The sequence below is a fragment of the Medicago sativa genome, chromosome 8, assembly GCF_051527215.1.
Source record: "Medicago sativa cultivar Bolivia chromosome 8, Bolivia_mono, whole genome shotgun sequence".
Taxonomy (NCBI): domain Eukaryota; kingdom Viridiplantae; phylum Streptophyta; class Magnoliopsida; order Fabales; family Fabaceae; genus Medicago; species Medicago sativa.
The window spans coordinates 70,095,645-70,239,823 of NC_140756.1; the positions used below are offsets into that span (position 1 = coordinate 70,095,645).

The following is a 144,179-nucleotide window of genomic DNA, read 5'->3' on the forward strand; positions in this document are numbered from 1 at the left end:
AATAAATTTTGTGCTTGTATAATAATCACCCATATCTAAAATTCCTCTAAAAAGATCTTTATCACGTTTCAAGAAATTCACCCCGTCAAAGCTTTTTTTTTTTTGTCTTTGGATCTTCAAGACCCTTTTGACAATCTTTTAAAAAAGCATCAGTTCTAACTAATAGATTAGTGACAAATATTTTTTTGTCTATCAACCGTCAAACACAACGTCGTAGAATTTTTTTCTTCTACTGCTTTGTGTAGTATTTACTGTTTTGCAAATCAAATACTCCTTATATCATAATGGCTTGTTTAACAAAGCTAACGATTGCACTTGAATGAGTTCAAGGAAGTAAAATGAGCACAAAATAACAAGAGAACAAATCTAACAAATTTCTTGCTCGTACAATAATCACCCAAACCTAAAATTCTTCTAAAAAGATTTTATTTTCTTTCAAGAAATTCATCCCTTCAAAAACTTATTTTTCCTTTCTCTTTGAATCCCTAAGAACCTTTTGCCAATCTTTAAAAAAAACACTAATTTTAACAAGATAATTAGTGACAAATTTTTCCCGTGTTTAATTTGTATATAGTTAGTTATTTTGGTGAGAGAGAAAAAATGATAAAGGGCGAGAAGCTAAATAATTATTTCATCGAAACATAATTATACATGTATATCAAATCAAATATCATTTTGCAAGCTGAATAACATCGACATGTATAATATATAATATATACCATACTGTAAATTAATATTATAAAGTAACAATAATCTGTCCTTACAATTGTCCTTTATTTTTTTTAGGGTTAAAATATGTTTACCCCTCTGTAGTATGATCAACTTTTGGTTTATCCCCATTAAAAAAAGAACTTTGGATTCCAACCCTATAATTTGAAGATTCTTTGAAAACAAACTTTGATGTTATCTGACTGGATAAAAACCCTGATGTGACACGCTGACTGTGTAAATAATTATGTTTTTAATTTTTTTCTTTCCATGTGTATAAATGAGTGTATATTTCATTATTTATTAAAATAAAACATAAAGAAAAATAAATAATGAAAAGAACAACTGCATAGGATTTCATCATCTCTTTCTCCTCATGACAAACTTTTTTAGAAAAGTTTTCCATAAAACTCAAACCCATCTCCCCTCTCTCCTTAAACCCTATTCTTCTACAAAAAAATTAAGGTTAAATTGCTATTTTCCTCCTTTAATTATTTTTTTGGTATCACTTTGGTCCCATAATTAATAAAAAGTTCATTTGAGTCATTTAATTTCATCTCCGTTATACTTTTTGGTTCCTTCCGTCAAGGGGTTAACCCCAAATGTCATAGATGGACTAGCATTATATATGGTCCACCGTAAACCTCATTAACTTTTTAATCTTAATCGTTTAATCTATTTATTAAAACATGAGTCTTGTTAACCGGTGCCCCCAGGGCACTAGTTAAGGCGCTAAAAGTAGAAAGAAAAGTCAAAGTTTGTATTAGAAAGAACATATTTTTAACTTAAAAAAAAGTATAATACACAATTTTCAAGACAATATTCCTTTTGTAATTCCTTAACAAGTGCCCCGGAGGCACTTTTTTTTTGACAAAAGTGCCCCGGAGGCACTTGTTAACATTTCACTTAAAACATAAACCATTGGATTTTGAAGATTTATGGTAAGTAATAGGCTAAACTACAGTTTTGACCCCCTATGTTTGCCAATGTTGCGATTTTGACCCCCTGATAAAAAAAATGAAAAATTTGACCCCTAAGATTTAGCCCCTTTTACAATAGTGACTTTTTAGCCAATTTTGACCGGGTCAACGCTTATTTGTACGCCACATGTGTAATTATTTATTTTTAAAAAAGAAAGATAAATAATTGTGACCTCTAATACTGTTTCCAATTTGCATGAACAGGGTAAATTAAAATAATTGTGCACCATATCCAACAAGAACGAAACGTCGCGAATCTCTTATAAATCTCGTGTGTATAAATATATATTTCATTTAATTCAGGAAATAAAAATCCAGCATGAAGTTGAAACCCAAAATAGATTTGTCCAGATCTAATGCCATCACTCTCTAGATCTGCTCAGACATGATGGTGGTGGTGATAAGGTTGATGATGATGAAATTGAGAGTGGAGGATCTGTCTTTGGTGGTGGTGTGGTGATAAGGTCGATGTTGATGATGTTGTTGGTAGTGGTGATAAGGTTGATGAGATCAAGTAAGCAAAGGAAGATATGTGAGTGTTGTTGGGGAGATTTTGATGTTACAAAACACACATCAATCACGTGTCCCTTCAATTTATTTTTGTTTTTTTTATATTTTTTAATTCCTCTATTTAACATATGACATTTTTCTCTTTTAAAAATAAATAATTACACATGTGGCGTACAAATAAGCGTTGACTCGGTCAAAATTGGCCAAAAGGTCACTATTGCAAAGGGGCTAAATCTTAGGGGTCAAATTTTTCATATTTTTAGTAGGGGGTCAAAATCGCAACATTGGCAAACATAGGGGTCCAAAACTGTAGTTTATCCTAAGTAATAGTACACGTTACCACCTGATTTTTTTTCTTCCTTTCTTCACATTCTTCTCTCCTCACCTTCATCATCTTAATCAATATTCATAAAAAATACTCAAAAAATAATCATAACCCACAAAAAGTGATTAGTGAGCAAAAAGGGCTTGCAACTGCAGAACACACCACCAGCAACAACAAGAACCCTCAAACCCAGAAAAATAAAATCCTTAAACCCACCAGTAATTCAAGTAACGAAGAAGAAAATTAGCTTCTTCCATCACCACAAGCCTCAGCTTGTTTCACAATAGCTTCAAAATTCAACAAAGGTCCAAACTCTTCATCACTTCCTTCACCTTATCCTACATCATCGTCGTTTCCTCCCTCTGTTGCCATTGTCTCCACCGTCATCATTATCTCCGTCGGCGTTTCCGCGCGATTGAAGGGTGATCGGATTTGGGGAGAAAGAGGGTTTTGATTGATAAAATGATGAGTTTAGTAAAAAGATTTATTGTTCTTGAGAGTGATGGAACAAAATGTGTTGAAAGAAGGAATAATGTTGTATTTGTTCAGACAAGGGTTTACACTGCATTAGCTGGGAAATCTGCTCATCGAGATTTCCATGGGAATTCGAATTCATGTCCAACTTCTCCAATCAATAAACCAGTTTTAGAATTGATTGAAACCCTAGATCTAACTTTGAAAAGGCCTTTTTGTGTTTTTGATTATTGTTACTTGTGTTTGTTGAAGAAACCAAAATGGGTTAGAGAGAGAGAGATAGAGAGAAAGAGAGAGGTGATGAAGAAAATAAAGCTTTGGAGGGTTCAATAGGCTCGTTTTGTTAGATAAATACTCCTTCAATTATTGATTTTTTTTATTTTGTTCTGAAATTGATTTTTTTATTGATTTATTGTATTTTTTTGGGTTGTTGTTCTTATTGTTTGTTTTTAGGTTGTTGTTGGATTTTTTATGTTGGTGGTGGTGTTGTTCTTCCTATTTTCCAGAAATGGATGAAGGAAATGAATGATTCAGGTGAAGAAGATGAAGGAAATGAATTAAGTTTTCAGTCAATGCCAAAATGACATGTGTCCATAAGTTAACCGTTTTTTAACAAACCTAACGGAAGGGGCCATAAAGTGTAACATAGATAAAATTAAAGGACTGAAACAGACTTTTTATTACTTATCAGACCAAAGTTATACTAAAAAAACTTAAGGGACAAAAATAGTAAATAATTCAATTATTTCATTGTTCCCCTAATCTTCTTATCTTTTTTTCATCTCTGAATCATTCTTCATTATCTCTCCAATGTTCCCTCTCTCTGTACTTTTTCTCTCTTCATCTCTCTTCCTTAGCTTTAGCACCTTCTTCACCCACATACTTCCTCCTTTGTCAATGTGTCTTCTTCACACACAAAGATCCAAGACAATTTTTGCCATCTTTCAATTAAAGATCTATTTTTTTTAATCATATTTTTGTGTTTCAATTTTGGTTTCAAAATGTTATTTTGGACACCCAATTTGATTATGAAATCAAAATTTTAATATTTTTGCTGCGGGTCGTATCTTTCATGGATGTTATCATGTTTTTGACTTTATTGTTAATTTTTTATTCACAAAGTGAAAATGTGAGTGAAAAAGAGGAGAATCATCCTTGTTTTGAAAACCCCTACTCACCCTTTCACTTACCTGTTTGTAACCCTTGTTGTCTTTGAAAACCTATAAATGAGAAGAAAAAAAACCCAGAAATGTGAATTAGAACATGATTCAAAACCAATATCATATTGTTACTGTTCATACCTAGAAAAATGAAGCAGTTCGTGTCAAAGGAACAAAGGCACTAGTGAACATCAATGTTCACTAGTGCAATGTTCAATGATCTCGTGTTGCCCTGTTGTGGAGGGAAATCATGTAAGACGAAGGCATGTTGACGTATCTGAGAGGAGAGAAACATGCAGATAAGGGAGATTCTAAAGGATGTTAGATGAAGATGAGGAAGAGTGTTAGAAAAAATGAATTGGATTATATTTAATTATTAAAAAAAAAGCTTAAATACACTTTTAATCCCCCTATTTTAACTTAATTAGAATTTTAATCCCCTTCTTTTCAAAACTACTACTTTCTCGTGTTTTACATTTTTGGGTTTTTTTTATCCTACACCAATTTTAGTGATTTGTCATTGTCATTATGATATGGCGGTGACGTGGCAGTGTGTGTTAGCTAATTAAGTTTCCATGTCATTAACAAAAATAAATAATCACATACAAAATGTAAAAACTAATTGATTAATAATTAAAAAAACAAAAATTGAATTAAATTATAATAAGAAAATGAATGAGGTTTGATAACACGAACCCTAATTTCTAAAATCCTTAATTTCTTCAATCTCCGTCAACATTTCCTTTCTTATTTTTGTTTGTGTCGAACGAGAATGAAAGCAACTTCACTTATTCGTTGCATAACCATTCCATTATATTGCGATTTGTGATGGATATTATAGGGAAGATTAAGCATCTTACATGGTTGGAAGGTATCAATTAGTGGAACTTGTTTTGGTCGCAGCGAAGACAACAATGTGGGGTTTATGATTTATGCAGTTCGTTTGGAAGCTGCACTGAGAACTCAACAATATTGGAATTGTTTGAGTGGTTATGAGTCAAAGGCACAATCTGATTGGGATTTGGAGGATCACTCAGGTGGGTGTACGAGAAAAACAATGTTACAATGTGAGAGTTCTGATCGCTCTAATGGGGTAAATGATAAGTTCTGCACGATTCCCAACATGAGCAACGAAAAGTAGATGGAGATTAAAGAATTTAGGGATTTTAGAAATTAGGTTCCATGTTATCAAACCTGATTCATGTTCTTATTATAATTTAAATTCAATTTTTGATTTTTTAATTATTAGTCATTTAATTTTTACATTTTGTATGTAGTTAATTATTTATGTTAATGACATGGAAACTTAATTAGCCAACACACTTCCACGTCACCACCATGTCATTATTGACAATGACAAATCACTAAAATTGGTGGGGATAAAAAAACTCAAAAAAGGTAAAATAGGAGGCTAAAATAGTGGTCTTGAAAATAGAAGATTAAAATTTTGATTAAATTAAAACAGGGGGATCAAAAGTGCATTTAAACCAAAAAAAATTGACCTAAATATGCCACATGTACTAAAAAATATTTTTTTAAAAAAATTAATTACACATTGAGCATGCTACATCACAATTTTGCACAGTCACATGCTTCGAGGGTCCAAAACCAAAGACTCTTCATATTATAAGGTTGGAATCCAAAGTTTTTTTTTATAGGGGGTAAACCAAAAGTCGCTCATATTACATGGCGGTAAACAATATTAACTCTTTTTTTTATGATCCAAAAAAAAAAAACTCTTTTACTTTTTGTTATTTTGATCTTTTTGATCAATTTGCATATAAATGTTCAAACTTTAAATCTATGGTCTTATATCAATGTAAGATCTTAGTCTTCAAATCTATGGTTCTAGGTCCATGTTTGCATATGAAAATGAGATTGAAAGTTGTAAATCCATATGAAAACATACCAAAATGATTTGAAAAAAAGATAAATGACCAGAGTTAAGGGACTATGAAATAATTTCACCTATTTATAATATTTTGTAAACAAATTATATTGTATAAAATAGTAAAAAAATATTTTTGTCTTAAACTGACGAGCATTATTAAAAAAGTTAAATCAACAAATAAAATCACAAAAGTTTTGGTTTTTAGTATCAAATCAAACCCAAAGGGTCATGCAATTATAACGTTTCCTACCTTTAGTCTCTGTAATTTATTTGTTTAGATATAATCTCTGCAAATTAGAAAACAAATGTTTTAATTTTTGATATTTTCTGTGATCTGATAAAATCATGTCATGTGGCCCAATAAATTGACGTCAGAGATTAAACACAACATTTTTTGAATTTACATGGATCAGATTAAAAAAAAAATCTTACATGGACTAATTCAAAAACTTGCTAGGTGTATTTACATTATTTTTTTAAACGCTAACTCTAATTAATACTACTAACTTATCGTAAAATATGAAAGGTGAAATTAAATACACAGTTTTTTTAGAGAAAATTAAATACATATTTAAATAAAAATAAAATTTAGTAATATTATCGAAAAAATAGACATATTAACTACATACCAGTTTTTCTTAATATATTTTGAAGGTGAGAAAAACACAAGAAGGGGGGTTGAATTGTGTTTTGAAAAATTCTTCGTTTCTCCTAAAAACTGAACACACTGGTCAGAAGCTAAGTGATACAACTTCTGAAGTGATAAACAGAATCTGAACGCAGCAGAATAAAACAGAGAGAGAGAAGAAGAAAGACACAAAGCAATTATACTGGTTCCTTCCACAATCCGGAAGTAGTCCAGTCCCCCTTGCACTTCCAAGGAGATTTCACTAGAATGTAATATCTGATTACAATTGCTCAAGCACACAACAAGAGACTTCCTATGCTCAAGCACACTTTGCAAGAGTCTTCCTATGCTCAAGAACACAATCAAGAGACTTCTATGCTCAAGCACAACTGCAAGAGACTTCTAAACAAACAAGATTACAAAGAATAATGTTTGAGATTGAACACTTGATATACAATCAGATACAAACTCTAAGACTTAAGAATTTCTAAGATGAGAACTTGAGAAACAGAAATTCTAAGTGAATGCAGAACAATTTCAGCAGAGGTTTGGCACTTGTAAAAATGTTGAGAGTCTTTCGTTCAGCATTACCAAATCTCTAAGTCTTCACTCCTTTATATAGAGGTGTCAAAGAGACGTTGTGAAATTGCCAGCACATCAAAAGAGTCGTTGTTGAAGCTTGATCTTTCACCAATGATCTTTTGCCTGATTTGGTTGTTGTCCTATGAAGAACCAATTTAAAATCCATTCCCATTGTAAAAGAACATCTTTGCAGGCGTAGCTGTATTATGGAACTGTTTTCTTGTCTTGTAGCATGGACACAAAACAGAGTAGTGGATAAGGTGGTTGTACAGTTCGTACAAGGTACAATGTCAACGTTTTTTGAAGATAAGCATCCAATGCCTTCAAATCTTCACCAAAATGCCCGTTGTAAATTTCCACTAGTCTTCTGCAGTGTTTTCGAATCCAATAGACAGCTTTTGAAGTGTTGATCCTTGAATCTTTAGCTTGTAGTGATAATCAGCTTCTGATGAGCTTCAGCATCTGATGAAGTCGCTTTTGACGACTTTCTGCTTCTGATGACTTTCAGCTTCTGATGACTTTCAACTTCTGATGACGTCATCATTCTTCAGGAGCACTTCCCTTCAGATGCACTCTTCAGATGCTTTCAAGCTTCTTTTTCTTGATTCCTTAGCTCTCTTTTTGTTCTTCAGAACCTTTATATGATGTAAATTTTTAACTATGGTCCTTTACACTTGAACAAATATTAGCTAGTCCAATTTACAATTTTTAATACCTTGTTATCATCAAAACTCTTTAAGGTTCATTGTTATACACATTTTGTTCCAACATATTTAAAATTGATTAAAGTGATTTGTAATAAAGAACGAATGTAGTATTTCAAAATTTGCAATAAAATTTCAAACTATTACCATTCCACCTCTCCTCCTTAGCTTAGGCTCTTACAATCTACATTTAGGCAACAATGTTGATGTTCCCCCTCCTTAGTTGAGAATTTTATCGAAGTGCATGATGCTATTGGGAGTAGTACTCCTCATAAAATTCCTTAATTTTTTTTGGGAAATGCTAATCGGTGCCCCAGACACTGGTTAAGGATATGAAAAAGGAAATTATATAGTAGTTAATGCATTGAAATTGTATAATTAATTTATAATAAAGTCAAAAACAGTTTCCTTTTATGCTTATAATTCCCTTTTATGGTATACTTAACCCGTGCCCCGGGGGCACCGGTTAGCAGGACCTATTTTTCTTTGATTTCCTTTCCATTTAAAAAAAGAGATCATTTTAGTTGGTCCGAAGTTGAGTCATATTTAAGAACGTGAATTTAATCCGCCGTTAGATATTGACTTTTATTAAACGAGTCTCGCAAGTAAACAACGAGATTAAACTTTTTATATTAGTCGGTCCTTAAGATGAATATAGCACGTGAGTGGAGAGTGTGGTAAAAAACATAAATATCTAAAAACATAGGGGTTGAAACATGAAGACAGAGAAAAACAAATCATAGTTTGGTCTACTCACTCAGCTCCTTCATTGTATTAACTTCACCTTTTCTCTCTTCTCTCCGCGCACCTAACACCACCGCCCTCTATCTTACGCCCCCCCGGAGTTCACCTTCTTATCACACCCCCCTTTTTCATTTCAAACCCTAATTCAACAATTCAAGATCGATCGATCCCATCGATCGATTCGATCAAACCCAAAAAAACCATTCATTTCAATCATCGTTAAGGAATTCAATTCGATCTTCAACGATTCAGATCAATTCAAAGGATTAGGGTTTTCATGCTTTGGCGATTCACACTTGCGGTGCGACTGCGATGGCAAATTCCGGCACCAAATACGTGTCAGTGAATCTCAACAAGTCTTATGGACAAAAGGGATCCACTGCTCCGGCGCCGAGGTCCGCCGCCGGAGGCAGTGGTGGTGGTATGGCGGTTCTTTCTAGACCTCGAAGTTCGCAGAAAATTGGAGGGAAGCTTGCGGTTCCACCCCCCTTGAATCTTCCTTCGCTTCGGAAAGAGCATGAACGGTTTGATTCGCTTGGATCGGGTGGTGGACCGGCTGGTGCTGGTGGTTCGGGGACCGGTTCGAGACCTTCTTCGTCTGGGATGGGGTGGACAAAGCCTGCTTCGGCGGTTTTGCAAGAGAAAGAGATGGTTTTTACGGAGGATGTGCCGAGGGTTGTTAGTAAGGTTGCTCCGACTGTTGTTTCGTCGTCGGCGGTTTTGAGAGGAGAGGATTTTCCGTCATTGCGTGCTACTTTGGTGCCTCCTGTATCTGGTGGTAGCCAGAATCAGAAGATCCAAGAGAATTCGAATTCGATTCAGAAGAAGGAGAATGTATCTGTTGAGCAGAAGAAGGAGGATAAGAGTGGTGATGCTGATGGTAATTCTAATGCTAATGCTGTTTCAGTTGTTAATGTGAACTCTCGGTTCAATGCTGGGAATTTTCCGGTTGAGAATGGTCGTGAGAATCGAGGTTTTAATGGCTCTCGTGGAGCGAATCAAATTAGAGGTGGGATGAATCAAGATGAGTTTTTTCCGCCTCTGGTAAGGTTGAACCCGAGATTTGATTGGGCTGATGATGAGCGTGATACTGGTCATGGTTTTACGGAGCGGAGTAGAGAGGGGAGGGATCATGGATTTTCATCAAAAAATGATGCTTTTTGGGATTTTGATATGCCTCGTGTTGGCATTGTGCCACAAAAGTATGGTAGTGGTTATGATATGAGAGGACAGATGCGGGGCAATGAAGCTGGTAAGGTTTCCTCCAGTGAAGTTCCTAAGGCGGACTCTTATGATAGAATGCCAGGAAGGGAAGTGAATTCCTCTAATTCCTCTTCGTGGAGGAATTCGTCTTTTCCGAAAGATGCTGGGAATGATAGGAATGGTGTTGTTGGTGCAAGGCCTTCAAGTGGTAATAGAGATGTAGGGAAGGATAACAAGTATAGTTCGTCCCCTTTCAGAGATGTTGTTCATGATGATTCTGGAAGGAGGGATGTAGGGTATGGTCAAGGTGTGAAACAACCTTGGAATAATATGGCGCAATCATATGGTGAACGAAATGGACTGCGGGATAATCGTCATGTTGGTGGCGATCAGTATAACAGGAATAGAGTTGATTCTAACCAGAGCTTGATGTCGAAGTCTTCATTTTCATTGGGTGGTAAAGGGCTTCCTGTTAACGATCCTTTGCTTAATTTTGGCAGAGAAAAACGCAATTTATCGAAGAGTGAAAAGACTTATGGGGAAGATTTTGGAGCTTCTGCTTTTGATGGGAAGGATATTTTTTCAACAAGCCTTGGGGTTGTGAAGAAAAAGAAGGATATACTCAAGCAAACTGATTTCCATGACCCTGTTAGAGAATCATTTGAGGCTGAGCTTGAAAGGGTTCAGAGGATGCAAGAACAGGAGCGGCAGAGAATCGTTGAAGAGCAGGAAAGGGCAGTAGAATTTGCTCGCCGAGAAGAGGAGGAAAGAATAAGACTAGCCAGAGAACAGGAAGAGATGCAAAGGAGGTTGGAAGAAGAAGCAAGAGAGGCAGCATGGAGGGAAGAACAAGATAGAATTGAAGCTTTGCGCAAGGCCGAAGAGCAGAGGCTAGCTAGAGAAGAAGAAAAACAAAGACTGTTTTTAGAAGAGGAGAGGAGGAAACAAGCTGCTAAACAAAAACTTATAGAATTAGAACAAAAGATTGCTAGGAGGCAGGCTGAATCAGCCAAAGGTAACAATAATGCTCCAATTGTTGATGAGAAAATGCCTGGGAACGTGAATGAAAGAGATGCATCAAGGGCTACAGATGTAGGTGATTGGGAGGATAGTGAAAGAATGGTTGATAGGATATTAACTTCAGCATCTTCTGATTCATCAAGTGTGAATAGGCCATTGGAGATGGGCTCTAGACCTCATTTTTCTAGAGATTTGTCTTCCACCTTCGTGGATAGAGGTAAACCAGTTAATTCATGGAGAAGAGATGGTTATGAGAACTGGAGTAGCCCGGCATTCTATCCCCAAGACCATGAGAATAGCCACAACAGTCCTCGCAGAGACTCATCCATTGGTGGAAAGCCATTTATGAGGAAAGAATATAATGGTGGTGCTGGATTATTGTCTTCAAGGACTTATTTAGATGAATATGCTCATGTTAAACCACACAGGTGGAATCAACCTGCAGATGGAGATCATGCTGGCAGAAATTCAGAGATGCATTCTGATTTCAATGAAAATTTTGTTGAAAGATTTGATGGTTGGGCACAGAACCGTCCCCGTGGCAATGCTTTCCCTCCATTCCCTGACCGTCCATACCAAAACTCTGAATCAGATGGACCGTATGCCTTGGGGAGATCCCGGTATCCTGCCAGGCAACCTCGTGTTCTCCCCCCTCCGCTTGCTTCAGTTCACAGAACTTACAGGAACGGAAATGAACACCCTGCTCCTTCGGCATTCCTAGAAAACGAGATACCATATAATCAGGCAGCAAGGGGTGACTCTACCCTGCCAACTGGTTATGATAATGGGAATCATGGTCAAGCTGAAGTTGATCCCCTCCAAGAGGTTGCTGAAAATGAAGACCATAAAGTTGAGGCCACGCCAAGGTGTGATTCTCAGTCTTCACTCTCTGTTTCAAGCCCCCCTAGTTCACCAACACATCTCTCTCACGATGATATAGATGACTCTGGAAATTCTTCTGCAATATTGACCTCTGAGGAAAACAAAAATGGCCCCATCTTAGCTCCTGAAAATGAATCCATTGCAACACCTGACACAGCTGGTAAAGAGAATGTAGTCGCTTCATGTGCCGTGTCTAGTGGCGATGACGATGATGACGAATGGGCTGCTGAGAATAATGAGCAGTTCCAAGAACAAGAAGAATACGATGAAGATGAAGATTATCGAGAAGAAGAGGAAGTGCATGAAGTAGATGATAATGCTGGCCTACACCAGGATTTTGAAAATATGCACTTGCAGGAAAAAGGATTGCCACACTTAATGGATAACTTAGTATTAGGATTTGATGAGGGTGTTCAGGTCGGAATGCCTAATGAGGAGTTTGAAAGGGGACAACAGGCTTCTAACGCTTCTCTAGAAGTACCTTTTGACAATACAGGCAATGATGGCAAAGCCCTTCAACCTGTTGATGATGCCTCTCAGGTGAATCTCAATAGTTCTTCTAGTGTATTCCAGGAATCAGAAAAGCCAACTCCAAATTTAGCATCTGAGAGTTTAGGTAATGTTGAAGCTTCTAATGGCTTCTCTGCTAATCATAGTACACCATCTTCAGTTATTATTGGCCCACACTACACATCTTCGGGTCAAATTGTTACTTCTGCTGCTCCAGGTCAAGCCGAGTTACCCATTAAGCTTCAATTTGGTCTTTTTTCTGGTCCATCATTGATACCCTCTCCAGTACCAGCCATACAAATAGGTTCTATACAGATGCCATTACATCTGCATCCACAGGTTGGTGCACCTCTCACTCATCATATGCACTCGTCACAGCCTCCTTTATTTCAATTTGGCCAGCTTAGGTATTCATCTCCAGTATCACAGGGGGTGATGCCTCTAGGTCCTCAATCAATGTCATATGTTCAGCCTAATATCCCATCCAGTTTCCCTTTTAATCATAACTCTGGAAATCAAATGCCAGTTCAAAGTGGTCCAGAATCTTCTGATTCATTTATTAAGAAAGATATCAGGCATCAGTCTGTTCTTGGCCAACCAGGTAATTCAAGAAGCTTATCTCACAGTTCACTTCCAAGTGAGAATGCCGCTGGAATAAAGCAGGGACAAAATGCTCCTAATAATAACACAAGGATTGCTTCTAGTTTCCAATTGGACAAGCGGGGGAGCCAAAATGTAGTTGGAAAGAGCAGCAGTACTTCATCCAATGCTAAACACTCAGAAGTTCAGCCTCATATCAAAGATGCATATCTTCATTCAGTTTCAGAAGAGAAAGATTTAATGGAGTCAAAATCACGGTTTCCGGTATCTGGTGGTAGAGGACAGAGATATGTCTACACAGTAAAAACTTCAAGCTCAAAATCAACAGGTGCAGTTCTAGGTCCAGCTCCGAGGGTTAATCGAGCAGATTCCAGGGGATTTACGAGGAGGCCTAATAGAAATACACAGCGCACCGAGTTTCGAGTTCGGGAAAGTGCTGAGAAGAGGGAGCCTTCTAGTTCTTTGTCAGCCGATCAGTTTGGGTTGGATAATAAGTCAAATGTCACTGGAAGGGGAATAGGCATGTCTGGAAGGACTGGATCTAGAAGGTCTTACACCAATAAAATGGGAAAACAGCCAGTAGAATCAGTTGGAGAAAATTCACATGGCATGGATTCTGGAAGCAGAGCTGAGAGGGTTGAAGGAAAAGAATCAACAAAGTCTCAGAGCGTTTCACATTCTGGGCAGAGTAATCTCAAAAGAAACTTGTGTTCTGAGGAAGATGTTGATGCTCCATTGCAAAGCGGAATTATACGCGTGTTTGAGCAACCTGGAATTGAAGCTCCCAGCGATGAAGATGACTTCATAGAAGTCAGGTCTAAGAGGCAAATGATAAATGATCGGCGAGAACAAAGAGAGAAAGAAATCAAGGCTAAGTCTCGTGTTGCAAAGGTATATAACCTTCTCAGTTTCTATCTATTTGCATAACCTTATTTTATAGTGCATATTTTATACTTGTGTTTTTGTTTCTTACTAGGTGCCACGAAAAACCCGTTCTGCTTCACAAAGTACTGTGACCATGCCCATGGCCAATTCTAGCAAAAGATCCATTTCTACTGGAGAAGTGTCGAACAGTAGTGGTGCTGATTTTGCCGCTGCTGATGGGCATGGGATGACAAAGAGTGATTCCTCATCTGGATATAATTCAAACTTACTGTCCCAGGCATTACCTCCTATAGGCACACCTCCTTTGAAAACTGATGCCCAGCCTGATTTAAGATCACAGACGAACAGGTAGTTGCAGACTTGCAGCCTTGTAATTTTTCACGTGGCTCTTATTGTACAAGAAACATCAATCTAATTTTTTATTTTACAGGTCACTTCATACAAGTCTCCCATCAGTTTCTGGTCGCGAAAGCAAGAACAAGAAGGGCCATGAAAATGTTCAGACATCTTTGGGCTCCTGGGGCAATGTGCAAATTAGCCAACAGGTTTGAACTCTCCCCTCTCCCTTTTTAAGTAGATAACAATGGCAATGGAAATGCCATAGTCTCTAATTTTCTTTTGTGCTTTGCTTTATACTTCAATGCTTACATGAAACCCCTCGTATATAATAATTGGGATCGTTGTAGATAGATGATGTAGTGGGCTAATTTATAAAAATGAATATATTTTAATAATTTTTCATTTTAAATTTTTAAGATCTGTAACTTCGGAAGTTTAATTGTATCACTTTATATTATAAAATTTACAGATTGAAATAGTCTAAAATTAGTTAACTATGCATACAAACAATACAATACACACATGGATATAATATTAGACCATCTAAGGATTTAAGATCCCACGTAAACCTGTTACTAGAAATCAATATATAGGTTTTCATCAGAGTGTCGTTCAGTAAGGTTGAATCTACATAGTGGTTCTGAGTTTTTTTTTTCTTCTTCCTCTGGGATTTTTTTTATATCTAAAATATTATTATAACATGAACAAATTAGATATAGTCTATTTCAAGTAAAATATGTTTTTGTAGAAATTCTTATCCTATCTAGTATTATACAATGCATGTTTAAACGGTGCATAAAAAAATCGTATCAAATCCATTATATAACAAGCTTCAATCATCAAATCATACCTATAAATATTTTATTGTTTGTTTAAATACTTGAGTTGATAATTTAAAAATTGCATAACAGGTCATGGCGCTGACACAGACACAACTCGATGAGGCTATGAAGCCTCAGCAGTTTGATTCACAGGCTTCTAGTGGCAATATGACAGGTGTTGTTGCTGAATCCAGCTTGCCAGCACCATCCATTTTAACAAAAGAGAAAACATTCTCATCTGCTGCCAGTCCAATAAATTCCTTGCTTGCTGGAGAGAGAATTCAATTTGGTTAGAAAATAAATTTTGCATTGGGATTTGTTTAGTCAATTACTGTCGTAATAACTTTGAAAGGCTACAGGCAATTTAAAGTGATATTTCTGGATGTTAAGTTTCCTGTTTCCTTAATTATTGGGGATAATTTTTTGTTTTCAGGGGCAGTGACATCTCCAACTGTTCTTCCTCCTAGCAGCCGTGTTGTGTCTCATGGTATTGGCCCCCCTCGATCATCTAGATCAGACATGCAAATATCTCACAACCTTGCTGGATCTGACACTAATTGCAGTCTTTTCTTTGAGAAAGGGAAACATGGTAATGAATCTCATGGCCATTTAGAAGATTGTGATGCGGAGGCTGAAGCTGAAGCAGCTGCTTCTGCTGTTGCTGTTGCTGCCATTGGTAGTGATGAGACTGTTGGAAATAGATTGGGTACTTGTTCTGTCTCGGTTTCAGATGCTAAAAATTATGTAGCTGCAGATATTGATAGGGTAGTAGCAGGTGATTTATTTCCCTCACTATAAGACGACAGTATAGTTTTTGTTTCTTCTTTGGCATCTGCTAATAATATTAATTACCTTGACAGGAGTAGGTAGTGAGCAGCAATCAGCAAGCCAATCTAGATCTGAGGAGCCTCTTAGTGTATCTCTTCCTGCTGACTTATCTGTTGAGACTCCACCAATTTCCTTGTGGCCGGCCTTACCAAATACACAAAATACTTCATGCCAGATGATCTCGCATTTTCCTGCCGTCGCTCCTCATTTTCCTTCTGGCCCACCTTCACATTTTCCTTTCTATGAAATGAATCCTATGATGGGTGGTCCTGTGTTTGCTTTCGGACCACATGATGAATCTGCATCTACAACACAGTCACAGCCTCAAAAAAGTACTGCACCAGCATCTAGGCCAATCGGGAACTGGCAACAGGGTCATTCTGGTGTGGAATCCTTTTATGGTCCTCCAACAGGATTTACTGGACCTTTTATTGCACCTCCTGGAGGCATTCCAGGAGTCCAAGGGCCTCCACATATGGTTGTTTATAACCATTTTGCACCTGTAGGACAATTTGGTGGACAGTTTGTGTATATCCCCTCTGGAAAGCAGCCTGATTGGAAACACATTCCTACAACTTCTGCATCAGGGACCAGTGAAGGGGATATGAACAATATGAATATGGCATCTTCACAGCGGAATCCTGCTAACATGCCTTCTCAAATTCAACATCTTGCTCCTGGTTCACCACTTCTGCCAATGGCATCTCCAGTGGCTATGTTTGATGTTTCTCCTTTTCAGGTAAAGATTTATCTGTCTTGGGGTTGATTTTTGCTATTGTCATACAAAAGCTTTTATGATTGTTGTACAGTATCACAGTGCTGGGGATGGCATAGCTGTTCTTGCTTGGATTTTGTAACAAGTTATTTTTTTAGTTTCTTTTATTTTAAAAGACAGTAAAAGCCATTTGTTTCTTCTGCTTTATTTTAATTTATCTGCACAAGATTTTTTTTTTTTTTGTGTGTTTGTATGTAGTAGTAGTAGTAACTAACAACTCTGAAATTTGTGCCAGCACTCTACCGAGATGTCAGTGCAAGCTAGATGGCCCCATGTTCCAAATGCACCACATTCATCCATTCCTCCATCAATGCCATTGCATCAACAAGAAAGTATTCAAACTTCTCAGATGAGCCATGGCCCTTCGGTCGACCAGTCACTAAATGTCAACAGATTTACCGGTTCTCGAACTTCAACATCTTCTGATAGTGATAGGAATTTTCCTAGAGCAGCTGATGTAAATGTCAACCAATTACCTGATGAACTTGGATTAGTGGACACTTCAAACTCCACTGCTTCTAAGACTTCATCCAAGGGTGTTTCTAGTAAGACTCCATCTGAGAAAACCATTACAGATGCTGCTGCCAAAGTTGATGTTCAGAATGGAAATAGCAGCAAAAGTAATAACCAGAACTCAAGTTCTGGTTATAGGACTCAACCCGCACAACAAAATAATGTTTCTACCCAGCAGCAGCATTATGATCATTCCTCAGGACATGGTAACTATCACAGAGGAGGTGGTGGTGTTACTCAGAGAAATAATTCTGGTGGTGAATGGTCCCATCGTAGATACCATGGAAGAAACCAATCTACGGGTGGAGATAAGAACTTTTCATCGTCGAAGGTCAAGCAAATATATGTGGCTAAGCAGACTATTAGCGGGTCATCATCAGCGTTGTAAGTGCTGGATTTGAAGAAAAAAACATGGAAGGCTTTGTTGTTAATTATTGGTCTGTGACCGAAATAAAATTTTGATTAGCTACTACTTGGATTTTAGGGCAGATTGAGTGTTAGATTAAGATTTTTGCTGGCTACAACAGATTCTATACCGGTCTTCCTGATGAAGGCTGAGGAAGAGTTTGATAGCACTGTCATTGTTGTCACCATGTCATTTTGCGATAGCAATTAAGCTTGGACAATCTTCCTTTGTTTTTTCTTTTGACACTAAATTAAAAACCTTTATTTATTGGGTTTTGTGTATCAGATTCATTAGCTGTATTACTATATTCTTTCCCTAATTATAAGGAAGTATCAGTTTTGAGAAATGCAAGTTTTCTTTTCTAGTTTTGCACTCGGATAGATCATGGGTGAATTTCTGATAAAATTCCCTCGAAAATATTGACATGTGAGAAATGGGTACAATGAATGGTAGACCTTGTTGATATAACTATTATTTAATTAATAGACAGTGATGATGAAACTTTGATTTGTTAACCATGCCTAAGCATCGGAGTTTATGAAAATTGTATTCTGTAAGCCATAAAAACCAGGAAACAAAATTAATAAACAATTATAATTTTAATAAGAAATAATAACTTTTTTTTTTATTTTTAAATGTCTACATAAGTCAACTATTGTTTGGGTTATTGGAAGACAAAATTCAGGACAAATTAACAGAGGAGCAGTTTTGCTAGTATGAGTCATTTTTTTTTTTTTTTTGAGAGAGTATGAGTCATTTTCTATCGACTGCAATCTCTCCCACTCTGTCCCCAAAATTCTATCTACTGTCATCTCCCACTTCGTCCTCAATATGTAAATGAGACACTTTCTTACGATCAAACTTTCACTGTCAATTGTCCAAAAGAAATATTTGATCAATTCACAAATCTTAGAACGAACTTTGAACCTTTTGATTAAAGAATGAGCTCCTTCTACTCGGAAATACTTTTGTTTGTATCCAATTGTTGACTTGAAAGTTGAAATATATTGAAGTCCTACACTAGTACAAAATATATTACTTTTTTTTGAAGAAACAAAATATATACTATTACTTTAGAGACAATTGATACAAAACTATATTAAATTAAACATTTATTTGTTTTGAACACTAAATGACCAAGTAAATGATTGATTTTAGAGTTCACTTGAGTTTCACTCGGTTTGTAGCAACATTGCATTATGTATGCAGAGGATGATATTTGAATTTTAGATTTCTCACTTGTTCACCTTAACCATAAGAGATGAATTTCTAGATGATTTTAGAAAACCACACTTCTAGCTTGTAACTTCTAGAGAGATGAATGAACTAGAACATTTAGTAACCTCATCGTTCATATAACTGATTTTAGAATGAAAAAAAATTGGCATCCTACTTACTACTCTCTTCAATTTGATCCATCCCATTAGTACCCATGCTAGTTTGGATCATTTGAGTAGAGTTGTTAAGTCCCATGCTCTTCTCTCATAATTGCTAGTTTGTCATTTAATATATATATATATATATATATATATATATATATATATATATATATATATATCCTTCAAAAAAAATATATATATATATATATATTTCAGAATGTGATTCAAATTGATTTCATAATTGGTCTCTAAATTTTAAAATTTTAGAAATTGATCCCTGTTTTTCATATTTTGAAATTTGTCTCTCCAATGTCAAAATTTCAATTTTCACCCCAATCTTTTAAAACTCTAATTTTGTATCATTTTCACTTTATACTTTTATCCCAAATCTTTTAACATTCTACCTATGTAACAATTTTGATTATATATTTATTTATACTTTTATGGCAAGACTTCTAAACTGTATAAAGTTAGCACAAGAATACTAATTAAGAATAACAAATATATTATTACTCAATAAAAAAATAATAGAAATGAAGAATGTTCAATTAAAGCATTTGAATTGTCTAGAATTATAATATTTCTAGAATTTCCAATTGCTCAACCAAACTCATTCTAAAAGTTAAATATGTGTTTACCCCTATTTTATTTTTAGTCCATGTACCGACTTTTCAATCCCTATAAATCATAAAAGTACATGCATTAGTTCTTACGAACTAAAATCATGTAGTTTTATATATCAGAGACTAAAAGTAGATACAAAACTAAAATCAATATTATAAGGACTAAAACATATTTAGTGCTCAACATTCAAAAAAAGAAAAAACAAACTAACATAAAGAGAAAAAGTGCAACACTACACTTAACACTACTCAAACCAAAGCTACTCTATGTATGTTTGGTATCACCGTGATTCTGATATATCCACCGTAATACCAAACATGGGGCTTTAGACAGAGTAGTGGTATAGTCTAGTTCACTTCTGGTGGCCCGAATGATAGGATAGTAGTTTTTGTTTGGTTCTTCACTCCTGAAACCTCACCAACACAATCCTGCACTGTCACACTTTGCTTCTTCTTCTCATCACAAGCAACTTCATAATCAGAGAAATCAAAATTAATCTTAGCTCTAGCTCCATGAAACTTAATGGCAGCTTGATCATAAGCTCTTGCAGCATTCTCAGCTGTTTGAAAAGTACCAAGCCATACACGAGTTGCTCTTTTTGGGTCTCTTATCTCTGCCACCCATTTTCCCCATGCTCTCTGCCTCACTCCTCTGTATTTCTTCTTATTCTCCCCTTTATCTTTCTCAAAGAATAATCTGCAACCGAGACAGCCGTTGATTTTGCATACACGACACGTGTCAGGACCATATTGGTTTTGGTAAGACAAGAGGGTCCCACTTGCACTTGATGACGTGGCTTTTTTATCTGATTCCTTTTCCTTGTATTGTTGGTTGTTACGAGGTAAATTGTTTAATACCTCATAGTTTTGTTGAGTATCGGTACCCTGTAGCCAAAATCGATCCAAAGTTAAAAAAGTTAAATAAGATAATATAACGTTCGGTTGATTAAAGTTGATGTATTTAGTCTAAAATTTGGTACAAATACCTTAACATCGATGGACGCAATTTTCTCTTATATATAAGACAAAACACAACTTTTTCTTATAAATAAGACCAAAGAAAGAAATAGAACTTAAGATATGAGAGTGTTTACCGTATGAGAAGCAGGAACAACAACATTATTTGAGGAGAGAACGTGAATTTATTATATATAAGACAGAACACGACTTTTTCTTATAAATAAGACCGAAGAAAGCAATAAAACTTTAAGATATGAGAGTGTTTACCGTATGAGAAGCAGGAACTGCAACATTATTTGAGGAGAGAACGTGAATGAGGGTGGATACTATGATAGAATTTTCTTGTTCCTTATCAGGTAACAATAACGTTCCAACATTATCATTAGAAACAGAATTTGGAACAGCCATTCTACTTATTTGTTGTCTACTTACTCTTCTCACACTCACTTCACTTTAGAGTGAGTGAGAGCGAGCAACAACATTGAGAATGTAGTTCGATAATTTAAATGGTCGTGGTCCTTGTCTCATGTTACTTCATTTTTAGGGTTTTTTAATGTACTATGGTATGGTCTAGTGACGTGGCATCCAGGTGTTGGTGAAGGATTGTTTGTGGATAATATGTGATGAAAGCGATGGTTACCACGTGGTGGGAGAATGTAACCTAGAACAGTTTTTGGAATGGAAGGAGCATTGTAAGATACGTGGGACTGTAGGGAGAGTTTGCTGCTTTGCTTGGAAACGGATGACACGTGGTGTTATGTACTCAGGGGTTAAGTTATCTCCTGAATTTTTGTATTGGTTGTTGTGGCTTCATGGTGGATTTACACCTGGCTTAATCTTATACTATGTTGGAATCTTGTGCTATTTTTCTGGTAAAAAGAAGCATATTCACAACAATTTTATGATAGCATGCAGCATAAGAACTAAGAAGTGAGAATAAAGAAGAATCATAGCTACATGATGAAGTTGGGATATGCAGTGTAGGGTGCCGGTACGATATACCCGGTCACATTTATACGTAAAAAATAAGTTTTTAGTTTCATTAAATAATTAATGTATTTGACCAATATATAAGTTGGATAAATTAAATATTAAATAAATCTAAAAAGTTGTTTTTTATATATAACCATGACCGGATGAAGTAAATATAGGAGTACACAAAAGTTTTGAAATTAAGAATAAAAAATGGTTATTTTTTTTTTAAGAAGTCAAACTAGATCGCTAAATTATAAGAATAAAAAATGGTTATTTTTTTTTAAGAAGTCAAACTAGATCGCTAAATTATATACTTAATATTTTTTTTGAATGAAAAAGACTCATGCATTTCATTATAATCATAAGAGAAATACATGATTGTTCATCAAAAAACACATGCGAGCTAGCTATTTATTATAAAAAAATGTAGGGTTAAATAAGTTTTTTCGTTTCAAAAAATATAACGGAATTTTTTTTGTCCATAAAAATAAAAACGGGATGTTTACATACTTCTAAAGAAATTTGTTTTATTTTTCGTTCCTAATGACAAGTCGATATTCAATATTTTTGTCAAGATTATGACTATTTTATGTTTAAGATGTGTTCTACTTACGTCATATATTAGTTCAACTTCCGTCAAAAATCTATTAGTTCAACTCATTTTGTTCTTATGTTCAATAAATAACAAAAGGAAATATTAAAATTATGTTCAATAGGGACCAAAAACAAAAACAAATTTTTGAGGGTGAATATATTCCTTTTTTTATTTGTAAGGACAAAAATCAAAATTCACTATATTTTTAGATACAAAATACTTATTTAACTAAAAAATTAATAATAAATCTTTATACATATAAAATACGTTAAAAAAAAAAACATGCATTCATCATTCTTAATCTGTGTATGTACCCAATATATAAAAGAAATACACTTATTTAAACTTGACTTTTTCTTCAATTTTTATCTTTTATTTAAACTATTTTATCATTTTGATAAAAACTCAAATCTCATTAAAATAGGAATAATCCATAACAATAGAAGGAACAATCCACAAACATTGGACATAATTTTTTTTTGCCCTTTTATAAAAAATATCGTGTTTTGGTGTAATATTTTTCTTTCAAATCAACTCTTCGTTAAATTACTTATTCCATTTTATTGTTCATGTCATTAAAAGCGAAGAGACAAACACACACGCCCGTATATATAATATTTGTGATCAAATGTAGAATTTTCCTGTAAATCATAATCTGTTTTGATTCATATGTTAGGATATCAACAGTAGTTTCCAATGTTATTATACAAACTCAACAAGTTTTCTCTCATAGCTAGAAGAGGAACCAGCACGGGCCATAATCCTTCAAGATTTCATTATTATTATTTTTTTTATAGTAGTATGCTATTTTTTTTATCTATAATTATTTTAGCGAACTCGATCTTTTTTACTTAGTATATTGACTCGTAAACACTTTTTTTTGTGAACAAAAGGAGTCAAATGTTTAAAGCAACTTAGAAACTTTTAGAAAAATAAATACAAGATTAATCCTCTAAGATGAGTAAGTGCAGAAAATCCAAAATTAAATTAAACATCCTTAAAGGAATAGATTGACTAAGACCATACTTGACAGGGTCAACCACTTGATTAAATCAACTAGAAACATGTTGACAACGAAAACTAAACAATAGATGACATAACACCTTAACCTGGAATTTTAGCCTCTTAAAAAAAAACACCTTAACCTGGAAAAACAAATGATGAAAAACATGTAAAACATTCACACCATCTTCAATCATTTTTATGGCATTGAGAATCTCTTTGTACAATGATTTAGTGAAATTCATGTTGTTTGCCTATCAAAAGACCATTGTAAATGCCCCACAAAATCCTTTAACTAAGCAAAATATAAAACAAAGCATGAAGATTAATTTATTACATGTAAAACATTCACACCATCTTCAATCATTTTTATGGCAGTGAGAATCTCTTTGTACAATGATTTAGTGAAATTCATGTTGTTTGCCTATCAAAAGACCATTGTAAATGCCCCACAAAATCCTTTAACTAAGCAAAATATAAAACAAGCATGAAGATTAATTTATTAAAAGAAAATGTTAGTTATTTTTTTATTTGTTTGTGAATATTAACTTCATACATATCTTATACTAATTCTTGAAGTCTAGTGCATTGTCACAATCATGAGTCTTAATCTCATTACGAGTATACATTTGATGATTTTGATTTTGTGTCTCTCTCCTACCCAAACTTTCCTTATCATCTAACTAATTTATTTTAATCCTTAATCTCCATCCTAAACACACTAAAATCAGTAAAGTTATCGAATAGTAAAGACCAAGTAGTTAAATTAGAGAATCTATTCCTAAAAATGAATACTAGCAGGATTATTCCTACAACCCGAGTGACTTGGAGTTGATTGATCATTTTGGTATTTGGATAGATGAAATCATGAAACTCGATCCATACACGAATGATGCATTGAGTTTGAGTGCATTAATAGTAAATACGTAGTTGGCTACAAGTATTTGAACATACTCACAACTTGATCAAAGTTATAAAGATAAAAGAATTAAATAACATGCATTTTTTTATTAAAAAAAATCAAAAGATATGTATTTTTTTTTAACCGCAAATTTTATTAGAAAAACCAAATCTCCACTCGAGACGAACAGAGACCGAATCAGACACTACAAACAACAGGCGTCGTAAATAGACGGAACGCTAAAAACACACCATAAAAGATACCAATACACAACACCTAACCAAACTCTGCCTTCAACACTCATGTAGACAACAACCATCAAAACAAACTACATTACCTAAAACAAACTTTATCGCGAACGACTATTAAAAACAAAATCCATAACCATCCATCGTCCACTACACACCATAAAAGATACTCCCTCTTGTCACATTTATAAGCAAAAAACATTTTTTTAGGTTCATTGAATAATTAATGTATCCGGTCACATTTATATGTTAGATACGTTAGTTATTCAATGTACCTAAAAAATTGTTTTTTGCTTATAAATGTGACCGGAGGGAGTATGTATTATACGTGTCTAAGTACCTGTGACGTTCCTTTAAAAAGAAGTATTGTGACCACACTAGACTTCCTCATGCATAAATGATTTGGTCCTCAATATGCTTCTCCAAGAATATCCTAGCCTCTACCCCCATTTGGGCATCCAAAAATGAGTCATTTAGAAAATGTTTTTCTTTTGATAACTCGTGCGACCAAATAATTAAGGTTAGAATTAATTTTTCAACCTTACCATACCAAATTAAAAGCACAGGACTGCAATGTTGCCAAGGAATAGATAGTTTGTCCGAATTCCTCGACTGTCACCTTCATTGATAGGAACTTATTCGTATTTTTTTCCTGCCTTTGATAGGAACTTGTTTCACCCTGAATTAATTCCACTCCATATACTCTAGTCATCATTTTTTATAAATTAAATTGAACCACCTTTTATCGGTTTACATAAAATATGAAAAACGAGACTCTAAAAAATAGATCTTGCTAATAAACGAGCACTTTAACTCTATTTGATAAACAACTTATTTATAGCTACGAGCACAAGCGTTCATCATAGAAGGTGCTTATGCATACACATACATAAGTAAATTTTATAGAAAAATATAAATTTAAATTAATTGTTATATACTATATATTGTTTAATAAGCCATCTTGAGACAGAAAAAAATGTTTTCATAAAGTATTTTGAAGAACTTATGAAATTCAGTTGAAAAAGGTTTATGAAAAGTGTCATAGACTATTTTTTTAAGTTACTCCAAACTATTTCACAAAATTTATACAGGTAGATAAGGTCAAACAAACAAACTCTTGTTAAAAAACCAAAAATATAAAAATATTGAAAAGGGTATTTTGTAAACTTTTCAAGAATTGACTATACAACTTACACAATTTTATTACTTAAGGAGGAAGACTAGCAAGACATTTTTAATTTTCCTTATAAACTGTTTGACATAGCATGTTGCTTTTAGACCGTTGAATAACAATTTGAGCAAATAGTTTTATTTTCTAAGTTGACAAAGATTTGTTCGCTTTGAATATTGTTTTTTTTTGGTTGCACTCGTATAGTAAAAAAACAATCATTGAAAATACGATGTTTTTAATTTTTTGGAAACATATCGTACTCAACCTTAAAACTTAAAGAATTAAGTCTTCTGATCAAATCATAACTCTTTGATGACAATCAGACGACAACGATAAATGATTCACACAACACATATCGCAACTACATAGCCATTTCAAAACATCGTCTTCATTGCCAAAAAAAAACTAGGAAAATAATTCCTACAAGCAGATCAATAAAACTGATCCGATCATAGCTGTGTAAAAGTCATACACTTTTAAAATGTACCACCAAAACCAAACTACAAAATATCCAAACAACTACGAAATTTGTATAATTCCATGCACTTCTTAACATTGACCAAAGTAAACTAAAAAGTTCTCAAAAAAGTCTATAACAATAACCTTACCACATGTCCTAGACAACAGCCTTGAACTCATTGTTGGCACCATCAATTGGGTCTTCACGCCCTCTCTTGTGGCAACTACCCTTGGCAGTGTCAATCTCCACCTTGTCTTTCCCCTCTTCTTCCTTCAGCCAAACCCCAAACAGTCTCATACCCTTTCCGCATTCACGACGTACCACATTGTCATCATCATCATCCGTATCATGGCTGGACCCATTCGTTCCTTTGCCAAGGATACGGTTAATTTCATCAGCCCCGATGTTGAGACCGCCCTGAAGATAAGCAAGCAATTCTTCACACTTTTTCTTTGCAAGTGCCCCGATGTTGAGATCACCCTGAAGATAAGCAAGCAATTCTTCACACTTTTTCTTCACGAGTGCCAGTTCACTGGTTAATTTTTCATTATCCATTTTGAGTCTTTTGTTCTCGATGGATAAGTCTGATCGGTCCACCGATCCGGTCGAAGTTGATCCCATATCTTCAGCAGCACCAGAGTGCGAAGGTGAATTCCCGCCAACTCCAACAGATCTTACAGCAGCGGGGGACTGGGTCTTCCGACGCTTGATTGTCGGAAGCAGCTCGGTCTCCCCTCTCTTAAAATTCTCTTGGGCGAATTCCCATTTGTCGGCAGCAGCTTTCCGGAACCCCTGAGAAATTGAAATTCAAGATTAGTACATTTAAAGCTAGCAAATTTATTTACTCATTTATCTTCAGCAAGCATATAATAAGTAGCAAGTAGCATTGAGGTTTTTTTCTAAGAAAACTAATACTTAATAATATCATATTGCATGTTAGGGACTTACAACAACTTCCAATGAATTTATAATTCACACCAAAGACTAGTTATCATGTGATTCGATTAGTCATCTCAGAAACCACCTATAATTAAAGTCGATTTGGTAAACAATTTTACAATTTTTTATTTTTTTTTAGAATCGAATGACATTAAAGACTGTGAATCTCACAATATTATTGACATTCAAACATTAGTAGCAGAAATTAATTTGATTATTAGAATTTGAATTTCATTTTGATAACATACAATATGACTCCTAATATTTTGTGTGTATTGTTATCGACCTCAAAATGATAATAGGATATAACCCAACTCATTATCTGTGATTATGTATCATCTGAATTTTAGTCTTTATATACTTTATTTAAAAAGACTATCGGAAATATTCACCAACTTTATGCGGATTTTTCTAGTCACACCCGAAAAACACCTAATTACACACCGAAATAAGTAAACTACCCTTATGATAAAGTTAAATAATTCATTGTACTATTCAATAATCTGAATCTACGAGTAAACCATGTAAGTTTACAATAGTGTATGTAAATTATGTTTACGTACTTGTATGTAAAACCAAATTAGATACACTACAAACAACTTAATTTACGTAAACCACTAAATTGGAAGAAAAAAATGTGAGTGTATGTACACTCAGTAGCATATGTCATATAAAATGAGTTTGCGGTAGTGTACGTAAACTGAGTTTACATAAGTCATGTAGATATAATTTACGTTAGTGTATACACTATACCTTTAAAATTGTAGAAAAAACATGAAATCGTGAACAATTTTCAAACACAATGCGACAAAAAAAAATTAAGAAGAACAAAAAAAACTCATCACTAATAAAATTATTGAAATTAGTCACACATCCAAAAATATTTGTGAGAATAAATAAAATTTTAGAGTGAGAGATAAAAACAGGGTTTTGAAATGTTATATACACAAGGACAATTTTAATTTATCAACAAGCTTTAATGAAATTTAGGTGTAACCGAAAATTTTCATGATGTAAGTAGAAAAAAGCACTTCATATGCACCTTTTTGCACACTTTATTGTAAAGAATAACTAACAATTTAAAAACACATATCCTTAAGAAAGCCACATCCTTTCTTAATCCTCAAGTTTATCAACCTTTTGATCAAGACAATTTCGACAATACATTCTCGTTAAACTAATAGTTAAATTTTTTTTTTAAATAAATTAATTTTCTGTCATTTGAAATTATAAAAAACATAAAAACCAACAGATAATTCTTTATTTTTCCTTCAAAAAAAAAACAGATAATTCTTTATTTCATTGTAACTTTATTGATTTAAAAACATGTTTGCCGATGCATTTTAATTATTAAATGTATCATAGAAACTCCCTTTAATCGATTTAATAGTTTAATTAATTTAAAAGGATAAAATAAATTTTCACGTAAAAAAGAGCATGTTATTCTAATTGATTGTTTTTATATCTTTTTCTTTACTTATAGAATAACTATAGTAATTATTTTTTGTGGTAAAAAAACACGACTTAGATATAATGTTTCAAATAGATAAAAATCACTGTGAGTGCTCTCTAAGAGCTAAGATCTTCCATACCAAGGACTAAAGTATATACTGATCTCTCTCTTAAATGTCATCTTTGAAAGAATAAATTATTAACTATTATTCTAATTAAATTAATTGAAGGTAAATTAAAAAACGGGGAACCAACCAAAAATGGATTTATTTGGCAAAAGACCACAATTAAAATTAAGTAGAAAAAATTATTTTTTATGACTCATGAAGTAGAAAGTAGTTAACAAATGAATTACATATTAATTTATATATTTATTTGTATTTATCCCACTCAAAAGATAGAACTAACTTATTAAACATTATCCTTCAAAAAACAAAAAATTTATCAAACATTAATTAACAAAATTTAATTAAATTCAAAGTACTGCTTTGTGAATAAAATATTTTTGAACAACTTCCGGATAAGTTGGTAGAGTGGTGGTGCAACTACCACTGCCTCCATTTCCCGTTACATAGCAATTAATTAAACAAGACTAAAATTATAGTCCAGTCAAAAAAAAAAATATATAAATTATAGAGTATTTCGTGATTGTAGATTTTGACGACCAAGTACCAACCCCGTTCGTACAAATACAAGACAAGACAATCAAACAAAAATTATAGACTATTTTTTAAGTCAACTATTGTTTGACATTTGAAATAATCAAATAGTTACTAATAGATCAAATCAAATTCATTTATTAAATGAGATAACGTAAGTTTTTTTTCTTTTTCTTCCATAAAAACCATTAATGTATATTTACAATAATCTAGTCTACATGCGGCTATAAAATACATTACTTATGTAATATTTTACATTTTTTTAAACATTTGTCGAAAAAAGAAAAAAAAGTCAAAAAAAAAGTGAGAGAAAAAAATTTGACAAATGAGAAGAAAAATAAAATATCGAAAAGGTGAAAAGTGTATATAAATACTTTCAATTCATCCATCCACCTACCAAAAGTTCTATAGCACTATCTTTCAAAAAGAAAAGAAAAAAAAAGGTATATAGCATAAGCAACACGTGTTTTTTTACCACACATAAAAGTAATAAAACATTTTCATATTTTATAATTGTTTTTTTAAGCAGACACATGTGGAGTAAATTACCAAGAAATAGCAAAACACTACGTAAAAAATAAAAACAAAACATTTGGTGTGAAAAGGATTCAAAAACATTTCTCAAATAACGATATTTCAACAAACAAAAGACAAATTCAAAGCAACCAATTCTATCCTACGTAATGTGAAACCCACTCTAATTTTCATTCAACGTACATGCCAATATTATTATGATCCTTCAATTGGAAGTTCCACGTAAAATTCTAGCCCCTACCCCACACTCAAATAAATTTACCAATTCATATGTAATAAAGTCTTCTAAATTCTTATACGTTTAATTATTCCATTAAGCATAAACTAATAAACGCTCTATCTATCAACTTCTTAAGCAATTCAAATTTACAATAAGAGTTTTGACTTAATAATGGACATTAACTTAACCCGTTCCTAAGTGATCCACCATCAATACTAATATGAGTTCAACATATTGAACATAGAAAATACTCACTGTACAAAATATAATCAAAATGATTAAAAAAGTCAAATGTATTTGGTCTAAAATCAGACAATAAACATTTGACATGCCGGTCCTTTTATCGGTTTTAAAACTAGTCTGATATTAATGATATGACATGAAAAAATTGTGATCTATTGATAATAAACATTGTTTAAGATATACATTCATCAAACTAATAGACAAAAATAATTAAATTAATTATACACAAATTAGAAAAGAATATACAACAATACAACATGACAAATGATTCAAACAAATATGAAAGTAGCAGAAAATAAAACCATAAAAGATGGAACAAGACACTTACATAGGTGTTAAGTTGACGAACAAAGCTTGAGAAATTGTTGTGCTTGAAATATTTTGGAAGCAAATCCCTTGAAAATTCAACTTGTTTCACCACAACAAAAGTGTTGCCATTTTCACCCCAAGAAATCACATCATTTGTGAGAGGATCATCAATCATCTCATAGGTCTTGGTCAAAAATGGTGCTGCTGCCAACCTCTTAGACATTTTCTTCTTCCCGATCTACCCTTCACCTACTTCACAAATTCTACTTTGTTTATTTGGTCAAATGAAAAACAAATAATCTAGACTTATGTATTTATGTATTTATAAAAGGAAAAATAAAGAAAAAATTGTATGTAACTATATATACTTATTTTTCCTTATAAAGTTTTTGTATGAACAAAAGGAAAATAAATAAAGAAAAAGGGGTATGTTTAATATGGTAACAAGGAATTGAAAAAAGTTTAGGATGAAAAACTGAAAAGTAAAAGAGCAGTTAGAAATTCCCAATCCCAGCAATAAAAGCCAAAGAGAAAGAAACGAAAATGAAAAGAAGAAGAAGAAGAAGAAGAAGAAGAAGAAGAAGAAGAAGAAGAAGAAGAAGAAGAAGAAGAAGAAGAAGTTTTATTGTTATTGGATTGATCAAAATCCATGAATCCAAAGCTTATGGAAATGAATAAAAGTGACAAAAAATACCATAACTTCTAAACAGAGAACAAAGAGAGAGAAAAAAAAAGGTCAATAGAGTGATAAAATCATAAAACAATACTTCTGGAATTTAGATTCTTGCACGGGACTCTTTTATTTAGAAATAGATATATGAGAAGAAAAACAAAGCAAAAACTCCATTTCTTAATGTGACGTGTGTTCTAGAATTTTTTCTTTTTTTTGATAAAGGGTTCTAGAATTATTGTTTTTTTTTTATAAAAGAATTCTAGAAATATTGAGATGCACTAACTAAGGTCTAAAGTAAAATAAATGACGATGAGACAAAATGAAATTAAAGGAACCCACTTTTAGAGATTCTCGTCTTCACATCTATTGAATCAAACGAATAAAATAACATTTTATTTTGCTTTGGATATTAAATAACGCCAATGACTAAAAGAATATAAATGTTTTGGATATTAATTAAATATCAATTGACCGCATTATTTTTCTCGTCAAATGTAAATTTGACCGTTTTATCACGAAAAAACGAAAAAAAATTAAATGAAATAATTGACCATATTTCTTTTGCTTGTTTTTGTCCCTGTACAATGTATAGAAGAAGGAATTTTAACGAGAATCATGAACCTTTCTTCAAAAAATTAGAATCATGAACCTTTGCAACTCGACTATTATGATTATGATGATTTTAAAATAAAGACGTAATATAAAAGGCATTGTTGATGTAAAATACGGCGGGTAAATAGTGTTATTCTTGTGTTTCGTTTTCGTAGTAAAAGGTATTTTCCTTTTACGTCTTCCTTTGAATTAGTTGTAAATAAATATAATATCAATATAAAAGCGTAATTTAAAAGGCATTTCATGTATAATACGGTGGTAGATAGTGTTGTTCTTGTATTTCGATTTCGTAGTAAAAGGTATTTCCCTTTTGCGTCTTCCTTTGAATTAGTTTTAAATAAATATAATATCAATATAAAAGTGTAATATAAAAGGCATTTCATGTATAATACGGTGGTAGATAGTGTTGTTCTTGTATTTCGTTTTCGTAGTAAAAGGTATTTCCCTTTAGGGTCTTCCTTTGAATTAGTTTTAAATAAATATGACATTAATATAATTAGACGTAATATAAAAGGCATTTGATGTAAAATACGGCAATAGATAGTGTTATTCTTGTGTTTCGTTTTTGTGGTAAAGATATTTCCCTTTTGCGTCTTCCTTTTGATTAGTTTTAAATAAAATAATAGACGGCATTTCTTTTGTTTGTTTGTATGCATTGTATATCGCATAAATTTTAACGAAAATGACGAACCTTTACAACTCGGCCATCATAAATATTATTTTAATATAAAATGAAAATATAAAAGGTATTTTTTAAATGAAAAATACGGAGATGGATAATGTTATTTTTTTTTTTGTGAAGGATGGATAATGTTATTCATGTGTTTCATTTTTGTAGTGTTCGTAGTAAAAAAATATTTCACATTTGTGTCTTGTCTATGGATTAAGTTTGGTTTGGTATTTATATCTCAAAAGAAAATTTTGTAAGTCAGTAAATCACAATCAATTAAACACGGGAGGTGGTTTGATGAGAATATTCGTAGGGTGTTGGGAGATGGAACGAATACATTATTTTGGTATGACAATTGGGTAGGGGGAATACCGTTGTGGTTCAAATTTCCCCACCTTTTTGATTTGGCGGTGAAATACATGAATAACATTTGGGTGTGGCGCCGCCGGTTGTTGGCTTGGGAGGAGGAGAGTGTGAAGGAGTGTTCTGTGTTGGTTCATAATGTTGTTTTGCAGGATAATGTTTCTGATAACTAGAGGTGGTTGCTAGACCCTGTTCATGGATATTCTGTGCGAGAAGCTTGCCGCTTCATTACTAGCAATGACGTTCAAGTGGATAGGAGTTTGGTAGATGATGTATGGCATAAGCTTATTCCATCAAAGGTGTCTCTATTTGTGTGGCGCCTACTAAGAAACAGAATTCCTACAAAAGACAATCTATTACGGAGGCGAGTTCTCCAAATTACTGAAACGGCTTGTGTGTCAGGGTGTGGATATATAGAAACGGCATATCATTTGTTTTTGGGATGTCATATCTTTGGTTCTCTATGGTACCATTTTGGCAATGGCTGGGTATCTCTTCAGTCTCCTCAGGTGATATTCGACATCATTTCAACCAGTTTACAGGTTTACCGGGTTTGCCTCTAGATACTCGTTCATATTTGAGAGTTATCTGGTTTGCTACGGTTTGGGCTATCTAGAAGGAAATGAATAATCGTGTATTTCAAAGTACGGTGTCTGCTCCTTCTGTTTTAGCTGAAAAAGTTAAAATGAATTCTTTATGGTTGAAATCTAAAAAGGCTAATTTTAGCTTAAGTTATCATGATTGGTGGAAACACCCTCTCCTTTGTATGGGTGTCCACATGTAAGTTGCTTTGTTTTTAGGTGGGTGCCTTTTTTTCCATTAGGCCCTTGTTCTTGTATAGACCGTAAATATTTTTGTTTGGTTCATTCTTTGCATGTCTTGTGTAGGGTAAATCAAATCAGTTGGTAATATATTTCATTTTTGTTTGTTAAAAAAAAAAACATAGTTTTAACTAAAGACTAACATGGTTAATGATTATGGTCGTAATTAATTTTTTTTGGTTACATTATGGTCGTAATTAATTGATATTGTGATGTTTTTTACTCTGATTTTGTACACAATGAAATTGTATGTTAATTACAATGATTTTTCATGAAAAAATGTTAATTACAATAAATTTTCTAAAAGAAATTCCTAGCATTGGGCATGTGCTAGCTAGGTTTATTCTGTTTTATTTCGTCATTTCTTTTATTTTCAATAAATTATCCTGTCATTTTAAAGTCAATAGTATCATTTCTCATAAAACAATTAATTCAGTCATCACATAAAACAAGTTAATTAATTCTTTTTGTCGAAAAAAAATAAAACAATTAATTCAGTCATCACATAAATGTCTATGTAATGACAACTCTAAAGTTCATTATTATAATTTCAAGGCTTTTAATTATAATTTTTATTTTTGGTGCCAAAATCCCTTTGTTTGTGTGGGCATTGGCTAATGTTTTGTTTCTGAACTAATGACTCTTTGTTGTATCTTGTACTTTTTGTGGCGTTTTTCTGGCACGCCTTGTGCTAGATTAATTGCCACCTGGTAATAATATATTTCATTTTGATTTCTTCAAAAAAAAAAAAAGTTCATTATTATAAAACTGTTTTTTTAATTTTTGTTTTGTTTCATTCTCTTCCATTTTGCGCACCCTCACTCGATAATAATATATTGGACAACTCAATTCTTTTTAAATTTAAATAACTAAAAATTTATATGATAACTATAAGAAACTAAAAAGTTTAACTACCTATTTTAATTATTAAACAATTTTTTGTAACGATTTTGTCTTCTTTTTTTTTTTACGAATTTTCCCTTAATACGGTTTTTTTTGTCAAATCCTAATTTTAATTTTTTTTTGACAAGAAATCCTATTTTAATTATAAAAACATATAAATTGAATATAAAAAGTGAAATTTAAACAAGTTTAGATAACATAAATATTATAAAACAAAAACAAACAAGTTAAAAATATGAAGACAGACGGGAACTCAGTACCCCTCTTTGTGGTAGTATGTAGAAAAGGAATCCTAATATAATTTATATTTTGAATGATTATCATATTTATTTATTTATTTGAAATTAATAAAAAAGTAAAACTATAATTTATTTTGTCAATCATATTAAGATAATTTACTATAAGTATATTTAGAAAGACACAAGAAATTAAATTTGTTCATATCCGCTAAATAACTAATCCTCAAATGCATTTAGTTTTTATTGTTTGATTAAAATAAGGGGTTCATGGTACTTGTCAGGGCTTTGATTCTTCTATTTTGGGTTAGAGCCTAACCAACTCGACCAATTTCAAAGCGATTTAGTTTTGGTTACAAATTTAAAATTTTAAACATGTGAATCTGACCTTTTGAATTAATATTGTAATATGATTAAGTTATTGCACTATTGGTGATGATGCATCTAAATGACATTAGTATTAGATGTATTTTTTTTATTCATGTTATAGGTTGTTATTGTTTGGAAAGTATAAATTTATGTTTTAGTGTTCGTATATCAAGATGACACATATACTTAACATATTGAGGATTTGTGTTAAGACGTGGTATTCAAGCTACTCGTGTGGTTGCTCTAAGTTGAATGTTATAATACCCTGAGATCCTCTCATGGCTCAACAAACGTATATGTTGATGGTCCCACCTATAACGCTTCTGTTTGGTGGGCATGTAAAGCTCGAGGTTGATGAGGGCGGGGAGTGGTCCGGCTCCGGACAGTTTCTAGGCAAAACTGAATCACATCGAAATGAGAGGGTTCCTAAAGTCGTGCATGTATGAGACTGCATGGTTGAAGGATGGCTAATAAGAATTGTTTGGTACTACCTATATCAACAAGATGAATCTACTTTTCAGTAGCCCAAACCATAAGAACTACATAGTTAAGCGTGTTTGACTTAGAGCAATTTTGGGATGGGTGACCTAGGAAGTTTCCGGGAAAGTGTGCAAGTGAGGACAAAATACGTTGAAAAAACTTGTGTTGGTTTGTGGGGTCAGTCGGCAATCCTAAAAGCATTTTGGGGCATTACACCACTGACTCCTCATATATATTGATGGTCCCACCGACTCCTCGTATATAGTGTTTTCATAATAATGGTGGTCAAGTGGTGTATCTTGTTGATGTTGTGCCAACAACGTTGTAAGAGAGTGTAAATGAAAAAGTTTTTACGTGAGGGAAACATACTTAGATGAACGGATAGGCTCACACTTAATGGGGGATTTTTGGTATATCAAGCATAAGTAAGAGCCCAATATTGAATGACAAATGGATATTGATCATCATCATATAATTGAGAGAACCTATACACTTAATGTGTTAAGATTTTGTGTGAGGATGTGATGTTCAATTACACTTGTGTGGATACCTAAACTCTAATGTGCAATCCCCTAGACTCCATGATCCAATAATGTTATCAGAGTTGATGGTTCGACTGACTCGTTGTATCAGAACTCTTTCTGACAATGGTAGTTAGGTGTCGTGTCCCGTTGGTGTTGAGACAATGACGCTGATTGTGTATGTGGATGAAAAATATTTCCTTTGAGAGGAAGTATACCTAGATGAATGGAAAAAATTCACACATGAAGGGGTGATTGTTGATGTATATAATGTGTAATTTAGAAGTTTCACATTGGATGGATAACTTGATATTTGACCTCACATAAATCACATAACTCATGTACCTAATGTTTTAATACTTTCAGATTAATATATGGGGTACAAACTACTTATAATGGTTACTTTAAGCTTAATGTGATGCTCTTCTAGGTTTCCCTCATGACTCAACAATTGCATATTTTATCAGGGGTTATGTTCTATTTGTACTACTTCTACGATATTTTATTTACACATTTTTTTATATTGACTTCTTTATTCTAAGGGTGTGTTTAATCTGCTAAAAATTAAAGGACAATACAAGACAACTCCAATTGTACAACGTTTGATTTGTAAATTGTTTCAAGGACAGGATGAACTGTAGGCAGAGGCACATGACAAGACAAAAAAAATGAAATTCTTGTCCCTCACTAAACCACAACACAACATTTTGTCCCACTTACAAGTTGTCTAAAATAGCAAAATAACATTTTGTCCATAAAAAATCGTATAAGACAAAAAATTATTCAATACCATAAAAGTGTGTCTTGTGTTGTTCTGCCTTATGTTGTGTTGTTATGTCTTGTGTTGTTATGTCCAAACTTACATTTTAGCAGATCAAACACACCCTAAAGATTTATATATGGTCCAAACTTTCACTGTGAATGCGTGATTTGTTGTCTTTAAAATTTTGGCGTAAATAATGTCACACATTCAATGTCAAAAACAATAGAGTTAGTGAATCTAAATTAATCATACACATTAATTTGAACAAACATATCAAGTGTAAAAATATTGAAAGTCTCATGTATAAAAGGTTAGAGACACTTTTCTTTAACATTTCATAAAAGAACTGCAAAGAGATAAAGATTGTTTACCTAAAAAATAGCGGAGGAGATAAGAACTTTATTTAGATCTAAGATCTACGACGATGGGCCCTCAATTCCGTTGAAAAACTTCGATCCTTCAAAACACAAAGATTTCTGGGTTTTCAGACACAACAATATTTCAAAATTTACAACTTAAATAATAAATCTAACCATATTAAAATTAAAGACATGCGAGATGCAGATCGTACTAATGAAATAGTGATTTAGATTTTTTTTACCTTTTAAACCTAGAATCTCGTTCTCAAATTGAGCCTTGAAGTGAACAATGGCTCACTGAACGAGTGAAGAGTAAAGTAAGAAGAAATGAGAGAGTCTCACTCAGTGATAGATGAGAGAGATTCAAAGTGAAATAATGAAGAGAAAAATCATTTATGCGTTTTTATATGACGGAAAAGAGAGAGTAAAATACGAAGAAATGAGATGGAAAAAAGAAACGCACGAGGTTATTTTCGCATAAGAGGGAAAAGTATAGTTTGAAAAAGGAAGGAGGCAAAGTAAAATTTAAAAAAGGAATGAGGGAACCGTGAAAATATTTGTCTTATGTTAATCATGGATTCACCGTTACAAATGAGATAGTTTTGTTATTTTATCCATGGTCAAAGTAACGTTGGCTAAACGCCGTTTGTTTACACGTGTTTTTTATATTTTATTTTATTCCCAAAATGGGAACTTCCAACGCCTTTATCTATTTATACGTTTTCCAAAATAGGAGAATTAGATAAGATTGCGAACCAAGGTTAAGCTCAATGAAGTGAGTAAAGTAGCTCTTTCTTCTATCTCATCTAACAAAGTACATCTTATTTAGTTGCAACCCTAAATAAAAATACACACAAATGAAAAAAATTAAAAGCTAAATAAATCAGTCATATCAATATTTACTTTTATCTTTAATTTTTTTTATTTATATATGTGTCAAAATATTTTTGATTTGTGTTTATGATCAGCTACGACTTACTCCCATCTAACAATGCTATTCTTTCTTTCTTTCTCTCTGATAAATATGCTAAAATGTATAATAAGTAGTGTATAAACTACTCTCAATCTATGTAGTTAGTTTCCTAAATTACCCGTCTCTCTTGATTAAAACCCACTGACGGATTAACTTAATAGACGGTAAAAAATATATTAATTATTTATTATTTTATATATTTTTTTGAGCAAATTAATTTTTATAATTAATTATATAATTAAGATATCTCTTTTTAGTCAACTACCCTATTTTTTAATTAATTAACTACTACTATATAATTAAGATATCTTTTTTTAGTCAACTGGACTATTGGATAGAAATTCACTTTAGAAAAGTGAGCAAGTGAGGTGTATGAGTTTAAACCCCGACCCGTGCAAAATCTTTTTTTAGTCAACTAGTCTATTGGATAGAAAGTCACTTTTTTAAAGTGAATAAGTGGGGTGTGGGGATTCGAACTCAGACCCGTGCAAGTATAATGTAATATCTTTTTTTTTATGGTAGTCGGGGTTTGAAGTCTGGACTTTACATATATTATGCATTATTTTTACTAATTGAACTAAAATCACAAGGACATAATGCAATACACGCTCCGGTTACTATTATAAGCAAAATTAACATTTTAGGTTCATTCAATTAATGATGTATGTGGTCTATATTAAAGACCGCATACATCATTTATTGAATGAATCTAAAATGTCAATTTTTGCTTATAATAATGACCGTAGGATGTATCTCTATCAGTCGAGCTAAGAAAGATGAAGGATGTATCTCTATAAGTTGAGCTAAGCTCCAACTGTGTTTTTTATTTTGGTGATGATCAGGGTTTGAACCCCAGACCTTGCATATACTATGCATTGTCCATACTAACTGAACGAAGCTCACGAGGACCTCCTACTGTATTATAAAATGGTTATTAGTGTCACCATTATTAATAATAATTAAGTGAGAGAGTGGGGTATATATTTTTTAAAATTAAATTGGGAGAGGGAAAAATGTTCTTAATAATAGTGATATAAATAATCATTTTACAATTGTCTTAGATGAGATTTGAACCATATTTTTACTACTTTCTTGTACGAGTGAGAAATCGTTCTTTGTGGAACCGATTGCACACCAAGCATTTGATCTTTTTTTTTTATCAAAAAAATTAGCTTCCCCGTTTTTTAATCAAAAAACAAAAATGATTATACTAATTTAATAATTAATTTAAGTTCCTTTTATTAATTGTTTAATGAAATAAAAAATACTCTCAAAAAATTAAATAAAACAAATTTTAATTAAATAATTAATATAGTAGTTTATTAAAATAATAGTTATTTAATTAATGATATTAAAAAAATTGAAAATAAAAATGGATACTGTTTTTAAGGAAATAAAATTGGATACTTAAAAATAAATTTTGTGCTATATTAATTTGATAACCTGTCACGTCTGATGTTAATCTCTTAACTAATACTCCCTCCGTTTCAAAATGAGTGTCGTTTTAGGTGTTTACACACATATTAAGAAATGCAATGATTAAAAGAAAGAGAATGATTATTTTACCAAATTATCCTTATTAACTATTGGTTAGTTTTAAAAGTAATACTTTGGAAGGAGTGTGCAGAGTATTAATTGGAGGGTACAATTGAAAAGAAAAAGTTATTATTGCATTGGAAACTGAAAGTGACATTCATTTTGAAACAAATTTTTTTGGCTAAAGCGACACTCATTTTGAAACGGAGGGAGTACTTCATCTGTTTCAAAATATATGTCGCAGACTCGCAGTCAACCACGGCACACATGCTAAATCACAATTTTTTTGTTTATGGTAGTCTGGGTTTGAACCTCGGACTTTACATATATTATGCATTGTCTTTACCAATTGAGCTAAATTCACAAGGACAAAATGCAATACACTCTCCAGTTATTATTATAAGCAAAATTAACAATTTAGGTTCCTTCAATTAATGATGTATGTGGTCTATATTAAAGACCGCATATATCATTTATTAAATGAATCAAAAATGACAATTTTTGCTAATAATAATTACCGTAGGATGTATCTCTATCAGTTGAGCTAAGCTCTAACTGTATTATTATTTTTTTTGGTGATGGTCGGGGTTTAAACCCCGGACCTTGCATCTATTATGCATTGTCCATATCAAATGAGCGAAGCTCACGAGGACCTCCAACTGTATTATAAAATGGTTATTAGTGTCACCATTATTAATAATAATTAAGTGAGAGAGTGGGGTATATACTTTTAAAAATTAAATTGGGAGACGGAAAAATGTTCTTAATAATAGTGATATAAATAATCATTTTACAACTGTCTTAGATAAGATTTGAACCATGTTTTTACAAGTTTCTTGTACGAGTGAGAAATCGTTCTTTGTGGAACCGATTGCACACCAGGCATTTGTTCTTTTTTTTTATAAAAAAAATTAGCTTCCCCATTTTTTAATCAAAAAACAAAAATGATTATTCTAATTTAATAATTAATTTAAGTTCCTTTTATTAATTTTTTAATTAAATAAAAAAATACTCTCAAAAAATTAAATAAAACAAATTTTAATTAAATAATTAATATAGTAGTTTATTAAAATAATAGTTATTTAATTAATGATATTAAAAAATTTGAAAATAAAAATGGATACTTTTTTTAAGGAAATAAAATTGGATACTTAAAAATAAATTTTGTGCTATATTAATTTGATAACCTGTCACGTCTGATGTTAATCTCTTATCTACTGCACACACGCTAAATCACAATTTTGACCATTGCTATTTTTATTTATCTATGATAAAAAAAAATGATGAAATTTTGATATGTGGAAAACATTCATTGAGACAAATGGAATGACATCATATACGCTAGCATTTGTATCTATATGTTAGTTAAAAAAATGCTTAAAGTAATTACGAGGCCCACAATTGTTTTGGAGATTTTTTTTTTTTTTTTGATAGGCAAGGAGAGAGGACAGGCATTAAGAGGCAACATCGATATCCCAACTTGGTTGGCACCCCGAGAAACCTCCATCCTATGCCGCCAAACTCTAGAAAATTTATTAAAAAAAGGGGGAAAATAATTACAAAGGAGGGGGACTAGGCCAAAACCTTCAAAAGAAAATAGAAAGGAAAAATAAGCAGAAATAAAAAACAACCAAAGTACAGATTATGGAAATCTGTAGTTAGGTAAACAACATCTATCTTAAAGAAATCATCCGGAAGAGATGGAAGCCAAACCGTAATCAACAGGTCCACAATAAAAATGAGCATAGGTTTATGAGACAGATATAAATTCTTTAAAGCAATCCGAGTATCATAATTAATGATACCTTTAACAATCCAATAGAGAAAATTCATTGATCAGTCGAATGAGGTTCACCCCGAGCACGAGTATTAGTAGGCTGCTTCGGCAAGACTTGTTATAATTTAAGTTTTTGTTTCTGCTTCGTAGTTAGGACCGGCGTGAAATCTTCCTCACCTGATCTTTTGTCATATTCACGAATTCTTTCCCACAAGTCTAAATCGTGCTGAATATTCTTGCTGGGATGAACTTCTTGTTGTTGTAAACTGGCAACCACTTGTTCCTCTTGAATTGTTGTGGGCATGCTAACATTTTCAGCAAGGGGCTGCTCAATAACCATAGGTAAAACCAAAGAACTGCGTGAACCGGAATGCACGTCGATGTGCTCAACAACTGTATCCGTCTGAACCTGAACCAATTCTACAAACACCTCATGCACCTCAAAATGCTCAATAGGGGATGAATGTGATACACGCTCATGGGAACGCTTGGGACTCTCCACCAGCTCCCGCGGGATCAAATGATTGTGTTCCACATCATCAGAAAGTGTAACAGTAACATCGTCCACCGTGGGGTTCTCCAACTCCTCCTGCGATGTATGATGCAACCGCTCCTCTCTCTCAGAATACACGGCATCATCCGTAACAGGGGAAACAACCTCTAACACTGGCGTAGCACGTGGCAGCTCCTCATGATAAATTCTATCAAACACATTGTGTAATGGAAAGCTGAAAGAGTTTGACGACAAAGACGACATAGACACGTTCATATGAGAAGTAGCCACTGTTGATGTAACAACCGGCCCCAATTATGAATTAGCATTCAAGGCAGGGGAAGGAGCCGAAATGTCCAGTGTAGTTAAAGCCAATGATGTTAATGATGTAGGAGTAACAGAAACTGGTACCCTCTGGGTGGTAGCAACTGTTGTAGCAACCGGAACCGAAACCCACGTCAAAGCGCTTCCATTGGCCGAAGTGGAAGCTCCCACATCATTGTTCTGTCAAGATAGTTTAGGGGGAGCTGTCTAGGCAATAATGATTTGTTTCCCTCGATCATTCTTGTCCTTTGGTGGTTGCGGATGTAACCAACGACAAGTGGATACATTGTGCCCAATAGAGTAACATTGATGGCAAAATAACGGTCTCCGCTCATATTGGACCTCCACTTTGAAAGCAAAGCCTTCTCTCTCAACAAGAATTTCATCATATGCTCTTTTTGAAAGATCGATGTCAACTAAAATTCTTGCATAATGCCCAAAAGTGCGGTTTCGTGTCAGTCCATCAATGTCAATCGGGGTGCCAACCGCGCTTGCGATCTCCTTCAAAGTTCTCTTCCGCCAATACTCCTGCGGCGAATCGAAAGAGATACATGTGTCTGTTTCTGAGAAAGGTATTTGAAATCTTTGGTCCACTGCGATAATCTCAACAAACCCGGCTTGAGGTTGATTGTACCTGCTGCCCATATTTCCCGTAGATCATCGGCCGAGTCAAAGTCAAAGTCATAGTAACCTTTGCCAAGAGGCACCATTTTCCAAGCCGCCGATGTTTTCCAATGCTTTCCTATTTTGGTACTTAAATCACGTGCAGAATACGACTTATCCCCCTTGTTAAGTCAAGTGAGCCCTTAACGCATTCTTGCATTCTTCTACTCCCCTATGGTACTCGTCCTGACAAATTCTGATGCTCAAAGCATCCCTTTAATGCATGGAGTAGGGAGAGGTCTGTCATCAATCACATTCTGACCCGCTTAGGCTGCTGAAAATGACTTAGTTGTTTCTGAAATTGTCTGCACAGTTGCTGAAGTCACTGATTGAGCAACTACTGAAGGTACGGTGTTGGACACACACGGCCAGGGGCACGTGTATGCCATCACATGTATCCACCGATTGAATCAGCAATTGGAAATTCAATTACAAAAGAAGTGGGCTAATTCAAAAAGTCAAACGGTGGGTGATTAACAAAATTGAATTAGCAAGCAAGGAAATTGTACCTATGGGGACCAATCAAGTAAAGCTTCAAATTGGACAATTGTATTAGCACAGCGTGTCTATAAGAAGGAATTTGAAACTGGTAGCACAATAACGAGCGGCTAATTTCTATGTATGTCGTGTAGAATTGAAAACTAGCAAGGATTTGTTGAAACGGCGCTCATGTTAGGGGAAACCCTAGCAGAGCGTATTCCCATAAAAATTATCGGTTGGAGATTAATATACCATTCATGTTCCGTTTTTTTTTTTTCATTTTTATTTAGGCTAAACTACATTTTTCGCTCCATAAGTTTTAAAATGTTGCAATTTTGGTCAAAATTAGTTAAGGGACTAAATATGTAATTTAGCCAAAATGAGATAATTGTGTACATAGTTGGCATATTGATAGAGTTAATTAGTTGTACACAATTATCTCATTTTAGCTAAATTACATATTTAGTCCCTTAATTAATTTTTTAATTTTATTTTGGTCTCATAATTGATATTCCTCACGTTTTGGTCCCTCAACTATATTTTTGCTAGTCAATTTGGTTATCTTCGTTAGTTAGTTTTTTTTTTTTTTAATGTTTAAGTGGACCACCAAAACGATACATTTATTTTTTATTTTTTTTAACCATTTGATAAGATCCATTTGATCATCTTTTTTTTTTTAAGGGTCATCTTCTTCTTCTTTCTTCAAACAAACCCGGGAAAAAATACCAAAAGAATGGAAGATTGTTTCTCCAATTGATTTGATGACGGAATAACTAAATTTGGATAGTTTCAAATTCAATAGCTTTGATCAGAAAACCAAAAATAAAAAAACAATAATAAATAATTTGACTTAATGTGATTTTTCATTCCAAACCCCTTACAAAACTGTTTCATTACCATCATCATTTTGAACACTGACATCATGAATCTTCAGATGAACAACACCATCGTTGTTTTGTTTTGAGAAGAACAATAATCTTTTGAGACACCATTTTGTGAAGAATGAGAATTACATGTGACCTCGTTTTTAATAGGGGTTTGATTAGAGAAGGTTCTAGGGTTGTTTATAATGTTGGAAATATTGAAAACAAATTCAGGGAAGAATTTTTTGATGATTGTTGAAGATTTATGATGAATTGGTATGGGTCCATATGCGATATTTTAGTTGCAAAGAGCAGCAACAACTGCATATCTTTGTCTTGCAGCTGCATGGAACCCAAATTTTTGGTTTATTGTTTTTCTTCAAGCTTTTCTCATCAAAACTATTGAAACTATCGAAATTTAGGTATTCCATCATCACATGAATTGGAGAAACAACCTTCTATTCTTTTGGGTTTGTTTGAAGAAAACGAAGAAGTTTAGGAAGCACGATGAATATGAAGAATAAAATGTGGAAATAAGATGAAAAAGGTAAATTAAATTAGATGATAATGGCTCATTATTAGATTCAACGAAGTTACGGGATTCAAGATTTCTTTTTTAACAAAAAGATCAAACGGTTAAGATAAAAAAAAAAATTAAAGAAGTCATGGATAGACCATATAACGTCCATCCACCTTAGATATCCGAGATTAACAAAACTAACGAAGATGACGAAATTGGCTCGCAGACAAAAACGTAAAGAATGTTAGTAATGAGACTAAAATAAAATTATAAAAATTTGTTAAGGGAGTAAATATGGAAGTTAGCCTATCTTTTCTTTAATCAAAATGTCTTTATGTGTTTTACTCATCGTGAAAGCTCTCGATAAGGCAATATGAAAAGTGGGCCAAGCAAATCTTCAAAAAGTCCAACAAAAAGTCAGATTTTTCAGAAAGGAGAAAGAGACGCATGACTACATTGACCAGTGATATTTGCTGATAAACAAAGTTGTCACTGATATTTTAGTAGAAGAAAATTATAAATGCAACGAATCTTCTTGAATTACTTTTGATGTGTCCATCAGTAATACACAAGTGAGTGTAAACTTGCAACTATAGTTGGTTAAGAATTAACATTGCAATAACCTTGTAACAAAATTTAACTAACAGTCCAACATATTGAGCTTAATATGGGGTTTCAATCTCAAAGACACGTTAGTTTAAGGGCCACTTGACTTGAAGTGGTAAGAGCTAGTAAAACAAGTAACACCAATAATTGTTGAAGGTGTGGTTTTTGCTTTCCACAACATGTGTTTTCATTCTTGTGTTGCATTGGAATCCAAAACGTCAAATCTAGACCATATGTCTACTTGCTCTAATCTGTTCATAGGTGTTCCCCAAAATAACTCTTCAAGGTAGGATTTGGAGGATCCAAAACTCTAGTTCACCACTATAAATGTTAACTCATAAACTCGATTCAAGTACACATACTTTTTAACTTGAAAGCCTCACAAATTCAACACATTCTTATTTGATCGTTCTAGTGTTTGCAGATACATTCCCCTCTGGTGAGACGAACGAGCTGCTGTTAAAATCCACCAACCTCAACAAACCACCAATCACCTCCGGACCGCGGATTTGTAGTCCAATCGGATTACTAATTATGGGGGCCTGGAAGGAAAAAAATTGAATGAACTTTTTTTTTTTTTTTTAATTTTGCGGATCTCTAGTCCATTCTCGGGAGCTACTTTTATTGAAAATCCTTACATTTTAATCTAAATGTGTTCATGGATCATGTGGCACAAAGCAGGAGTGGTTGGCTAAAATATGATCAAACTGATGAAAGTCTTCTTTCCAAGAAAAAACAACAACAAAACAAATATTGAAACGGTGGTTCCGAAATAACGAACTTTTCTTGATAAAGCAATGTGAAAAGTGGGTCAAGCAAGTCTTCAAAAGTCCAACCAAAAGTCTGATTTTTCACAAAGCAAGAAGAGATATATGACCAATGGAGAAATCATTTAGGCATGCGCACACATACAAATTACAAAACATTTCATTTAAAGGAAATTCTAAACTAAAATAAAAATTTTATCTAGAAAATTGTGTCAATTTATTCTTTTAGAGATTGAAAATTAATGTTTTGTAATAAAATATTTTCCATTTACGAAATTCTTAACATGTGCCCTTAATCGCACAAGTTAGCATGACTCTTCATTTAATTATATCAAAATTGTACATCATTAAACTGTTTTATATTGTGCATTTTCTAAGTTGTGTGAGTGTGTCCAAATCAATGATATTTAGAGTTTGTGACCACATAAATGTTTCTCCAGCTACTGATGACAATACAATAAATAAAATTTGGGAAATGCTAACCGGTGCCCCCGGGGCACTGGTTAAGGATATGAAAAAGGAAATTATATAGTAGTTAATGCATTGAAATTGTGTAATTAATTTATAATAAAGTCGAAAACAGTTTCCTTTTATGGTAATAATTCCCTTTTATGGTATGCTTAACCAGTGCCCCGGAGGCACCGATTAGCAGGACCCATAAAAATTTTATGAATGTCAATGTTGTGTCAAATTGGATATTCATCCCAATTTCACGTAACAAGGAAAAAAAGTAGATAATTGTTATAAGACAGACACTACTCACACCTCAAAAAACTCAAGTTACAATTCGGAATGACCAATATACCCTTTAACTAAAAGAAAAATTTCAATTTAATCCGAAACCATTTCATCGCAGGTCTCTCTTAATCATTCAAACCTCAGTAGCAAACATTTTATCGGTAGTAAATACAACAGTAGAATCTACTAATTGTGGGTTTTCAAGTTTCATGTCATTGATAACTGCGTCAACATTTTCTTCTTCTTCAAGGTCCATTTACTGGAGAGGAATAAAATATATGTAAAATTGATTGAAACATAGGATAGAAAAATGTGAAATTAAGAGAAAAAAAAAGTATTTCTTTAAACTATGTAAACTCAGTTTACGTAAACTGAGTTTACATAAGTTAAGTAAACTAAGTTTACTTGTGTATATGTATAAATTTGTTCATGCTCACTCTACATAAGTTGTACATACGTAAATTTAATTTAGACTAACATCTCATAGTGAGTAACTATACATATGTAAAATGAATTTATACTAACCTCATAGTGAGTAATTGTGACTACGTAAATTTACAATAACCTCTCATAGTGAGTAATTGTACATGCGTAAACTGAATTTACACTGACCTCTCATAGTGAGTAATTGTACATACGTAAATTGAATTTACACTAACATCTCATAGTGAGTAATTGTACATACGTAAACTGAATTTACACTAACCTCTCATAGTGAGTAACAACGCCTATGTAAAATCAAATTATATTTACTTTAATAATTGATATGTAATCTTAAATAACGTTACTTTAATATTAATAATTGATATGAGAAAACAAATGCCTACCAAAATTTCACAACTGTCCCTACTTACAATTTTTTCACTGCACTGTAATTTCCCTTTATTGGAGGGTAACATGGTCATAAATTTTGAAATGGGATGCTGCTGAGTTTTTTGCCACACTATCACGTTTTTACCCTTTTCATTACACTGTTCATTCAATTAAGTTAAGGATACATATGTAACAACACCAATAAACCTTTTAAATTTCAATCCTTCTACAAAATTTTGGCTCTCATATTTGAAATTCAAATTCAAATTTCACTCATTTTTCTTCAATCTATTATATAAGATTCAATACTCTCACAACTTTCTTCTTCTTCCTCTCTCTCTCTTTTGTATCTTTATTTCATCATCTTCTCCATTTTTCTAATCTTCATTTTCTACTGCCATTTTTCGCAGGAAGTGTTCACATTTTCCATTGATTAAGAAGACTGATAAAGGAAGAACATGAGTAAGGTAACAATAACAACTCTTTTTCCTTTGCAAAATTTTATTCTTCATTTTTTTTGTCCTTCCTGTCATCATATTAAACCGATTTCACTTTTTCCCTTAACCTGCATAACATTACAAATTCTAAAGTACAACACAACATTCACATCCAAACTGTAATAAATTGCTTATTTCAGATCTATAACAAAGTTTTACACTATACTCAATATTCTTCAAATACTTATGTATAGTCTTACACAACTTTTCATTTTTTTTTTTGGACAGAAAAATAGACAAGAAATAAGGGCATAATGAATATCACCATGGAAAAGTAAGAATGGAAGAAGCACGAGAAAATAAAGGCGAGTACACAGTTGGCGTAGAGAAAGTAACAGTAATTAATTCTTTTTTGGCATTTAGGAAAAGTCAAGAAAATTCGTCATTTTTTTTCAGAAAAAATATCATAAATGCAATCAAAACTTCTAATACTTATGTATGTTCTTGCAAAGCTTTCCCTTGGTTTATTGGACAGAAAAACAGACAACAATTATATATGATGAATTTTTAATTCAAGAGTAACAAAGTTGAGTGATAGTTGGCGTAATTCTTTTTTCTTTTAATTTCATTTTTTTTATGCGAGATATTGTGTAAAAATATATATTTTATGTATAAAACAATGGTCAGTGCCTTTAAAAAAAATCTTTATGTATTGAGGTGGTTGAGTTTTAATCTTTTAAATATTTCTATTATTATGCTAAACAAAATTCTTAAAAACCAACTTTTTAAGATCTAATATAGATATAACAAACTGTATTTAACATAAGCTTCATCAAGAGTATTTGTTCACTTTCATTTGTTCACTTTCATTATATTTCATTATAAGCTTCATTTTGCAGGAGATAAAACTTTCTCTCCTTTCTCCACAAGAATTAATTTAAACATTAATGTTTTTTCAAATAATTGTTATAAATTATTTGTTTTTTCAAAAAAAAAATTAAAATCTTTTTTTCTATACACATAAATAATTTAAATGATAGAAAAAAGATTATAATTAGGTCCGCACATGAAAAAAATAATCGTTGAAAACAACATGACCAATTATGTTTCCTCACAAGAACAACGGATACAAATCAATGCCTTTTTTCCTTTGATAAATGTGATTTTGTTGTTGCCTGTATCAAATAAGAGTTGATGAAGATATGAATATATAATCTGACCTTAAAACCATTTGATTTGTTGATGCATGTTTGAAAGAAGAAGTCCAGTGGTTTGTAGGAGAAATCATCATGAATTAGGTCCAAAATATGCACAACAGAAGAAAATAAATGATGATGTCATAAACTTTGTAGTGTTTTAATGGACATAGAAAGTCATGTGGTGGTGGAGGCGTGGTCACAGCCATGAGAAGGAGAAGGCGGCTAGGGTTTGGTTGAGGGAAGAGAGAAAGCTCTGATGAGTGAGGAGGAAGATAGAGAAAAATGAAATAAAATGAAGTGTTATTGGTAAGGTGTTAGTTTAAGGAATAAAAGAATAAACAAAATCAATACACAATGTGTTGGTGTGGGAGTCTTAATGTGTGGGAACATTTTTGAAGGAAACAAAAAAGTAGTGTTGGTTTTTGTTTTTAATGTTTTTGTCTTGTGCTGGTCTTTATCTCATTGACAAAAAAGTAGTGCTCATTATTATTATTTGGAAGAAACAAAAAAGTAGTGTTTTCCTTTCAAAAAATAAAAAAAAAGTTGTGTTTTTGTCTTGTGTTGGTATTAACGTGTGATTTTATTCATTGTTTTTTAAAGGAAATAATTGATTGTTATTATACTAATAAAAAATGCAAAAAGGAGTACAGCTGTTCAATTTTAATTACACCTTTCTAAGACTTTTTTTTTTTTTTTTTGAGGGAAGAGAGATAAAAAATTCTACTTTAATATAAAACTATGTTGTGGAAATGTGTAGTACTAGCCTGCAAAGTCTCTTCAAAACAAAATGAAAGCTTGCAAAGTTAGATTCCTGCCAAGTTATGGACACAAATATTAAAAAATAATAAACAATATAAAAATAATAATAATAAAACAAAACCGTGCTACAACAATTGAGATGGTTAATAATAATAATAAAATATAAATGAATGCTTTTGAAGTTAACTAGTTTGGACACCCGTGCCAAGCACGGGCTAGAGTTTCGTCATATTTGAGAGAAATAATATTGTGATGTATCAAGTATCAAATAAAGACGAACGTTAAATAAAATAGTGGAAGTCGATCACCAAATAAGTGAAAAAATTTATATGCTTAAGCCTTAAAGTTTTGGATGAAGCATTTCAAAAAAAAAGTTTTAGATGAAGATGTGAGATTATCACTTGTGTGGTTGCTCTTTCTCTAATGTGTTGATCCACACCCGTGTTGGCTTTCGCAAAAGGGCCAACTATGGTACCATATCCCGATTCAACATTGTGGGAGAGCGGGGGTGGGTCTTGGTGGTGGATCATATACCTAATGCCTTAAGACTTTGAGGGAAGATGCGATAGCAATCTCACTTGTGCGGTTGTTCTTATCCTAGTGCAATGATACATCCCAATGTAGGCTCCCACGAAAGTTCAAACATTATGATGATTTGTTTGTTAGTCATTTGTTTATATTTTTATCTTAAATTTTTATTTTTAGGTGTCATTCGCTTTCATGTACTTTTTTATTCGACCTCTATTATTTTAAATTCCTACACTTTTGTTATTTGGTGGGATGTGACAATGGAACAATATTGATATGTTTTTATGAGTTTGTAAAAAACATGTTTATTTGACATTTTAAATTGATGTAACATTATTTAATAAGTCTAATATTTTGATAAAATACACATTTCTTAGTTTTTTTCCTTATCATTTCTCTCATGCTCAGATTCCTTCTCCTTCTCCATTTTCTTTCCTTTTCTAATTTGTTTTCTATCTTCTCGTGGAAGAAAGGAAAAAAACATTTCTCAACGAAACAACAATTAACCCACATTTTCTACCATATTGTGTCTCATACCTTATTTGGCTATCTCACCTGATCATAGACACATAAAGTCTCACAGTTACAGAGAGATGTATGTTAATGTGTCATGTGTGAAACTACTACCATCAACCCACCTTTCTTTACTATATTGTTTCTCCGCCTCACCTTATTTGACTATGTCACCAGATCTCAAACGCAAAGAATCTCAAACTTAAAGGAGATATGTTAATGTGTCAATTGTGACTTACATTTTCACATTCGATCCAAGATTTGGTGTTGAGAAATATATAAGTGAAATGACCATTATACATAATGTTTTGGATGATGATTTGCCGTCAATCTCACTTGTGTGGTTGCTCTTAGTCTGATATGATGATCCAATCCATTGTAGGCTAATGTTCGATCCAACCCATTGTAGGCTAACGTGCAATCCAACCCATTGTAGGTTGTGATGATTATCTTCACGATTACTATTATCTTTTTAATAATAAGAATAATAATACATAAAAAAAAAGAGTAAAGATCTATTTTAACCCATAAAAAACTCTGCAATTTAATCCCAAAAAAATAAAAGAAACATTATTCAGTAGTAAAAAGTAATTGGAACTATTGTCAAAAAAAAAAAAATTAACAGTTAAGTCTTTCGAGTTGTATAGAAAATGACCTCTTGAGGTTTTGTTTCTAGATCAACATCACCCTAATATTGCATCAATTTTTTCTATGCGTTCAGAAAACAATAAAAAATTAATCTAGTATATTTTTTTTGCTAAATTACTTTTTTGGTCTCTTGCATTATTTTTAGTTTTACTTTGGTTCCTTAAATATTTGTGTCTGTCATTATGGTCCATTAAGTTACAAATTTTAGACACTTTATTTCTTTAATTTTGTTGTTTCACTTTAGTCCATTAATGTACAAACATTAGATATTTTTATCCCTTAAGTTGGCCATCTCAACATCGTAGTTGGGCATCACGACCTGGATCACAATAAGATGTGGTTGTTGGGTGTTCCTTTGACCAAATTTGCCTCATTGAAGGATAGAGGCAGTTGTTTCTTCTTCGTGAGGGAGGTGGTGTCGTAACCCTGGGGAGACAACATTTCACTTTGTTTTCTTGTGAGGTAGCTGAATGAGAGTGCTCCATATTTTTGGAATCTGTTTGTGATGGAGAGGGCAACATGGGCCCGTTTCTCGTTGAAGGTGAGAGTCTCGAGGAGGAAGACATTGGGGGTGAGATTATCCAATCTTTTATTTAGGTTTCACTTTAGTCCCTTAAAAAAATTTATTTTGGTCCATTCAGTTACATATGTTAGACACTATGATTCCTTAAGTTTTTTGTCTCACTTTAGTCCCTGAAGGTACAAATATTAAATATTTTGATCTCTTAAGTTTAGAATTAGTAATTTAGAATAGACTCATTAATCGTAATAATATTTTAGAAATAAATTACTAAAATTTATCAATATTAGTTAAATGCAATTTAATAAGTTATCATTATCTTCCTTCAAAAAAAAAATAAGTTATCGTTATCTGTTTTTTTCGGGTAATATTACCGATTACCATTATCATTATCAATTTTTTGCGTTTGAATTTCAAAATTCAAAGTGAATAGGAGAAATGAGTAAAAAAAAAGTGAATAAGTGGGTTGTTTTTTCCTTGTGTGAATTTGAAATTCAAAATTAATTTACTCAATTTTTTCTCTGATTAATATTGATTTGTTTTAGTATTTTACTAATCGACAATCAATGCATTCATTTCTTGTTATTTTGAATCACAAAGAAATGAATATGCTTTAAATATTTTCTTTCAAGTGATACTTTTACCCTTTTTGTTGACAATAATTAGTAATCTCATTTATGAAAATGATGCATTAGTGTATCTCTTAAAACTTGCCACATATACTTTTACATTTTTTTTAAGCACATAAACATAAGAGGAGAGGAGAAGGTAATTCAAGCTTCTAATATGTTTTCACTAAGAGGGGAGGGGTAGTGTATATTTTAACATAAGATGGGAGATGAGTATAATTCAAGCTTCTCTTAAGAGAGGGGAGTGTAAATTACTCTAAAAAATTGTTCTATGATTTTGAAATTTTGATGTGGGGGATTTGACATTATAGATACCTTATGGAACAAAGGAAAAAAAATAGCTTCAAATCTATTTAAATCAATTTTTTATAAAAAAAAAAAAAAAGATAGGAAAGAAGGTGTAGGTGAGTTGGGCTTCGGCCTCACCGGAAAAAGGGCAGACCTCAAGGTTATAAAATCCTTTATAGAGGTGCTCACATATCATCAATAAAGAGGTCTTCACATCAACAACAGAAAATAAATTCGAGAGGTGAGTCAATTCCTTACCAGCTGAATCAACCTTCATTGACTATTTGCATCACATTCTTTTAAGTGCAATTCTATATGTCAGAATATTTATTATTAAATTGAAATTTTGTTTTCAAATATGTTGCGGTATTAATATTTTTTATTAAGAAAAATTATAAATTCTTAAAATCCATGAAGTTTTGTTGGGTACCGATACTCCGTAAACAAAAATTATTCAAATTTTAATTTAATTTTATAATAAATCATTTTTTTGGTAGTGGTAGTGAATAAATCATTATCAAAATATGACATAACATTAAATAATTAGATGATTGATAAATACCAAACTAAATTTTAAGTGCACCATTTTGTTCAGCGGAAAAAAAAAAGGATTGAAGTTGACAAAAGGAGGTCAAATTTTGTAGCATTGGTATTGAAACACAAATATTAAGATACCAAAAAAAATAAAATTTTGTAGTACGTATGTACAACTTTAACGTTAAGAACCGTGTTAGTCCACTTTAAATAATTTAGCACATAAATACATCTCATAGAATAAATCATATTTGTTCACCAAAAAAAAAAAGAATAAATCATATTTTAAGCAATAATATCAAATTAAATAGCACAATGATAAGTGTTTCACCCATTTAAAACTAAACTAAATAGAAACCTTTACTGTGGAGTGAAATTTGTAGGTGTTTGTAGAGAAATTTACCTATTGAATGACCTTCTCTGTTTTTTTTTTCCTTTCCGGATTTCATTTAATAAATAATATTAAAATAAATGAGTATTGTTGAGATGTAATGACTGGGTCTAAATATATGCATTTTGAATAATTTTGATACACGTTCTCAAATATTAGTACTAAAAATATTATCATTTTGAAAGCTTATGATTCATGTTTTTTTTTTATAGGAACTTATGATTCATGATTTAATTAGCACAATAATTTACTTTCAATAATTTGATTCAGTTTTGAGTAGAAAAAGCACACTAATGCACCCATAAAAAGTACTAATATTTCATAAATGTTAAGGATTAATGGACAATTAAGATATATATAATCTCATTAAAAAATTTGAATGTGTGATGAAGAATATTTTTTTTTGAAAGAAATGTGTGATGAAGAATATGTCTTGCCAAAGATAAAAAAACAGGTAATAAAAAAATAAAAAGAATAAAGGAATATCATATGTATTTAATGTGCGTTTTTCTTAAGGATAAGGTCGGTATTAATGGTCATATATTACTTTGTGTACAAAAAGAAATTTTTGTAAGCAATTAATTACAGGGAAACAATACACATGTACTTTTGCATTTTTAGTTTTATTGAATTTAAAACAATTATTAATAAATAAATGTGAAATGCTAAAATGGTAATATTGATTTTAGAAAACAATTAACTCATTTCCATGTTTTGATAATCTTTTCCCGACCTTTTTATATAAAATAAAATATAGTAATTTTTTTTCTGAGAGGAAAAGAAAATGTGTCTTACAAACATTTTAAAAAGAACAAAATATAGATACAAACTACAACATGTAAAACAAACAAATGAACTGAGTGAAATACGAAAATAGATGACAACTAAAATATAGGTTTATAATATTCCATTACAGCGGGGTGAATCTTGTATCCCTAACTCGGTTCCTTTTTATACTATGAGAGTTCACTTAACAATGACATGAATTTTCTCAACCTAAAAAATATAACATGATAGTTAGAAAAATGGTTATAATCATAGAAAGAAAAAAACACAACAATACATAAATTCACTATTAACAATTCTAACTTAAGATCATTTTTTTTCAAAAACAATAAATTGCATAAACCATCGAATATCAAACAAAATGTTTCTCATTAACATAAAGTATTAGCAACCAACGAATGAAAAAAGAAGAAGCAAAGAACTAATAAGAAAAGGAGAATAAATGATAGAAACGATGTGATCTACAATGCTCTTTCGAATGTCATTTATATAGACATTTTTGCAAGAATATCTTAGTATTTTTCTTTTTTCATACCAATCACATTCAAAAAGGTGTCTTTATAACAAAATCATTACAAATCTTTTTATTTAATTGTGCAACCTCTCTTTGTGCTAATTCCATCATGCCTTTAAATTGAATATTGTCCATCACCCTTTAAATGTGGTATAAATAATTACCACATTTTTAAACATTAGAGTTGAAAAAGTGATTGCTAAAAAAAAAACATGGTACCACTAATTGCTATTTCTTTCTGATTAAAAATATGGGATCCTCGCTTGATATTCATCTTTGCTTCTCCAAGGAAAATTGGAAAATTATTAATTTCTTTAAGATTGGTAGGATATTAAATTTTGGTTGAAAATTTAGTCGAAAAAGAAACGAAACTATTTTATTTATCGGTTTTGTTTTACAATGTAAAAACGATTTTTCCTATATACTTACGATATTATTTTCGGAGATTAAAAAAGTTCACAAAGATAATACAATAATTAAGTTATTTTTGAGTAATTAAAAAAAATTAGCCAACTAATATGTAAAATTGATCGGCCAATTAGAGTCGAAATTAGAGTGGAAAAAGAAAAAAAATAGTTTGGTCTGATCATATGTAAAAGTGGTTTTTTGTTTTTGTTCTAATCTTTATAATAATTTAGTTTACAGTGATAAGACAATATGGTTTAAATGTACATAATACATATAGTTATTTCATTTTAAATAAATGGAATAAATGTAATATAAACAAAATGTAATTAAGGCAACTTTGGTAAAATGCATTGCAACATTTTTGTGTGAGGAGCATTAAATGCTAGAAAAAACATGAGACGCCACTTGTACTATTGCTCATAGAAGTAAGCTTTTGTATTATATAAAGATAAAGCTAAAAAAGTTTAAATCAAATATGGAAATAAAAAACGAAAAAATTTAACAAAGTATTGCTAATGTTTTTTTACAAACAACGTAATTTCATTTTTCTTAAATGGATAAAAAGAAATCTTTTTTCATTGATCAACAAAAATATCTTATTCTAAATTTTTGCTTTATCAATTTTGCATATAGCATAATTGTTTGTTGATTTAACACTTTTTAAGATCAAGAGTTTTTTTAAGATGAAGACTCTTTTTTATCAACAATAATAAATTCAAAAAACCAACAGAAAAATACAAAATATTTATCAACATTAAAGATCCTCAGCTTACAAGATATCTATGAACATTAAAATGAAAGAAGTTAGAATAAATACAAATAGATTCAAATAGATCCAATAGATTCAAATGAAAGCTTACAAGATCAATGTTACAGATCCGACACTAAATCAATCGATATTAAAGTTTACAAGAGATACTCAGCACTGTTGGTTGCTTCAAAGCCATTTCGGTAGAAGATGTGAATTACCCATTTTTCAAACTAACTCCTTTAATAAATCAGTTTGGGTAGAAATGTAAAGGAAGATGAGAGGATGAAAAATATGATTTTTTTTCTTCATAAAATTGGCCGAAAATAATTGTTTGGTGGCCAAAGGTGTGGATTTTGGGGGTGAAGTCTGGGAGTAAAATGAAAGAGACGAGGGAGACCAAGAGAGAAGGGAAAGGGACACTGTATTGAGAGAGAGAATAGAAAGTTAATTTTAAAACTTTTGACAAAAAAAAAAGTTCACTTTCAAATTATATCGTATAGGAAAATACTTCCATGACATTGCTTGGGTGTTATTGGTGTCATTGGTGCAATCCTGACCGTTGATGTGTGTAGATGTGTGTGGGGATGTGTGTGTGATGTGTGTGTGGTGGAGATGCAAGCTATGACACCAATGACACACAACTATGACACCAAAGTGGAGTCCTATGGTATACGGCCGGCCACGGGAGAAGCCATTAGCTTCTCTTTAAAAATTAGTACTACTACTACTCAATTAGTTTTTGTTTGGCTTAATTACTCTTTTGGTCCCTTAAGTTATTTGTTGGTTACATTTTGGTCCCATAAGTTATTAACGTTACAATTTGGTCTCTAAAGTTACTTTTTGGTTTCGTTTTGGTCCCTTAACTATTAAAAGTTTCGTTTTGGTCCCTTAACTTATTTTTTGGTTTCGTTTTGGTCCCTTAACTTATTTTTTGGTTTCCTTTTGGTCCCTTAACTTATTTTTTGGTTTCGTTTTGGTCCCTTAACTTATTTTTTGGAGGGACCAAAACGAAACCAAAAAATAAGTTAAGGGACCAAAACGAAACCAAAAAATAAGTTAAGGGACCAAAACGAAACTTTTAATAGTTAAGGGACCAAAACGAAACCAAAAAGTAACTTAAGGGACCAAATTGTAACGTTAATAACTTATGGGACCAAAATGTAACCAACAAATAACTTAAGGGACCAAATCATTAATTAAGCCTTTTTGTTTGTATATATAATTATTATTATATTTTGGTACAAGTTTATATAATTATATTTTATTGTATGCCAAACCTACTTAACGAAACAGTACCAATAACCAAAGATTGGTTCAGCCTAATTAAATGGGACCAATTACTAAAGTTAAAGTTGCACAGGTTTTTTTTTAGAAAGGAGTTGCACAGGTTGTATAGGTGATTTTTTTTTTTTTTTGGTTACAATTGTATAGTTGATTTGATAAATGCTCATTCACAAACTTTACACATCAACATTTATATAAAAAAAAAACATTTATATATTATTTATACTATTATTTAACAAATATATTAAATTGATACTCCCTCTCTCCCGCATTAGATAACCCATTTGAAAATGTTTAATTTTTATCTAACTTACTTTGATCATATTTTATAATAATAAACAAAATATATATAATATTTTATAAGATGTTCTTAGATTCGTCTCGATGATAGTTTTAAAAATATCAAGTGTAGAAGTCAAAAACTACAAACTGTTATCTATAACTGTAAAAAACATACGGGATCAAAATTTGTAAATGATCAATTTATAAAATACGGGACAAAGATTTGTGAATGATAAATATAAAAAAAACATAGGACCAATATTTATGAATAATAAATATAAAAAAACACGGGACAAAAATTTGTGAATGATAAATATAAAATATTCATTGCGCACAGTTACCGATAACAAGAATAAATAATACTCCCTCCGTCCCGGTATATCTGAGCCAGTTTGGTTTTTCACACAGATTAAGAAAAATGTATAAATAAAGGGGAAAGTGGAATATATTGTATTGAAAATGATGAAAGTAGTATTAATTAGAGTTATATTGTATTTGGAATGATGAAAGTTGTATTGAAAATTGAAATGACTCAGTTATTTTCGGACACTTTTTTTTAGAAAATGGGTCAGATATTCCGGGACGGAGGGAGTACTATAAATATAATTATTATATTATCAAAATAGTCTTCCATATCAATTGGGGAAACTTCTTTCAAAAAAAATCAATTGGGGAATCTTACTTTAGGAATCAAACAAAATCATGTGTGTATCATCTTTCATTACGTGGCTATCTTTGTTCCTTAAAAAATATATATGTTCGTGTATTGAATATATATTAATGGGAGAATCCATTAGAGGGTACAATTGTAACACAAGATCCATTTTAGTAACTACAACGAGTAATCAGTTTTAATTAGTACTTTTTTAATATTTCTAATTAAACAACACGATTGCCTAAGTTTTATTAATATATATTAATAAAATATATGTCGGTGTATTGACTATATATTAATAAATATATGTGAGTATATGTTTGTTTTATGGTAACTATATACAAATGAGTATACATTAATTATGATTTTTCACCGGATGCTTATTATTATTTTTACACTAGAACATATTAGTAAATAAAAACTATGATTATTTTTATTTATTAGGTTTTTAATATCGTCAATACTAAAATTTTATTAATTTCTAATTTTTTATTGCTACCGATCAATATATACATTATTAATTGACATAATTTACATATTTTCACTATACCAAACACAGCCGAGACACGACACGCGGCGGAGCCGCGGCCATACAGCGCGGCGAAGCCGCGCTACCCGTGCTCAGCACGGGTATATCGACTAGTTTTAGTTGCAAAGAGCAGCAACAACTGCATATCTTTGTCTTGCAGCTGCATGGAACCCAAATTTTTGGTTTATTGTTTTTCTTCAAGCTTTTCTCATCAAAACTATTGAAACTATCGAAATTTAGGTATTCCATCATCACATGAATTGGAGAAACAACCTTCTATTCTTTTGGGTTTGTTTGAAGAAAACGAAGAAGTTTAGGAAGCACGATGAATATGAAGAATAAAATGTGGAAATAAGATGAAAAAGGTAAATTAAATTAGATGATAATGGCTCATTATTAGATTCAACGAAGTTACGGGATTCAAGATTTCTTTTTTAACAAAAAGATCAAACGGTTAAGATAAAAAAAAAAATTAAAGAAGTCATGGATAGACCATATAACGTCCATCCACCTTAGATATCCGAGATTAACAAAACTAACGAAGATGACGAAATTGGCTCGCAGACAAAAACGTAAAGAATGTTAGTAATGAGACTAAAATAAAATTATAAAAATTTGTTAAGGGAGTAAATATGGAAGTTAGCCTATCTTTTCTTTAATCAAAATGTCTTTATGTGTTTTACTCATCGTGAAAGCTCTCGATAAGGCAATATGAAAAGTGGGCCAAGCAAATCTTCAAAAAGTCCAACAAAAAGTCAGATTTTTCAGAAAGGAGAAAGAGACGCATGACTACATTGACCAGTGATATTTGCTGATAAACAAAGTTGTCACTGATATTTTAGTAGAAGAAAATTATAAATGCAACGAATCTTCTTGAATTACTTTTGATGTGTCCATCAGTAATACACAAGTGAGTGTAAACTTGCAACTATAGTTGGTTAAGAATTAACATTGCAATAACCTTGTAACAAAATTTAACTAACAGTCCAACATATTGAGCTTAATATGGGGTTTCAATCTCAAAGACACGTTAGTTTAAGGGCCACTTGACTTGAAGTGGTAAGAGCTAGTAAAACAAGTAACACCAATAATTGTTGAAGGTGTGGTTTTTGCTTTCCACAACATGTGTTTTCATTCTTGTGTTGCATTGGAATCCAAAACGTCAAATCTAGACCATATGTCTACTTGCTCTAATCTGTTCATAGGTGTTCCCCAAAATAACTCTTCAAGGTAGGATTTGGAGGATCCAAAACTCTAGTTCACCACTATAAATGTTAACTCATAAACTCGATTCAAGTACACATACTTTTTAACTTGAAAGCCTCACAAATTCAACACATTCTTATTTGATCGTTCTAGTGTTTGCAGATACATTCCCCTCTGGTGAGACGAACGAGCTGCTGTTAAAATCCACCAACCTCAACAAACCACCAATCACCTCCGGACCGCGGATTTGTAGTCCAATCGGATTACTAATTATGGGGGCCTGGAAGGAAAAAAATTGAATGAACTTTTTTTTTTTTTTTAATTTTGCGGATCTCTAGTCCATTCTCGGGAGCTACTTTTATTGAAAATCCTTACATTTTAATCTAAATGTGTTCATGGATCATGTGGCACAAAGCAGGAGTGGTTGGCTAAAATATGATCAAACTGATGAAAGTCTTCTTTCCAAGAAAAAACAACAACAAAACAAATATTGAAACGGTGGTTCCGAAATAACGAACTTTTCTTGATAAAGCAATGTGAAAAGTGGGTCAAGCAAGTCTTCAAAAGTCCAACCAAAAGTCTGATTTTTCACAAAGCAAGAAGAGATATATGACCAATGGAGAAATCATTTAGGCATGCGCACACATACAAATTACAAAACATTTCATTTAAAGGAAATTCTAAACTAAAATAAAAATTTTATCTAGAAAATTGTGTCAATTTATTCTTTTAGAGATTGAAAATTAATGTTTTGTAATAAAATATTTTCCATTTACGAAATTCTTAACATGTGCCCTTAATCGCACAAGTTAGCATGACTCTTCATTTAATTATATCAAAATTGTACATCATTAAACTGTTTTATATTGTGCATTTTCTAAGTTGTGTGAGTGTGTCCAAATCAATGATATTTAGAGTTTGTGACCACATAAATGTTTCTCCAGCTACTGATGACAATACAATAAATAAAATTTGGGAAATGCTAACCGGTGCCCCCGGGGCACTGGTTAAGGATATGAAAAAGGAAATTATATAGTAGTTAATGCATTGAAATTGTGTAATTAATTTATAATAAAGTCGAAAACAGTTTCCTTTTATGGTAATAATTCCCTTTTATGGTATGCTTAACCAGTGCCCCGGAGGCACCGATTAGCAGGACCCATAAAAATTTTATGAATGTCAATGTTGTGTCAAATTGGATATTCATCCCAATTTCACGTAACAAGGAAAAAAAGTAGATAATTATTATAAGACAGACACTACTCACACCTCAAAAAACTCAAGTTACAATTCGGAATGACCAATATACCCTTTAACTAAAAGAAAAATTTCAATTTAATCCGAAACCATTTCATCGCAGGTCTCTCTTAATCATTCAAACCTCAGTAGCAAACATTTTATCGGTAGTAAATACAACAGTAGAATCTACTAATTGTGGGTTTTCAAGTTTCATGTCATTGATAACTGCGTCAACATTTTCTTCTTCTTCAAGGTCCATTTACTGGAGAGGAATAAAATATATGTAAAATTGATTGAAACATAGGATAGAAAAATGTGAAATTAAGAGAAAAAAAAAGTATTTCTTTAAACTATGTAAACTCAGTTTACGTAAACTGAGTTTACATAAGTTAAGTAAACTAAGTTTACTTGTGTATATGTATAAATTTGTTCATGCTCACTCTACATAAGTTGTACATACGTAAATTTAATTTAGACTAACATCTCATAGTGAGTAACTATACATATGTAAAATGAATTTATACTAACCTCATAGTGAGTAATTGTGATTACGTAAATTTACAATAACCTCTCATAGTGAGTAATTGTACATGCGTAAACTGAATTTACACTGACCTCTCATAGTGAGTAATTGTACATACGTAAATTGAATTTACACTAACATCTCATAGTGAGTAATTGTACATACGTAAACTGAATTTACACTAACCTCTCATAGTGAGTAACAACGCCTATGTAAAATCAAATTATATTTACTTTAATAATTGATATGTAATCTTAAATAACGTTACTTTACTCTACCGAAATATATCTACTTAATCGAAATTCACGTATTCCTTATATGTCAGCCCACACAGGCAGATCTCATATATACCAAAACAAGAAAACACACAACGAAAAAGAAATAAATAGAAAATATTTGATAATGAAATTCTTGAAATTCAATAACCTTTAAGAATATAGTACCGATCAATGAAAAAGATGTTGATTCAATTCAGTGGCGTATCTTGAGTTTATTTCTCGGGGGTGTCAAATATTTGTAGAATATATGTTGAAAAGTTAAAAAAAAAAAAACACTATTATAAACTGACATGGTTGTACAATTGCTTGATTGTAAGATGAGTGACGCCGATTCAAATCCAACTAGGACTTTTTTTGTATAAAATATAAAGAATTCGTTAAAAAATATAAAAGACAAACCACTATTATAAACTGACATGGTTGTACAATTGCTTGATTGTAAGATGAGTGACGCCGGTTCAAATAACTAGGACTTTTTTTGTATAAAATATAAAGAATTCGTTAAAAAATATAAAAGACGGGTGCCGTCTTTTATATGTTTTAACGAATTCTTTATATTTTATACAAAAAAAGTCCTAGTTGGATTTGAACCGGCGTCACTTCGTTAAAAAATATAAAAGACAGGTGCCAAGGGATCAAACACGCCAAAAAAAGTCCTAGTTGGATTTGAACCGGCGTCACTTCGTCAAAAAATATATAAGACGGGTGCCAAGGGATCAAACACGCGACCTTTAATTGATTGAGAGACTGCACAACCGCTGCAACACCAACATATTAATTACAATATCATGCCTAATATGATATTTATATAAAAGCTGGGCGGTGGGGTGAGGGTTTAAAATGATCATGAAAAAGGCGCTTTTAGAAATTCACATGGAGATGACAATTTTGGTATTATTATAAAATTTTAAGTAAATTTAGGTGTAACTAGAATTATACGGGGTTAGACTAAAAAAGTCTTATTATAAATATAAAGAGTTAATTTGAATCTTCAACACAATATTCTGGTCTTCTCAATGTATTGGAAGCGTGTGTAGTTGCGTGTAATAAGAGAGTTTAAAATATTTGTGTGCAAAAATTACTAGTTATTGAGAGAGATGGTAATTTTTCCATGTAAAATCTGTAAGTTGGGTAATAAAATATTTTATTGTGTTGTCTTGGTTTCTTTTTTCTTCTTGTGTGAAAGTTTTCTCATATTGTTTTCCCAACAATAGTATTGTTGTGAAAGTGACTCAAAATTGAATAAATTGAAGTTTGCTCGAAAGTGAAAATCGGGGGCCCGAATGGTGCTGTCTGGGGCCCAAATTTTGCCTGTTATTAGGAGACATTTGTCTCGTATATTTTCGGCGCCCGAAGGGTTAAATTCGGCGGCCAATGTGTCGTAACAACATAAATTTGAAACGATTTTTTATGGGCCAGATTTGTTCCAGTTTTTTGAGGGATACTTTCACTATAAATATAGATCTTGTATCATATGTAAACCTTGAGATAGAGGGGTTGAAACAAGGATTTAGAAGTCAACAAGAAAACTAAGGTTTGTAGAGTTTGCTCTTGGCAACAAACACTAGGGTTGGGGTTGATTCACCTTGGGAAACACTATTAGGATTGAGTCTCTTAGTCACGGGAAGAGATTGAGACTTTGGGTAGAATTAGGCGGGAGACTTATTCTTGTAACCCATTGATATCTCTTTTGTAAAGTTACTCATCATTATAATGGAACGGAGGGCTGCTCTCTCCCCCAGACTAGGTCGGTATTGGACCGAACTGGGTAAACAAATTTCGTGTGTTCTCTCTTTCTTTTCTCTCGCTGTTTTCTACCTTTGCTTGTGTTTATAATTGTTCCTACATTGATATTGGTTGCTTGATTATTTAGCTCCACACATCAAGTATTTTACTGGTGTGATTTTCATCGAATTCACAACAAGTATTAGAGCAAAGATTATGATCAAGGAAGGATGCGGCACATGATTCATTTGAAGTTAGATGTTCTTTTGTTTGATGGAATGAGACAAAATATTCATAGTTGACGAGCACAGACTACTTTTGTAGGCCTCATTAACCAAATCATATAAACCACTAGTGCAGTACATGTTAGCATGAAAGAGTACACTCCAACTAGCTTAGGTGGCTGGTGAGATTGTTGAAGGAAAGTCAACAAATAATGGATGTTGAAAATTCTTTTAAAGACAATCAAATATTATTAACTAAATATGGATAAGGAAAGCATTATGGTGATCAATATCGCAGAATATTTCAACCAAGAGATATGAGTGCTGTCAAGTGCCATTACTGGGAAGAGTTAGGTCACATCACATACAAGTTAAAAGTCCAAAATTCATGGAGTATTTGCGAAGCTTAAAGGAGAAGCAAAAAGTTGAAGAGCACTTCTTTTGCAAATGAGGTTAGTTGTGAAGATGATATTTTACTTTGTGAGGATGAAACTAATAACAAAGTGAAGAAATGTGAGACTTTGAATAAGTGGTAGATATATTGTGTCAAAGTGTATATACTGAATCAAGTTTCTCAGAGTTATTATAACTGTGGAGGGTTAGTTTGATTTTTCATTACCATAACAACTCTAGTTTTTCAGATGAATTGAAGACTTGAGTAGTTACGTGTCATAAGAGGGTTTGCACTTTTTCTATGCAAATATAGTAGTTAGGAGAGTTCGAAATTTTCCATATAAAAATTGAGGGTTGTCAATTTTCTCCATATCAATTCAACATGGTCGAATAATTTCTCATGTTGGATCCATAAGGAGATATTTAACTTCTGCACTACCAAGTAATTTCTCTGATACTCTCTCTCTTCCTACCTCTTTAAATAGAAGAAGCTTGTCCCATCTTGAGGAGAGCAATCATTATCCAAGAAAAACATGCAGACCTCGAGCAAGATACTTTGCCAAAAGAGGTCCAAAGATTTTACCTCAGAACACGGACTAACTTGTAGAGAATTGCTCTTCTCTCATCTGTTTTTTCTCATTTTTATCTTACGCGAGTTAACTCACGCTGAAAAATACACATGCCTGAGTTAACTCACGCTCGGTTATTTAACGGAAATAAGAAAAAAATAGATGGGAGAAGAGCAATAACCTAACTTGTAAGGATATTTAACTAACATATTGGACCTAATACCCCAAAACACATTAATTACTTTAATCATTGTACTTTATGCTTCGACGAATCTTAAAATAAATACTCCCTTCGTCCCGCAATACTTGGCCTACTTGGCCATTTCACACAGGTTAAGAAAAATGTAAAGATGAAAGAAAGAGAATGATATTTTTACTGAATTGCCCTTATAAGTAATGATTACTTTTAAGTAATGATTACTTTCTTTGTTCCACTACAAACTTTTACATGGAGACCACAAAAAGTATTTATAAAGGGTAAACTTGTCAAATTAAGCTTAAAAATTTGAGAAGGTCAAGTATTGTGGGACAATTTTTTTTTCAAATAAGTCAAGTATTGCGGGACGGAGGGAGTAATGATTACTTATTGTGAAGGCGGGGTTGGGTAATTATTATTATAGTGTGCATTATTTTAATATGATTACGAATTACATCAAGAATGTTGACAACACATTTTTTAACACAATTTTCAACGTATTCTTTTTTATCGATTATTTCATATAAGTCTCACAAAATTATGTGAGTACTTTATAAATTTAATGGAATCCATATAATTTTTTAGCAATAAATAAAATAAAGTGTGTTTTTTTATTTTAAGGAAAATAAAGTGTATTGAAAAGTGTATGTTAAAGGATGGATTATTAGCATTATCAATACATATTCTCTCGTTTTTTTTTTCAATCCGTAAGGTAAAAAAGTTCTTTTTATATTAAAAAAAAAGTAAGAAAGTTCTTTGGAATCTTCATGTAATATATGACATAGTCATTGATTTTTAATTCTATCTTCACCCACCACATGCATACGATAAGTACTTTTTTATCACCTATATTGGCGATCACCATGTGAAAATTCACATACATAGTGAAGATGTTTAGACTAATGGGTATTGTCAATTGAACAAAGTCTTACTAACTAGTCACCTTAAATATTAACCCCAATTTGTTTTACAAAAATGATCGAAAATTTCAATCCAGCCTCACATGGCACTATGCGGTAGCTAAGGAGATAGTCAAGTTTTATATTTCCTTTCTTCGCGCCAACGTCTAAGAGGAGAATATCACTTTGTGGTCACATGCTCTGGTTCAGAAGTGACCGTTATTATGCAATTTGAGTATAAACAAGTAATTAAAATAATACTTGAGTTGGCAGTGAGAAAGAATTGAACTTGAAATTTTGAGAAGGAGTACACTCGTAGTTCCAAGTTAATACCACTAAACCAACTCACGTAGGTTAGAATAGCAAAGTTAATTACCTACATAACACTTCTATCACTTTTATGTTCCTAATTCCTATGCCAAAGCTTAATGATCAGTTGTAATTTGTATTTCCTCTTTGTTCATCTATAGATCTTAATTGTTTATTTTTTGTCTTCTTCTAATTATTTCATTTTTGTAATATGCTCTTGTCATATTTTAATTTGTTCCCACCGCAAATCCATCACATCTCATTTCGGAGGTATTGTCTGTTTTGAATCGGTAGAAACCTTCACAGTTTTATCAATAATAAACAACGTCTCAATTAATAGAGGGTTGTGAATGTCGTTTAAAAACTAATTTTAATCTCTATTTACAAATAAAGTGAAACTTTTCAGTATACCAGAACATAATTAAGCTCCGAGTTCAATAGTGTAAAAAAAATTGTGATAGTTATAGTTTGAGGTAGAGGAGGATATTATTGCTCCCCAACTCCCATATACAATGCATTTTTTTTACTTTTTGGGGCTAACTGTTGCATTAAAAAGAAGGTGAATGATGGCAACCTCTCACCAATGGGTTATAAATGGCCAAACCAGCAGGAGAGTTAGCTTGCTCGTGAAAGAAGTAACACTAACAGTTTTTTTTTTCCTTAATCTTGCTAACCTAAATCGGTTTCATTATTATTTTTGTTCAGACAAACATACCCAATATCGTAATTATGTTTGAGCTATCTGAAAATTTAATGGTTAGAGATCTTTAAGTGGAGTATTCAAATAAAATATCACTAGCTTAAAACTTAACCTCATGAGCCGAGTACGATTATGCTAATATGTGGTCTTATGACACTTGTTTGTGCGCTCCATTTTTCAAATAGTTAAAAATGTTTTTTTTCAAAACATAATTACTACTTGTGACTTCCTTGACATGTACCCTTATTTAATTGAGTTAGAGAATCGAAACAAATTTAAAGACCTTAAGAGCATCCAGTATCTAAAATGGAACTCTCATCATTGGGGTATTTAGATGGATCACAATGTACACATTATTCCTTCATAATTTGATTAATGTCAGTACTTCTAAAAGCATTTAATCTCTCAAAGGATGACACAGAGAAGATTTGAGGTACTGGCCTTGACAGAAAGGATGATGCATCGCAAAAAACAACCTCCGACGTCATTACCAAAAACTAACGCACTTACATATAAGGAGTTTAGTAAGCTTGAAGTGCTCTATCACTCCGAGCATCATGGAGTGTATCCAAACTAGATAAGGTGTCACCGCCTATCCCAAATTTTGTTACCATAACAAACCTACGTTTATCGAGTTACGATCTCAGTGATCACTCCCGTGGAAATAGCAATCAAATGGAGCAAACTCACTTCGAATCTCGCGGAGCTCAAACGCATGACATGAATTAGATCGCATCGCCGGCCCAAGGGATCAATCTAGTAAGTTCACACAAGAACAATTATACATGTAGTAAAACAAATAAACAACATAATATATTGCCTCGTAGATATATAAAATATGTTGATCAAACATAATATTCAAACATAAAACACAAATATAGTCAACACCGCACTTGTTTGTAATTTCTTCATGGGTAAATAAAGATCCATCATCGTCAACCTCTCCAAAGTTGATTTATGTTTTTAGATTATCACAATAATGGGTAATAATGATAAGTTGAATTTCCCCTTTACTGTTTGTTTCTCGAGACACACTCAAAATTAAATGAAATCAAGTACACAAAAAATTGAGTTTTAGCTAACATTAGAACAATAACAACGTGCCATAATGATTGTGTATTTGCAACCAGCCTTTAAATCCTCTGCCAAACATTGCATGATTACTTACGGGCCACATTCATATCACACATTGCCAATAATCCAGAGACACAAAGTTAGCCTTACATCAATATAATTAATGAAATTGATCAAAATAATTAACCGATGCAAATATTAATTGCACCGCATGATAGCTTAGCTTTTTTAATGTCAATTATCCCATTTGATATTGTGACAAACTTCCCAACAAGTTACTAAAATACTCCCTCCGGTCCTAAATATAAGCAAATTTGACTTTTTAGATTCATTCAATTAATGATGTATGTGGTCCATATGGACCACATACATCATTAATTGAATGAACCTAAAAAGTCAAATTTGCTTATATTTAGGACCGGAGGGAGTACTAAAAAAGAGAGGGACATCTCAACATTGAACCGTTGTAATCATCATCATATCATATCATATAATAATACTACCAGTAGTATCCAATTTGAAAAAATATGTTGAGTGTTGACTAAACAAGTAAGGGTAACATGGGAAACCAAGAAAATCCAACACCTTTACATAGATCCCATCATGGTCTCCATTTTTAGCTTACTACTTCTATAAATAACCAAGACCTTTCTCTTGATAGCTAAAGTCCCTTTGAGATCACTTTTATTATCTCACTATCAGCTTATGAAACATCAACAAAAACAAAACAAAAAATACCTCTAACTATTAACATATACTATTAAAATGGTCGATGTAGACCGGAGAATGACCGGTCTAAACCCGGCTCGGGCTCACTTAGCTGGTCTAAGACGACTATCTGCCCGAGCCGCTTCCATTTCCACCGCCACCACCACAGTACGTAACGGTCTTCTCTCATTCTCACCTGTAGCTGATAAAATCATAACCAACCTCCGTAATTCCGGTATACAAGTCCAACCGGGTCTCTCTGAAGCCGAATTCGCTCCTTTAGAAGCCGAATTCGGCTTCATCTTCCCACCAGATCTCCGTGCCATACTCACCGCCGGCTTACCCGTCGGTGCTGGATTCCCCGACTGGCGAGCCACCGGAGCTCGCCTTCATCTCAGAGCTTCTCTAGATCTTCCCATGGCGGCAATTTCGTTTCAAATCGCGAGAAACACGCTCTGGACCCGGTGTTGGGGCCCGAAACCCGCTGAACCCGAGAAAGCTTTACGGGTCGCAAGAAATGCTCTGAAGAAAGCACCGTTATTGATACCAATCTTCAACCATTGCTACATTCCTTGTAACCCTTCTCTCGCCGGAAATCCTGTTTTCTATGTTGACGAAAATCGAATCTTTTGTTGTGGATTCGATTTATCAGATTTTTTTCAACGTGAATCACCGAATCGAAGCTCCGAATTTTCTCCGGGTCCTGTAGTTTACAAGAAACAAAGATCGTTTACAGAGAAAAGAGTTACCACTTTTTGTTCAGAAGCGAATTTCAATCGGAGAAGCCTCGACGCCGGAGGAAGGACACCACGGTGGGTTGAGTTTTGGAGTGACGCCGCCGTTGACCGCCGGAGAAGAATCTCGTCATCACGTGAAGAGTCACGTGCAGTTTCACCAGAGCGGTTTTTTGATATTCGGAAATTTGAAGAACCGAAATGGGTTGAGAATTACGTTGAAGAAATCGGGTCGGTTTTAAGAGAAGGTGGGTGGAGCGAACCGGATATAACAGAAATGGTGGAAGTTACGGGTTCGGGTTTTTTCGAAGGTGATATGGTTATGTTGGATAATCAAGCGGTGCTGGATGCGATTTTGTTGAAAGTGGATCGGTTTTCGGATTCATTGAGAAAATCTGGGTGGAGCTCCGAAGAGGTTTCGGATGCTTTAGGATTTGATTTTCGACCTGAGAAGAAGGAAAATAAACTGGTTAAGAAGCTTTCACCTGAACTGGTTTGTAGTATTGAGAAACTGGTTCAATCGGTTTCTCGGTCTTGAATGATACTTTGGATGCAAAATTTATTTTGATTAGAAAAGTATGTTTAGGAAATTGAGGTTTGTATTTCCATGGCCTCTTGGGTTAAGCAATTAGAAGTTTGGAAATTGTAATGTAGCATGAAATTAAGTGAACAAAGTTAGAGTATTGGTTTCTGAAGTGCGTAATGTTCAAGATCATTATCCTGTCTTGTATATATAATTTCATGATAAACAACCAAATGCTAATAATGCACTTATTTTATGTGGGTGTGATTTAATTTCAAATTATATTTTGTTGCTCTAATGTATAATGGGAGAGTTGGGTTTGCATCTTTAGTTTCTAAAGAACATAGTGCACGTGTGTATGAGCATATTTATAGAGATCTTTGTAGTAAAAATGTGAGCCAGGAAAGAGGGTTTTCTTAGTATTTTATTATTTTAGCTCAATTTTAACAATTTCTATTTTATTTTCTATTTTAGATTTTCGGCTATCAGGGTTTTGTTAGTTCTCTATTTAAGCTTAACAGTTGTAGTCTAAGAAACTTTTATTTATTCAATAATATTTTAAAAAGTTTTCTCAATTTCTAATGGAATCTGGAACTCTATTTTCACAAGTTTGTCATTTGTAAACTTGCTTCTTTTCAATCTAAGTTTAGTGTTTGTTAACCTACGCTTCCAACTGCGTCACATAGTAAGAAACTATATTAGGATTGGAAAGGAATTCAAACTAGTAGGACTAGCATTTCCTTTTCCTTTCTCACTGGAATTGAAGGGAAAAAAACAAAAACGACATTGACAATGTGTGGGAGAGAAAAAGGTATGCTCTTTTCATGACCAAAAAGAAAAAGAAAATTGACATATATGGGCAAGTACTATAAATATCTTTAATATTTTTTTGATCTGGATAAATATCTGTAATATAATATAACTATTTCAAAGCTTCTGTCAAAAAAAAAAAAAAAAAACTATTTCAAAGCTTTAATTCCCCTTACTCAAGTAAATATCATGGCCTAAGATCTATCAAATGGTCATCAATCATGAAATAGCATCAAACATATAACTAGAACCATTCATTAATAATGGTGCTAAGCCAGCCCAAATATCCAAAGGATGAGAAAGAAGTTGAAGAAAATAGAATTTGCACTTTTTACATTGATAAATATACATTTCCATTTTGTAAATCACAATTAAAAAAGTCTGAGAAATTCTTAGCTACATACACTGCCTTCCATGGTCACTCCATTCAAAATGTGAAAGTTTATGTAAGTCATATTTTACATGAATGGGAGTGCTTGTAGGAAACAATTTCTACCCAATATTGTAAAATATCCTGACCCTATAAGATTGCAGATAATGCTCTACAACTGCAAATTTGTGCTGTGTAACTTTTCTGTAACTTAAATATTGTATTTCAACACAATCAATCATACTTGCAGCAAAACTTGTGTCTCATCCTTCTTCGCGATGCTTGGAGCGGAACTTTTCACCTTAACTCGAAATGAAACCTGCAAATAACTCGGATGCTACGTGTAAGTAATGCACCATATAAATTACTACTATGTCTAATGTGAAAAGTGATTCTCGATTTAAAGACTTCTAAAGAGATCATTTATCACCTTCTCAGAACCAAACTGAAGAACATCATATGGGTGGACACGAGCAGGGTAATTTGGAGGAACCCGGTATCGCTTTCCTTCAATACTGCAAATATAATGAGAATGATATGAATTACATTTGTTAATAAATAAAAGTACATAAGTTAAAATAAAGCACCTTCCATTTATTTTACTTACTCGGCGATCCAAGTGCCATGTTCACTCCGCATATCAGTTACGAAGAAGGCTCCATCCTTGTAGTAAATTCGAGCATGCGTTGGAGAAACCTTAAAAAAGAGAGAGATTGTTGATCATGTTGAATGATATTGAAAAAATTAAGCAGGGAACCGAGTTTAATTCAGGTTGTGATAAATTGTTCTACCTTGGGTGAAGTAATTGTAATTGAGCTACCTGGATCCCCCTCTTGCACTGTACTCCTGCAATTACACAAATATATCAGAAAATGAGCAAAAAGTGAAAATTATGTGTATGTGTGTGCGCGTGCGCACCAATTGAGAAGGGAACAATGCACACTAAATGGTGACCAAAAAGTAAAATCATTGTTCATGTTTCAAAAGGCACAACTGTAATCAGTAGGCATACCCGATTATGCAGGGTTTCATCTCATTTTGTGTTAAACGTATCGGTTTTGAAAGACCTGTTTCCTCTCCACATGGTAATAAAAACCACCTATAATTCAACGAAAGATGGACATAAAAATTAGGTTATCTATGTTATCGTTAAAATCATGTATGTGATGATACTTGAACATATTTGGTCAGAGACATACTCTCCGTTAATAGCACGCTCAAGCGCATCATCATCTTCAAACCATTGGCGTAGTTGTCCGTTTGCCTGCGTAATAAATAAATAAATTTCTATTAGCATTCGGATCACTAGAATTCTAATAGATACATGCAGATTTCTAGATACAATTTCTTCTCAGCAACAAAGTATAAAATTAGCTATATAATTTGAGCAACATACTTTGTCCGAGAGCCTGCAACTTATTGGTCTACCTTCAAGTTTGTCACTGCAAAAGTAGCATTTACTTTCATGTTGTAAATAATGAAATTGCACAATTTTACATTTCATTATGGAAAATATACATCTTTCCTTACCTATTTCCACCCAAGATCCAGCTCAACATAGACGGCATCAAAATGTCGACAAAAAACCTCCCTCCAACTCTTCCAGGATGAGGTATGCGAAAGTTGGTCAAAAACTGAAGAGAAAGAAAAGGTGGATATTTCGGAAGTGTATCAATTTTAAGAGTCAAATTCACTATATTCTTCACCCTCTAATATATTTTTAAAATTTAAGTTCCTACCTCCAAAGGACCAAGACCAACACCTAGATATGCCTTGTAAGTGGAAGCCATCAGAGCTGCCATTCTAGCCATCCCGTGAATAACTGCAACTCGCAGTTTTCTTTCACTTTCATAGCTGGAAGCATTCATGGAAAAGGGAATAAAAGAGAGGCACCATTAGTCACCTCATCAAAGAGAATACCAAATCAACCTATTCGAAAATAATGATAGTTTAACTATTGGTATGATTAATGTGATCTATGAAGGATTGACAGAGACGTGAACAATGGACAAGGCACTGACATGCCGACACCGGTAATAATTTGAAAAAATGAAAGTAATAGAATGTAAGCACATGTGCCAGTGTCGTGTCAGACACTAGACACATCTTCAATGTGAAGTGTCCTTGATTCATAGGTTGTGAAAGCACCACTCAGTTCAAATCAAGTCAACAAAATTAAGATTTCAATGTTTATCAAATTTGAAAAGCATAAGGTATGTTACCTCCTTAGGGCTGAATCAACCTTAATTGGGTTCCCTGATTTAATACTTTGTTCCCATGCATTGTCCAACTCCTTTGCAAGTTGATAACTGTCCTGTAACGATGAAAAAAAAGAAGCTTAAGTTAGAAAGGGATTTTGCATCACTATTTGAGTGTTTGATCGAGTACTAGTTTGACTTTGTTGATCTCCATCTTCTCTTAATGCAGAAAACAATGTAATTTTATGAATGTTTCAGTGAACTCTCCGAATCCACCATTCCGTTAGGTGTAAGCTCATTGGTAAGATTTTGACTTTGCAACCTCGAGGGAGGAAATTCAAATACTCTCGGAGACAGTTTTAGAATGACCATTAGTGCCACTTTAATTAATAATAATATTCCCATTCCCCCTTTTTTTAGAGAAACAAAGTTGTTTATTTGAACAGCCTAGCCAAGAAAACAATGATTGAAAAAATTAAAGGAAAAGAAGTTAAGAAAAAGAAAAACCCTGAAATAGTGAAGTCTGTAGAATCTGGAACAAACTTGATATGTACATTAGGTCTGAAAAATGTAGGATATTACTGAAACTAATCAACGAACAATAAAAAGTTCGTATTAAAACGAGACATGATGACGACTCAGGAGAACAAATAAGAGAAATATATACCTCAATGGCCATGCATCCTCCTTGGCCCATATTTGGCTGCATGGCATGGACTGAATCACCAAGCAAAGTAACACGACCCTTTCCCCATTTAAATGTCGGTATTCTGTCGTAGATGTCTCGTCGCAGAATGGCCTCTTCATCTGTGGCAAGTATGAGATCTATCGTATTATCACACCAGCCCTTAAATATCTTGAGCAACCTTTCCTTTTTTTCTGCAATGCATAAAGAATTAAGAGATTAATATGATGGATTAACTTTTACCCACATAGCAAAGGATGAAAAGACTGTGCTTCTAACAAATACACTAAAAATGCATACTATTCGGTTCATCAGCACCACCGGGAGCTTCTTTGTGAAACGCATACCATTGCATCTTTCCGCCTCCAACATCTGAAGATACAAAGTATTGTTTGTGTCCCAAGAATACTCGGTACCTTCCCAAAGAAAAGTTTAAGTAAGCTTCTAAACATGATATGAGTGATATTACCAAAAGCATAAATATACGCCAAAGAAAATGGATAAATACGGATACAAAACTAATGGCCCACATACCCAACAGATTCAATGTCAGCAGGCACAAAATCTGCAATACCGGTATAACAAGTATAGCCGGCGTAAACAGCTTCCGTTTGTCCAAATAACTGTGTCCTGACCTATTCACAAAAGAATACAGTAACATTAAGGTCCTGTTTTGATAAACAGATTAATTAAGCGTTTATTATATAAGTGTTTACGTATAAGATGTTTATATAACACAAGATAAAATAAAGTCGGACTTTTTTTATAAGCTATAATTTGTTTTCATAAGATATCCTTGAGAGCGTATGAAAATAAGCTGAAAACAGCATATGAACATGTTATAATCTGTTTTCATAAGCTCTTCCGAACAGTACCACAAGTGTTTATGTCAGTAGGTAACCTCAAATATGTCAATCCAAACTGACTCTAAGTGCAGAATTTATGATCATATAGACATCCTACAAACAGAATGACATAAAAGAATTTCGCAATGAAAGAACAAGTCAAACAAATGTGAGTTCCATTGTAACGTATTTTGCAATGTATTAATGTAATGAATATGAACAGAGTTAAAGAAAAGTTAACAAGACCTTGGACCATATACCATCTGCTCCAACCAATAGGTCTCCTTCATATTTTTGACCATTCTCGAGCTCTACTGTTACCTGAAATCAAAAAGCATTATGAGGAGAGTGGTAAATTTCAAACCCGATGATGCTAAACCTCGTTAGTCTTCCAATGCATATTCAAGAAGAATGTAATAAAAGCTTCAGAAAATAAACCATTCTTCTCTACCTACCTTACTTCCATCGTCTGCGAAATTAACGACATTACTGGCATTCAGAACAATATCTTCTCCAACTGCACGAGCAAGGATCCCTTGCAAAGTCATTCGGCTAATAACTCTTGTGACCGGAAGACCACGTTCCACTGCAGGAGTGAATGTATCAAACTTAACGTACCTGATAGCAAATTAGATATCAATTCATGGTACCAAATACTAACATCGAGTAAAGGAAATTTCTGATAAAGAAAGGTTGATGTACTATCTAAGTATAACCAATCCGATTAGAAAAGGGGGTGTTAATACAACTTTAACTAGGATCACTAACACAAACATGCTAAAATTGTAAACATGGTTAATCAAAGCCAGCCGACCAAAGAGGATAATATCAACTATGAAGGCGAAACCATGTCATCCGGTTAATCAAAACCAACTGTCCCAACGTTAACTGTGATGAATATGCTACAAAGTTGAAACCAGTGTTGTCAATCGCAGATCACGGAAAATAGTGGTTCGTCAAGTTCTGCTATGCGACAGTACTATAGTGTCGCTATTTGCAAACACTTTCTACTAAATAGCATATCGCAAAACAATAGCAGTTTGTTCAAATTCTACTATGCAATAGCCAATAGCCACTATTTGACAACACTAGTTGAAACTAAGTTCTCAATGGTCTCTAAATTAGAACAAATATTTAAGAGTGGAGGGACCTCCTATAATTTTTATTTTTTTTGTGTAAACAGGGTATCCTCCGCGCGCGCAACGGCAGAGACTAATCTCTCGAGCCTTGTGGGACCCAAATAGGCGGCAAACTCTGCCTAAGAGTTTTAACATTGCTGCATGCTCAAGGTTGGATCGAACCAAGGACCTTGGCTAAGCTAAGGGCACTCATTTAATAAACCTATAAATAATACTCCTCTAACTTTAAATGCTCCTCCAACTCAAAGACTTAGATACTTAGTGAAGATAAATAGAATCATTAGAAACTTCTAAATGTTTACACTTGAGGTCTATTTATACAACCAATAAACTGAAATACCAAATAACATCAAATAAACCAAAATTAGTACAAAATTTAAATAAAATAAAATTCTGTTAATTAAATTTCAGCATACCAAGAACCAGAAACTCCATCAACAAGACCATTAATTCTATCACCAGTAATACAACCAACTCTCATAACTTCATCAGCAACATCTGAATCAATAGCTTCCAAAGCAGCCAAAGCATTACTCTGTATCTGAATAGGACCTCTATACTGTCCCTCTCCTCTCACAGCACTCAAATCTTTCTCAAACACCATCACTTCAAATCCTTTTCTCTTTGCAGCCAAAGCAAAAACCAATCCACCAATTCCACCACCTGCTACAAGCACCCTAAGATTCTTCTTCTCACCTTGTTTTGAAGATGGTGGTGCAGTAGCTTCAGCTACAGTAGCTTTAACTTTCACATGCATCATAAAAACATTCTTCCTCTGTTTTTTTGCTCTGTTTTTTCCATAGCTATGAAAAGATGAAGTGTTTTCCAATGAAAAGTCTTTGTTTGTGGGAATTGAGAAAAGGGTTCTTGAGAAAGATGCTGTAGATGGATTCAATGAGTTGTAACATAAGGTAGAAGCCATGGTTGAGTTGAAAAAACACAAACCTTAAAAACCAAGAACAAACACAAACACAAGTTCAACTTTGTAAGTGTGTCTTTATGTCTGATCAAAGGATCAAAACACAAAGAATGTTTTGCATTAACTAAAATTTTAGCAAATGTTGAAAGAAGAAGAGATAAAAGAGAAAAATGGTGTGAAAAATAGAAGAAACAAAAATGAGATGTATAATCATTATTGTAAAATAAATTAAAGGGAAACTATTATTATTAGAGGTTGAGGTTTTTTTTAGTGAATAAATTGTTATTATTTTTGGCGAGGTTGAGGTTGTGACACTAATATAAAATAAGGAATAAAAAGAGAGATAATGAGATTGGTGGTTTGCAGTTATAGGCCACAAATATCAGCATTCAGCACCAAGATGTCCAAATCAATCTCCTATGTAAGTCTCTTTGGTTTGGTACTCTAATTTCAAAACTTATAATTAAATATCTAATTTGGTCTTCCACATTGTATTTCTGAAATAAGTTAGTTTACATAATATCAGTTTTAAAAATATTCTTAAAATTGTAAAATATTAATCAATTTTGTGATTGCTATTGGTATTTATAGGAATTATAATAACATAATTTTTTGTTTGACAAGTAATGGCATACAGTTTTTTTTAAAGAGATAACCTCCACCTTCTCTCTAAATAAGTGGTTTCTATGTAGATAAGTTTTTTTCGTAGATAAGTTTTTTGTTTGAGTAATTAAAATCATCATTTTGCATCTTTTTTTCTTATAAATAGTCATGTTAATTTGTGTTCTAAGGACACAAGTTAAAGAACTTAAAATGAAATTAAAAAAATAAGTTTTATATTTTTTTTACTCAAAAAAATAAGTTTTATATTGAAAATTAGATAATTTTAAAACTTTTAACACGTTGAATACATAATTTTCAAGAAAAAAACTTTTGCAATTAGTTTCTTAATTTATGTCTTAAGGACACAAGTTAATTTTTCTCTTAATTTAAATAAGTGGTTTTAACATAAATAAGTTTTTTCTTTTATGTTTTTTTCTTCTTCATTATTTCGTTGTCTGGATGCGTCATTAAGTAAGTTACTTTTTGTGGTGTTTAGTGTTTTTATGAAAATATGAGAATAGGGTGACCAATTTATGAGTGGATTAAAAAAGAGACTATAACTATAATTTAGCCTTATTTTATTAAAATGAAATAAAAATACAAAAAATAAATCGTGTATGCCGGTAGGATATATAAAGAGAAAGAGTATCTCCACGGTATCATTGATAACCAGTGGCGGAGCCAGGATTTTTATAAAGCCCGGGCGAAAAAAAAAATTTGCAATACATTTATAGGGGTTTACATAAGAAATTGCAAGCAAATAATAAAAAATTTAAAGAAATTGCCCAATTTATAGGGGTTTATATAAGAAATTCAAGGGAATTTACATAAGAAATTGCAAAAAATTTGGGCCGGAGCCCGGGCGAGTGCCCGGGCTCGCCGGGCCTTAGAACCGCCCCTGTTGATAACGATCAACAGGTGAACTCATTCAACTCAACTGAATGTGTGAGAGACATATTTTTGTACTTAATTAATTGTGGTCATAGATCAAATTTGTGTTGTATACTTGTATGTTGTAAGCTAACCCACGTACGAATAATCCCAACAAGATTCAGATCTACCTTGAAATCAAAATAACAAATTTCATTGGCTTATGCTATTTGCCTATATGGATAAGGACGTTTTTATCCATTTTTTGACCTTTTTTTTTTTTGAAGGAATCCATTTTTTGACTTTTATTTCTTCACATATCACACCTTCTATAATAATTAGCCTACGTGTAATAAAATCATTTTTTAATTAAGTGTTTTTTTTATTTTTTAATGTGATCTTAATTATATTTTTACCAGTATACTCACTATACTTGTTGCTTTTAAGAAATTTACACATACCAAAAAATCAAATAAATTTTGTTATTTTTTATAAAACTATTGTTTTTCTAAAATACTTTTAACCATTTATTATTTCATTCTAATTTTCCCCCTCTACAATAAATAGGTAAGAGTCCCTCAAAAAAAAAAAGGTAAGAGTATTATTGACAAGTCAATAATTAATGTTGCACTAAAACTTGAAAGTGACAAGTAATGCGAAACAAAATTATTCTTCAAAAGCGACAAGTATTGTGAAACGGACGAAGTATATCACTATAAATTTAATATCTTTTACTTTGTACTCCCTCCGTTTCAAAACGAGTGTCGCTTTAGCCAAAAAAAATTGTTTCAATATGAGTGTCGCTTTCAGTTTCCAATGCAATAATAATTTTTTCTTTTTAATTGTACCTTCCAATTAATACTATGTACACTACTTTCAAAGTTTTACTTTTAAAACTAACCAATAGTTAATAAGGATAATTTGGTAAAATAACCATTCTCTTTCTCTTAATCATTGCATTTCTTAATATGTGTGTAAACACCTAAAACGACATTCATTTTGAAACGGAGGGAGTATTATGATAACATAACATAGACAAACTTCTCAACATTTATGGAGGATTCTTAACGAGGAAAGTCTTTCTCAACATGATATTGTTTAAATTAGGGGATGACAAAAATTTCCTGCTATTCCAAAAAATGAACTTGCTCGATATAAACAAGTTCCAATTACTGAGAATTTTTTTAATGAATGGTACAAACCATGGAAAGGATCTCTACTAGTTAATGTTCTTGACAAATTTATCTTCAAGTTCTCGGTAGTTAATGTGTTGTGATAGATGACATGGATAAAAGTTTTTGATAGAACCATTGCTTTTAAGGTTCGTTAATGTGCATTATAATTGATGTATTGTTAAGTGGCGAGTTTTAGCATGGGGCAATTGTCAAATTGCTCCATCTTAGATCAATTTTGTTTTATTTGCTATTACTTGTACACCCAGCACACCCTGTATTTTATATTTTAATTTATAGCACTATTCAATTATAATTTGACTCAAATTAATTTACTTGAATACGTTATTTTTTAATCTCCCGTTTAAAAATATAATACGTCCACCCCATTCTCAATAATTTTTTTTAATTTGAAAACATAGACATGATTAAATCTGGACTTAAAAACTATGACGCAAATATATATATTTATTACATTATTTATAAAGAAATAAATTTAGTTTGTATCTAATTTTGTAATATTAATCCCTTCAACAAAACTTTGTAATATTAATTAGGGTTAAATAATTTTTTGGTTCCTATAAATATAGCGAATTTTGTTTTTAGTTATAAAAAAGTGACATGTTTTTTTTTTTGACAAAAAAGTGACATGTTTTTTTTCCTCTAAATAATTTCAACATGCAGTTTTAATTTTAATTTAATGGGGACTAAAATTTTTGGTCTCTATGAATATGACGAATTTTGTTTCTGGACGTTCTAAAAAAGTGACATGTTTTTGTCCCTCCAAAATATTCTAGTCCCCATTAAATTAAAATTAAAACTGAAATATTATAATTAAATAGGGCTATAAATTAGAATACAAAAATGAAGGGTGTACAACTAATAGCAAATAAAACAAAACTGATCTAAGATGGGGCAATTTGACAATTGCCCCATACTAAAACCCGCCTTGTTAAGTCGGGTGAGTCAAGTTGGAGAAAAGATACAACGGATAATGAAAGACTACAACTAAGTTCTATAAATATTTCTAACTTGATGGAAGTACGAACTAATGTCAAAAGGGTGCTTTTCTCTCTTCCGTAATGTTTCTCTGACAATTAATCATCAATAAGGAATCGTTAGAGAAAACGAAATAGAAAGAAATAGATAGAGATTTAGAGGATTACTTCTACTTTTTATCATCATGGATGAAGGTGCATCATTTAATGTCTTTTGGTAAACAAAGATTCTAAGATCCTCATAATTGATATTTTTCTTACGTGTAAAGATAATGTGAAAACTACTAACTTGCAAAGGAAAGAGGATCAAAAGAGAGAGAAGATCAAGAGAGAGATAAATACATATTTTGGAAGGAGAGAGATGAAGAAAGTAGATGGAAGAAGAGGATTCATATTCGCGACAAAAAAAAAAAAAATCATGGCATTGTTTGTTTTAGGTCTTGTGTGAACCCACACAATTTTGTTCTTATAAAAAGACATTTCATTGTTTATAAATTATCCTTAAAATTAATTCACATACAATGTGAGACTTTGTTATGTACCACCAGAACAATAATATTACATAACTGGCTTGTTGTTTCAGTGGTTAAATTACAATTTAATTTTTCACATTTTATAAATAAAAACTAATTCAAAAGCATCCTTTCATGGATTTTAGCAGGGGTCATGGGATTTGCACATTCCATCTAAAATCTAATGTTAAATTTAAATTGCATTATTTATTTCACGACTAACTTCATAGAACCTTGAGAAATAAACTTTCTAGGGACCTAGAGGTAGTAGCAGAAAGCTAGGTGATAATAGTTTTTTGTTAGGGAATTAGTCACTTTAGTCCCTGAATGCAGAGAAATTGCAAAACAGTCCCTGAATGTAAACTCTGTTGGTCAATTTCAGGGATTAAAGTGACTAATGGAGTCTACATTCAAGGACTAAATTGACTAACATAGTCTGCATTTAGGGACTAAATTGACTAACAGAGTCTACATTTAGGTACTATTTTGCAATTTATCTGCATTTAGGAATTAAAGTGACGACTCCTTTCCTATTCAGGGACTAAAGTGACTAATCTCCCTTTTTTTGTTTGTACAAAGCTAGTTGTCAATAGTTATTTATTTACTTAATTATTTTGTGGCCACACATACTGAAATCAATATACACCCAAAGTGAGAATAATATGGTGATATAAGTTTGAACTCAGGATTCCTTATAAAATATCCTCACAAACAAACCATTATGTTCTAACAATGAGAGCAATTATTAATAGTTATCATAATAAAAATGTATCCCATGTTTTTTGGGGGTTTCTTTTCCCACCCTCCGCTCTTCTTGCGCTCCCTCCAAAATTTCAAAAATGTCATTGGAATTTCAGATTATATAATCCGAAATGAGGTTGTGGGAAAATGGTTTTTTCATCAATTTGGATTATAAAATCATAACACATCATATACACCCTACTTTGAAGCATGTATAGGGGACATTCGTATTATAAAATCTGAAAGTGTTTGTTTTTTCGAAGTATAAAATCCAAACACCTGTGTACACCCTCTTTTGCTAAAAAAAAAAAAAAATCATGGGGAAACACAAGTTCGGATCATATAGTTCGCAGGGCTAGCCCAAGGCATAGGCCGGGGGTGTGGCGGCCAAAGGCCCATGCTTGTAGGGAAAAAAAACCTTAGAGGGTGTGGGTGTATATATCAATGTGTTTTATAAAGGGGTATAAATAGAAAAAAATAGCAAGGAGGGCCCAAACCTTTTTCATACTTCAGCCCGTAGCCTTTCACCCTTTTTATTTTACAACTCGGCAGTATTTCATTTTCACACGCCCCCATCCCATCTATTTCATTTTCACACCCCCATCAATTCATTTTCCAAAACGCAAAAGTTAGAAGTTAAAGGTAAAACAAAGAAGCAACACAAAAAACGCAAAATCTCTACTCCTACCAACGACTAAATTTGTTTTTTTAGGATACTTTTTGGTGTTTCAAATTGAAGTGAACCTGAATTTGTATTTAGATTTCATAATATAATGATATGACTTTCATCATGAAAGTTTCATGCTTGGGACATTAAGTTTGGTCTTGTGTGGTTTTTTATAAGTAACATCAAATTATGGGTATGAGGGAAATGTGTTTTACTTAGCTTTGTTGGGTTTGGTTCGGCCCCCCAAACTTTTTTTGTTTGGTTATTCCTTTTTATTGATAATATATAAGACGAGGTGTATTTGATACACAACATAGCTGATCAAAAACATTGTATTATGGTATTATGGTGACTTGGGGTGGCGGCATAGTTGACATGTCAACCGCCATGGTTGATGCATGTCTCATTCATCATTTATCAACAAAAAAAAAAACTATGATATATTATATACGGGGGTCCTTTTCTCAAACTTGGCCTAAGGCCCATAAAATGCTAGGAACAACGCTAATAGTTCAAACTGTATCAGCACAAAGACTGAACTTGTTTGTGAAGTTAAAGAATCATGTTAACCATCCTAACCCACTACTTCAGTGTGCTTCTTGTATTTTAGGTCATTCTTAGTTGTTCCCGTCGTGTCGTAGTCGAAAATCCAGTTTCCAGACTACTTGATCGGATTACTTCAAAATTTATCTAGAAGATCTAGAAAAAAAATTCAAGGAACATGAATCTCGTAAGAGGAACTTCTTATCGAACTTTGTCCTACAAAATCTTAAATTTCATTGTTTAGACCCTTTTGTAATTTTTTTTAATTTATCATATTCATACAAAAATTCAAAAAAAAATCATTAGCTTTATTTTATTTTTGTCGTAATTTTATATTTGTTTTATTTTATTTGATAGGTTTGATAGACATATTTTAAATTATATAATCCGAATAGAGAGAGTATATTAGTAAAAAACGGAAGGTGCGGTGAGAAGAGCTGAAGGTGGGAAAAGAAATCATCATGTTTTGTATTCGGGATTGGGCTCATAGAGACTATCTTCCTTTTTGGATGACAACTTTTTTGAGCCAACTTATGTTTCATCTTGGAAGAATCTACTTTCCACCCCCACATATACATCCCACCCTCTAACATCCATAAAATGACCGAAATAATCTTTTTAACATATTTTTTTTAGGAGATTTTTTTTTTGGTAGTGTACAACATGATTTTTTGGTAGTGTTTTTTTTTTAGGAGATATGTCAAGTAAGTTAAATTTTCAAGATTTCTGAATTATTGTGCAAAAACACATAATATATTTTTTTCCTTGAAATTTCAATATTTTAAGATTTTTAAATTACTTTTTTTTTATTAAATTTGGAATAGTTTTAAATTTTGTGATCCAAAAAGGAATAGTTTGAAATTTTTTCAAAATTTGAATTTTTTTTTTGTGGTGGTCGGGGTTTGAACCTCGGACCTTGCATATTTTATGCATTGTCCATACCAACTGAGCTAAGCTCACGAGGACTCAAAATTTGAATTTAACGTTTAATTGAGCTAGTATATAAATTTTTTTAAAACTAGAAATATTAAGATTACCAAAATTTGGCGTATCAAATTTCCGAAAAATTTTCTATTGTGAAAAGATGAGCGCTAAAAATACTCTATTTTTAGTATTCTCTTTTACACTTTTTTATTAGATAAAATTATTGTGAATCTCATATTATGGAAATGACTCTCACGTAAAGTGGTGAGATCCACATATATCTTATTCAATGAGAGATCGAGTGTTAGAGAAAGTTTTGAAAAGAGTGTTTATAACAGTTTTCTTTTGAAAATTTAGTCAATCAAAAAACTCGGAATATAAAATTGTTTATGAATATTGTTGTTTTTTAATTTTTAGAAAAATTTACGTTCCAAATGTTTTGCTTTTTGAAACGTATTTTTTGTTTCGAATTTTTACTTTCTAAACTGAAATTTACTGCAGTGATAAAAAATACAACTTTACTACTTAAGTTATATTTAGACCAGATCTCTTCGTCGTCATCACCTTCATCGGCTCTTCTCGTTGTCATCAATCACCAACGCTGAGTGCAAAATTGCGTCGTCGGTCATCTTCTCGACAACGACAATGATTGGGAGGGGTGAAATGTATTCTACCATTGTTGAAGACAAAAAAAAAAATGCCTCTGACATAGAAATGAGAGAGAGGGAAGATGTAGCGAAGGGAGAGAAAAAAAATATATAAAAAATGGCGTATTTGTGAACAATGTATACGGTATGTTTATTCTGTAAAAAAAATATGTGTCAAGTTATCATTTTTCTAAATGAAATTGAGAGTGAAAGTGGAGTGATAATGATAAAATGAGAATTGAGAGTGAAAGTGGGGTGATATGTTGTTTCACTTCATCATGTCCATGGTCCACCTCACATGGAAATGATGTCATGTTTATAAAATACTAGACCAACAACACTGGAAGGGATGCCCTCTTAAATGATGAAGCAATGGGGGACTGGGGAGTGCCCTCTTAAATGATTGGATAAACATTTTGCTTGGCTGACTTCTGTTGCACAAACCCTAGGGTATGGCCCTTATTGGATGGGAAATGTCTATAAAAGTTTGTTCTAAAATAAATGTTTTTTTAGCAGCAAACTAATAGGTAGCCAACTCCCTCAAAAAAAAAAAAATTATACGTAGCCAACTTTAAATGAAAAATAATTCTAGCAGAAATTTTACAAAATTATTCTTAATAATTCTAACAGGTAACTAATTGTAATTTTACAAAATTATTCTTATTAATTATTGATGTATTGTCACTATTATAAATGAAAAATAATAAATTAAGAATGATGCACGTAAATGTGACAATTATTATGAAAAAGATATTGCTTTCGATAATCTTGCAGGTTATACGCCATGGTGTTTTACTCTAGCAGAAATGGATCTCTCTCTCCCCCTCTCTCATGTTTTTTCAAGTTTCACATCTCAACTAATCTTTTTTCTTGCAAATTTCAAAAGCATCATCAGTTTCTATTTTAATGGCCTAGATCTTTCACATTATTTCGTGTGACATGATTCTAATTCCTAACCCCTACTACACTAGCATAGAGCACACGGCTGAAGTGAATGATAGAAGCAGAGAATATCCATTGCTGCTGAGGTTGGACCTTTAAACATTCAAAAGTATATTTATGGATGATTACGACAATGACTTCTTCTTTTCCTGAAATCTCAATGGAATTGGAAAGTTATACCTAAAGAATATATGAGGGTTGAAAGTCTTTATTTGGTAAAAGATCGACAGTTTTTGTACCAACACACTTATATTTTACCTTTCCACCGTAAAAAAGCATACCACACGATATACTCATTTCATCCTAAAATAACTGTCGCAATTGATAGCTTTGCACATATGAAGAAAATATCAAGAAAATATGATATATGATAAAGAAAAGAAAGAGAAAGATAACATTGCTCAATTGTCCATGTTAATTATTGATGTATAGTATTTATTTGATCATAAATATAAAATGAAAAATAATAACTTGGGCGTAATATGCAAAACATTAGTTAAAGAGTACAATTGAAAATAAACAATTAAAGTTGCATTGAAAATTTTACGTGACATTCTTTTTGCCAATGTGATAAATATTTTGATAGAGGAGCAATATTATCATATGTGAGTTGATGCCAAGGAGATAAATTATGTAACAAAATATGTTTTTTAGAGCAATACAACATAACAATATTTTTTTAGACCAATATAAAGAGCAATGTTTTCTTCTTACATAGCAATAGTTTTTTGAGAAAGCAATACAATATAACTTTTCCATTTTTTATATTGTATTGCTTTCTCAAAAAAAAAAAAAAAGAAGTAATATTGTTGTATAGGTTGGCATTTCAAATCCTAGTTAGGAGCAAATGCATCCATTGTCGACAAGGAAAAGATTATCCATTTAATTAATTGGAAATTTGGAAACATTGAATTCAAAATATGTCAAGTTGGATATATCATTTTGGATAATATGCAACAGCACCTTAAACACTTGCCATTTATTTATATCTTTTGTTTGACAAAACTCGTATATAAAAAAATGGCACACGTTTCAAAACATATTATTTTAGACCAAATTAATTAATAAATGTGGTGGATACAATAACAGTATTCAAATCAATGTTTTAAAAAAAAATCAATTTTTTTTAACCAAAAAAAAAAATTCAAATACTTAACTAAATGATTGAATTCAAGTGATTAATTATTTTTAAATGATTAATTATTTAAAAGAATCCGAGTTCAATTTTTAGATGAAAGGATAATTCATTAAAATATACTTCAAACACTAGCTCTGTGTTTGGTTTAGTGTTGCAACCTATATGCTGACGTTTTCAGTTTTGTTAAAACAAATTACAATTAACATAAAAACTTCTTGTATGTTTAATATCACAATGGATATTTAAAATCATATTTACGATGAATCACTATAATTCTGAGATACCCATAATGATAAAGATAGGCTTCAACAATTAGCTTCTTTTCATCTCACGTTTGGCGGTGGGTGACCAACCAAACAAACACATGCTAAATAAATAATATCAATCACTCAGTAATCTCTTGTATAACAAACTATATATATAATTTTCACTCTCATTTATTTGTCAACTTCGCTCAGTTGAAAAACAAATTTATGCATCAAAATTAACCAAATCTCATGGCCCACTGCATGTGAAGACATTTGGAATTTACATTCAAGATGACAAGTGGAAGGGTGGGTCGTCTTGGGAGTCTATTAATATGTCTCACGGGAGAAAATCTTGTCTCGTCCTGGTCCACACAAGTGGTCTTTGGTCACACAAAGAGAAAAAAGAGAAGAGAGAGAAGAGAGAAGAGAGAGAAAATGGAGAAGAGAGAAGAGAAGAGAGAGAAGGAAAAAACTTGTGTGTGTGACTAAACCAAAATTCTTTGGTCCTGGTCCACACAAGTGTTTCTCTGTCTCACGGTGCTCTTGTCCATATCTCCTACTCTTGTTTTTTATGATTACAATTTTATAATAGGAAAGGTATGGTAGTACATGTTAAATTGGAAATAAGTACTACAAATTTACTAAGATTTACAACGTAGCATTCACTTGTACGCCACATTCACATTCACATTCAAACTAAGAATAAAATTTAAGATAGATGACTGAAGAATCAGAAGTTCGATTTTTGACTCTGCATGTTACAATAAGTCTTTTTATTTATATTACATAAAAAAAAGTCTTTTTATTTATATGTTATCTAATATTCACATTTTTATTTTTCATTCGGTCTATAGTACTTTTTTTTTTGTTTTGTTAACTTGATGATTTTTTGGAGAAGGGGTCGTAATAATTCTTAATTGAGACTAGGGATGAGAATAAGTTAGGTTGAACTAGGTTTTGCAAGGCCTAAGCCTGGTCTGTCAAATTTTTCTAAGGTTTAAGTCTGGCATGCGGCCTGTCATAGGCTTACTTTTTAGGCCTGAGTCTGGCATTCTGAAAGCCTGTTATGGCCTGCTAGCTTGTTTAAAAGTCTATATCATATGAACATCTTTAAATAAGCAATGTGATCTAAGTTTAAATAGACTTGCGAACTAATAGATCAATTAGATTAAACTATCTTTTGATAATCAACATGAGTTTTTACAGAATTTAACTATATATTGTATCATATTTCAATTCTAGTTTATAATAATACATTTATGTATGCGAAAAATTAATGTATATTAATAAGCTTAAATTATTGAAAAAATTAACAAAATTATATTTTAATTCAAAGTACAAAATATAATATAATAATAAATAATATTATTCATATTTACTTAAATAGGTTGGCCTAATAAGCTTAAGAGGCTTTTTGAATAGACTGCGACCTGGCCTTTTAAGCTAAATAGACTTCTAAAAAAGCCTAGGTCTTCTCTATTTAAGAAAAAAGTCTGGCCTATAGGCCGGCCTGACCTATTCTCATCCCTAATTGAGACAAATATAAGTAAAATATGACTAAGAATTATTTCATTTCAAAATGAAGTATATTGTATATATATATCGAAAATCATGCATGAGTGGAAAAGAAACAGACAACAAAATGCGCCACTAGACCTTTAAAAATCAATTAGATTCTTTCAAATAATTCTATTTTTGTGAAACTCATCAATCACTTTAAATTCAATTATTTGATTCATCTAGTCAAGTATAGTATAATAATTCTTACTTACACTTGAAATTTCAACTTATTAATTAATTAGAGAGTTTTTAATTTGAAATAAGAAAGTTCTTCTAGATGTGTCAACTCTTATAGCAATCTTGATCTCTTTTATTTATTGCACTTATCATCCCAACCTCAACCAAATGTTTTCTCGTCCTAACAAAATGCCTAATTCATTGGGGTATGGTCTAACGTGATGTGTCTCGTCTCACTATACAACATGTCCGCATTCTAAGAATGTCCACCCCAACCCAACACAAAACGTTATTTTAAACCGACCACCGTTCAAATGGAACACGACAATATCATCAATAATACCTTCTACAAAAAAAAATACAAAAAATAATATCATACAACAATTAATAATAATCACCAGTTGATTTTCGAGTTTGTATAGTCTCAAACATCCGATAAAGTTGGCTCAGCTGGTAAGAAGTTGATTCATCCGTAAAATTGTTGGTTCAACTTACGCTGCTGATATAAAGATCTCTTTAATGGATGATATGTGAATTTCTTTGTAAACGAGCTTTAAATCTTGAGCTGAATCATGTGAGTCTCTAAAGTCTAGCTCATTTAAAAAATTTCTTAAAAAAAAAGACTTTAGGTTTCATATGATACCCAATTCACTATTTGAGTCTCTAAAGTCTAGCTCATTTAAAAAATTTCTTAAAAAAAAAAAGACTTTAGGTTTCATATACCCAATTCACTATTTGTTACCCCATTTTCCTTTGTCCTTTTGCACAACCACTTAACTTTGTTTAAGTCATGACTGGTCAAAATCTTACATTGTTTCTTTTTTGGCACAACGAATCTGAACAGATTTAAGTACACTGTGATAGTATGATATATCAACCTCACATAAAAAGTAAAAATAGCAACAACCCACTCTCAATTTATTGAGACTCACTTTAAAGTAAAACTTGGTATATTTTCAGTAATAAAATGACGTGTGTTATTACTAATATCTCTCTTTAAGGGCCTGTTTGGTTTGGCTTCTGAGAAGCAATTCTAGCCCAAAATCAATTCTCTACAGTGCCAAAAGCAATTCAAGCCAAAAACAACGTGTTTGGTTCAGCTTTTCAGAATTGCTTTTGTCTTCCAAAAGCAATCCTCCATGAAGCTACAAATCCTAGTTTCTAGCTTTTCTAGAATCAATTCTCCTTGAACAACGTGTATAGGTTTGTATATTTTATTATTACAACACGTTATTTTACTTTATTGCCCTTTATCAATTCTCATTCTTTATCAATTCTCCTTTAGCTATGTCTATTTTAGTAATTATACATTCAAAAGCAATTCTACATAATTGCATCCAAACATAAATCATTTTGTTTAATCAATTCTACATAATTGTATCCAAACATAAATCAATTCTCTCAGAATCAATTCTGTCAGAATCAATTCTATCAGAATCAATTCTCTCAGAATCAATTATATTCAAAGCTGAACCAAACGGGCACTAAGTAAAGAAACAACTAACATAGAGTGAAGTAGGTCGATTTGTGAGTTAAGAGACCTTGAAAGTTTTTTTTCGTGTGTAAATGAGATATCCTTCGTGTACAATTATAAAGACTGATCCTTCGAATGATCCAAATGGATGACAAACTCTCTCATAAAGTTTTAAAGTTTATGCATGCCTAAGCTAGATTTTAAAAATGAGGTCTCGGGTTGGATCCATGAAATAACCGAATCATTAATTATTAACATTTGTTTATAAAATAAAAAATAAAAAAAATAAACAAAAGTAGATAGGGGCAAAACATGTTGAGCATTCATTCCTCTTTAGTACTGAAATTACTATGACTTTGTAACCAAATGGAATTCTCTAACTCACTCAGTGTCATCAAGAAGGACTCTTCATCCTCTACTTCTGTTTCAGCTTCAGTTTCCTCTCAGAACATGGGTTCTTTCCCAAGTCCAGGAGCACCATATTATAGGGACAGAACAAGAAGGTACGAGAACAACAAAGGATGGAGCTCAGAGAGAGTATCAAAGCATACAAACGGCAACAGTAGCAGAAGACACACTATGTCTGGTTTAACACCATTCAGTGGTGGAAGAACAATGCCTTCAAAATGGGATGAAGCTGAAAGATGGATTTGTAGTCCAGTTTCAGCATCATATGCTGATAATAGAAGAACTTCACATACACATCAACAACAGGTTCAACAACGTAGACCTAAGTCAATTAGTGGTCCAATTGTTCCTCCTCCTGGAGTGGCTTTCTACTCAAACTATTCACCTTCTGCTCAGCAACTTAGACAAGGTTTTGTTGTGAGGAACTTAATGGTGAGTTCACCTTTTTCAACTGGTGTTTTAGCACCTGTTGCTGTTTCTGTTCACCATTATGATGATGATGACCCACATGGTACGGTTTATGGTTATGACATTGATCATGGTATGCAATATTCTAATTCTGTGCTCAACCAGAGTGGTGTAAGGGATTCATCAATGTCCACTGAACCTGATTTGCTATGTGACCCTTCATCTCCAACCTCTCAAGGTAATAATAATAATAATATAATATTGTACTTTGATTTTGCAGGCATCCACCAAAAGTAAATTGCATATGTTTACTAGTTGACATCTATACACTATTGCAGATCACAAAAAATAGCAGCCATTATTTGACTATTTTATACTAATCGCGTATCGCGAAACAATAGCGATTTGTTCCAATTGTTTTACGCCACAGCACCACTATTTGACAACAGATCAAACAATCTACATGTTTAAAATTATTCTGTTATTTTAATTTGCAGATGAGGAACATGATGGAATGAATAATGAGGAAACTGAGATGTCTTTGGTTCCAAGATGTGATAAAGGTACTCAAATGAGTCCTACAGAAACAGAGAATGATGCACATTCATCTCCAAAATCTTCTGCCACTTCAGCCATAGATCAAGAATATTGTCATTATCCTAAACTAGAAGTCAGAGATGTGGAGGTTGACAGTCAAGCTACTGTTACCAGGGGATCCAAGAGGCATGGAGCCAGATTGACCAAAAGTCACTCACTACATAGAACAGAAATGAGAGAGAATGGTGTTGATGCTCCAGTTTCATGTTGGGATATTGAAGAGTCAACCTTGGACACTTCCAAGTATGTCTTGTAAATGCTAAATATCATATTTTCTGAAACTCTTTTGAAGTTTGGAGTCTGCAAATGAAATCTATTATGTTTTCAGTTCATTACATCATCATTAGCAAGATATCAAAACATCACCCACATAATGTGATTGTTTTATTTATCCATTCATCCATAAGCATCTTTCTTTGTCGCAGGTTACAGAGAGAGGAAGCCAAAATCATTGCTTGGGAGAATTTGCAGAAAGCAAAAGCTGAAGCTGCAGTACGAAAACTTGAGGTACTTCTCTTCGTTACAACTTACTACTTAACTTTCTAATACCAAGTATATCTAGAGTCTAGAATTAGATGCAAATGTGTATTCATACAATCTTGATTAAAAGCAAGATATATGCTTATTGAAGAAGTTTCACCCTATTTGAAAGTATTAAAAAGCTCGGAATATAAATGCAGTAACTGTATAGAACCACAGCAGGGGCACTTGTAAATTTGTAATCTTTCTGACCATGATAATGTATGACACAGATGAAATTGGAGAAGAAGAGATCCTCTACAATGGATAAGATTGTTAAAAAACTGAGAAGGGCACAGTTGAAAGCAGAAAGTATGAGAAGCTTGACACCTGTACAACAAGAACATCAAGCTTCCAAGATTTGCAAAGTATTTTCATTCCCCAAGTATCCACAGATAAGGTCTCTAAGCAGCTGCTTCACCAGCCATTCTCAGTGATAATGTACATGCCCTGAAGTCATAGGTTTTGACCAGGTTAAAAAAGAACATTCTGCATCGTCTTAATGCCCCTTGATGCAGTTGGCATGTGTTAGAAAGCCCAAAACTACATCATTCTTTGTACCTAGTTGTGTGTTGTATGTATATATAAAAACAGTGATTTATGTCGACGAACTTTCTTCTTTAAATATTTCTATATATTGTTCTCTTCATGGATAAACATGTTTTTGGAAACGTTCAAGTACTCACCCTGTTGATCGAGACATATTACACAAGTCTAGCAGCAGGTGCTTTGACAATGTCCTGCCATAGAAGATAGTAGGGGAAGTGTATCTCTCTAGCCACCGCCAGCGAGTTTTCTTTGGAAATAACGTACTTAAAAATGTTACACATGGTCTTAAGGTGCGTCACTAACCACAATACTAGTTCAAGTAAAAATTGGAACATACTAAACTGGCAAAAACAAAACTTGCAAGAGGATAGACCAAAAAAATCTTATAAACCAGTGAAAGAATACAAGATTCAAGTTCAATGGTACAAAAAAAAAAAAAAATTATCTGGTTTACAATGTATAAACTAAAATCCAACACTTAGTGCTGATAATACTTAAAACCATTCTTAATAGAAGACCTTCACAGCAGTTCCTGGCACCCAAGTAGCATTAGGAATACAATGCGGCCAACAAAACCATGCTCTCCTAGTATGGTCTATACCTCCAATCTGTTCTTGATGGTCTTCTGCTAGCAACTCCATAACCCAACTGCTAAATAAATAAACAGCAACTAAAGTAAGAATAATAACCAAAAGCAAGAAGCATGCGACTAGATTCGGGATTCCATTTTATTGTCCATTCATTTTACATGCAAGGGACACTACAAAATAATATATCATCCATCTTTTTCATAATGATTAAAAAAAAAAAAAAACACGCACTTCAGTTCACTTGCAAGATGAGTACGATGGAAAACAACACATATTAAGGATCTAGTAGATTCCAAAGAAAGATAAAATGGGTAAATTCTAGAGAAATTACCTAATTTACCATTTCTTTTCCGTATTAGTTATAAAACCATTCATGTGTATTATAAGTATATTTCTCAATTTGAATTTCTGCTATTTAATTGTATTTCTTCTCCTGCTTCTGTTAGCAAAACGGAACTTTGGCTAACAGGTTAGCAGACTGGGCCTATAACCAACTATACTTTAGTGTGTCAGGATGAACTTATTGTTGCTTAGTAATCAGATTCTGTCAGTGACAGAATCTAACAGTTAAGTATAACTATCAACTTGATCTATAAATAATGTACTATATATAATCAGTTTGTAAGCCAAGTCTTCAGATTTCAGAAAGTACAAATTAAAGATTCTTTCAAATCTCTCCAGTTTTCTTCAGCTTACTGTCAATTTCTCACAAGCTCTCAGCAATGCAAATAATGATAATGAATATATAGTCTATACTCACATCATCGAAGTCCAGGCTATCGTACATTCTCCCATAAGGCCTCACAGGACTTTCATCAAAATAAGGCCTCACTGGACCGCCATATCCCCTGAAAGAATCCATGCTATTCAACATAGTATTCCCACTGGGACCTGCTTCATCAAGAGGTGCGGCTGAATCTATGGCAACCTGCAGGAGCATGATTCACAGAAATAAAGTCATTTATAAATCCAAGATTGACACATACAATTACACTTGGAATACATGGTAAGTCAAGTTTCAGAACAAGGAATTTACGCAGCCTTAAACAAATGTGCATACACAATAAACATAATCATCTTTGTAGACCATCTGGACATTTTTCGACATGTTATGTCAAAAGAAATTTGCGCTGTCAGGAATCATGTAGGTCTACTGTACATGTCTGTTGTGATTATTAAGTGCAATCACTGCACACTGATGTAATGTCAAATAGATCACTGCAAGCAGTAAGGAGGGGGGAGGTTGTTGAATCTTAAATACATCCCACTTATTTCAATGCCATTTCCAAACGAGGAAACGTAGATTCAATTCAAGTAGGGTCATGATGCAAAGTAACAGAAAATCCAAATCAAAGTACCTCCTGTCCACAAATCTCATGAGGTCTTCGAGAGACACGATCTGCAACACCACTGTCCGCAAAAGTCACAAAACCAAAACCTCTATGACCAGGTCTCTTGACATCCTAGATCAAAATAGAGAGATGGGTTAGCCAGCTTTCAACAATTGAATATGTTTTATTTGCCATCTTAATCTTACCCTAGGAATATAAACATCTAAGATATGGCCAAATCTTCCAAAATACAGGCGAAGATCTTCAGTGGTTGCCTCCGGGGGAAGACGGCCAACAAAAATCTTTTTGCTTATCCCACGGGCAGGTTCTCCCCCTAATTGACAGTTTAAAGAAGTCAGTATGTAGCTACTTAAGAATTAATACTTTTAATTTAATATCAGTGTTTCCATGCTTACTTCCATAAATAGAACTTGGACGATCATACATAGTTGGAGCGCCAAGTGCTGCATATCTAGTTGATGCAGGAATATAAGTACTATATGCACTATATCCTAATTGTGGTGTTCTGGTTCTGCCAATTGGCTTGAAATCATCTTCCTGCCAAAATGGAATACAGCTTATTAACAAAAGTAAAAAGAAAAGGCATGTATAACTATAATCAGGTATCTTTCCATCACCAAACAAAGATTTATGCATGAAAATAAAAACTGGTGGTGTGAAACGGGTAGTATTGATATTTTCTACAACAAGTTAAGTAGAATGCCGGGTGCGTGTTGACGCCGTATTGAGAACATTTTGGATTTTTTTTTTAAAGAAAAGTCTGATACTGCTCCAATGTGTGTCGACAGCATATTGAAGCATGTCTAGTATGATACAGGAGGGAAAATAAAGTACCACCAGTGCATCATAGATAATCAACAATGAAGAAATATAATACAATGTTTTCAAATAAGATAGAACACGACAATAAAATGAATGAAGATATTTACAAGTGAAGAAGTAATAGGTAAAGACCAAAGACTAAATTACAGATTAGTAAATTTATAAGCAAATACAGATAATAATGAAGCTAAACAAATATTCCAGTTTGGTTTGCCTTTCATACTTTCGTTATTCAGATATTTTAAAGATTTTTTGTTGACTCAAGATATTTTGAAGATAGAATTAAAAACTTGCTTCATTTCACTCCGCTCGAATTGGAGGGGGAAAAAGTGGGATATCCATTTTATCATGTTCCATTCCATTTCATCCTATTTTAGACAATCTAAACTATAGAACATCAAATAATTAATACTTCAATTCCAATTCACTCTATTTCATCATTTTCGATCAATCTCATAAACATTAAATGTCCATTATTCAATCCAATAGATTAAACAGTTAATTCATAACTTATTAAAGGAGATAACAGTAAAATAAATAAATCATTTCCTAAAAAACCAGACTAATAAACAGATAATGATATCTCTGACAGATATCTAGTTTGTGACATAACTAGACAGATCAAGATATTCATGCCAATGACAAAACCATAAAAGGGGATACGCCAAATGTATGCCCAGAGTAAAAAGGGAAGCTGAACCAGTTATAAAATACAAACTATACAATTGACTCTTCTTATGCTATAGTGTTTACATCTCCCTCAGTATTTATTTGCACACCATGGTGACTAGTTCTTCGACTTCATCTCATCAAGATAACATCTTAATTTTTCAAAACTTCGACTTCTTGATTTTCAAATATGATCTCCCAAGGAGAGTATCCATATCCTCCCCCAAATCTTTCCTTAATTTTAACTTTAAAATTCTTATCCTTTTTAAAAACCCGGCCTGTCTATCAATGAGTTATCGTTTTTCTATTTTCTTTTTCTCTTAATATCTATCAATCTATTGTTCTGAACTATAGGGTCAAGTATATTTATACTGTGATCATAAAGCCATACTTTTATGAACGATGCATGGCTACAAACAGATTATCATTTCAATAGAATATGCAATGAAAATACACCAGAAGAAAACAGTAATAAGGAATTTTTTACAAAACTGTTCTTTAGTAAAAAGAATAAGCTCTAAACAATCACCTTAGGTGTTGCTCGATCAACCACCACATCAGAACCCCCCAGTTCATGGGTTTCTTTCATCAAGTTCTCCACAGAATCTGCAACGCAAATATCATCCTTACAGGCTAACAGATATTGATACATCGTATGTCTTTTTCCATTTGATTTCAAAATTAATGTCATGACCCAGGGGAAAAAGCAAAATATGAAAAACAAAACAAATGACTTCTAAAATTCTTCTGTAATCAGGAAAGCCATCCCAGAAACTTTTAATAAATAGACAAATTTATATATTGAAGGTCAGAACGGAAGTTATATATGAAATATAAATATTTCAAATGCAGAGTGAAATTAAATTACTGATTCTTATGAACAATACAGTAAACTTTAACCAAATACCTCATAATTACAATTCGAAAAGCCAACAACATGTCCCATAAAATAAATATAAGTTCAATATTCAACATAAACAAAGATAGTAAGATGCATGTTTCTGTGTAAAAATCAATTTCAAGTCCAGTGAAAACTGTGGCTGGAATGTTAATGATACACCCTGTGTTATTGATGTATAGAAATACAGAGAGAAAAGGCATAGCAGCCCTGTCTCAGAACTCAGACGTACTCACAAAATTGTCTTCTGCCAATGATTATCACGATACTAGTTAACTAATACTAATTAATTATCTACAATTCTAAATTAAATTAAATTTGAGGATAATTAAGATATGATAAATCCATAAGTTAAAATATGCAGATAATTGTACCACAGACAAATAGTGACGGCCAAACCTGCAGTTGCGAAAGTGATAAAACCAATTCCTCGATGTGTTTTTGATCCATGATCCTGTTGGAAATAAATGACAAAAGTCTAGAATCAAAAATAAACTACAACTAAATAAACATATTATATATATGCATAATAATGCAGTGTAATCGTATAACTGAGTGACAACTGCAATTGACAATATGTTATGTGTATACGTGAACAGCATGCATAAAACATACCAACCACATTTTAACTTTAGATGTTTGACCATCAAAGTGAGGAAAGTACCTTTGGCATATATAAATCTGTTATATCACCGTATTTCTCAAAATGACTGCAAAGGAAAAAAAAGAGAAAAAAAAACATGTTAAAATAATGCTTCCATTTCAACGGAATCGGAGATTCTATATGAGAGTATGAGACTACGTCCCCAAAGAAGAAATACTACAAATTATTTTAATGAAGATATCACACTCGATATACCTCCTAAAAGTTTCTTCTGTTACTGAAGGAGCAATCCTGGCCACAAAGATTCTGGTAACCTTTTTGACTGGTGCCCTCATCTCCTCCTTCAATTTACAAGCAAAGCATGTTAAGAATCAGACCATACCTCGTATAACTTAAAAGCAGACCAGCATTAGCTAGACTAGTAGTAAATAATCACGGCTTTAAATTTCATTCGTTAAAACCTTTGGTGTGGCCACTTTGACTTCCAGCGTCCTGTCGCCAAGACTGTGTTCACTGGATAGCACATTCTGCATTTAGAAATCATGCAACTTGTGATTAAGCATATTCAAGCTACCTTCTCATTTACTAGATATGCATGTTTTTGTGTGAAGAACAGTTACCTTAGCATCATCCACCGATACGAATGTCACATATCCAAAACCGCGAGATCGGCCAGTTGACCGTTCCTAAAATACAAACATAAATAAATTAAAATATGACACCAGTAAACTCGAAATTTAAAAGCAAAAAGGCAATTTAGCAGTATAGAGTAATCACTAAATCAATGCTGTATAATGCAATTAAATTTTATATTCCACCCCAAAGAAAATAACAATAAGTTCTTTTCGATTCTTTTTCTATTATTTCTCACTTTCATCTTTTCTCTGTTTGTTTAGCACCATGAAACATGGATAAGCATGTCGCATTTTATCTCCAGACTATGTAAAGATCGTGATTTATATATTGAGTGTGATAAGGCTTCAGTTGCAACGGAATAGGAGATTCTATACGAGAGTAGGAGACAACGTCCCCCAAAGAAGAAAATACTCCCAATTATTTAACACCTCCGAATTTATATATTAAATACTTAATAACAACAACTAAGCGTTATTGGGGTCGGCTACATTGATCAAATTACGCCATAATGTTTTGTCACGGATACTTAACAATAAGTGAAAAAAAAAATGCAATATCTAACCTTCATAACAATACAATCTTCTAGCTCACCAAATTTGCTCATATATTCTTTCAACCCATCAGTATCAACATCCCATGGGATACCCAAAACCTAATATACAATTTTCATGAACATAATAAGTTAAATTTCAATTTTTTAACATTGATCATATAAAAGAATAAGAATAAATAAACAAAATTTAACATTGATCACTAACCACAAGCTTTCGTTGCTCCATTAAAATCTTGAATTAGGCTCAATTAAACGAAAAAACCCTAAAAATTGAAAAATAAATAGGAAAAGGGAAAAATCTCTCGAATTCTTCTCTCTTTCTCTCTAAATCCCTCCTCCTCACACTCGCTCCCTGCACACAACAAAATCTCTCGAATCATTGTCGCCATTATCATCATTTACGAGATGAAATTTCAGCTTTTGAAGGGGCTTCAAATTCAACTGCGTTTTTTTCAATTGCAACTCAAAGAAGAAAATTAAATCGAGAAAAAGTATAATAATTGAGATGAAATTGATGGATTATACACTCACTCACCTTGTTTGATATTGAATTGGGGAAAATCAAAACCCTAAATCGCAGATAATCACGCTCGCTGTTTCATGTCTCATATCTCAAGCTCATAGCTTTTGTGCATAAAACATCCACGTCGGTTTAGCTATGAACCGGGTGCTTAACCGAACCGCTTAGTAAACCTAGGTGTTTAATGATATTCATTCATTCAATCAAATTGATATAGTACATTAATATAATACAAATTGATATAGTACATTAATATAATACAAATATAAAGTCGTTAAAAACAAAAAAGATGAATGAATATATGAATAAACTCACAATATACAAATTGATAGTTTAAAAAAAAATATTCATGTTAATAACATAAAATGACATATTACGTGTTTATACAAATATGATTATATTCAACTATCTCCCATGCACATCATTTATATTTATTATTGTTATATGTGAGGAAATATCTAATACAACCAGAAATTATGACCTTACTTTTGCTCTTTGCTTGATTTCTAAGAAGACACATATGCCTGATGGATGAATTATAATCGTGTGATCAGAGTGTGATTAACAGTTAGGATGATCTCCATGTTGCGAGCATCATCCTTGGTTGTAGATGATTGTTTTCAGCTAGTATAGCTGACCAGGATGGCCACAATAGGAATATCGTATGACTTTTAGTTTGGTGTTAGGGTTTCAGGTGGTGCAGAAGCCATATTGCACAATGCCAACAGGGTGTTGAGTTAGCGACGTGGAGATGGTTCTTTGGTTATGATCACAATATATTTCTCAAATGCTTTCAGCTTGATAGACAGATTAGTGTTGTTGTGCAAGGTGAGGGTGAGATGTTTATCTATTTCTTTATAGGTTGAGTTTCTATATGGTCAGGCAGCAAGATTATACCTTAGGGATGTACATATTATGTCAACCACTGAAGTGCAGCACATAGACCCATTGGGACCGCTCCCTTTTGCTCTTGTGTTACACCATCTTCTTCATCAGATCAGACATAGTTACAAGCTTCATCTTCATTTTTGGTATCTTGATGATGAGACTATTGTACGAGATTTAGAGGAGGTGGTTAAAACATTAGGCAATATTCGGGGGTTCGGGTCAAGATTGGGCCTTGAACTGCATATTCAAAAGACTGAGATCTTTGGGCCTTCATGTGATGGTAATAAGCATTGTGAAGGGTTGTTCCCTTCAGACATTGAGAGGTCGTCGTTAAGGTGAAATTGCTCAGATGGGTTGTTTCAATATGGATGTTTTATTGAGGGGTTAGTCATGAAGAGAACTTCCAGGGACGTTAAGTCAATGGATCTTCTTCCATAGTTAAAAGATCCTCAGAGTGGGCTTCTTTTAACTCAATCATGCATGAGTATTGTCAAACTTTAATTTGTCTTAACGACGTGCCAATAGATTCACATGGAGGAGTTGCAACGGGAGGTTGAAGACATTGTGGTTAGTGGAGGTCCTTTCTTTTGGGACCTTCAATGAAGGTTGGCTTATTTACCTATTAGGGTTTGTGGGTTGGATTTGTACTCAGCAGTAGAGGCTTCCTCGTACGCTTTTGTGGCTTCTAGGACCCTTATCTTAGGCGCTACAAAATTATGTTTTGAGAGATAGTGAGATGAGTGGTATGGACTCTGGTTTTGGCAATGATATGGATGGTCTTCGTGGTTCGATTCTAGGTTTTGACTGAAGTGGTTTTACTAGCAAGGACATCATCCCTTATAAAGTACAACATGTTTTGGCGAGTGCCTTTTTAGTAAAAGTGTTCAAGATTTGGGAGTGAAGTTTGACATGACCACAAGAAAGAAAGAAAGAAAAAAAGCAATTTTCGAATGTTTGCAAGCAACACATGCTCAAAATTTTCTTTTAGTTATCCATATTGACGAGTTAAGTCAACATATGTAAACAATAGAGTACCGCTTTATCCTCTGATACCGCCTTATAATTCCATTATTTCTTATTGAAAAGGTGTGTCATGTTTGTCGTAAGGCATGTCTTGATACATTTAGAGAGCATGCAGTTTATTGTAAGGAGCTTCTCGACTTCAAATACATGCATGAATGACTTTGTTAGGGATGTCCTTTTTGATATACTCAGGCGGGGCGGGAGTATATGTGAAGGTCATACATAACAATATTTTATATCCTATGTCCATGAATGTCGTGTTTACGATGATTAGTTTTGTCATCCAAAAAAGTTTAACGGTGTAGCTTATTACTCCCTTACGTTCCACTCATGCGTAATTTTTTATACATGTATTTTTATATTATCAAACGATAAAGAACCAAAAAAAAAAAAAATACTAACCAACAAACTCACTAGCACATATGCACTTGGTACCCCAAACATGTCTACAACCTAGTAAATTTGGTATTTTTTGTTAAGCTAGGTTTTATCATACTGAATTTGTTATTAACCAAGTGAACTAGATTTTTGAAAAGAAAAAAAAAACTATTACTAGTTTAAGATTTCAATTTTTTTTGAAGAACTTTAAGATTTAAATTGACATCTTAAAAAAAAAGATTTAAATTGAAATAAAATAATTTAATGATTGGTATATTTACTCTAGCAATATTTGGTTGTGTAAAATTGAAAAATGTTTTAAATTTTATTGAACCTTTATTAGAGGAACTTGAAAGGAAGAAAAGACCGTATAAAATAATTTATAGAAAATAAAAATGTCAAACGTAAAATTACATACTTTTTATTTGAATTTCTGAAGAATCTAAAATGAAACTCTACTGACATACTTGAATTTCTGAAGAATCTAAAATGAAACTCTACTAACATACAACAGAAACAAAAAAATTGGAATTAAGACATATCTTCTGTCATATTGCTCTTGTTTAAAGATGTCGAGAGTTGAGACTCATCCAAACTTTCCAATATCCGACGTTAATGGTGTAAATTTTTGAAAGAGATGTTAGACTTTGGGGATCAAAACAAAACAAAGGAACTAGACTTATTTATAACTTCTGTCCATCATTAAATACCATGCATCAACTTTTCCTTCTTAATGGGCGGTTAATAAAATTGACGGAAATAATATAGACCATTTTTGCTTAATGGGTAATTACCACAATGCATACTTAATGTGTAATTTCCACTTATATTTAAAATAAATGAATAAATAAGTGAATGAAATGTGAGAAAAATACAACATTCTCACATTCGATCGACATATTTTATCACTTACCGTAATGAGAGACAGCAAATGGATCACGATGATAGATCCTCTATAATCGAATATTATCTTATTTGTATCACATATACCATGTATTTAACAAAATCATGTAATTTACTGAATAAACTCATATCATTTTTGTTTATTATAGTTCCAGACTTGGACAATATTTCTCAAAAATCAAATACATACACTTTAGAGATTAAACTATGAGAAAGTATCGTACATAAAGTTTCATAAAACTAAAATGGTTCTTACAAAGAAAATCTAATAAAAGAACCAAGCAAGCTGGGTGGTGCGACGAGGAGCTCCTTCCTCCGCACTACCGTTCCATCCCGTCGAAGTTGGTGGTTCTACTTCCGACATCCGGCGCGCCGCCGCACTTTGTTACTCCGTCGTCGTTTCTCTGTAGCCATCGCGGTGTTGCAAAGGTTGTGGTTGTTGCTTCCTTACTTCTTCTGGGTAGATCGGTGTCTATTTGGTCCTGTAGTATTTTGGGTGTGTTGTGGTGGTTCAAATCCTGAGGTTTCTGCAGATGGGTTAAATACTTGCGCATCACCGCCTCCCTTCCCTGCTCTTTTGGTGGTGGCTTATCGATAAACCTGTTTTCCAATCAGATCTGTTCATAGAGATTGGTGGTTATGGAGTATCTTCTATGGTGGTTTAGGGTGTTTGGTGTGGCAGCACGTAAGAGGAGGAGTGGTACTAGTGGGTTCTTGTTGCTTTTTGGTTGGGTTGTTTTTACTTCGACGTCGGACGCATTATCCTTGTCAGAGACGACCACCTTTTTATGATCTGGGTTGTGTTATCGCTTCAGACCGGCGTCGCTGCCCGTGTTTTGTTGTTGGGTTTCGTCTTCCTCTAGATATGTGATTGTGTTGCTGCCTGTTTCTTGGTGAGGTGGTTTGGCGTCATAGTGATGCAGTGACGGTGGTGGTGATGCAGTGGTGGTGGAGGTTATTCAATTGTGGTAGGGGTGGTGATGCGTGGTGGTGGTGAAGTGTGGTGCGGGTGGTGATGTGTGGTGGTGGTTGGTGTTTTAAGTGAGGAGGTGGGTGCTTGTTAGGGTGATTTTCTTTAAAAGCAACCTATGTTACACGGGTCCATGTTCATCGTCACTATCTCTTGTTTGTGCTTTTTGGGTGGTTTAGGTGTTTTCGGAGTTTAGAGGGTGCGTGTCACGTTGTGTTGAGCCTTTTCTTTTTGTTATGTTTGTTGTTTAAACTTTGCTTGCCATGTCTTTCGTCTTACATATTGTGTGCTGGTTTTCGGTGGGCCGGTTCATTTGGCTTCGAGATCGGGAGTCGGGGTCTAGCTGCAATCTTTGTTTGACTTGATTTGGTTTTTCTCTGATGTACCGGGGGTGAGGGGTGCCCTGCTAATTTGGTACTATAGTCTAGTGGGCCGATCACTTTTGATTCGAGGTCGGGAGTCAGTTCTTTGTCTCAAGTTGGTTTTTGGGCTTTGTGTTGTGCTCTTTCGGTGGATTGAAGGTCGCGAGGTTGTGATAGCTACATGATCCTTCGGTTAGGTGCTCTTCGAAATGTGGCTCAATTTGGGTGTTGGGGTCTGGGAGTTTTATATTGAGGGTGTTCTTTGTGGGTGAGTAGTGACGAAGGGCGGTGGTGGTTATCGTGTTTACAGTACTTGTTTTTTTTTTTTTGGAGTCTATTTTTGGTGATGATGTATTTTGGTGGGTTTATCTTCAGGGGTGTTTTTAGGTGGTTATGGTGTACCGTCTATATGCGGCACCATTTGTATCTTATTTCGTCCATACCTTGCATCTTGCGGGGATGACCTTTAATAATATTTGCCGATTCAAAAAAAAGAAAAGAACCAAATCTCATTCTATCTATACGTTCCTTAAATTTTAATGATGGCATGCCTTAAGTCAAAGAATCAACAATCATCAATTCAATGTTAATATACTCAATAACAATTGTTTGATTTTTAACGCGCTCTCTTACAGCTAACTACTTATGGTGTGTTTGTTTGTGAGAAGAAAATCATAAGAAAGAATGAGTGTAAGAAGTGATGAATAGGTGAGGAATATTATTAAATTTGTTGTATTGTTTGGCATAGAGAAATTGAAGTGGGGGGTGGGGGAAGTATTTTTCTATATTTCTTTGCTTGATTGGAGAGAAAGAGAGAATACATAAATGTTATTTTTTTTTTAAAAAGACGAGAATGTCCTGGGATAAGAAAAAAAATTAATATTATATGAAAAAAGAGGTAACGTTTTGTTTGCAATTTGCAAAAATACCCTAATCCTTAAATAGAACCCAATTTCAAATTTCTCTTTGCAATTCAGCTCAATTTTTTTAACTAATTGTCTGCGATTTTGTTGCACACTCCCAACCACTATTAATGATTCACTTATTGCAATTTCATCGTGAATCCATCCTTCTACATTTGTGTTTTCGTTGTTTCATATTTTTGTTCTCTGCTGTTCAAAATTTGCTTTAGTTTGTTATTGTCCGGCAAACCTCAAGCTACTAATCTTTTCTTATATGCTTGAAATTGTATATTTATTTGCTCACTCGTAGGCTAATTTTATCTTTCAAAATGAGATTGCTCAAAAAATTTCTTTAGATATGAAAATCAACGATTTTAACTCAATATAATAATGATGACCACAACTTGAGAAGTAAAAGTTAGTTCTTTTATATTTGTTTGATGATATTAATTTTGGATATATCCAATATTTTTTTAAAATATTTTTGTACATGCTATACATTTCAATTTTTTTCTTTTCTAAATCATATTTTTGAAATCGCTCCCTTCGAAGATTAATTTATGGGCCGTCCCTGTTTAGAACACTTGCATGACCTCAACAAAAAAGACAAATTAATTTTCAAAAACGAAAAAGACAACTTTTTAACTAAATCATTGTCGTTCTATCATCAAAATAAAAAAGAGGGCATGAAAAGAGGATCTCCCATTTTAAACCCAATCTACCAACATTAACATCTTTATGACTGAAAATCAATACAAACTGAAATTCAAGATTTCTATTTGTTATTCAAACTTTTTTTGATAGAAATTTATTAATCAATTTAAATTGGTCTAAATATAAAAAAAAATCTAATTACCTAAATCGTATGCCTTTTAAAAAGTTGGTTGTTTTCAATATATTATCCCCAAAAGCAATCAAATTATCATGTATGATATGTAGTTAGGTGCGTTTTAACTTTTATGCTGATATGTATAGATTCAAATTAGAACAATATTGGGCTTTTGATCCTATACATATTAATTAATTAGTAAGAAAAAACTATAGTGGGTGGTTGTGGCATATATTAGACATATATTGAAAATGGTGATATGAATTGGAATAGAATGATAAGAAAGAAGAATTTGTCAGAGTAGCTAGGATACAATGCACCAAAGAATGCATGCAGATGATTGCATTGCTATTTTCTCTTTAGTCTTTATTCTCCAAAAAATAAAACAATTTAAAATCTCATCTCAATTGGTGTGTCGGGACCCTAGTGGAATATATCACATGGGTCGAATTCACTATCTAGATCAATTGTGCCTTGTCCATTTCTCACTATCTCTCTTCTTTATTTTTCTTAGCTTGATCATTAAGGGATTTTTTTTTTAATAATTTTAAAAAATTAGGTTTTTATCTTTTCTTGAGGCATGATCCTTTGGACATGAACATCTAAATTATTCGACCTTGCTGTAGGAGGCAACCTACTTCTTCTACCCTTTGCAAAGGACCAATTAAAGTAGTATGGGCTTATAGCTGGTGCAAAAGAGACAAGAGAAGATAATATATATAATACGTTATGTCTAATAGTAGTATTTGACTTTTATATACTACATACGAATTCTGAATTCATTAGTTTATTAATTAGAAGCAAATCAAAGTTAACAAAGTGGATGATGATTAATTAATAAGTTTATATCGTGTGCAAATCCGTACCACGACAAAATTAAACACTTTTTTTGGACTTCTTAATAATCATTTACACGAATGATAGTACTATAAAAAGTGATACAATTGTAGTTTTCTAATTATCGAAACATTAAGATGAGAAATCTGGCCACTAGCCTTGCTTAATAATATTTGTTGATTAACAAAAGGGTTAAATATGTTTTTGGTCCCTATAAATATACTAATTTTTCGTTTTAGTCCCTCTAAAATTTTCCTTCAACTTTTAGTCTCTATAAAATTTTCCATCTTCATTTTTGGTCCCTCATTTAAAGTAAACTCATATGTAAAATTCATATTTTTGAATAACATTTTGCAGAAAAATTCATAATATTATAAGAATCTCTCCTAAAAAAAATTAGAATTTTTTAACAAAACATGAATTTAATATGAATTTTGATATTTTTGACGGTTAAAAATTCATATTTAATTTATATTTTGTTAAAAAATTCTAACTTTTTTGGGGAATTTTTTTTACAATATTCTACATATTTCTGCACAATTTCATTAAAAAAATACAAAAATTAACTTAAAAATAGGAACCAAAAGTAGTGATTGAAAATTTTATAGGGACTAAAAGTTGAAGGAAAATTTTAGAGGGACTAAAACGAAAAGTTGGTATATTTATAGGGACCAAAAACATATTTAACCCTTAAAAAAAACAGATTATGGCCACTACTCGTCCTAAGATTGGTGTTATTCATAAATCAGAGGAAAGAGCACGAATCTCTAAAAAAAAATATAGGTATAAAGCAAAAATAATTATAAAGAGATGGAGATATACTTTCTTTAGGTATAAAGCAAATATAATTATAAAGAGACAGATATATTTTCTTTATGTAAACTAATCTCAATTAAGATCTATTTCACAACAGGGGTTTGGATGGTCTCTACCAACACTCTATCCACACCCTGCCCTCTCAAATTATTCTTTTTGTTGGAAAGTCCGGGGAACACCGGAGAAATAATAGGTCAAATGCTCGAGAATCATAAGAGAGTGAGGCACGACATCTCCATCCAAATCTTAAGAGTTCATATATATGGATCACATCTCTTATATATTCAACACTTTATCAATTCGTACACGATGTGAGAATTAACCACCTACACTTGAAATCCAAAAATCTCTCCCTCAAGTGAGATTTCCCACCTCCAATAACATGATTCAACTTCGGCTCCCCCACCAAGCCGAACCAAGGGGCTTCAATACCACTTGTTGGGGAGTGTGAAAAAATGTGGGAGAAATATCGGGTTAATGCTACATGATCAAAAGAGAAGGAAATGTCATATCTTCACCCAAAACCTTAAGACATTAGGTGGACAGATCATCTCTCTTATATATCTAATATATTACCTATTCATAAACGATACGAGACTTAACAACTCACATTTGCAAAAAGTTGTTCATAAAAAAATAATCCGTAAAAGCCATGAACATGAATCTAAAAGAAAAATGTATATTCTCTCATAAGAGAGTTATTAGATCAAGTTGTACACCAATCAAGTTGTCTTTAGAACACTTGATTTAAATCATTTAATATATAGGATTAATTGTAACATCCTCTCATCTGAGAGTAATAAAAGTAATCTCTCTCATTGACTTAGTGGCAACATCCTTTTGTATGTAAAAAAAAGTTTAAAGAGACATTAAACACTTAGCTCTTCAAAGGACTCAATTGAATCATGATCTTTTAGAAGACAACGTTGGTTCATACTAAGTTGGAAACATTTCAGTAGACTCAATGAGCTTGTTGAAACCATAATGTTTGAGTACAAAGAAATTAAACTCGATGACCTTATGGAAAACCCAATGTATAGCCGACCAAACATTACATAGTCTGGTGATTATAATTGGTTGATTATAGTGGATTAGTCATCAATTGTAATGAGGCGAAATCTCTCTCGGAGAGACTAGAGGTAGCAATCTAGCAGTTAGTTAGACCATCGACTAATGTAAACATACTATGTGTTTCCGTCTCCCTTTCTCTCTACTTGTTTAGATGCACGAAGTTCTTTATGGGTTAACTCTAACTAGTTTGTTTTTTAGTAGAGTTAAATGATGTGATTAAGAAATTTATGTGTTAGGAAAACTTGTTAAGAAAGATTTGAACAAACGACCTTTCGCAATATGTTTTAAACAAAACTTTTTAAATGATTAACACACTCCAAACCCCCTTTATTGTGTTTCCTCCACATTTAGTTACCAGCAAAATTATTGTTAAAGAAATAAATTTGAAAAGTGAAGACAACACTTCATCATACTTGGGTTTGGTAGCTAGAGGTGGGCCTTATGTAAACAAAAACACTGTAATAATTTTGAGATTTTGCAAATGTGGAAAGCCTGGGCATGTAAGGTATAAGTGTTCTGATGGAGAAATGTCAATAAAAAGGTATGAGTCAAACGCTATCAATGTCTCCCTCGCTATGGGAGGTGATGATATTTTAAAAAATTGGTGAAGTGTGTCCTCATGAAATTTCTGCGCTGCCATAGAAAAGGACGGGTATTGCTAGAGCCTTAGTACATGCACAATAATTGACATTGATGAAGGGCGTGCTAATTTTTGACATCGGAGATGCTTAACTTCAAGTGAATAATACTCCTTATGATGAGTATTATAGTTCTTATGAACTATAATTGTCAATAAAGACAATGTGATTTTTGTTTGGAGTGATTTAAATTCAAGTGACTATACTCTTTATGACAAGGTATGATTGCTTTATTGAACTATGATTGTCATTCACAACAATGGAAGGGGATGTATCATTTTCAATCAAGGTGGAGATTATAGGTGTTAATTGAAAATATATGCATGTGAAAAAAGTCCCTAGTTGCGTAGAATTGTAAAGGAAGAAGGAGATCACGGCTATATATATGGACTTTTATTCGTTAGAAGATATATGCACCAACCAGAAACACTTTAACCTTGTATCTGACATTTTATTTTATTATATTCTTGTCTTAGAGTGTTTTGAGATGTAGTTACATATTTGCTTTGGAGGGTGTGGGTGTATCGGGCGGACGGGTGTTTAAGTGTAGTCTATATGTTATTTTTTTTTTTTTTTGCATATATTGTTATTCTATGATTGTCATTTGGGGACAATCGTAATTGTGTTCTTGTTGTGTTATTTTAGTTTCTCTATGTATGTTTTCTCAACACTTCTCTATGCAACTCTCTCTTCCTCTTGGTCTTTTCAATATTTTTTATCTATACTTTATCTTCCATTTCGTGGATAAGATCCATTTCAATCTATCTGATTTTCAGAAAAGGGGGTCATAGTAATTTAGAGTTCAATCGAGAGGTTAGTAAAATTTGAAATAATTGTTTGAGTAGGGATTTAAACTCATTTCTTCCGAGCGATTCGCCACTAATTAAAACTCATTAATCACTTAAGTTTAGTTTTTTTAGTTAAATGATCAAATTTGCGGGCTACTCAAATTTTGTTCTCTCCCCCTTTAGGAATTCATTTCAAAGAGATAAATGTACATTTTTCTGATTGACCTCCCCCTTTAGGAATTCATTTCAAAGAGATAAATGTACATTTTTCTGATTGACTTGAAGAAGCTCTTTTGCAAGCTCCTCCCATAGCCATGATTGCTTCTTTTTACATGTAGCACATGGTACACAAGGAACAAAATTTGTTTTGAAGATAATCGAATGCCTATCTGGCACGCAGTGAATCATTTTTTATTATCTTCAAAATTTTCACCTTGATTAGTGACGAATTTGTTTTGAAGATAATAAAATTGCAATCCAAATTTTCCATCTTTATTCATTTTTTGTGTTTCCATATTGTGACACTTTTGCACACTTGAAAAAAGAAAAAAAACTTTGTCCCCTTTTAGGTATGTTTGAATAGAGAACTTAGGAGCAGAGGTTTTACTGTTCTTTTTTAAATTATAGACATCTTAAAATCTTTATTTTTTTGACACAAAATCTTAAAATATTTCTTTTAAATCAAGCGTGATTGATATATTATATGATTATTTATCATGTTGTTATTTCAATTTTTAAATATGGAATATATTTTAAAATATAGATTTAGGTTACCTTTCAAACAGTGACGAATCCAGGATTTTTGAATAATGAGGGTACTAATATAAAAATTTGTAGCATTAATAATTGTCCTCTACGATTTTCTCATTTTCAATATCAATCAAAATATATTTCTCTATATAAATAACTAAACAACCATTTAATGATCATCTCTCATTCGATTTCGCATCCGATTCTTGATAATATTCATATTGTCAAGAAAAAATTTGAGATATATGATGATATGCGTGGGTCAATAGAGAAATGATTTATGAGAAGTGTGAGCCATGTTGTCAAAATGTAAATTATTGATATATTATACTACTTAAAAAAAAAAGGGTTAAATATGTTTTTGGTCCCTATAAATATATCAACTTTTCGTTTTAGTCCCTCTAAAATTTTCCTTCAACTTTTACTCCCTATAAAATTTTCAGTCACTACTTTTGGTCCCTATTTTAAAATTAATTTTTGTATTTTTTAATGAAATTGTGCAGAAATGGGTAGAATATTGTAAAAATATTTCCCAAAAAAAATTAGATTTTTTTTATCAAAACATAAATTTAATATGAATTTTTAACCATAAAAAATATAAAAATTCATATTAAATTCATGTTTTGTTAAAAAATTCTAAATTTTTTTGGGAGAGATTCTTAAAATATTATGAATTTTTATGCAAAATTTTATTCAAAAATATGAATTCTACATATGATTTTACTTTAAAATAGGGACCAAAAGTAGTGATTGAAAATTTTATAGGGACTAAAAGTTGAAGGAAAATTTTAAAGGGACTAAAATGAAAAATTTGTATATTTATAGGGACCAAAAACATATTTAACCCTAAAAAAAATATGGTTTTGATCCCTCCCCTCCCCTCCCCTCCCAAACCCTCAATCCAAACAATTTTTTTTTTCAAGTGAATTTAAAAAGGTGTGTATTTTGCATTTTTTTTTTTTGGCTAAAATATGGTTTTGATCCCTGCAAAATAGGCCAGTTTTGGTTTTAGTCCCTGCAAAATTTTTTTATAGCTTTTGGTCCCTGCAAAAATAGGTCAGTTTTGGTTTTAGTCCCTGCAAAATTATTTTATAGCTTTTGGTCCCTGCAAATTTTTTTTTATAGTTTTTGGTCCCTGCAAAAATATGCCAGTTTTGCTTTTAGTCCCTGCAAATCTTTTTTATAAAGTAAAAAATTCTGGAAAATTGAAAAATTAATAAAAATTAAAAAAATTCTGGAAAAATTAAAAATTAATAAAAAATTGAAAAAATATTAAAAAATTCATGAAAATCGAAAAATTAATAAAAAAAATTTTAAAAAATTAAAAAATTCTGGAAAAATTAAAAATTAATAAAAAAATTGAGAAAAATATTAAAAAATTCTGGAAAAATGAAAAATCAATAAAAAAATTGAAAAAAAAATATTAAAAAATTCTGGAAAATTGAAAAATTAATAAAAATAAAAAATGATTAAAAAATAAAATAATCTAATAAAATGAAAAATAGTGAAAAAATTTTGGAAAATAAAAAATATTCTGATTAGTATATATGTCGAAATTTCGAAATTCTGGAAAAAATGTATTTTTCAAAATTTCGAAATTTTGATTAGTATATATGTCGAGCTTAGGTTTTTTCAGTGTATTTTTTCCCTTATTCTCGGTTTATAAATACCCAAAAGTTCTCGCTTTATAAATACACAAAAATTCCCGGAAAAAATACTAATGAAAATTTCGAAATTTTGAAAAATACATAAAAAACCTAAGCTCGGTTTATAAATACACATATTTTTTCCCTTATTCTCGGTTTATAAATACACAAAAATTCCCAAATTTTTTTTGAGAAATACTAATGAAAATTTCAAAAATTTTTCATTAAAATTTCATTTTTCCATAATTTTATTTTTATTTTTGAAAATTTAAAATTTATTTTCCAGAATTTCAATAAAATTTAAAATTTCGAAAATTTCATTTTTCCAGAATTTTAATTTTTTTAGAAAATTTTCGAAATTTTATTTTTCCAGAATTTTTTAATCTTTTTTATTATTTCAGAATTTTTTAATCTTTTTTAATTTTTTCCTTTTTTTTCATTTTTATTAATTTTTCAATTTTCCAGAATTTTTTAATATTTTTTTCAATTTTTTATTATTTTTTCAGATTTTTTTATTGATTTTTCCTTTTTCCAGAATTTTTTAATTTTTTTTTCGATTTTCCAGAATTTTTTAATATTTTTTTCAATTTTTTATTAATTTTTAATTTTTCCAGAATTTTTTTAAGTTTTTTTATTAATTTTTCAATTTTCCAGAATTTTTTTATTTTTTTAAAAAACTATAAAAAAAATTATAAAAGATTTGCAGGGACTAAAAGCAAAACTGGCATATTTTTGCAGGGACCAAAAACTATAAAAAAAATTTGCAGGGACTAAAACCAAAACTGGCCTATTTTTGCAGGGACCAAAAGCTATAAAAAAAAAATTTGCAGGGACTAAAACCAAAACTGACCTATTTTTGCAGGGACCAAAAGCTATAAAAAAATTTTGCAGGGACTAAAACCAAAACTGGCCTATTGTGCAGGGACCAAAACCATATTTTAGCCTTTTTTTTTATAAGATACTGTTTATGTAAAAATTAAAAGTACACGCATTCAAAAATTGAGTTAATTACATAGCTAGTAGCTAGCATAGTTACAACAGTAATGCTCAGTTCATGAAGGTTATTTACTCTCATTTCTATCACCTTTTGCATCTCATCCCATTCACGTGAACCAAGTAGGTTCTGAACTCATTATATAACAGTGCCTGGTTCCTATGAACGGTGCTGCACCGTCAACAAAACTAGTTGAGCTACATAGTGAGTTATTATTACTACTACTATTTAATTTACTACCGCAAGAGTATAAGTTAGGGCACGATACCAACCTAATTTAACTTTTTTTTTTTTTTTATATAGTTGACTAGTTCTATTGTACCGACACTTCTGATTGAAAGTGTGTCCATGTTTGACACATACTGTGTCTGACACCGACATTACACCTACACTTGTGATTACATTGAATTGTCTTATTTTTTAAAATTTTATCCGTGTCCATGTGTCCGTGTCAGTATCATGTTCGATATCTATGTTTCATAGTTGACTAGAGTACTGTCAATGCTGATTGAAAAATCGTTTTCAGTTTTTGTCCAAGTTAAGTTACTGTTGGATATTACAAAAAGAAGTCTTTAATTGTTAACTGACTTTACTCACTGTCAATTATAAAAAAGTTTCTGTATCTATCAGTGATAGATCATAGATACTTTCCATTTATTTATTTTTTCTTTTTTGATTAATTTTTCTTTTCTTGACACAGTGTTTGAAAAAGGCTGCTTTAGCCTTTAGTAAGAATTATTATTATATAAAAATTATAGCCAGACAACCTGAAATGTTACTTCTCCACTTTAGCTTTAGATTTATGAAATTCATTCGTGTAAGTAAAATTCAAGCACATTTAATTGCTAGAGATCATATATATGAATCAAATAGTTAAATGCAAGGGACCACTTTCTGTTAAAATATAATTAATTAACATCTTATCTTCTGTCTTTTTTATATGATTCAAATCATACAATACTTAAATTAATTTCATATCTTACTCTTTGTTTTAGTATAATATATAACATAATTTATAATTTAATTTGTAATGTAGTGCCTGTTAGGTTTTCCTCTGAAGCTAAGATTTCTAGTTTAATTACCTAACAAGTTATAGTTAGAAACAGAAATATTGAGAAAGAATGAGAAACTCCAAGTTTTGCACTACTAGTAGTATTTATCAATGATTTAGCCATTACTCTTTATTATATTAATAATGTAAACTATGTAATATCATCACATATCGTGTCGTTTAATAAATTGACGAAAATGACTGTTTGATAAATGGAGGTGAACATAAGAAGAGATCTAAACCGATGTTTTAGGAGTTATATAACCAAAATAAAACCAAGAAATTAGTTAGGGGACCAAATGATCATTTAAACCTAAATTTATCAATAGATTTTTTTTCAAAATATCAAAATAATTTATTGATGAATCTATTAAAAATATAAAATGACACATCAAATTTGAAGTAGTTAGATTTGATATGCAAAAAAACATACTATAGCATGTGTGTTAAGTAGATGATAGTTTAGGTAGTATAGGTACAAAGAAGACTCGAAGAGAAACACGGTGCGTTCAGATTGTACTTGGACTGACGAATTATTAATTATGTTCAAAAAATAATTGACATTGCAGTCTTGCACACGTTTGTGTAACGAAAAAAGCTTCTAAAAATGATAAAGTTTATTACCATTATTTTGTAAGTCAAAACAGTTGGCCGTACCAGAATTGACAGTAACATAGTTTTTTGACTCTAGCTATTTCACGTACTGTACAACATAAGAAAACTTTAAATAATACTCCCTCCGTCCCATATTACTTGACCTAGTTGACTCTGTCACGTATGCCAATGCACAATTTTAAACTTAAATTTCTTTAATAATCTAGTAGAAAAAATTACGAAAATTTGATATTTTAAAAATATTAATCGAGACGAATCTAACAACATCTTATATGCTATATTTTGTTTTTATATATTAATAGAAAAATAGAGTCAAAACATGTTACATGAATAGTGCAATTATTCTAAATAGGTCAAGTAATATGGGACGGAGGGAGTAATAACCTTAGTTTTTTGTTGTTGAAGGGAATAATAACCTTAGTTGTTATGTTTTTCTTAAGAAGTTAAATAGTCCACATTAGCACTGGCAAAAATTAAACAACTCTGAAAATGAGCATTCTCTAAGATCCAAAACCAACACCAATGGGTTTACTTAAATAGGTTACCTTAGTTGTTATGTTACTGCTAGCCATTTTAATTTCTAGCACTATATATACACGAACAACGTACCTAAGAGCATTTAGAAAGAATCAAAAAACTCTGAAAATGAGCATACTCTAAGATCCAAAACCAACATCAATGGGTTAACCTAAATAGGTTACCTTAGTTGTTATGTTACTTCTAGCCATTTTAATTTCTAGCACTATACACGAACAACGTACCCAAGAGCATTTAGAAAGAATCAAACAACTCTGAAAATGAGCATGAGCATACTCTAAGATCCAAAACCAACACCAATGGGTTAACCTAAATAGGTTACCTTAGTTGTTATGTTACTGCTAGCCATTTTAATTTCTAGCACTATACACGAACAACGTACCCAAGAGCATTTAGAAAGAATCAAACAACTCTGAAAATGAGCATACTCTAAGATCCAAAACCAACACCAATGGGTTAACCTAAATAGATTACCTTAGTTGTTATGTTACTTCTAGCCATTTTAATTTCTAGCACTATACACGAACAACGTACCCAAGAGCATTTAGAAAGAATCAAACAACTCTGAAAATGAGCATACTCTAAGATCCAAAACCAACACCAATGGGTTAACCTAAATAGGTTACCTTAGTTGTTATGTTACTGCTAGCCATTTTAATTTCTAGCACTATACACGAACAACGTACCCAAGAGCATTTAGATGTTATACTATAAGATAAGATGAACAACACACCAAAAAAACGTTTAGATAAAATGACACATATTTTTTATAACTAAGATTCAGAGTTCAAATCCAACTTTAGATGGTGTTAAAATTTGGATTTTGCTAACAAATGCCCTAAAGGTACAAATATAGAAATATTTGATAAATTTTAAGTAGAAATTTTTTTAAAGTTTGAATGCATTGAATGCACAATTTCTAAGATAATATTCTTCTTTAAACTTCTTAACAAGTGCCCTTAAGCACTTGTTAGCAGTTCTCTAAAACTTTTGGCAAGAATTCGTTGCTCATTTAACTTCCACATTACTCGAGAAATTAGTTCCGCAATTATCCGAGGAGGATACTGGTTTACAAGATGAACAGCACGCATGCAACATGCAGTAGTGTAAGGATTGGAGGGTTTGCATTTACATCTCACCATCACCGCTACTTCCCAATCTACCTCGATAAACGTGATTTTCTCAGAGAAACAGTGACTAGTTGGCTGCACTGATTTGTCATGATTCAACTCATTCATTAACTTTCTCATCGTAAATTCGTAACAGTAATCATTTTCTTGTGAAATGTTGTTTGGTTAGAAATGTGAAAAACAATAATTTTTTTTTCAGTTTCTTACTTGAAAAACAACACTATGTACGTAGTGGTAATCTAACTTATTGCGTGGAATAGTTCGTAATACCAATCCTACATATATACCCTAAAATTTAAATAAATGATAAAGTAATATATGCATCACTTGATTTAACAATTAATATTAGTATCTAAGTTCTAACTATGAATCATTTTTAGTTTTGGTCCAACATTATGTTTTTAAATTAATATATGCATATAAAGTTAGTTATTAGGTCTATTCTTCCAGTGTATCTTATCTCATCTCATCCTTTTATGGCATTTTCCGTTGGTGACGGAGGCAACCTAGAAGCTTGTATCATTCTGACAAATGTAATGTGACAATGGGGTCCACTTTGGCCTTTTCATAAAACAAAGTAGTAAAATTTCATTACAAAGCAAAGAGTTTTTCAGTCAAAAGAAAAGAACACATTCATATGTAAACTTTGAAACCTGGTTCATGCACCAGCATTCAACCAATCTTTCTACCCCATCCACTATGTGGTCCATCTTTTATTGTCAACCATTGATCTTAAATGCTTCAACCTTTGACCTTTCATCTAGCTATATATAAAGATCAATGGTGGATTAGAGACCCTTCCTAGAGGAGAGGTAACCCCACACATCATGGGCGGTTTTGATCCATCGGTGATAATAATTAATATAAATTGTAATATCAATCATTTATGAGCTTCTTAGATTTTCTTTATGTTTCTAACTTATATAAAATATTGCTCACAAGTATACATGGTGTAGCATAAATGAAAGGTATTTGGTTGCTTAAATATTAATTAAACATAGCTTCTATATGAATATGAAATATGATGTGCCGTGATGAGTATATGGTATATGCTGTTTTTAATTCAGACCGTTAACTCATTTTATTACCAAATAATTTCAGAATATAATTTGAAGGATAATGAAAATTATTGCAATTTGCAAGGACCCTAAGAGATATAAATATTCGTCAAAACATAAACATTATCACTAGATTATGTTCCTTAAAAAACAACAAAAAAATCATTTGGTTGTCGTATAGTAAACATAACCTTAATGTTGCGCCTCTTAAGAATAAGATCTAAATTCATCAATAATATTAATAGGAACGTCTAATATAGTTATATAGACTCAATCAAATATGACATTACTATTTTTAGTAAATTTTAATATAATATTTTGTTTGTTTTGATTTTTTATTATTATGAAATTAATTTTTTATTAAAAATATTAAGGATCTATTGTTGAACTTTATTGGAGAGGTCCATATCATATCATATACACATCAATACCAGAGCCATTATTCTAATCTATTGGAAGTTACATTGTAAAATGTAAATATCCATCAACTAATTTTTTTACACTCTAGCTCAAAAATGACATCTGTGAGACTTGTTGACAAATATGTTCTCTTAAATGGATTTTCAGGTACTTTATATGATTTTTTTTCAAAGACAATTTAAAATTATTTATGAGTAACTTAGTCAAAATTTTCCAAACTAAAAATTTACCTTAATTTATATTTTGATCCTGAAAGGATAGTCAATGATAAAGGTTGAGACTCTAACCATGAAAGAGTATATTATAAATGAAATATAGTATCATTTTATTTATCTATATTATTAGTCCAAACTAACTACGTACTTTACCTATAACCAACCTTTATTGACAAAATGGTCGATCACCTTTTATAAAGTCTTTTTTTTCAACATTATTTTTTCATCCACAAGACTCGAAATTAAAGTCGGTCCACATTTATTCTCATCCTAGCAAATTGCTAACCCGCTAACATTTTGTATATAACAAATTTTTTACTATTTTGTTTAATCAATATATATATATTATCAATGGTGACAAGTTGCTATAAAAAGGCCTTCCACTTACACTGAGACTGCAGCTATAGATATTGTTGTTGGTCGGTTATCATATCTATCTTTCTATCCTCTGCACTCTCACTCCTACAATAATAATATTTTTATTTATAAATTCTTTCACTCCCTTATCTTTCTGATCACACAAACCCTACTTTCACACCCTCCTTCTGCATAACCCTCCCATACTCTGCACCTCCCTTTTCTCATCTTCCCCATTTCTCCAACTTCTTTCTCATCATCTTTCATGGATGTCGACATAGTGAAAACTGACGGAAGCATGGACATGATAGCAATGATGATGCAAATGGAAAAGTTCCCTGAATTCTCTGATCAACCTTTTTATAACACTCCCACCACTTACCAAGAAATCACCAACAACACTGTTCCATTATTTAACCTTAACCAAAATGCACTATCATCTCCACAAACTTTGAATAATATTGATCCACTTCTACACTCCAATGTCAATTTCCAACAACACTTGAATATCACACCACCATCTCTTCAAACCAACTCTTCATCATTTCCTTACTCGCAGTCGAATTCTTTTGAAAAGAAGAATTCGATGGCAGCGATGAGGGAAATGATATTTAGAATAGCAGTGATGCAACCTATACATATCGATCCCGAATCCGTTAGGCCGCCGAAGAGAAGGAATGTGAAGATATCAAAGGATCCACAAAGTGTAGCTGCTAGGCATAGAAGGGAAAGGATAAGTGAGAGGATAAGGATATTACAAAGATTAGTACCTGGTGGAACCAAAATGGACACTGCTTCAATGTTAGATGAAGCTATACATTATGTGAAGTTTTTGAAGAAACAAGTTCACACGTTGGAACAAGTAGGGGCTAATAATAGATCACAATCACACATTGGTGGTGGATTCATTGGAGGGAATAATATGATGAACAATTTTAATAATGTGAATTATAATTCTGGTTTGATGATGAAGGGTTGTCAACCTTTTCAAATGGTGGGTTCCACTTCCAAACAATTGCTTAGCTAGTTAAGGAAATTAATCTATGTAACAGATGGAATTAAGTTGCTTAATTAATTGTTTCTTATGTAGTGTTAATTGGTGCATGGTTTTGTGGATCATGTTATTGTAAACACAATTAATGTTTCTTCATGTGTTTGTCAATGTAATTTCTGATATTGAATGATCACTTCTTTTAGAACTTTTTTTTTGTTACTCTTTTTAGAACTTAATAAAATTGGGTGCCAAAAAATAAATCTAATTATCATATGGAGTCTTTTTTCTTATAAAGTTATAACGTATGTTCCCCATTTTGATTTCATGTGTCTATTTTTAAATTTTTTGTTTTATAATTGTTTTCATTTGCACGTCCCCTTCACACTAATCTAATAGTGAAATAATGATAGTTGTACCAAATAAAATTAAAAAGAGAAGAGAAAATAATGTTAGAAAAATAGTTTGGCTTTTAGACTTTTAGTTATTAGAAATACGTGAATTTTTGCATAAAATAAACAAATTATCATGTTATTGTCATTCTAGTAAGTAATAATGAGTTTTCCATGTTTTTGGCATATTGTACTTACGTGTTTTATATTTCATGATCGATACTATACATTTTTGTCCCAAAAGAAAAAAAACTATGCTCGGTCTGTGAGTTTAGCTCGGTTGGTAGGGACAAATGCATAATATAGCAGGGGTCGGGGTTCGAACCCCGGACACCCCATGTACTTGCAGAAAAGTACGGTAAGGAATACTAGGATTCTAGGGTTTAGACTGATTATTCGATGCCTTGAGAATGCTCTCAAGAGTAGTATTTATAGCCTGTCATGGGCTTGGGTTTCGGTTGCTTGGTTCCCAAGCAACAGGGGTATTTATGTATTTTAGGCGGTTTCTAGAGGTTTCTAGAAGCCTAGAAGGGCGGTGCCTCAAGGCGAGCGCGCCAGAGTCTCAGGAGCCCTTCTGGAGGGCGCCTGAGCCTTTCTGGAGGTCTTAGAGCCTTTCTGGAGGGCTTCTAAGCCTTTAGGAATATTATGACGGTTCACAGCCCCCCAAGCACGAGTCTTGGGACAAGGCGAAGTGATGACAACATGGGACTGGATCTCCTAGAGATCATTAAGTCTTTAGAAAGGTTTTGGTGGTTCACAACCCCCCAAGCACGAGTCTTGGGACAAGGCGAAGTGTTTGAATTTCTTAATGCTTTTTCCTTTGGGCGTTGTCGTCCGAACTTGGAGAAACCCCCTAGGGTGATTTTATGTTTTCTTTATAGACCTCCATGGAGTATCTATTCGAATTGTTTTTATAGGTTGATCACTCACAGCCCCCCAAGCACGAGTCTTGGAACAAGGCGAAGTGGTTTGTATCGTTGTGACGAGTTTACTTTTTTATGGCGTCTCCTCATTAAATTTGCGTCGGTTTTGTTTGCTGAATTCGTTTTTGGAGATTTACATAAACGATTTTATTACTTTTGATGCTTCGGCGATTTGCAACAATTTGAATTTTGTCGTGCTTATTTTCTCGTATGCTCCGGTGACTGTGTGAGCTCAGATTCTTAACATTTGGCGTGATTTCCTGGCGACTTTTGTCGGTTGATCTTCATTTGTTTGGTGTTTGTGACTTTGAATATTTATTCAAGCTATGTTTGATGCGGTATCCCTTTCTTCTGTGGCTTGATTTTCCACGAACGTTAAGTAATTTTATGATTTTATACGTTGCTTTGATTTCATTCTGCATGTTGGTGCTTTTTGGTTGATTGTTGATGGGATGCGGGAGTCGTTTCTTTAAAAGTGAGCATTTCAGCGACTACGTCTCTTTTGTAGATCCGATTAAATCTTTATCAATCAACTGGTACCTTTCGGCGTCCTAAAATGTTGACATAAGCACTTCGGCGATCATGTCGAGACGCCTGGCGTTTATTCTTTCGGCGTTTATTTTTTGTTTTCAAGAGAAACCCTGATGGCGGGCTGTCCGATTTATTAGTTTACACTTCCAACTCTGATGGAAGGCGCTTCCCACTCTGAGGGAAGACTTTTGCTTCCCACTCTGAGGGAAGACTTTTTATTTTACACTTCCAACTCTGATGGAAGGCGCCTCCTACTCTGAAGGAGGACTTTTGCTTCCCGCTCTGAGGGTAGACTTTTTATTTTACACTTCCAACTCTGATGGAAGGCGCCTCCTACTCTGAAGGAGGACTTTTGCTTCCCGCTCTGAGGGAAGACTTTTTATTTTACACTTCCAACTCTGATGGAAGGCGCCTCCTACTCTGAAGGAGGACTTTTGCTTCCCACTCTGAGGGAAGACTTTTTATTTTACACTTCCAACTCTGATGGAAGGCGCCTCCTACTCTGAAGGAGGACTTTTGCTTCCCACTCTGAGGGAAGACTTTTTATTTTACACTTCCAACTCTGATGGAAGGCGCCTCCTACTCTGAAGGAAGACTTTTGCTTCCCACTCTGAGGGAAGACTTTTTATTTTACACTTCCAACTCTGATGGAAGGCGCCTCCTACTCTAAAGGAGGACTTTTGCTTCCCACTCTGAGGGAAGACTTTTATTTTACACTTCCAACTCTGATGGAAGGTGCTTCCCACTCTGAGGGAAGGCTTCACTCTGAGAAGGCTTTTATCCTCGTTAAAAACCTGCAAAACAAATCTCAAAGTTTGATAAAGGTTAGGATAACTTAGAGTTTCATATTCCTGTTATTAATGGCGGGACAATCGCTTCCATATGCATTATGGCGTGCTGTTTGGCGAGTACTCTCCTTTCGTTAATCTTGCCTTTGGCGGGCTTGTTTTGCCTCCCAAGCCTTATTTATCTGAAATATAACAATTCTTCCATACTTTCAAGAAATCAATATCATAAATAAAGGAGCCTTTAATCATATGCAATCATACTTAATGAGAACTAACTATTTAACTCGCCCATATGCAATCATACTTAATGAGAACTAACTATTCTTCTCTTATTAACTCGCCCACATTTCTTACTCCTCTTCCTATTCTTTTTCGCTTTTCTCACTCCACAACTTTCTTAATTATCTTGTGATATTTTTCTTTCTTTTTGGAATTAATTCTTCAATTCAACTTTTGTCGCTTCTCTTAAATCGAAACTCACTCATTCCTTTCTAAATCTGACGTAACTCGCCACTTCATCCTTCTTCTTTTATACTTCTCCTCTTAAATTGGACTTGGCTCGATTGATATCTTATCTTCTACTCTTCTTTATGATCCTATTATATTTGAATTAACTCGGCTCATATTTTAATTTTTACACACTCTCCTTATTAAATCGAAACTAATTCTTTTATTCAACTCTATCCCCGTACTTCTTGCTCGCCCGAACTTGGGACTAATTCTTCGTTAAAGTCCTTTTATTCTTTCCCCTAACTCGCCCAATATGTATATCATACTCCCCTAACTTGAAATGAATCATCCATCTTCTACTAAATTGAAACTAACTACCCTTCTTGTTATCTTATTCTTTTGCTCCTCATACACTCACTTGCCCACCAGAATAAATATTTTTGCTAAAACAATGTGTTAGTGAAGGATAACAGCATGTCAGTTGACAGTCCACATATCATGTATATGCACCAAAAAATAATTACAAAATAAACAAAAATCGATAAGAGCCTTCAAAATATATTTTCTCAAAATATATTGGGCAAGACACTTTCTTCAAAAACAAAAAGTGGAAATATAGTCTCCAAATATAAAAATTTTCTTCAAATCAAAAAGTTTAGATATATTTTCTCGAAGTATGTCGAGCATAAAATTTTCTTCAAAGCAAAAAGCGTAGATGTATTTTCTCAAAAGATATTGGAAACATAGAACCTGGTATTTTTTCGAAAAAGAATTCTTTCGAAAGAGAATTGCTTCCGGGTGGGAGAATCACTTCGAGAAAGTACGTGTGGGAGAATCACTTCGAGAAAGTACGTCGTCGCCAAGATTTTGAGACTTGAATTTGGTTTGGTCTTCGCCGGCCATCATCTCCTCGTCTTTGAGGTCGCCGCTAGGTCCAAGGGCGTCATGTGCAGCTCCAAATTCTTTGATGTCACATGCAACACTATAACTTGCAAACTTCGTTGTGAAGCTCGCGCTGATATTCGCCTCATCTTTCTCGGTCTTCCTTCCGTATGCACTCCCCAACATAGAATTGGTGCAATAACTCAACAAACACAAAAAGAATAGTTATCTTTAATGATGAAGTATAGCCACCGATTAATTTGACAAAAGACTAGCCATCAATTAAGCTTTAATAATATATTCACATGAACAAAGTAGTCATTGAAAACCCAATAGCATAAAAATAAATAGATATTATTGGGCGTTTAGGCAAGCAAGGCATTATCGATGAAAATAAACTATAAGGTATAGCATCGGTTATTCACAAATAATTAAAGTCATCCATGAAAAAGTAAAAAGGATAGGAAATTGAAGCCGCCGATGACAAATTCATTCATATAGTTGGTTTCGATAGAAAAAACAAAGTCATCATCGCTGAATAATTGGTTGTAAATATATTAAGCATTGATGAAAACATAAGTAACATAGCAGTTGTCGAAATTGTATATGATCTGTCACAAAAGAAAATAACATGGTTTGAATAACCTGATATGATCTCCGGTGACGAGTTGTCCGTGATGATTGGCCTTAGGATGCTTTTGAGATCGCCGGTATATTTTTAGGTCTTCTATTTCTTGGTCTCCGTCTTCTGTTAATTTGATGGATACTTTAAAGTAACCGGCAGCTTGTCGTTAATGATGCCGCTTCGGTCCTTGCTGCTTTGAGCATTTATCCGGGTTCATTCCTCGTGACATGATTGTATATGATATCCGCTTGTTCATAAGGATGACTATGATGGTGACGAATTGAGCTCCACTGTCGGTCAGATCTTATTCACCGAAAACCGGGTTGATGAGAAATTGAGTTCGTTTGTTGAATCTTGAGGCCCTGAAAATTACTTAGAAAATACAACACCCTCGCTGTAGTATTAATAAAGTCAGGGATGAAGGTCCAACCTATTGTCTCCAGAATATCAATTATCATACTAGATCATTGCTAAGAGAAAAAAACTATAAGCCAATTGCAACACAAGGCATATATATATCCACCGAAAAACCAATGCAAATATGATAACTTGTAATAGATTAAATATTGGGCATTGTATATCACGTAAACAATAATCTTGCTTCAGTTGAGTGAGTTAAAAATTAGTAGCGTTCATCTCAAGTTAAACTTTATGACACATGTAGCAGTTAAAACCAAGCATGCGATGACTAATATACATCTTTTATATTGTCTATACGATAGTGATTACACATAATAAAGTCAAATAGATGACAGATAATACTATGTTTGTCAACTAAGAAATTTACTCTAACAAAGGGATAAGAAAGTCTATTATGATATGGATACCGCAAAATCCATATGTTGGGATATATTTTAACAAATAGAGGTTAAAAACAAGTAATAGTATGGTTCCTACTGTTATGGATTTTAACAAGAATTAAATAACTGGACACAAAACTCCGACCATGATAACACAAGCTGACGTGCTGATACCATGTTTGACGGCTATGGTGCGTATGAATATATCAAACCGAATCGCCTCACAGAAAACAATATTACGTCGGTTTGCTTTAGTTTGCCAAAACTGAATTCAATCGAACATATGATAAAATTGAAAACACATATATCGAAGCTAGCTGAATTATATACATGTCGTACAAACGACGGATAGAAAGTATAGTAATAGCATAAACTAGATTCCAATTCGCTTAATTTCACCAAGAGATACGCGACTCAAATTATATAGGTCAGAAGCCATTTTAAGGATTTCGACAAAAGGATCAATGGAGAATAATAGAGTTAGAAAGGTACAACCTGATAAAATATTACGATCTTTAGGCGGCTTGGCGACAAGGGCAACCTTTCTTATCTACCTCGGCGGCGTCGACGGAGCAGGAAGGCCATGAAGCAGGAATGGTCTCATGATGGTAAACTTGAAAGGAGGCATGTTGAAACTTATGGCGATGAAGGAACAAAAACTTCATCGGAGAGATGGCGAGGTTGGGATCCTAAATCATGATGAGAGATGCGATTTAGGGGTCTGTAGTCGGAGGCTACGATTAGAGTTTTAGGTTTAGGGTTTTCCAAATCACGATTTTGCGATTTAGAAACGTGGTCAAGGTCAGTTTTACCTTTTCCCACAGACGGCGCCAACTGTACTTGCAGAAAAGTACGGTAAGGAATACTAGGATTCTAGGGTTTAGACTGATTATTCGATGCCTTGAGAATGCTCTCAAGAGTAGTATTTATAGCCTGTCATGGGCTTGGGTTTCGGTTGCTTGGTTCCCAAGCAACAGGGGTATTTATGTATTTTAGGCGGTTTCTAGAGGTTTCTAGAAGCCTAGAAGGGCGGTGCCTCAAGGCGAGCGCGCCAGAGTCTCAGGAGCCCTTCTGGAGGGCGCCTGAGCCTTTCTGGAGGTCTTAGAACCTTTCTGGAGGGCTTCTAAGCCTTTAGGAATATTATGACGGTTCACCCCACTTCTCCACATTTAAAATGTGGAACTCTAACCACTAGACTACTTAACCAAAAAAAAACTTAACCAAAAAAAAAAAAAACAACGATGCTCAATATGGTGCAAATGCCAGAGTATATTGAAGGATATAAGACAAGCATTACGCAACATTGAGAACATATATGCAAATTCGTACTTATGCTTAGCAAGTCTGTAACAATGGTACCATTATCTAAAGGAATATACTTTCTACACATCAAGCACACATCGAAGAATAAATTGTTCTCTTATATTCAAACTTTGTTATGATCAAAACGAAATTAGAGGTCGTTCTTCTTCAAATAAAATTTGTTCTAATAATCTCTCACCTTTTGGTGATTATAAACACAAGTATTATGATGAGAAATTTTTCATTTCAAATAGATACAAGATAATTTGGAGGCTCCCTATAAATAGTCTAGAGTGACGGTCAGATACATGGTTGGAGTAATGGTCAACAACGTTCATAGTTTAGTTGATCAAAGTGGTGATGCAACAAACAATGGTGGCATTATAGTGGTTGTTAGAAGTGATCCAAGTGGTGATCAAGAGGTGGATTCACTGCAATACCAACCCTCAGATTTTTTGTGCCCTTGGACAACTAGAATTTTGGTGCCCCCCTCATAATCATATCATTAGAATTGTTCTTCATACATAGCACAATGGTGGAGCTTGAACAAAATATATTTAATGGCACTAGTAGAAATACATAGACAAGGGGTCAAAATAAAGAAATGCACATCATTGCATATCAAACAAATGAATCTAAGAAACACCACAAAAACAACATAACGATCTATTTTTCTCAAAACTGACAAAGTCTTGGTCGCAATAAACGACTAAATTCATTCTTTTTTAAGGGAACTAAATTTATTCCATTTTTATATATGGAATGATCTAAAATAAAAAATAAACAAATTAAATTTGATAAGAAACTAACAATTAGAAAATTTAATATTGTCATGAATTGACTGACAACTTGCTTGAATCAATTACTTAGAGAAGCATTTTACAAACTTGTTAGACCTTGATGAGCTCATGTGTTATTCAAAATTTATCCTAGAGTTTTCTCATTCCCTCGGTCCAAAACTAATTTTTTTTTAAAGAATCAAGCATCATAAGATCATCAAACATATATTCCTTATAAAAAACAAGGTATGTTAATTTCATCAAATAAAACACGTATTCGTAAAATAAACTAAACTACCCAATAATTCAAACTAATAATACACTAACACATTAAATTAAAATAGACATACATATATAACTAGTCCCCGGAAACATGTGTCATTTGAGTTTTCGTCCCTAAACTTATTGATCCTTCCCAAACAGTCACTGTAAATATTAATAATATGAATTTTGGTCTTAATTATATTTGATTACTGATGTGGCATGTGATTCGTTGACGTGACACTGACCAACTTTAAAAACACACCGATGACTAAGCCAAAATGACATGAACGGACCATTTTGCCCTTAATGTAAAAAGCCAATTGCGAAATGACCATTCAGAAAATTGTCATGGAAAACTCCAAGTTGTTATCAATCCTTGGAGCAACTTGTTGGAATATTTTATTATTTATTATATTCCAATAATATTATGTGGGCAAATATCGTAATAATAATTATATTAGCTATTTATCATTTGTGGGCCTTAGTTGATTAGTGATCAAATTAAGTAATAAGGCTATTAGATTTCTAATTGGATAATTAAATAAATATTTAATTAGTTGATATGGACTCAATGAGTGGATGTCTGGATGGCCCATTAACGGAATAATGGGAAACCCTAATGGCCATCCAATATAAAAGAGGCTATGGTCCCCAATATACCGTACACGGCGAACTCTCTCTTCTCCCCATCTGAAGAGAACTTGAGGCATAAAGGTACCGGTTGAGGAAGAACCAAATCAGCCGCCGCTAACGTTCTTGTTTGTTTCAGATCACCTTCTCTCCTTATTGCCGAAAGCTTTATCCAGGTATTCCTAATACCCTAATTCTTAATATCCTTGATAAATCAAACATGTCGTAGATCCGTTCATAATCATGTTCAATGTTTTGTTTGCTTCCGCTATTGATTCATGATTGTTGAACATGTTTTATGAAATCTGTTTTAATTAAGACCTAAATTTCCAACAAGTGGTATCAGAGCGGTCTTCATGTTTGATTTATTGGGATTATGATTTTTCGGTTTGATATATATGTATCCGATGACTATTAGTCATCGATGCCTATTCTGTTTTTCGAAGCTTTTTTGTTGTATGCCTACATGTGAATTTGTTTTTTCGGTTATCGATGTCTTTTGCAAATCTTCTGTTATCCATGCCGTTTGCAAATCTTTGGTTATCGATTTCCTATTTGTCTCTAATTAATCGATGCTTTTGTGTTCTTGAATACTGAAGTGACAAACATTTGTGCATTCAATTTCGTTCGTGGATGTCCGTCCTAATTGAATATTGAGTTTTCATGCTTTGACTTTTGCAATCGATGTACCTTATGTTTATTGTTATTATTATTATTTTATTTTTTTTTGGTTCAATCCAAATTGAGAAAATTATTTGCTTTGTGTCATATTTGGTTTCTTCGGCACATATTTATCTTCATTCAGTATCAATTAATTTGGTTTATCATGATTTTTGGCTTTGATGGTACTCAACCATTTTTTTGTGATTGATATATTTGTTTCATGAATAAATGTGAATGTATGTGTATACTGGACGACAACAAGAAAGCTATAGCAATAAGAGTTTGGTCCATCTGTTTTTTATTTTTCATTCGGCATATATTTGGACTTTGATCATATTTATTATTTGATCAAATTTGTTTGACCGTAAACTAGTGAGGATTATCATTGTGATTATGTTGTGGACTTGGACTATATTTTTATTTATGTGGATGATATATGTGCTATATCCAAAATTTTAGTCCAATAAAATTATCTTATCCTTTATATTTTATACTTGCTTACCGAAGGATTTCCTAAAGAAAATCGTTTCTATTTCTGGATCAAGTATGAACTTTTGAAAAATAGGATTTGGATTTAATAATGATTTGGATTTTATTTTGATTTTGGTGATTTGATTTAAATCAATTTTTTTTTTTGGTTGATATAATTTTCAAATATCATTATCAAATCTTGCAGCTTAATTTATATTTGAAATTAGTTTTGATTCACAAAGATTTTGTACAATTTATTTTGAAAAGTAGGCACATAAAGATTAAAATATATTTGTTGCCTTTTCATAATGAATCTCAAAATATTATGAACATTTTTTTTTTGGTAAGAATTTGGTTCTTTAAAGTTTGAGAAATAATAATTCTAGTTTTGGTTGTTTATTTATAAACATAAAGTATATTTCTTTATTTAGGAAATAATTGAGTCTAGAGTTATTCACTATTTTATTTAAAGAATCATTGATATATGTGAATCAATTGTTGCATGAATATTTTTGGTGTATATAAGATTCAATTTTCTTTTGATTTTAAATTGAATATTTGGTTTATAGCATGATTGTGATATTTGAGTTTATTGTTATTAAGTTTCTACAATAATATTATTTTTCTTTTCTTCCAATCATGCATTTTGGACATATTTCATGCTATGTTTGTTGTCGTTTTTATGTGATATTTGTAAATGCATTGTCATACACACATGGGTGTTGTTTTTTTTTTTTTTTTTGGGACTAGCATCTTCTTTTCAATTATTGTGAATTTGTCTTCACACTTAAGGGTTGTCGAGCGACATTATGGTTACTTGACAACATAATGGACTAATTCGGCCTACATTATGTCGGTAGTGCCTTGTAAATTTAAGACATTTCCCATTTGCATTGTAAAATTAAGACCATTCCTATTTAAATTCATTTATTGAATAGTCTAGTAATTTTGATTGAGTTGGTTGAAACAACAAGTTGCAAAAGTAACCTCTGTTGCGTAGATTTGATTCAGTTGGAATTACAAAAGATGTAGTATGTAATTGTTCATGCGAGCTGTTTTAGTCGGCCAAAAGGAAGGCACAGTTTGGCCGGATAATTACATACATGCGATGGTAAATATGCGGTAATTATTAAGTTTTTCCATGTGGATAATGAGGATGTCAAAAGACACCCATTATCTGACCAGACTTCTTAAATTTTATCCATGTGGATAATGAGGATGTCAAAAGGCACCCATTATCTGACAGGACTTATTACCATATTTGATCATTGCGTTGAGATTACCATTTGCAGTTAATTCTTAGCAGTCAAAAGATTGTGTTTTAATGGTGCTTTGGTATCTTGTTTTTGGTCTTTTAATTTACATACCTGTGATGGTAAATATGTGGTGATTATAACGTAATTATCCATGTGGATAATAGGATGCCCAAAGGTGACTATTATTTGACAGGACTTATCACCAATGTTTGATCATTACATTGAGAGTACCGCTTGCAGTTAATTCTTAGCAGTCAAAAGACTGTGTTTTAATGGTGCGCTTGGTATCTTGTTTTTGTCTTTTAATTTACAAATAAAGATAAATTATGTGTCTTATAATTAACTAATTTTGACATGTCTACTAATGTTGTGTGAATGTAAACTCATTTAAGTATTTAAGAGTTTACATTCACATACATTATGATAAACATATGAAAATTATAAGAATTTATTCTTTGTCAAAGTAAATTGTCATTGTTTGATCAATATTGTAAAATACCGCTAGCAATTGATATTATTGTTTAAGACTTGATATTGATGATGCATTAGGTATTTTAGTGAGTGCTTTTGCTACTCTTGTTCTCTTTAAATTAATATAGTTTATGTATCTGTTAATTTGAGTTAAATTTTAACTCTTAAAAGTTCTTTTAGGAATTAAAGAATAATATTAATATTGTTCTTGGATCTAGACCTTAGATAAGGTTGGTGAAACTCACATTCTCTCACAAATTAAGTATCTAATGTGAGAATCAAGTTTGACAAGTGAGTATACACCAACTCTCATATAGGTCATATGTGATCATAAAGCTGAAATATCATCTAGATTAGAGGTGTTATTTAAGATGACAAAATTTTTGTCATATTTTCTTTGCTTAAACTAAGGTGCTTTTAAAGCAATATAGAGAAAGACAAGCTCTCATTGGAGAGTGGGTATTTCATGAAGATTATTAGGCAAAGAAAATGTAAGAAGCACATTATGTAAATATTTAATCTTGCTAAGACACTATAATTTCGACTATCTATGACTTGTTCGAAAATTCAGTAATTTCGACTATCATATGACTTGTTCGAGAATTCAGTATTTAGTATTCTCTTTGCACAATTAAGTTTATAACTATTTCAGTTAGAAATGATCATTTAAATGATCAATTCATAAAGTGTGCAAATAAGGAATAGTTGAAGCAAGAGAAAATAAAATAGTGCTCATTCAGAAAATACCTCAAAAAGATAAGGGGCAAATAAAGAAAAGTAGTCTTGACTGACTTATGTCTGACGATGTTGAAAGATATATCAATTTAGAATGGACAAAGTCGATATAGATATCTTTATTCATTTTTGAACTATTTTTTTTTTTAGATTGTCATTAATGGATTATTTTTGTATTTAAAAGACTATTTGGTGAATCATTGCTTGGATTTTTTTTTTTTTTTTGTTTTAATTTCTCTCTTTGAATGAATCAAGATATTTTAAGTTTTTATTTTATGATGATTCAATGTGTCTTTTAAGTTCAATTATTAGAGTCAATTCAGTTATGACTTGTGACATTCTATATTGTTTAAGGTTTTAAATACTATAAGTTTTCGTCCCACAAATTAAGAAAATTTTGAGACATAAATTGTTAAGTTTTCCTGAGGATATTGAGTTTGGGGGAGAGATATGGTAATAGAACAAAATTAAATGAGGAAAAATTAGTTCTAAACTAATTCATATAGTTACTATTATTATTATAGTATATTAATATTTGGATCCTCATGAGGACATTATTGTTCTTCCTCTCAATCAAGTTAAGAAACTATTTCATATAGATCAAACTCAACACCCTCAAGAACTAGGGATTCTAGTGTCATTAAGAATTGACTGAAAAGAGAAATTCTATTTAGTTTAATTGAATGACTCTATTAGAACAGTCATGATACTAGTTTGCTTACTATAATTTTGGAGCTGCACAAGATGGATTTCAATATAGTGTTTCTTAATGGTGACATTAATGATGCAATATGGTGCAACTGAATCAAACTTGTGTCAATTGATACAAAATAGATGGTTTGCAAAGTCATGAAATCCACTTATAAGTTAAGAAATTTGTCTCTTTAGTATTACCACAAATTCTCATAAAGTAATTGTCTCATTTGGTTTTGAGATGACATTATGGAGAATTGTGGTTTTATTAAACTCAGTGGGAGTAAATTTATAGTTCAAGTTTAATGTGTCAATTATATTTTGTTTAGTCAACATTGATATATTAGTTATGTGAAACCAAGAATATCTCTAATGAAAGTTTAGCGATGAAAGATCTTGGGGACACTTCTTTTGTATTAAGTTTTAGATACTTAGAAATTACTCTCAAAGTATCCTTCAGATGTCACGAAAGGTTTATATCAATAAAGTTAAAAATAAATTGACATAATAAATTATATGTGACAATCACTGAGAGAGACTTTCAGTCTCAAATATTGCCAATTAGAAAATTTAATTCAGAAAATTAAGTATTTTCTTACGCTTTGCCTATAGGATTTTTATGTATGATCTTATTTATATGCATTTGGAAACAGCATATATAATCAGATTGTTTGCAGATACTTGAGCAATTCAAAGTTTGAATTGTTGAAAAGCAACCTTAAGGATTATTAAAGAGAACAAGAGAGCTTATGCTCACATCAGAGATCTGACAATTTGGAGATCATTTTTGTGTTAGACTCTGACTTTTGGATGTCAGTATATGACATACATCCTAACTCAGGAAATGACTGTAAGTATTTATGTCACTTTGTTGCATATCGTTAAAGGGATTGAAAGACCACTCAAGTTATATAGTGACATAATTCAGTCGTATAGTTATTTGATAACAAAGTTTATAAGGTTCATTACCTTATAGATTATTGTTGTTGAATGATAGAACAAGTAGAGACAAACTTTATGCTAGCTATACCACTAATCAAAGACATGACACCTAAGGTCTTTTCATATGGTTGTTGTCATTAAGGATGTCTTGGATTAGTGGGAGTCTCCTTTATTTTATGTTCTATACTTTTGTTTTGGTATTGATACAGACTTTATGCTATGATTTTCTGCAGAAGTAAAGTTCATGAGGTTATTATAACCATTACTGTATCATTTTGTGCAAATATTAAATTTGCAAACTTCAGTTGGATCTCACTAAATTTTTCAGTTGGATCAGTTGGAAGTAGGCATGATTTAGAGATCACATTACATGAAATTTCCATGCCACTCATCCATATCAATCTATGTCATCAAGTGCATTGATATGGTGGTCGTCGGGGTTCCGTTACGTTATATGTCAGTGACGACAGCCGCGGTGGTCCCATTATTAATGTATGAGGTGGACCAGATTGTAAGGTTGAAATCTAAAGATAAATAGCATTCGGATGCGCGCCTAAAGAATTCTGATATAATTATTAAGATATGTAGCCCAAGTGGGAGATTGTTGGAATATTTTATTATTTATTATATTCCAATAATATTATGTGGGCAAATATCGTAATAATAATTATATTAGCTATTTATCATTTGTGGGCCTTAGTTGATTAGTGATCAAATTAAGTAATAAGGCTATTAGATTTCTAATTGGATAATTAAATAAATATTTAATTAGTTGATATGGACTCAATGAGTGGATGTCTGGATGGCCCATTAACGGAATAATGGGAAACCCTAATGGCCATCCAATATAAAAGAGGCTATGGTCCCCAATATACCGTACACGGCGAACTCTCTCTTCTCCCCATCTGAAGAGAACTTGAGGCATAAAGGTACCGGTTGAGGAAGAACCAAATCAGCCGCCGCTAACGTTCTTGTTTGTTTCAGATCACCTTCTCTCCTTATTGCCGAAAGCTTTATCCAGGTATTCCTAATACCCTAATTCTTAATATCCTTGATAAATCAAACATGTCGTAGATCCGTTCATAATCATGTTCAATGTTTTGTTTGCTTCCGCTATTGATTCATGATTGTTGAACATGTTTTATGAAATCTGTTTTAATTAAGACCTAAATTTCCAACACAACTTTCTCAATCTCTTCCATCAGCTTTCTCGCTTTCTCAATCTCTTCCATCAATCTAAAAAAAAAAAGAGGAATGGGTTTCAAGAAAGACGAATGAAACATATTCATCATCTTCGATCTGCAATTTTGATGGCAATTTTCAGGGTTTGATGAAATCAGATTTGAGTTTAATGAAGATGTGGGTTTTAATATTTTTTTTTATTTACCTTCATAGGTATGAGTTTTAGATGATGGAGTTGGAACGTTGCAAATTCAATTCCTTGTAATATTCAAAAGGAGATGAATTATATCTTCAACGTATTGGTGTATGAGTGTAGATATGGATTTTCAAATTATATAAATAAGACAATGACAAAATATTTCTTGTTCAATTTTCAGTTTATTTATGAGTGTTGAAACATAAATTGAAAACCCATTCTTAGTTTGTTATTGAAGGAGGATGGGTGCTGGTGGTTCATGTGTTTTGGGACTTCATCACCTTCATTGCATTTTGTCAATGTTTAAGAAAAATTAGAGGAAGTTCATTGTTGTTGTGGCTTCGATAGAGATGGTTGATGGTGGTGATCGAAGAGGTTGTGGTGAGGTTGTTGATGGTGTAATAAAAGTCACAATTTTTTCGATTGAGTACTTTTTCGAGATTTGTTGAAGAGGATTTTGGAGTTCAAAGAGATGAAGATTATTGCATGTGTTCTTTCAGAGAAAGGAGAGGAAAGAAGAAGGACAATTTTGTATTTTCGGGTTGTTTTGATTCAGCAAGAGTGGTTGCATCCATTCATAACGTTTTATTTGAGTCAACAAGCTTCTTGCCCAATCAGTGTGTGCCACATCGTTAATCACTATCCACATCAGCAGAGAAAAACGAGATTAGGATGAAAACTTAAATGTTTAATATTTGGGAAATTCTTCCCTGAGTGATGCTAAATGGTACGAGGGCTTCCACGCACGAAGTTGCACGACTTGCTACACTGCAAGGAATTTACTTTATTATTAAAGTTATTGCTAGCTTATTGGTGCTTTTATGTTCTTATATATAACATATAGTAAAAAATTTTTTTTACCAAAGAGATATCATACACATCTAAGGATATCCACCTTTCCACACATGTCAATGGTGAGATGAGACAAAGACATGCATGATTTGGAAAATACACAACATGCAAACGTGTCTTTGCACTTCAGAGGCATATTTAGCCACCTTGACTCAAATTAAAATTAAGATAAAATACCAAACTACAATTATATGTTGATTCGTGCAAATTTGACGACAGAATTTGTGGTACACTGTAGCATTTTCCTTCTTCCCTACCCACCTCATTATAGTGGGTTGTTTACCCATCCTTACTTGTCAAACAATAAGTGGTCCACGTGGACTAATTTTATTGAAAAAGGACAAAAACCTTTGAAAACAGGTTTTATAAAAACCGGTTTAACAAGTCTAATACAAAATAAAATAATGGATGGTCTTATAAATCCATTTGGAAAAATAATACCGCAACCATTTATTTTGAAACCAAAATATAATGAAATAAAGAGGGTAAAAAATCAAATTAGATGGTGTAGAGAAATATCATTCTGGTTTTTAATAATCGAAGACAATTACTTTACATACTGGGAGTATGAAAACTTAGCAAATCTTTTAAGTCATAAGTTACCAAAATTAACTAATGACTAATAAAGGACTAACCGAAAAAATACAAGATATTTTTGAAAATCTAATGATACTTCAAGAACGATTAGATAAAACAGTAGAAACTCTACTAGAAAAAGAGTTTAAAGAACTCAATGAAAAATTGTCTAATCTAGAAGAAAATCAAAAATTATTAGATGAAAAACTATGTGTAAAAATAGACGATTTGATCGATCTAATAAAACTTTTACCTAAAAAAGATAAATGTCTAACCCTAGAAGAATTACAAATCTTGTTCAAAGAAGAGGGAGGAGATATTATAAAAATTCCAGAAAAACCTGAAAAATCAGAACAAGAGTCTCACTTTTTCGCTCCAAAACCATAATGGACGAAACAGAAGAAGAGATAGTCAATCAGTTACAAGAATTACAAACCATAATGGCTACCCTAGACATTAGTGAAAAAGGGAAAAACATCGAAAAACCAAAAGATGAAAGCAAATTCATTTATGATTTTGATTCAGAAAGTTCACTTGGGAGCTTCGAAGAAGAAGAATGGGTGTCTGAACAATGCATGGATAAAATGGCAAAAAGAGAAGCACAAATAAATTTGGGCTGCGACAGGCTTCAGGATAGAGTTGGCAGCTACGGTTGTAATAAGCCCAGAAGTAAAAGGAAAAGAAAGGTCTTTAGGAAAATTGACCGATCAGAATACAAGAGGAAAAAGAAATTTCCTAGAAAATTTAACAAACAAAAATATTTTAAGAGAAAGAAAAAATATCCTAAAAAGAATTCATGCCCTAAAGGCAAGAAAACATGCACATGTTGGTTGTGTCATGAAGAAGGACATTATGCGAATGAATGTCCCAAGAAGAAAGATTCTAAGAAAGAAACCTTAAAATTAATTTGGCAAGCGGGTTTCGAACCAATAGAATCAGATATAGATTCTGATGGAAGCAGCATCTTTGAATATACTACTGAAGAAGAATTTGAAGAATGAGTAGGAAAATCCTAAAAAATGGAAATCCTAATTCAACATTTATTCAAGTTATCTTGAATAAAAAGAAAATCATGGGTTACATCGACACTGGTGCAACTCTATGTTTTGGAAGAAAATCTATATCCAAAGAATGGATTAGATTAAAAAAACCAAAAGAAATAATAATTGCTGATAAAACAAAGCATAAGATATGGTTTGTTTTGAAAAATACATTCATAAAAATCGAACATAGATATTTTTATGTAAGATCAATTTATGAACATGATTCTGGAATAGATTTGATAATAGGAAATAACTTTTTAAAGTTATATAATCTTTTTATCCAAAAACTTGACACTATAACATTAAAATGGTTTAATGTCAATAATCCAGAAGAAAGTGAATTTGTTACAACAAACATTGTAACAAAAAATGAAATTTTAAAGGCAATAAAAGAAAATCTTAACGTGCTCAGATGTATGTGGGATAAAAGAAAGTTTTACTTAACAACTGAACAAAATTTAAAACATCATCTAGATCAGGTTTGTTCTGAAAATCCATTAGATTCTGTAGTAAATAAGATACATGATTTAGTTGTTATAAAACTTAAAGACCCTAAAAAGGAAGTTAAGGTTCTATACAAAATCCCTTATTCATCTGATGATAAGGAAGAATTTAAAAAAGAGATAGCAGAATTATTAGAAAAAGGTCTAATAAGAGCTTCTATTAGTCCACACTCAGCGCCAACTCTTTATGTCAGAAAACACAATGAGATAAAAAGGGGAAAGGCTCGAATGGTAATTAACTATAAAAAACTTAATGATGCAACTATAAGTGATTCTTATAAATTACCAAGAAAAGATTACATTTTTGAAAAAATAAGAGGATGTAATTGGTTTTCATCTCTAGATGCAAAATCTGGATATTGGCAGTTGAGGTTATCCGAAGAAACAAAACCTTTAACAGCTTTCAGTTGTCCAGAAGGACATTTTGAATTGAATGTTTTACCATTTGTTTTAAAACAAGCACCGTCAATATATCAAAGATTTATGGACAATACACTTAAAGGTCTTGACCATATTTGTTTTGTATATATCGACGATATTCTAATTTTTACTAAAGGAAGTAAAGAACAGCATATCAAAGATGTCACAATTGTTTTAAACAGAATAAAAGATAGAGGTATTGTTTTATCCAGAAAAAAGTCAATACTTTTAAAACAAGAAATCGAATTCCTTGGTCTTATTTTAAGAGAAGGAAGAAAACTCGATTTATCACCACATGTTCAAGAAAAACTTTTACTTTTTCCTGATCAATTAGTGGATAGAAAACAAATTCAAAGGTTTTTGGGATGTCTAAATTACATTGCTAATGAAGGATTTCTCTAAGATTTAGCAAATGATAGAAATTTTTTACAGAAGAAGATATCTGAAAAAGTGCCATGGTCATGGACACAAAAAGATACTGAGGCTGTAAAGTCTTTAAAAGAAAACTAAAAATTTTACCCCAACTATACAACCCAACGGAAAATGATTTTTTGGTTGTAAATGTTGATGCAAATCAGTTTACTTGGGCTGGAGTTATGAGAGCTCTACCTAATGGTAAACAAAAACTGGGATTAAATCTCAGTGGATATGTTGAGGATGAAACCCCACAACAATCCTATACCATTGTGGGCGCAACCCACAATTAAAATCAGATATCCCTAATGGGCGATCAGATATAAAATCAGTCTCAACTGATACAAAACTTGATTATTCAAGTAATAACATCCGAATTAAAGATAATGATCTTGTCTTATGCAAGTATGTTTCAGGTTCTTTTAAGAATGCTGAAACAAGATATCATATTAATGAGAAAGAAACCCTTTCTTGTTTAAAAGTTTTAGAAAAATGGAGAATGGATTTAATTCCATCAAGATTTTTATTAAGAACTGATTCAACTTATGTTAGCGGATTTTGGCGCTACAATTTAAAAGTTGATCATAAACAGGGAAGACTTGTTCGATGGCAAATGCGCATCCAACAATTCTATCCTTATATTCAAATAATAAAATCAGAAAATAATTGTTTTGCAGATACATTGACAAGAGAATGGAGCAAGCTTTAAAGGTTCTCCAAAACAGCTTAAAGTAAAAAGATGAACAAATTGAAATTCATAGCCAAAAGCTGAAACAGCTCTCTTCAGAGAGGAGGGAGATGGTTAAAATGATCGAAAGTTTAACTAAAATCATAAATGTTGAACTTCCAAAATCAGGTGAAAATCCAAAAAAGACTTTGAATGAACAACAAAGTTTTTCATCAACATCTTCAGCAGGTTCTATGCCAAAAGAAGATACAAAAAAGTCATCGGCTGACAGAGTAGAAAAAGATAGTGAAGAGCCAAAAAATGGTTCAGATCAACTAAACGTTGTCGTCGATCCAACCAACGAACAACTAGGGAAAAAGGTGTATGTCATCTTTGATGGTCCAATGAAGGGCATCTATAGCAATTGTGCTATTGCGAGTCTTCATATCAATGGCAAAAATGTCAGGCATAAAGCGTATCCAACCCTGGAAGAAGCAAAAGAAGCTTACACGGCTTCCTACAAAGAAATGACCATCGCCAAAGACATTGGTCAACCATCAAAAATGGAATCAAAAAAGAAGATTTCAGTGGGATCTATTATAAATCTCCAGAAAGAGAAAAATAAGCCAAAAACCCTTGATGACTTCATGGGAAAATGGAGGTGGTTAGCAAACTTCAAAGAAGAGCTAGCACTTGAATGTTTTTACCCGGTCAACACCAAGTATGGGGTAAAAGCTAATACAGTTCCAGGTATATCCAAGGAATTGCTCAAAGAATTCTATGACTATGGAATGCTCAAGACTGTATACCTTGAAGAAAGAGAAGGTCACATATTTCAAGAACTGGCTGATCTTCCAAAGGAGATTGGTGACACAACAAAAAGATTTAATGATTTTCTTGCTAAAGGAAGAGAAATATATCTACAATTCGAACAAACATACCCAAGGTTTGAAAAAGAAAACAATCAGATGGCTGTAAGACCAAGGACAATCATAAAGATAGGCATCTCAAACAAAACCTATCTAGAACCAAATGCAACAAGTGTTGGATGGACATTAATTTCATTCATTCAACAAATGCAGTATTTTTATGATTACCTAATTAAATATTGGTCATCCATTATTAATTACAAGGTTTTATATGTCTCAGATTTTTGTCTTATGATCTGTGATTCAAAGAAGAAGGTTTCAGAAGAACACCTTAAACAAACACTTCATTTTGAAGACTTATTCTCAGGATTCGAAAACGGTCTCTACCGGATTCCATAGGAAGTACAACAGGAGTGTTGCCAATACTTCTCAAAATACAAAGGGCATATCTGTAAATGGTGTGCAAAAAACAAAGTGTCGGCAGAAAAAGACAATACCGACAGTCTCAACACTTGAAGATAAGGCAAAAGAAAAAGCCTAAACACGTGTCATGTAAATGACCAAAGAAATAAAGTTGGAATAGTGGGATCTTATCATCTGAGTCAGATGGGGACCACTAAAGATAGAAAAATCTTATCACATTAGGTGATAATGCATCTTTTTTCTCTTTACGTGTTTTAGTGTCTTTACTTTTGAGCTGGATGGAAAGAGACATGTAAGCTACCATGTAGTCTCTTCCTCCTATAAATAAGAGCCTTGATGCTCATTTGTATTTACAACTTAAATCAATGAAGTAAGTACCATTTAGTTTATGAGAAACGTTGTTGGGAAAAGACTTTGCAGGATTTGAGGTTGTCACAACAAAATCGAAAGATTTTAAAGTTCCCAATATTAATAATCGAAAGATTATTCCAAAGTTCAAAAGATCGAGAGATCAGAAGCATCAAAAACTCTAGTCAAAATCAGGTATGATTTCATATTTCACAATTCTTAGTATTTTATAATGGAATTTAGTATGAAAAAAGAAGATTCATCTGGTTTTATGGCCGATGTATTAGTAGATCATATAGAAAAGGTAGATTTTACGTTAAAACCTGAAGAAAACTTCAAACAAAAAGGTATTTTTTCTTTAATAAAAGAAAAATTATCCAGAGAAAATATCTTAAAATATGGAATGATGGTAGGAGAAGTTGCTATACCAATGGAATCAACAGATGGGTCTGTTGTAATATCCATGATTGATGATCAACAAATAAGCGAAAGATTAAAACACTTATCGCTAGAAAAAAGGAAAAAGGTAGGATATATCCATATATCAACTATTCAAATAATCATAAAAAGTACTTTTATGAAAGGAATAGATTCAGAACTAGAACTTCTTATAGAAGATGCTAGGATGAATAAAAAGCATTCACTAATAACCTAAGGTGAAGGAAATTTAAAATGTGAAAAAATAAAATTCGACATAAATTTACAAATAAGCTTGAGTTTAAATGATATAGATCTGAATAGATCTTTAGTAATTCATTATAAACTCAAAGATCAAAATCTTACGAGACCAGGAAATCATCCTTTTGGTATAAGTTATAAAATGAATTATGCACTAAGTAATTCTCATTATAGTTTAGAGTTTAGTGGAAAAGAAAAAATACAAATAGATGAACTATTTGCATCATTATTAAAATTAGAATCACCACTTCTAAAACCATTAAAAAGATCAAAATCTATCATGACAATAGAAAGGACACCTCTTTTAGAACAAGATGAAAGTACTAGTGAGTTAAGGTTTTTGCCACCAAGAACTTCACTGGACAGTAAAGAAAGAAGAAAGTTTGACAAAACTCTATCAGAAATAAAAACTAAACTTCTAAATATTAGTCAGAAGTTATAATGCCAGGAATAACAATAAAAAACGAATTAAGTTTATTCAAAATAAAGCTAAAGAATTTAGTTAATAAAATAGAAGAAAATTTTCTAAGAATAGAAATGAAAAATACACTTTGGGGAATCCGTGACTTAATAATTCTACATATTTCATATGTGGAAGAAATGTTAGAAGAATTAGAAGAAACAAAAAATATTTCTATCCCACAAAAAGAAAGAGCCACAACTCTGTTATGGCCATCTCAAAACCTAATAAACCTTGAACAACTTTTAAAGGAAGCTCAAGAAAATTCCGAAAACCCCTCAAATAATTCTGTTCCCAACGTATAATGCATGGGTTAACAATTAAAACAGAATTAGAAGTTTTAAAAGATAGACTAAAAACCATAGTCAGTGATATTGAATGGTATTATGATTTAATAACATTCAAACAAATTTGTTATAATGCCCAAACTATAACAAAAATCCATATAGATTTAATTGAAGATTTGTTAGCAGAAATTCAAGAAAATAATCTTACAGAGATTCAAAAAACAAGAGCAAAAATTCTCTTAGAACCCTTTCAAGTACTATCACAAATCGAATTGCTTTTAAAAGAAGCCAAAGATTTGGAAAATTCCGCTGACACAGATGCTGACCCCAAAGACTCCGTGTTTAATCAATAATGCCCGGATTAAATCTTGAAACAGAGCTAAAACTCTTTAAAAAAAGATTAGAAAACATAGTCTCTGAGATAAACTTTTACAATAAAAGAATTATATTAAAACAAATTCTTTTCCATGCTCAAGATCTAGTACTTTATCATATAGAATATATTGATGATTTACTAATTAAGAGAAATAGAAAATTTAGAAAATCTTACAAATATACAACAAGAAAGAGCTAAAACACTCTTAAAACCATTTCAAGGTTTAAATAAAATTGATCAAATGTTGGAACAAGTTCGAGAAAATTCCGCTGGCGATTCTGCCCCAAACCTGGTATCAGAGCCAGTAATACAATCCTAAGGGATACACAATGAAAGTAAAACATAAAAAATATTATTTTCAAAAGAAACAAAAATCTTTTAAGATCGCTTTTTTAATCAACCGATTTAAAACGGTCATGGGTAAAATACCCTGCCACGTCATATGGGTACGCAAGTAGCCACCTTAATATTTGCTATGGCTGTTTGGAAGGATTAATAGGTCTATGGATGAAAATTCAATGTGTATATTTGCAGTACCGGTAACCTATTTAAGCCCATTAAAATATCACTGCTCCAATTTTCTTATTACAATCCATTCAAGATAACCAAAATTTTAATGTTAAATATGAAACCTAAACCTCCAAAAACTATTATAGCTTCAAATCCAAAACACCATGCAAGAAAAAATAATTAAAGGGAATCACTCAACATTAGAGAGGTGGTCATTGGAATAAGAAAACTTTCCACACGTAAAACCCTTGATTATTTTCTTGAAATATGCTTTTCACTGTCTTTTACGTTTTTAAACTACTTCTACAACACAAGCCACAATCCCTTTTGCATAGAAAATCAGTAACAAACTCCAAACTACTAACCACTAATGCTTCCAAGAGGATTATCAATCATTTGGAATAAAAACATTATCCCTCAAGTTCTTAGTGGAAATAGACTCTAGTAATATGAAATTTTTAGTTGGGAAGTAAGTCAAACATATTAAGTATTACGAAAATTTGAATACTCTTAATCGATAATTTAGTTTTGAACTTAATTTAAAAATGATAATTTTAATTTAGAAATTTAAGTGTTAGGAATACTAATTAAAGAAAAGATAAAACCACAATTAATACATAAATTTTTTAATTAAAAACAATTTTGAATATTAGATAAACCACACAATTGGTTTTCACTCAATTGCATGAATTAAATGTGACTATTTGGGTCATGTATTTCAATCACAAACAACAATACCGGCTACATGCAGAACACCAACAATATATCTTGATAGAATACATATTTTCATCATTCTTCATGTATTATATATGAATTTTTTGAGTCATGCATTTCACGTGAAAATAAATATTATATATGTCAGAGAT

At 32.3% G+C, this 144,179-nt stretch overlaps 8 protein-coding genes, 2 long non-coding RNA genes and 1 pseudogene across 18 annotated transcripts; 5 read left to right on the top strand and 6 right to left on the bottom strand.

The window, feature by feature from the left end:
• Nucleotides 1-8,678: 8,678 nt before the first annotated feature.
• On the top strand, nt 8,679-17,834 carry LOC146901033 (uncharacterized). Of its 4 annotated transcripts, none has more exons than XM_085734232.1 (8): nt 8,679-13,812; nt 13,898-14,154; nt 14,237-14,351; nt 15,057-15,255; nt 15,400-15,453; nt 15,547-15,741; nt 15,827-16,533; nt 16,805-17,834. In XM_085734232.1, exons 1-8 carry the CDS (start codon nt 9,019-9,021, stop codon nt 17,468-17,470), a joined length of 6,987 nt encoding a protein of 2,328 aa, XP_085590358.1. In that variant the 5' UTR covers nt 8,679-9,018; the 3' UTR covers nt 17,471-17,834. The 4 variants fall into 4 exon arrangements, with proteins under 4 accessions (XP_085590358.1, XP_085590359.1, XP_085590356.1 ...); XM_085734233.1 differs by having other exon boundaries at nt 15,547-15,672; XM_085734230.1 differs by having other exon boundaries at nt 15,400-15,741.
• A 1,563-nt stretch (nt 17,835-19,397) lies between these two features.
• LOC146901034 (ethylene-responsive transcription factor ERF109-like) lies at nt 19,398-20,946 on the bottom strand. The gene is made up of 2 exons (XM_085734234.1): nt 20,718-20,946; nt 19,398-20,375 (listed from the first exon to the last, which is right to left on the bottom strand). Exons 1-2 carry the CDS (start codon nt 20,856-20,858, stop codon nt 19,839-19,841), a joined length of 678 nt encoding a protein of 225 aa, XP_085590360.1. The 5' UTR covers nt 20,859-20,946; the 3' UTR covers nt 19,398-19,838.
• A 4,768-nt stretch (nt 20,947-25,714) lies between these two features.
• On the bottom strand, nt 25,715-30,929 carry LOC146901035 (heat shock factor protein HSF24-like). The gene is made up of 2 exons (XM_085734235.1): nt 30,178-30,929; nt 25,715-26,594 (listed from the first exon to the last, which is right to left on the bottom strand). The coding sequence occupies exons 1-2, from the start codon at nt 30,379-30,381 to the stop codon at nt 25,959-25,961; spliced, it is 840 nt and encodes a 279-aa protein (XP_085590361.1). The 5' UTR covers nt 30,382-30,929; the 3' UTR covers nt 25,715-25,958.
• Nucleotides 30,930-41,266: 10,337 nt separating this feature from the next.
• LOC146901036 (uncharacterized) lies at nt 41,267-42,011 on the bottom strand (annotated as a pseudogene).
• Nucleotides 42,012-47,788: 5,777 nt separating this feature from the next.
• On the top strand, nt 47,789-48,513 carry LOC146901037 (uncharacterized). The gene is made up of 2 exons (XR_015021398.1): nt 47,789-47,948; nt 48,207-48,513. It is a non-coding gene; the product is annotated as an uncharacterized LOC146901037 (long non-coding RNA).
• Nucleotides 48,514-48,937: 424 nt separating this feature from the next.
• LOC146901038 (uncharacterized) lies at nt 48,938-56,898 on the bottom strand. The gene is made up of 2 exons (XR_015021400.1): nt 56,496-56,898; nt 48,938-49,928 (listed from the first exon to the last, which is right to left on the bottom strand). It is a non-coding gene; the product is annotated as an uncharacterized LOC146901038 (long non-coding RNA).
• Nucleotides 56,899-68,990: 12,092 nt separating this feature from the next.
• LOC146901039 (uncharacterized) lies at nt 68,991-70,692 on the top strand. The gene has a single exon (XM_085735210.1). It carries the CDS (start codon nt 69,237-69,239, stop codon nt 70,449-70,451), a length of 1,215 nt encoding a protein of 404 aa, XP_085591336.1. The 5' UTR covers nt 68,991-69,236; the 3' UTR covers nt 70,452-70,692.
• A 781-nt stretch (nt 70,693-71,473) lies between these two features.
• Nucleotides 71,474-77,601, bottom strand: LOC146901040 (zeaxanthin epoxidase, chloroplastic-like). Its single transcript, XM_085732365.1, has 16 exons — nt 76,900-77,601; nt 75,800-75,962; nt 75,591-75,665; nt 75,034-75,134; nt 74,800-74,915; nt 74,482-74,693; nt 73,839-73,930; nt 73,356-73,470; nt 73,147-73,250; nt 73,013-73,058; nt 72,816-72,880; nt 72,629-72,715; nt 72,408-72,462; nt 72,224-72,312; nt 72,047-72,131; nt 71,474-71,935 (listed from the first exon to the last, which is right to left on the bottom strand). Exons 1-16 carry the CDS (start codon nt 77,403-77,405, stop codon nt 71,855-71,857), a joined length of 1,992 nt encoding a protein of 663 aa, XP_085588491.1. The 5' UTR covers nt 77,406-77,601; the 3' UTR covers nt 71,474-71,854.
• A 13,032-nt stretch (nt 77,602-90,633) lies between these two features.
• LOC146901041 (uncharacterized) lies at nt 90,634-93,207 on the top strand. Its single transcript, XM_085732366.1, has 4 exons — nt 90,634-91,672; nt 91,932-92,274; nt 92,457-92,538; nt 92,784-93,207. Exons 1-4 carry the CDS (start codon nt 90,985-90,987, stop codon nt 92,985-92,987), a joined length of 1,317 nt encoding a protein of 438 aa, XP_085588492.1. The 5' UTR covers nt 90,634-90,984; the 3' UTR covers nt 92,988-93,207.
• Nucleotides 93,208-93,456: 249 nt separating this feature from the next.
• LOC146901042 (RNA-binding (RRM/RBD/RNP motifs) family protein) lies at nt 93,457-99,854 on the bottom strand. Of its 6 annotated transcripts, none has more exons than XM_085732369.1 (14): nt 99,759-99,854; nt 99,429-99,575; nt 99,233-99,322; nt 98,655-98,720; nt 98,496-98,561; nt 98,290-98,375; nt 98,095-98,140; nt 97,830-97,884; nt 97,062-97,138; nt 95,437-95,578; nt 95,227-95,354; nt 95,048-95,152; nt 94,450-94,617; nt 93,457-93,747 (listed from the first exon to the last, which is right to left on the bottom strand). In XM_085732369.1, exons 2-14 carry the CDS (start codon nt 99,447-99,449, stop codon nt 93,685-93,687), a joined length of 1,113 nt encoding a protein of 370 aa, XP_085588495.1. In that variant the 5' UTR covers nt 99,450-99,575; nt 99,759-99,854; the 3' UTR covers nt 93,457-93,684. The 6 variants fall into 6 exon arrangements, with proteins under 6 accessions (XP_085588495.1, XP_085588493.1, XP_085588496.1 ...); XM_085732367.1 differs by having other exon boundaries at nt 93,457-93,750; XM_085732370.1 differs by having other exon boundaries at nt 99,429-99,664.
• Nucleotides 99,855-118,970: 19,116 nt separating this feature from the next.
• LOC146901043 (transcription factor HEC2-like) lies at nt 118,971-120,120 on the top strand. The gene has a single exon (XM_085736327.1). It carries the CDS (start codon nt 119,187-119,189, stop codon nt 119,946-119,948), a length of 762 nt encoding a protein of 253 aa, XP_085592453.1. The 5' UTR covers nt 118,971-119,186; the 3' UTR covers nt 119,949-120,120.
• The last annotated feature ends 24,059 nt before the right edge of the window (nt 120,121-144,179 follow it).

Bases quoted from the DNA above. Each gene is read 5' to 3' on its own strand.
- LOC146901033 (XM_085734230.1), top strand. From the start codon at position 9,019: ATGGCAAATTCCGGCACCAAATACGTGTCAGTGAATCTCAACAAGTCT. The intron at 13,813-13,897 runs GTATATAACCTT...GTTTCTTACTAG, and splicing joins CTAAGTCTCGTGTTGCAAAG to GTGCCACGAAAAACCCGTTC. The intron at 15,742-15,826 runs GTGATTTATTTC...TTACCTTGACAG, and splicing joins TATTGATAGGGTAGTAGCAG to GAGTAGGTAGTGAGCAGCAA.
- LOC146901034 (XM_085734234.1), bottom strand. From the start codon at position 20,858: ATGGCTGTTCCAAATTCTGTTTCTAATGATAATGTTGGAACGTTATTG. The intron at 20,376-20,717 runs GTAAACACTCTC...TTTTGGCTACAG, and splicing joins CAGTTCCTGCTTCTCATACG to GGTACCGATACTCAACAAAA.
- LOC146901035 (XM_085734235.1), bottom strand. From the start codon at position 30,381: ATGTCTAAGAGGTTGGCAGCAGCACCATTTTTGACCAAGACCTATGAG. The intron at 26,595-30,177 runs GTAAGTGTCTTG...TCAATTTCTCAG, and splicing joins TTCGTCAACTTAACACCTAT to GGGTTCCGGAAAGCTGCTGC.
- LOC146901039 (XM_085735210.1), top strand. From the start codon at position 69,237: ATGGTCGATGTAGACCGGAGAATGACCGGTCTAAACCCGGCTCGGGCT.
- LOC146901040 (XM_085732365.1), bottom strand. From the start codon at position 77,405: ATGGCTTCTACCTTATGTTACAACTCATTGAATCCATCTACAGCATCT. The intron at 72,881-73,012 runs GTATGTTGCTCA...TTTATTACGCAG, and splicing joins GTTGCAGGCTCTCGGACAAA to GCAAACGGACAACTACGCCA. The intron at 72,132-72,223 runs GTAAGTAAAATA...TTATATTTGCAG, and splicing joins CATGGCACTTGGATCGCCGA to TATTGAAGGAAAGCGATACC.
- LOC146901041 (XM_085732366.1), top strand. From the start codon at position 90,985: ATGGAATTCTCTAACTCACTCAGTGTCATCAAGAAGGACTCTTCATCC. The intron at 92,275-92,456 runs GTATGTCTTGTA...TCTTTGTCGCAG, and splicing joins TCAACCTTGGACACTTCCAA to GTTACAGAGAGAGGAAGCCA. The intron at 92,539-92,783 runs GTACTTCTCTTC...TGTATGACACAG, and splicing joins CTGCAGTACGAAAACTTGAG to ATGAAATTGGAGAAGAAGAG.
- LOC146901042 (XM_085732367.1), bottom strand. From the start codon at position 99,449: ATGGAGCAACGAAAGCTTGTG. The intron at 97,885-98,094 runs GTACTTTCCTCA...TATTTCCAACAG, and splicing joins CAGATTTATATATGCCAAAG to GATCATGGATCAAAAACACA. The intron at 95,153-95,226 runs GTAAGATTAAGA...ATTTTGATCTAG, and splicing joins TAGATGTTTATATTCCTAGG to GATGTCAAGAGACCTGGTCA.
- LOC146901043 (XM_085736327.1), top strand. From the start codon at position 119,187: ATGGATGTCGACATAGTGAAAACTGACGGAAGCATGGACATGATAGCA.